Consider the following 144,179-nt stretch of genomic DNA (forward strand, 5'->3'; position numbering starts at 1 on the left):
TCTCCTGTTAGAAACATTTCAACATGGTCCAATTTCCCTGAGTGTAAAGGGTTAATCTTATGGCTGCAATCCCGGTAACAGGATCGATATGACAACAGCCAGTAAAAGTGCAGGGCGCCAAATTCAAAAAACAGAAATCTCATAATTAAAATTCCACAGACATACATGTGTTTTATACCATTTTAAAGGTAATCTTGTTGTTAATTCCACCAAAGTGTCTGATTTCAAATATGCTTTTCAGCGAAAGCACCACAAACGATTATGTTAGGTCACACCAAACCACAATAAGCACAGCCATTTTTCTAGCCAAAGATATAGGAGTCACAAAAAGCACAATTAGTGATCAAATTAATCACTAACCTTTGATGATCTTCATCAGATGACACTCATAGGACTTCATGTTACACAATACATGTATGTTTGATAAAGTTCATATTTATATAAAAAAAATCTGAGTTTACATTGGCACGTTACATTCACTAGTTCCAAAAACATCCAGTGATTTTGCATAGCTACATCGATTGAACAGAAATACTCATCATAAATGTGGATGATAATAGAAGTTATACACATGGAATTATAGATATACCTCTCCTTAATGCAACCGCTGTGTCAGATTTCAAAAAAACTTTACGGAAAAAGCAAACCATGCAATAATCTGAGACGGCGCTCAAAAATATAATAAAATTAGCCGCCATGTTGGAGTCAACATAAACCAGAAATTACATGATAAATGTTCCCTTACCTTTGATCTTCATCAGAATGCACTCCCAGGAATCCCAGGTCCACAATAAATGCTTGATTTGTTCGATAATGTCTGTTATTTATGTCCAATTAGCTACTTTGGTTATCGAGTTTGGTAAACAATTCCAAAGTCACGAAGCGCGTTCACTAAAACCTGACGAAATGTCCAGAAGTTCCGTAACAGTCAGTAGAATCATGTCAAACGATGTGTTGAATCAATCTTTAGAATGTTGTTAAAATAAATCTTGAATAACGTTCCAACCGGAGAATTTCATTGACTTCAGATGAGCGATGGAACAAAGGTCCTCCCTCATGTGAATGCGCATGGTCACCTCCTGGCAGACCTGACTAATTCCTCTCTCATTCGGCTCCCCGTCACAGTAGAGGCATCAGACAAAGTTCTACAGACTGTTGACATCTAGTGGAAGCTGTAGGAAGTGAATACTCATTCATATCTCGCTGTGATTTCAATGGGATCTTGGTTGAAAATCGACCAGCCTAATAATTTCCACTTCCTGTTTGGATTTTTCTCAGGTTTTTGCCTGCCATATGAGTTCTGCTATACTCACAGACATAATTCAAACAGTTTTAGAAACGTCAGAGCGTTTTCTATCCAATACTAATAATAATATGCATATATTAGCAACTATGACTGAGGAGCAGGCCGTTTTACTTTGGGCACCTCTGCACCTTTCATCCAAGCTACTCAATAATCAAATCAAATCAAATGTATTCATATAGCCCTTCGTACATCAGCTGATATCTCAAAGTGCTGTACAGAAACCCAGCCTAAAACCCCAAACAGCAAGCAATGCAGGTTAGAAGCACGGTGGCTAGGAAAAACTCCCTAGAAAGGCCAAAACCTAGGAAGAAACCTAGAGGCACCAGGCTATGAGGGGTGGCCAGTCCTCTTCCTGGCTGTGCCGGGAATACTGCCCCTTCAGCCATAAGAAGTTAACTATGTGTTGTGGTCATAGTCAGCAAAGAGAGCCTGATGCTATGAGATGGAGTCATTTTATACTTGTTTAAAATTATTTCCTTCTTCCTAGTCCTTTCTCCTGTACTCACCCTTCTCTGTATCCCTACCTCAACCCTCTGATCCCTTACCCCATCTTGGAACAGTAAACAATTGCTCTCTGTTTATGTTTTTGTGTCTTTTCAGGACACTGAAAATGAAAATGTAGATTGTCCGTGTCTCCTTATTCATCCTGTTTTCAGGTTTGTAACATTTATACATATGGTTTCTTCCTTTTTTTATCTAGAGAACATGTTTATCTAAACAGTGATGTGTTTTGTCATAATTTTGCTATTGGCATAATATACACTGCTCAAAAAAATAAAGGGAACACTAAAATAACACATCCTAGATCTGAATGAATTCAATATTCTTATTAAATACTTTTTTCTTTACATAGTTGAATGTGCTGACAACAAAATCACACAAAAATTATCAATGGAAATCAAATTCATCAACCCATGGAGGTCTGGATTTGGAGTCACACTCAAAATTAAAGTGGAAAACCACACAACAGGCTGATCCAACTTTGATGTAATGTCCTTAAAACAAGTCAAAATGAGGCTCAGTAGTGTGTGTGCCCTCCACGTGCCTGTATGACCTCCCTACAATGCATGGGCATGCTCCTGATGAGGTGGCGGATGGTCTCCTGAGGGATCTCCGCCCAGACCTGGACTAAAGCATCCGCCGACTCCTGGACAGTCTGTGGTGCAACGTGGCGTTGGTGGATGGAGCAAGACATGATGTCCCAGATGTGCTCAATTGGATTCAGGTCTGGAGAACGGACGGGCCAGTCCATAGCATCAATGCCTTCCTCTTGCAGGAACTGCTGACACACTCCAGCCACATGAGGTCTAGCATTGTCTTGCATTAGGAGGAACCCAGGGCCAACCGCACCAGCATATGGTCTCACAAGGGGTCTGAGGATCTCATCTCGGTACCTAATGGCAGGCTACCTCTGACGAGCACATGGAGGGCTGTGCGGCACCTCAAAGAAATGCCACCCTACACCATGACTGACCCACCGCCAAACCGGTCATGCTGGAGGATGTTGCAGGCAGCAGAACGTTCTCCACGGCGTCTCCAGACACTGTCACGTCTGTCACATGTGCTCAGTGTGAACCTGCTTTCATCTGTGAAGAGCACAGGGCGCCAGTGGCGAATTTGCCAATCTTGGTGTTCTCTGGCAAATGCCAAACGTCCTGCACGGTGTTGGGCTGTAAGCACAACCCCCACCTGTGGACGTCGGGCCCTCATACCACCCTCATGGAGTCTGTTTCTGACCGTTTGAGCAGACACATGCACATTTGTGGCCTGCTGGAGGTCATTTTGCAGGGCTCTGGCAGTGCTCCTCCTTGCACAAAGGCAGAGGTAGCGGTCCTGCTGCTGGGTTTTTGCCCTCCTACGGCCTCCTCCACGTCTCCTGGTGTACTGGCCTGTCTCCTGGTAGCGCCTCCATGCTCTGGACACTACGCTGACAGACACAGCAAACCTTCTTGCCACAGCTCGCATTGATGTGCCATCCTGGATGAGCTGCACTACCTGAGCCACTTGTGTGGGTTGTAGACTCCGTCTCATGCTACCACTAGAGTGAAAGCACCACCAGCATTCAAAAGTGACCAAAACATCAGCCAGGAAGCATAGGAACTGAGAAGTGGTCTGTGGTCACCACCTGCAGAACCACTCCTTTATTGGGGGTGTCTTGCTAATTGCCTATAATTTCCACCTGTTGTCTATTCCATTTGCACAACAGCATGTGAAATTTATTGTCAATCAGTGTTGCTTCCTAAGTGGACAGTTTGATTTCACAAAAGTGTGATCGACTTGGAGTGACATTGTGTTGTTTAAGTGTTCCCTTTATTTTTTTGAGCAGTGTATATTCTTATTCCATTCCTTTACTTAGATTTCTGCAATCTGCTAACCATGGGTATGTGACCAATAAAATTTGATTTGATCGCTTTGTTTGTTTTTTAGATCTCGATGCGGATGAATTCGGGAAGAGTTAGTGAGGATGGTGACACCTCTAATTGAAAAGGAAGACAGTAATGAGGGAAGAAATCAGCCCAGCACAGCGATGGTCTGTCACCTTGAGATTTTTGGCATCCGGGGAGACATTCATCTCCCTGTCCTTCATGTTTATAATCAACCGGCAAGCCATTTCTTAAATAGTTATGGAAACATTCCAAGCCTTATACAAAGTGCTAAAAGGTAGTTAGCTATCTGTCAGTGCCATCTGCAGAGGCAGAGTGTGAGATTGTCGCAAAGAAGTTTGAGGAGCTTTGGCAATTTCCACACTTCATAGGATCTTTGGACTGGAAACATGTCAACATCCAACACCCCAAGCACAGTGGATTCCAGTACCACAATTACAAGGGCAACCACTCCATTGAAATAATGTCTCTGTGGATGCAGACCTCAAATTTACCTATGTCGATGGTAGAGTGAGTGATGGGGAGTCTGGAACAAGTGTTCCCTCAGCAAGGCACTACAATACAGGTCCCTAAAAATCCCTTCGCCATCTGCCTTCCCATCACAGGGTACACCTGTCCCCTATATGGTTGTAGCCGATGCTTTTGGCTTGAAGAAGAACATCATGGAAGCCATACCCAAAGGGCCAACTGACCACAGAGACCACAATCTTCAACTATAGGTGATACTGTATTTCTTAAAAATCTTGGTAATTACGCAATAAAAGAGAGGCCCTTGAGCGTCATTGAGCGTCAATGCTGGAAACTACCATTTCCAAAGGGCCAAGGAATTTCGGTAAGAGTTCTGTGGCTTCTTCAACTCAGAAGCTGGAGATGTTAGCTTGCAGCATGGCTGTTACCACTGAACAATATCATAGGCCATGGAATATCACTCCGGCCTGGATGGATAGATAATTAGAATCATGATTTTAATAAAGAAACAATAAAACCCCATTGAATGTATTGTAACTTTTAATTTAGTAATGAATAGATCAATAAATAAATCCATTCAGACAATTTTGTTCATGTTTATAGAATAAATATTTGGTTAAAAGAGAACAAAGTTTGTTGTTTCATCTAGATAATCAATTACTCATCAGTGATAATATCCAGTAAATGTTTAACCAGAATTGGCTTTTCATCTTTTTCATGGATTTTCATCTTTGCCCATTCTCTCGCTCTAATTGGCAACCCTTGTAAGGTTTTCCCCACATACTGTCCAAACATAGTACCTACAGTGCACTCTGAAAGTATTCAGACCCCTTCACTTTTTCCACATTTTGTTACGTTACAGCCTTATTCTAAAACTGATTTAACTTTTGTTTCTTCCTCAATTTACACACAATACCCCATAATGACATGGCAAAAACACGTTTTAAAAAAACAGAAATATCTTATTTGCATAAGTATTCAGGCCGTTTGCTATGAGACTCGATATTGAGCTCAGATGCATCCCGTTTCCATTGATCATCCTTGAGATGTTTCTACAACTTGATTGGAGTCCACCTGTGGTAAATTCAATTGATTGGACATGATTTGGAAAGGCACACACCTGTCTATTTACGGTCCCTGTAAGGAGTGCGTCCTGGCGGCAGAGAAGTCAGGCGCAGGAGAGCAAAAACTGTGTTTCCAACGGCGCAGTTTAATAATAAAAACCACAGGAAAACATAACAACAAATAAATGGGTACAAAACCCGATGCACACCTGACATAACGTGCACAAGCACTTACAATAAACAATTCCGGACAAGGACATAGGGGGAACAGAGGGTTAAATACACAATGAATGGAATTGGAACCATGTGTGTGGAAAGAAAAGACAAAAAAAAAATGAAATGTGGATCGGCGATGGCTAGAAGACCGGTGACGTCGACCGCCGAACGTCGCCCGAACAAGGAGAGGGAACAACTTTGGAGGAAGTCATGACATGTAAACTCAGCATAAAAAGAAACACCCCTTTTCAGGACCCTATCTTTCAAAGATAATTCGTAAAAATCCAAATAACTTCACAGATCTTCATTGTAAAGGATTAAAGACTGTTTCCCATGCTTGTTCAATGAACCATAAACAATGAATGAACATGCACTTGTGGAACGGTCGTTAAGACACTAACAGCTTACAGACGGTAGACAATTAAGGTCACCGTTATGAAAACTTAGGACACTAAAGAGGCCTTTCTACAGACTCTGAAAAACACAGAAAGAAAGATGCCCAGGGTCCCTGCTCATCTGCGTGAACGTGCCTTGGGCATGCTGCAAGGAGCATGAGGACTGCAGATGTGGCCAGGGAAATAAATTGCAATGTCCGTACTGTGAGACGCCTAATACAGTGCTACAGGGAGACAGGACAGACAGCTGATCGTCCTCGCAGTGGCAGACCACGTGTAACAACAACTGCACAGGATCGGTACATCCGAACATCACACCTGCGGGACAGGTACAGGATGGCAACAGCAACTTCCAAGTTACACCAGGAATGCACAATCCCACCATGTCTGAGAGAAGCTGGACTGAGGGCTTGTAGGCCTGTTGTAAGGCAGGTCCTCACCAGACATCACCAGCAACAACGTCACCTATGGGCACAAACCTACCATCGCTGGACCAGACAGGACTGGCAAAAAGTGCTCTTCACTGACGATTTGTGGTTTTGTCTCACCAGGGGTGATGGTCGGATTCGCGTTTATCGCTGAAAGGAATGAGCGTTACACCGAGGCCTGTACTCTGAAGCGGGATCGATTTGGAGGTGGAGGGTCCGTCATGGACTGGGGCGGTGTGTCACAGCATCATCAAACTAAGATTGTTGTCATTGCAGGCAATCTCAATGCTGTGCGTTACAGGGAAGACATCCTCCTCCCTCATGTGGTACACTTCCTGCAGGCTCATCCTGACCTGACCCTCCAGCATGACAATGCCACCAGCCATACTGCTCGTTCTGTGCGTGATTTCCTGCTAGACAGGAATGTCAGTGTTCTGCCATGGCCAGCGATGAGCCCGGATCTCAATCCCATTGAGCACGTCTGGGACCTGTTGGATCGGAGGTTGAGGGCTAGAGCCATTCCCCACAGAAATGTCCGGGAACTTGCAGGTGTGTTGGTGGAAGAGCGATGTAACATCTCACAGCAAGAACTGGCAAATCTGGTGCAGTCTACGACGAGGAGATGCGCAGCATTACTTAATGCAGCTGGTGGCCACACCAGATACTGACTGTTACTATTGATTTTGACCTCCCCTTTGTTCAGGGACACATTATTCAATTTCTGTTAGTCACATGTCTGTGGAACTTGTTCAGTTTATGTCTCAGTTGTTGAATCTTGTTATGTTCATACAAATATTTACACAGTGAGAGGACGCTTCCTTTTTTTGCTGAGTTTATCTCGTTTGTTTGTTTTTTAGATCTGGAATGGATCCGGGAAGTTTTGAAGAGTTAGTGAGGAAGACAGTAATGAGGGAAGAAATCAGCCCAGCACAGAGATGGTCAGTCACCTTGAGATTTTTGTCCCCCAGGGAGACATTCATCTCCCTGTCCAACATGTTTAGAATCAGCCGGCAAGCCATTCTGAAATAGTGATGGGAACATGCACTAGTGCAAAGTGCTAAACGGTAGCTAGCTAAGTATGAGGAGTTTAGGCAATTTCAACACTTTCAACACTGGACATTTTCACTTAGGGGTGTACTCACTTTTGTTGCCAGCGGTTTAGACATTAATGGCTGTATGTTGAGTTATTTTGAGGGGACAGAAAATTTACACTGTTATACAAGCTGTACACTCACTACTTTACATTGTAGCAAAGTGTCATTTCTTCAGTGTTGTCACATGAAAAGATGTACTCAAATATTTACAAAAATGTGAGGGGTGTACTCACTTTTGTGATATACTGTATTTGACATGCATGATTACATTATGTGTATTTATTCATACAATAATTATTATTTAACATGTCCTCACCTGGACTCCATTGTAATAATGGCTCTAGTGGATGCAGATCTCAAGTTTACCTATGTGGATGGCAGAGTGTGGGGTGGGGGGGGTTCTGGAACAAGTGTTCCCTCAGCCAGTCATGTCCATTATTAGAAACTTACCCAGAAAGACTTGCAGCTGTAATTGCTGTCAAAGATGCTTCTATAAAGTTTTACCTCAGAGGTGAATACTTATGTAAATTAAATATTTCTGTATTTCATTTTCAATACATTTGCAAAAATGTATAAAAACAGGTTTCACTTTGTCATTTGTCATTATGTGTTTAGATGGGTGAGAAATAATATTTGTAATACATTTTGAACTCAGGCTGTAACACAATAAATTGTGCAATAAGTTAAGGGGTATGAATATTTTCTGAAGGCACTGTATGTCTCCAGAAAAACCTGGATTCAAAAAACTACACAACAATACAGCTCTCCGTGTAGATTTAGAGAAAGACTTTACATCCCATTGGCAGACTTTGTATACAGTAACATTGACAGATTTGTATATGCACAAAAATAAAGTAGTTTTGTACACAGTCATACGATAAGTGGTAAAAGTACCATCTTAGGCGAGTACATGGGGCGCTATATCTCTGCAGATACTCTGTCTATCTGGCCGAAATCACTGATACAAGTCGCCCTCTCCCCTCTGGTGGTATGTATAACTTGTTATGTCTCTAGAGAAACTTAGATTTAAATATAGGTCCTATCTATCAAATTATTATAGGCGGATTATGGTGTTTTTGACTGAGGTCAAAATGACCCCAAATGACTAGAATTTATAAAAAGTCCAATATTTTGAAAAATTGAACAAACCATCTTTCAAAATGACCCTAGTTGGTAGTACGAGGGTTAAAAGCAAGGGTTGGAACTTAAATTATTTTCCAATCATTTCGTTCTAAACAGAACTGCTCGGCCTCCGACCGCAAGGCACTACAGAGAGTAATGCGTACAGCCCAGTACATCACTGGGGCCAAGCTTCCTGCCATCCAGGACCTCTATACCAGGCGGTGTCAGAGGAAGGCCCTAAAAATAGTCAAAGACTCCATACACCCAAGCCATAGACCGTTCAATCTGCTACCGCAGGGCAAGCGATACCGGAGCGTCAAGTCAATAACTCTAAGTCGGACGTTTACATACACCTTAGCCAAATACGTTTAAACTCAGTTTTCACAATTCCTGACATTTAATCCTAGTAAAAATTCCCTGTCCTAGGTCAGTTAGGATCACCACTTTATTTTAAGAATGTGAAATGTCAGAATAATAGTAGAGAGAATGATTTATTTCAGATTGTATTTCTTTCATCACATTCCCAGTGGGTCAGAAGTTTACATACACTTAATTCGTTTTTGGTAGAACTGCCTTTAAATTGTTTAACTTTGGTCAAACATTTCAGGTAGCCCTCCCCAAGCTTTCCACAATAAGTTGGGTGAAATTTGGCCCATTCCTCCTGATAGAGCTGGTGTAACGGAGTCAGGTTTGTAGGCCCCCTTGCTCACACACGCTTTTTCAGTTCTGCCGACACATTTTCTATAGGATTGAGGTCAGGGTTTGTGATGGCCACTGCAATATCTTGACTTTTTTGTCCTTAAGCCATTTCCACAACTTTGGAAGTATGCTTGGGGTCATTGTCCATTTGGAAGACCCATTTGCAACCAAGCTTTAACTTCCTGACTGATGTCTTGAGATGTTGCTTCAATATATCCACATAATTTTCCTACCTGATGATGCCATCTATTTTGTGAAGTGTATCAGTCCCTCCTGCAGCAAATCACCCCCACAACATGATGCTGCCACCCCCGTGCTTGTTGTTCTTCAGCTTGCACGCATCCCCCTCTTTCCTCTAAACATAACGATGGTCATTATGGCCAAACAGTTCTAAAAAAAAAAGTGCCCTCTGGGTTCTCTATGGTGTTTTAGGTCAGGGCGTGACTAGGGGGGTTCTAGGTGTTATTTTCTATGTTGGTTGGTGTGTATGGTTCCCAATTGGAGGCAGCTGATGTTCGTTGCCTCTAATTGGGGATCATACTTAGTGTGTCCCTTTTCCCACCTGCGATGTGGGATATTGTTTTGTTTAGTGCCTATGTGCGCTACGTAGTGCACGTTCGTTAATTCTTTGTTGTGTTGAAGTTTCACTGTAATAAATATGTGGAACTCTGATCACGCTGCGGCTTGGTCCACTCATGTAAATAACGAGCTTGACAGCGGCCTTTCAGGTTATGTCGGTATAGGACTTGTTTTACTGTGGATATAGATACTTTTGTACCTGTTTCCTCCAGTATCTTCACGAGGTCCTTTGCTGTTGTTCTGGGATTGATTTGCACTTTTCGCACCAAAGTACGTTCATCTCTAGGAGACAGAGAGGGTCTCCTTCCTGAGCAGTATGACGGCTGCGTGGTCCCATGGTGTTTATACTTGCGTACTATTGTTTGTACAGATGAACATGGTACCTTTAGGCGTTTGGAAATTGCTCCCAAGAATGAACCAGACTTGTGGAGGTCTACATTTTTTTTTGTCTGAGGTCTTGGCTAATTTCTTTTGACTTTCCCATGATGTCAAGCAAAGAGGTACTGAGTTTGAAGGGAGGCCTTGAAATACATCCACACTTCCAATTGACTTAAATAATGATCAATTAGCCTATCAGAAGCTTCTAAAGCCATGACATTATTTTCTGGAATTTTCCAAGCTGTTTAAAGGCACAGTCAACTTAGTGTATGTAAACTTCTGACCCACTGGAATTGTGATACAGTGAAATAATCTGTCTGTAAACAATTGTTGGAAAAATTACTTGTGTCATGCACAAAATAGATTTCCTAACCAACTAGCCAAAACTATAGTTTGTTAACAAGAAATTTGTGGAGTGGTTGAAAAACGAGTTTTAATGACTCCAACCTAAGTATATGTAAACTTCCGACTTCAACTGTAGCATATCGTGCTTACTAACTGTAGTTTTATTATCTTCATGTGATGCTTCGCTCTGGCAGTGAGCTACCCTGAAGAAGCAGAGCCCTAACACAAAGACATACATTTATAAATGGTTAAATGTACACATGGTGTTTTCTTTCTCAAATAAAGCTTAGCCAGTTCACATAGGAAACCCGAGTGTGGTGGCATCAGCTGATTGCATCAGTGGATATTGTGCCAATTGGATTCACACTAATTACATGTGGTCTATTTAAGTTGACCAGTTCCACATGTGCTGGGGTCTCTTGGTGCTGCTAGCTGTTACTCGCTATGCTCGCTGAGCCCTAACACCAAGAGATGCATTGTTATCTTTTCTAATAAATAGTTAAATGTATACGTGGTGTTTTCTTTCTGAAATGTATTATATCCAGCACAGAGAAAGATAACCCATTTTAACAAAATACTTTTATGATAAGACCTTTCAGCCTTTATACAAAGTAAGTAAAAGTCTAAACAAAGATGTCTAGCTATAGTGCCATTGCCGATTTATCCTATTATACTCAGTGGTGTAGTGCTATTTTTGTAGGTGCCAGAGCGCAAAAAGAAAATGGCATAATTTTTCTAACACTTGCACCGTAGCCTATTGAACACTATCATTTTATATGCGTAAAACGCATCATCCAAATGCTACGTATGCCTATACGCATTGACTTGAACAAATGTTTGTATTTTTAATCCCCTCAAACTGTAATGGAGATGCAGGGAGTCAGGAAGCAGGTGCAGTTGGTGAGTTTAATAAGTGATACGAAACAAGAGCAGCATCTGGACATGAAAACAGAACCAATGCTGCCTGATGAGTGAGGCTACAGCGCGTGAGATAAAGGGAAAGTAATCAAAGGTAGTGTGCATGATGATGGTTGCCAGGTGTACATAATGATGGGTTGCCAAGACCGGTGGTTTGTAAACCGGTGAAGTCGAGTGCTTGGACTTTGACTAGGCCATTCCAAAACGTCTTGCTTTTTAGCCATTTTCATATAGAATTGATTGTGTGTTTTGTATCATTATCTTGCTGCATGACCCAGCTGTGCTTCAGCTTACAGACAGATGGCCTGACATTCTCCTGTATAATTCTCTGATACGGAGCAGCATTCATGGTTCCTTCTATTAAGGCAAGTTGTTCAGGTCCTGAGGTAGCAAAGCATCCCCGAACGATCACACTGCCATCCCCATGCTTGACCGCTGTTATGTTCTTACTGTGGAATCCAGTTTTTGGTTTTCGCCAGGCATAATGGAACACATGTTGTCCAAAAAGTTGATTCAAGTTTGCCAAAAAGCACCTGGATGATCATCAAGACTCTTGGAAGAATGTTTTATGGACAGATGATTCAAAAGTATAACTTTTGGATGACATTACCCAAATCCACTATGCCTGGTGAAACCAAACACTAAATTCCAGAGTAAGAACATCAAGCACGGTGGGTCGAAAAATGAATGGATGTGAATAAGGCATTTCCATTTAAAATGTATACGGGTCATTCCACTGTAAATTCTTTATTTTTCTGAGCTACTTATGTCTCTCAGATATAGGAGACAGACTTCATTCTTTCATACTCATATTCAGTGAGTTTCTATATTGATAAGGCCAAATTCAATGTTTAGTAATAATAAATAAAAAGTGATACTTACAGGGGTCCTAAAATTCTAAATGAAATAGCTAAATGATCCATGGTATAACCATTTTAAATCAACCCCCCCCCCCCCCCAAAAAAAACCTAAAGAGGTGTGTAGACTTTCATTAGGTACTGTATGTCGGCACAATCGAAAATTAGGTTTAAATATAAATCAAGCTAAATAACATGGATCTTCAATGTCCGGAGTGAATCTAGCCCTTAGTATTGAACTGTAGAGGTTCTTAAATATCGTTCCTTCCTTACCAGTAAGTCCGTTCCCTGGAAGAGATAACCACCACAGCTTTATACTGTGAAACCTTGACATTATCAACCCAATGGATTTGTTATTTTCAACACCCAACGGTACATGTTGAGACAGCAAAAACATTGAATAGCTGTTGCCAATTAAACTTTGTTACATATTTTCAGTGAAATATTATTAATTCAAGAGTGAGATGTCATAGGAAGAGGCACAGAAAACTCACTTCAGAAGGAATGTTTTAATGGTAGACCATTTCCACACAATGACACAATTAAAATGTTCACACGTGTCAACTTCCGCAACAGTTACTCATAAGGGAAGCAAATACAGAATTTCATCCGATTGTTTCTCTGCACCCATCTCATCAACCATTCATGTAACACTTGTTCCATGTAAGAAAATACAGCATTTTTTTCAACTTAAGATTTGGCAAATACAAAAGCAAACCTAGTCTTCCTCCCACAAAGAAATGTGATGACATGGATTGCTAGACCTCCAATCCTTTTTTTCTACTAAAATAACCCATAATGTTAACTCTATACAGCTAAAGGGTGTAGTTACTAATAGAGTCCATTTATACAACATTAGGGGAGAAATAACAATTATTTCAAAGTCACAGTCAGAAAGAAATAAGAACTTTACAATATTGTAATTCGGACAATGTATATATTTTTTTTCAGAAACAAAAGTGTCCATCTCTAATAACAGAGAAATTAAAGATAACTATATTTTCAGTACATTCATCTTAAAAAATGTTAAGAGAATTGAAAAAAAAAAAAAAAGAACATTTAAATACAAGACGGAGCTTTTTGGTGGGTCATTTCGACCCACAAGGTCTATGGAGTAGCCTGGTCTCAGATCTGCTTTTGCTCTTGCCAACTAGCCAACAGAAGGCACTTTTGATGGCATTTGTTGATGCAGCGAACATGACCGTCTTAGTTCTAAATCTTGGGACCTTTTAGAATTCACTCAACACTTTATGAACAGGACACTGGTCAAGATTAGCCGAGGGCGTATTATGCATTTAGCTGTATTTCTATTGACTTTATTAATAAATTATTTTAATTTGACATAAAAACATACGTCAAATGTGACTCCTTATCTAACAGGTCAGGAACACAGCCTGTAAGCTTATTTTAGGGACTTTGACTTGTGTGATATAATAAGCCAAACACATAAGCCAAACACCCACCTCTCTGGAATTGTGGGACTATTATTAAGTCTCCCAAATAATTCCATAGTAACATGGTTTATGTCCCAAAAGCACTGAACTACTGTAGCAACGATTGTTGCTATTGTAGTTTGTTGATGGTTGACAGTGCCGACATAGACACAGTGAGTAACCCATTGGAAAGTCTGTACTGTGCAACCAGACTACTTTAAATCAACCAGGAGTGGAGCTTTAGAAGTGAGCACACAGGCTTATTTCTTGATCAGTGTCATCATGCAATGATGTCTCTTCCCAATGACAGTGAGTTTGTCACTGCTAAATACCAAGTGCAGAGCTAGTGAGTGAGTTACAATGCAAACAATATGTACCTCATAAACCAACTTGTGTAACAATCTGCCATATAACATGTAGCTATGATAAGTGCACATCTAAAACCTTATCAATGAGATTGTTCAATGTGAGCCAGGGGATGTTGCATTGGAAAGCAACCTCACAAACAAGTACAATATTATTTGGGGTTGAATGGCTTTAAGCTGATCTAGTCTGCTTCCCTTGGCGCTGGTTCTGGACGTTCCAACTGGCTTGGGTTGTTCCACACATCTTGGGCAATACTGAGAGGTAGTGGCAAAGACACTGAGTACTGTGTGGTTTCCTTCCCCACAAACAGTGCAGTTGTACCATTAAGAGAGAGACAATGAACCGTATTTCTCAACCAACAACAGTAACCTACAATAATGCCTTAAGAGCTTTTTTTTTTTTTTTTTTTTTTAAATTAAACAGCCTACTACTACTATCACCACCATTGAGCAGACAGACAATCATTGCTTGTTTAGCCGCCTGTGCTACATTACCATTAGAATATACAGGAGGGGTGAGACACTAACATAGCATTTAAATAGTTATTAATAAAAAAAATAATAACAATGGTGAGAATGAGAAAAAAGTAGTGATACATTACATATATCCCACCTCCCAACAAAATAAAGGCAATTCACTTCACATCTCTTTTAGGCACATACGTCTTAATGGATCCCACTCCTACAGTAGCGTGTGGTGTCAGGAATGCTTTTCACACGTAATAAAGACAAGACAGTGAAGGTGCCATTATGGAGAGTAAGTAGTCTCGGCAGAGAAGAAATTAACTAGGGCCATGTTCATTAGACACCAAACGTAAGAAATCTAAATGAAACAGCTGGGACTACCTGGACCTTGTTTTCCAGTGTAAATAGTTGAACACTGAGGAAGGGCTTATCAGATGCCTTGGGACCTCAGTGAGTGTGACTGAGAAAGAGATGAAAGAAACTGATCAGTGATCACTTAACTTAAATTAGATACACACAACTTAGAGCAGCATGCCTGGCTTGGGATTGTATGAACTTAAGATGTCACACACTGACTGACTGCAAAACAGATCTTCATACAGACTCAGATGACGACTTGATTTCAGTTACTTTTTTGTTCCTCATTTTGTGATTAAATTATTAGTTTTTACTTAAAGTCTATGTTAACACTAAATCACAATCTAGCCTGGAATACTGCTCAGCAGCTATTTACAGAATTTCTAAAAGAAAACAAACACAATAATCTGACTGAATTACACACAATCTCAAATGGTTCATATTAGTGGTCCTTCTCAAAAGACAAAACAAAATTGCTGTAAAGTGTAAACATAAAAAAACTATTGTATGGTGTTTGTTGTTCATCTGTTTCTCTGTTTCACTCTCCTCATGGATTCATAGCTGCTGCTGTGAACTGTATGATTGTTCACACCATGACCATGCATTTTGTATTCTGACCCATTTTTCAGTTCCGCTCAGGTTGTAGTAATGTTTCAGCTAGCTTCCGGACCCGGTCAGGTGTGCAGGAACAGGACCTTCCTATTTATTTCAAGTAAACACCTTTTTATAAGTCCCAGTTTTCTTCCATGTTCTGGTCCTTCTGTTTCAGGAGAAGGGTGTCCTGTCCTCCCATCTTCCACAGTGAAGACTGGCATTCTGCCTTACTGCTTGCTTGGATTGAATGTGTTTTACCCCCATAACCCTATTCATCACCTGTGTCACAGGAGTTAGATTTTATTTTTTTTAAGAAACAAATTATTCCCCCTCTTTAAAAAAAAATCATTCCATCACATATGCAACAATGAACTTGAGAGATGTCTGGCCCAATTTTTTTTAAGGTAATCTTCTTGTTTCTTTTTTACAACACACAGCAGAATAAACATTGTTTTGGAAGCAAGGTCTCCTGGTGGCAAGTCAAAATGTTCTGTTCAAGAGGTCACATATCATTTTTTGTTTGTTATATTTTTCACTTGCCTACTGTACTTTTACAACCCATCTTAGTCCTGTTTGGCTGGCACCTGCTGCTTCCAGGCCTCATTCAAGTAAACCAGTCGCTTGTAGTTGAGCATAAAGAGAATGAAGTTCAGTGCATATGTGGTGATGCAGATGATGCAGAAGTCCTTGAGGACGAAGTAGAGGATGTAGCCCAGATAGAGCGAGCCCATCACCGATAGGATAGACGTCGTCATGAGGATCAGGGCAGCCATCGCACTCACGGTGATTCCTGTAACCAACCAGATGAGAGAGAGCAGGGGCTTAGGCTACTGACATGACGTGCACTGCACAAACAAGTACAGTAAGACATGCTGTGCAAAGATGGCAGTGAAGAAATATAATCACTTTGACAAACACTACTACATGGAAAAGACAAAAGCAAGCGTTTTGGATAAAAACGGTGGTCATGAAATGCCTGGACCTTGTACACTTGAATCAGGGGGGGAATACATTTGGTGCCTTTGTATGGAGCCAGTCAGCTTTAAGTCTTAACACTTATTTATTTGCTTACTCATGCTTGACATCGATGTACATAAATACAGAGATCAGACACCTGGCTGTTAATGGCACCCTATTTCCCATATAGTGCACTAATTTTGAACAGGGCCCATAGGAATCTGGTCAAAAGTAGTGCACTATATAGGGAAAACGGTGCCATTTTGGACTCAGTCAGTGACCCATCACATTAGCTTCTGTGCCCTTAGGCCCCTCATTTGTAACCTGGCACTAGTGAGTGACCACCACAAATCTCTGGCTGCACCCTTCAACTGAAAGTGGAGCGCTTAAGACCAGACCTGGGTTCAAAATACTATTTGAAATCTTCTACAGTGCTAGATGGGTGGGTTTGCAGTTTTAGGACTTGTCTTGGTCCAATAAGCCGGGCAAGCTCAATCAAACCCAGAAAGTTTTTGAAAATGACTTAGTCAACATGGATGTGGAGTCTCTATACACCACCATTGAACATGAACAAGGATTGGCAGCTATGCACCATTTCTCGAGTACCCGGCCTGAGACCGAGATGCCTCCCACAGTTCTGGTCTGGCTCAGAAGATTAACTTATTTATTCCACCAATACCTTAACAGCATGAACCCTAACATCAAACTATGGAATACTGCAAGGTTAACACTTTTTGGACCTTGACATCAGTAAAGATGACAGAGGTTGTTTGTACACATCAATCATTTGGAAGCCTACAGATTGGAATAGCATTCTGAGGGCAGACAGCTTCCAACCTAAAAGGCTAAAAGAGAACATTCCATAAGGCCAATTCGAAAGAATCCACAGAATTTGCGATCAGGAAACAGACTACAGTGTCAAATCTGCTGCATTGGAGAATCGCTTCCTGAATCGGGGCTAAGGCGCTCAGGTCCTGAAAGATGCAGGTAGTAGGGCTGGACAACTTGACAGAGAGAACATGTTGCGAAGGGGAGCGCCTCGTGATGCACCAGAGAGAGTGTACTTTGTTACAAAATATGTCACTAAAGTGATATGTCACTACGCCAAGTCTTACCAGAGCCATAAGCGATGTCCTACCCTAAATGACAAATTAGTCTACAGCTATCTTCCTGGTGACTCTCAAAACACTTTGCTATACCACAAACCCAGGAGCTCATTTAAATGCAAGTATTTTGTTGACAGCTTCTAAAATGGAGTATCAAGTCAAGCATTTCCTTAACTGCAAAACCACTCATGTGGTTACAGATTTATCAGCACCATCTTGAAGGCAAGATGGCGCCAATAAAGATGGCAGAGTCGCTTCTAGTCCTTAGGAAACTGCAGTATTTTGTTTTTTATGCATTATTTCTTACATTGTTAGCCCAGAAAACATTAAGTGTATAAGCATTTCGCTACACTTGCAATAACATCTGCTAACCATGTGTATGTGACCAATTAAAATTTGATTGGAATGTCCACAGTGCAAGGTGTTATATATTGGACGGACAAAGAGACACCTTCAAGACCGCTTAGTTGAACACAAGTATGCCATACGGGTAGGCAATGAAGACTAACCCATGGCAAGGCACTACAAGCCCTTACACCATTGCAACCCTGCCTCCCTACAAGCTATGGGCATTGATCATGTTCCGGCCTCAATTAGAAAAGGGGACCATCTTAAACAGCTAAACCAAAGGGAACGTTTTTGGATTTACAAACTACAGGCCACTAAGTACCCTGGTTTAAATTAAGATATGGATTTCTCTCCTTTCCTGTAGGGTCATGAGAGGTCCCTTTGCTGTCATCTAGTGGACATTTTGCTCTATTTCCCTCAGCTATGTTTAGACTGTTGTGGTCCATGTTAACTGTGTAATAGTGTACTATAAAATAAATGGTTATCCTATTCTTAACACTGACCAGTCATATTCAGGGTTGGAACGGCCTTTCTGGGGCTTCTGATGCTTCTAGCCTTGAGATGCATTTCTGATAACATATCTACAGTATTTCACTTTTTAATGTGGATAGTATTGCTTACTAGGTGTTACAAATAATTTCTGTAACCACTCCCTCTTCAAAATCAGGGTTAATCAAATCAAAGATTATCATATCTTTGCACTCCCTGACGAAGGCCATGCACCCGAAACGCGTTGGCGTTTTGAAACTTTGTTTCCATTGAACATGCCATACAAATAAAGGCATTTTATCTTGGTCCTCCTCTCTTTCTGATGACTTCAAATAGTGTTTGAACCCAGGTCTGCTTAAGAAAGTAAACCACCGAGCCAGATGCATGACAGGACACAGGACCCTCTGGTTAAAGGAGGAAGAAGAGCAGGTGTTCTAGAGTAGAGGACATTCTAAACAGACATGTTCTGGTTCTGGCACAGGCTTCTATTCATAGTGATGAAATTATATTAGAGGGGAAAGGGACAAACAGTGCTCACACATTCTGTACGAGAGTACAGGGCGAGAGTGCTACAGGATAAGGTTAAAGCTACCGGTTTTTAGTTAACGGGGAACTGTGTAAATACAGTGTGAAAAAAGCAGCAAGAATGGGGCAACAGAAACCAAATGTACAGTAAGCCTTAGGCCATATCTTTTGGCCTAAGTCTTCTTAGCTGACTTGATCATGAGAATAAAAAATGAAATGATGTCCAGTAGCCACAGATGAAAAGGCCCTCTTGCTCAAGCTCTTTTTAGGAGAATTACCATTCTGAGACACCAGCTAATCTATGGTCCCTTCAACCTACGTGTCTAAATGATAATTTAAAAAAAATAACTAATATCCTCACTAACCTAACCACAATGCCTGGACAGTAAGTTTCACCCACTGTACCACTGTTTTGTTAGTCAAATCCACCTGTGTAGTAAATCGGTATGAGAGAAGGGCCTCTAGTTCTGAGGCATCACCAGTTGGTTAAGCAGGCCGCAGAGCCCTTAGGCCAGTCAGCAGGGGAACAGATCTAAACCAGCAGGACTGAGTCAGCAAAACCTCCAACCTGCCACAAGGACATCAGACAGTCAGGCGGGAGTGTATAGTATGACTTCACACAGGGAAGGGGTCCTTAGAGGGGCTCAGCAAGAAGCATTACACTTATCTAGGCCTACTACCTTAAGGACACCAACATTTCAGGTATATAATAGAGCAGGGTTCCCCACAACTGGCTTCCCGTGGGCCGAATTCGGCTGAAAACGTTTGGGTATTTGAATTTGTTGCTTTCGGTGCTGCTGTTAAAATGTCTCTCACATCGTATACTAGTTGAGAGGACCAAGTCCCCTCATGAAAGCTTGTCCCCAAAAACATGAATTCACTTAATCATCTCTCCCTCACGTCCAAATATACTTTCCCCCTTTTGTCTGTGTCACATCTAAAGCCTTCCACATGCTTCAGTTTGGTTAGGCAAACGAGTGTGCCCGCATTCTTCCTTAATATAGAGAAATATTATTTTTTTCTCACTCATTAGGTGGAACAGTGTCTCATCTATCTGGTCAGATCCGCTGGAGAAAAGGAGAGAGCCGGGAGATGGACCCGTAAGAGACGGACCCTTTGCTGCTCTCTCCGTCTCTCCCCCGAGACTGAACATTAAATGGAGGCGCCATCAGTCCAGTAAAATAAAAATGCAAATGATTTACATGTATGCTCAGCTGTGCCTCGCAAGTAATACAACTGATCTATTTTGTTATCATAGCTCGAGTTTTGAAATATAATACGGTCTGAGACAGTGGTTCCCAAACTGTTTATAGCCACATACCACTTCAAACATTCAACCTACAGCTGCATACCCCCTCTAGCACCAGGGTCAGCGAACTCTCAAATGTTTTTGCCATCATTGTAAGCCTGCCCCACACACACTATAGTATACATTTATAAAACATAAGTGTATTGTCACACCCCGCTCGTGGGAAGTGACAAAGAGCTCTTATAGGACCAAGGCACAAATAATAATATTATAATAACCAATTATTTTGCGCTTTATTTAACCATCTTACATATAAAACCTTATTTGTTCATAGAAAATTGTGAATTACTCACCACAGGTTAATGAGAAGGGTGTGCTTGAATGGATGCACATAACTCTGCAATGTTGGGTTTTATTGGAGAGTTTCAGTCTTAAATCATTTTCCACACACAGTCTGTGCCTGTATTTAATTTTCATGTTCCTGAGGGCCGAGAATCCACTCTCACATAGGTACGTGATTGCAAAGGGCATCAGTGTCTTAACAGAGCAATTTCTCAAGGCAGGATACTCTGAGCGCAGCCCAATTCAGAAATCTGTCAGTGGCTTTTGATTATAATACATTTTCACAGAACCGCTTGTTGCAATTTTGATGAGGCTCTCTTGTTCAGATATCAGTAAGTTGACTGGAGGCAGGGTATGCAAGGGATAACGAATCTAGTTTGTGTCATCCGTTTCGGGAAAGTACCTGTGTAATTGCGCAACCAACTCACTCCGGTGCTTCGCTATATCACATTTGACATTGTCCGTAAGCTTGAGTTCATTTGCACATAAAATCAAACGATGGAAAGACCTGTGTGTTGTCCTTGTTAATGCAGTCAGAGAAGAGCTCCAACTTCTTAATCATAGCCTCAATTTTGTCCCGCACATTGAATATAGTTGCGGAGAGTCCCTGTAATCCTAGATTCAGATCATTCAGGCGAGAAAAAACATCAACCAGATAGGCCAGTTGTGTGAGAAACTCATCATGCAAGCGGTCAGACAAGTGAAAATTATGGTCAGTAAAAATAACTTTAAGCTCATCTCAATTAAAAATAAACGTGTCAATACTTTGCCCCTTGATAACCAGCACACGTATGTTGTAAAAGCATTACATTACATGGTGCCCATGTCATTGCAAAGTGCAGAAAAAACACGAGAGTTCAGGGGCCTTGCTTTAACAAAGTTAAACATTTTCACTGTAGTGTCCAAAACGTCTTTCAAGCAGTCAGGCATTCCCTTGGCAACAAGAGCCTCTTGGTGGATGCTGCAGTGTACCCAAGTGGTGTCGGGAGCAACTGCTTGCATGCACGTTACCACTCCACTATGTCTCCCTGTCATGGCTTTTGCACCATCAGTACAGATACCAACACATCTTGATCAACAAAGTCCATTTGATGTCACAAAGCTGTCCAGTACTTTAAAAATATCCTCTCCTGTTGTCCTGGTTTCCAGTGGTTTGCAGAAGAGGCTGTCTTCCATAATTGACCCCCCATAAATGTAACGGACATATACCAGGAGATATGCCAGGCCCGCCACGTCTGTTGACTCATCCAGCTGTAATGCATATAATTCACTGGCTTGTATGCGAAGCAGAAATTGTTTCAAAACATCTCCTGCCATGTCACTGATGCATCGTGAAACAGTGTTGTTTGATGAAGGCATTGTCTGTGTAGTTTTTTGGGGCCTTTTCCCCCAGCATTGTCCCAGCCATATCCGTGGCAGCAGGAAGAATGAAGTCCTCCACAATAGTATGGGGCTTGCCAATCCTAGCCACTCGGTAGCTCACCATATAAGACGCTTCTAGCCCCTTCTTATTAATGGTATCTGTTGCTTTTATACACGTCTTACTACTCGAAAGTAGTCTTAATTCTCGCTTATTTTTCAAATTGGCATGTTTTGTTTCTAAATGTCTGCGCAATAGTGAAGGTTTCATCGAGTTGTGAGATAGTACTTATGCACATATAACACACTGTGGCTGAGGAAAGGCACTACTCCCAATATAAGTGAAGCACAAATCAATGTAGTTCTCATCATATTTGCTCCTCTTCGATGGTCCAACGTCCCTGTTTGGTGCTTTCCCGGGTAAGGGGGCAGTAGCTCTTCGGCTGCATCATCAGACTCAGTGTCCATGCTAGCTGGGCTGACAACAAATGTAGAATTACTGACGCTAGCATTGGATCTGCTCGTGGAAGCAGAACAACTTGTGTCGTCGACAGGTGCAGTGCTGCTGGTATGTGTCTATGGGCCTTAGTTTTTTTTTACCTTTTATCCATTTTCGAGCAAACGGAATGAGCAGCACCTACGTTTGGCTACATACGGAATGTTAGTGGAATTCCCACAAGAGAGTAACGGTTATTGTGATTGGATGTTAATTATTTGACTAGACTACCTGTATTTGACATTGTGTTGTTATTTTGCTCAACACTAGATAGTTTACATTTTATTTTTGGCAGTGAAAGAAGGATACTCAGGCAAGAAAAAAACCTCACCCAAATGTATAGCCCCGTTGGAAAATATAAATGGACCGTTGAAAAATGGGAAGAAATTTTTTACTTAAATAAAATAAAATAATGAATTACTTTTTGGTGTACCTCCGGCGGCATTGCGCGTACCCCTGGTTTGGGAATACCTGGTCTGAGAAGAACAATATTGGCAGACCATGCCAATACGCGAATGTGATATTAGGCCTACTGCACAAACCTAATTCCTACAAAACGTGTATTAGGTTAATGTTGTATATGCTTACATTTTGTAAGTATTTTATTTTTTAATCTGAGTGGTAAAAAAAACATTTTAAAAAGAGGTTAGTGACCACTGGCCTAGGCTACATCTTGATTTACCCAGTTTATTTAGAGATTTAGCATTAGCTGATTGTCTCTGTCTAGATCAAGTGCCATTCTGTGACTGGCTAATATGCTTTTTTTGCTGCGGTAAAAAGTATCTTGATGATATGGAGTATCGTGATACTAAACCTGGCATTGAAGTAAAAATTCTGGTATCGTGACAACGCTACCTTTAATATACTCCACAGTCCTGACTCAGGACTTATCTGAGCCAGGGTGCAGTCAAATAATGTAAAGAGGGAGTGAGGGCCTGACAGAGTGGTGTGTCAGCACAAATAGCCCAAAGCGACTATTCAAGGAGGCTTGTCACCTAAATTCTCTCCATACTTTGAATAGCAAGAGCCGGTGGCTGTGGAATCGAAAGTCTTACCTAGTAACAGTTGAAAGACATAAAAGAAAATTCCATAGACACTGTTTGGCTGGTTCATTGCACTGTCGATTCCGAAGATTGAGCCCAACAGTCCAAATCCTCGACCCCACCTACACAGGGAGAGAAATTAGAAAAAAATGAATGGAAATTTGTTAGTGATTGTGATGAATTGCAGGAACAAATAGCAATGTACACCAAGGAAAATGTCTGAGAAGGTCAAACTATTATTGGGTGAGATTCTGATAAGGTGATAGCCTAAATGGTGTAATTTACAAGTTATAATCATAAAGATATGACGTCTACAATCCTAAATTATATAACCATGTTGATACAGTATCTCAATAGGAAGGCTTAACAGTGTCATTTACAAGTTAGAACCATAAAAGTAAAAGCAGAATTTCATCAAACCAAAGGGAACAAACGGAATATAGTAAAGAGCCTACTGTACGGCCTCAGAAGCAAGATAACTGTACGTAACTGAGCCTACTGTACGGCCTCAGAAGCAAGATAACAAAGTACCCTGGAAACCTGAGTGGCGCAACAACCACTGGTCCTGGTTTGTCGTCTCCCCTCCTTGCACTGCCTCCACAGGATCACACCACTGCATTGTTCACAGCAGAATTTAAGCAATGCATTCAGGACCTACAGAGTGTACAAAACATTAGGAACACCGTCCTAATATTGAGTTGCAACCCCTTTTGCCTCAATTCATCGGGGCATGGACTCTAAAAGGTGTCAAGCATACCACAGGGATGCTGGCCAGCTAGGGAAATTAACTTTTTGGCCCACCCACCACTATGTCATCTACTAGTCTCTCAGATCATTTACCAGCCAAAATATGTTTTACGCTATATTTACAGAAAACACATTTTTTGATAAGACAAGAAATGTATTACTAGTAAGAAGTAATGGGGTATATTGCTGAATTTCATGAACTGCGTCTTAACAAATACATGGTAAACATTTCTTTTTCTTTTTAGATACAATAGTAAAAACAGCTGTTCAGTTGTAGAACTGTTTATCAAGAATCAACAAAGGAATCTACCATGCCACAAAAGGCTAAGTGATGTGGCTTATTTATTATACTTCAGGGCACTACGCTGCTATAAGGAGTACATGTGCTCCTAATTAGAAATGTAGAAGCACACAAATCTAGGAGAAGGATTAAAGAATAAAGTTTTGATAAGAAATAACAAAATAATTATGAATTAAAGTCCTTAGGGGTGATCCATGCTCAATCAACCACAATCATTAGGTGAGACAAATGTTCAGCTGCCCCTTTAAGGGACAGGGAGTATACGTTATTTATAATAAGAGTCACCTGGAGAAAATCTGACCTCAGAAATTAAAATGGAAGGCCCTCCCTTCAGCAAAAAGTGACCTTCCCCTTTAGCAAAATAAAAATGTAAACGAAGTGGATAGCAGATAACATGCCTACTGTTTACCAGAGAATAAGATATGCAGTTTTATAAACTGTTCTTCGTACTGTAAGCATTTGCAGAACATACATCCATAGTAGACCTGATTACCAACAATGACGCGACAGCCTACAGGGAGGTGGTGAGGGCCCTGGTGGAGTGATGACAGGAAAATAACCTCTCAACGTCAACAAAATGAAGGAGCTGATCGAGGACTTCAGGAAAAAGCAGAGGGAGCATGAACCTATCTACATTGACAGGACTGCAGTGGAGAAGGTGGAAAGCGTCAAGTTCCTCGACGTCCAAGTCACTGACGATCTGAAATTATTCACCCACATCATCCCCAGTGGCGCAGTGGTCTAACTGCATCGCAGTGCTAGCTGTGCCACTAGAGATCCTGGTTCCAGTCCAGGCTCTGTCACAGCCAGCTGTGACCAGTAGACCCATGGGGCAGCGCACAATTGGCCCAGCATCGTCCGGGTTAGGGGAGGGTTTGGCCGGCCGGGATGTTCAAGTCCCATCGCGCTCTAGCGAATCCTGTGGCGTGCCAGGCGCATGCATGCTAAGGTTGCCAGGTGTACGGTGTTTCCTCTGACAAATTGGTGCGGCTGGCTTCCGGGTTAAGCGGACATTGTGTCAAGAAGCTGTGTGGCTTGGCCGGGTCGTGTTTCGGAGGAAGCACAGCTCCCGACCTTCGCCACTCCCGAGTCCGTACGAGAGTTGCAGCGATGAGACAAGACTAACTACCAATTGGATATCACAAAATTGGGCAGAAAAAAATTATACAGTTGAAGTCGGAAGTTTACATACACTTAGGTTGGAGTCAATAAAACTCGTTTTTCAACCACTACACAAATTTCTGGTTAACAAACTATAGTTTCGGCAAGTCGGTTAGGACATCTACTTTGTGCATGACAAGTAATTTTTCCAACAATTGTTTACAGACAGATTATTTCCCTTATAATTCACTGTATCACAATTCCAGTGGGTCAGAAGTTTACATACACTAAGTTGACTGTGCCTTTAAAAAGCTTGGAAAATTCCAGAAAATGCTAATTGACATCATTTTAGTCAATTGGATGTGTACGTATGGATGTATTTACTTTCAAACTCAGTGGCTCTTTGCTTGACGTCATGGGAAAATGAAAAGAAATCAGCCCAAAAAAACTGTAGACCTCCACAAATCTGGTTCATCCTTGGGAGCAATTTCCAAACGCCTGAAGGTATCACGTTCAACTGTACAAACAATAGCACAGTATAAAGTATAAACACCTTGGGACCAGGCAGCCGTCATACCGCTCAGGAAGAAGATACTTTCTGTCTCCTAGAGATGAACATACTTTGGTGTGAAAAGATGCTGGAGGAAACAGGTACAAAAGTATTTATATCCACAGTAAAACAAGTCCTATATCGACATAACCTGAAAGGCCGCTCAGCAAGGAAGAAGCCACTGCTCCAAAACCACCATAGAAAAAGCCAGACTATGGTTTGCAACTGCACATGGGGACAAAGATTGTACTTTTTGGAGAAATGTCCTGTGGCCTGATGAAACAAAAATAGAACAGTTTGGCCATAATGACCATCGTTATGTTTGGAGGAAAAAGGGGGAGGCTTGCAAGCCGAAAAACACCATTCCAATCGTGAAGCACAGGGGTGGCAGCATCATGTTGTGGGGGTGCTTTGCTGCAAAGGGGACTGGTGCACGTCACACAAATGATGGCATCATAAGGTAGGAAAATGATGTGGATATATTGAAGCAACATCTCAAGACATCCGTCAGGAAGTTAAAGCTTGGTCGCAAATGGGTCTTCCAAATGGACAATGACCCCAAGCATACTTCCAAAGTTGTGGCAAAATGGCTTAAGGACAACAAAGTCAAGGTATTGGAGTGGCCATTACAAAGCCCTGACCTCAATTTGGCCTACAAAACTGACTCCGTTACACCAGCTCTGTCAGGAGGAATGGGCCAAATTTCACCCAACTTATTGTGGGAAGCTTGTGGAAGGTTACCCGAAACATTTGACCCAAGTTAAACAACTTAAAGGCAATGCTACCAAATACCAATTGAGTGTAAGTAAACTTCTGACCCACTGGTAATGTGATGAAATAAATCAATGACTAACATTATTCTGACATTTCATATTCTTAAAATAAAGTGGTGAACCTAACTAACCTAAGACAGGGAATGTCTTTACTAGAATTAAATGTCAGGAATTGTGAAAAACTGTGTTGAAATGTATTTGGCTAAGGTGTATGTAAACTTCCGACTTCAACTGTACCTAGACATGGAATCACTGGTCACTTTAATAATGGAACACTAGTTACTATAATGTTGACATACTGCTTTACTCATTTCATACATATATACTGTATTCTTTTCAATGCCACTCCGACTTTGTTCGTCCTAATATTTATACATTACTTAATTCCATTATTTTACTTTTAGATGTGTGTATTGTTCAATATTACTGCACTGTTGGAGCTAGGAACACAAGCATTTCGCTTGTCAGGACTGTCCTGTGAGGATCCAAATAGGTCAGATCAGCTTTGTAATAAATAACTTCAACCAGACCCATTCTCACCCGCAGAGGGGGGAGAAGAAAACTGGTGGAGGTTGACAGCTCACACCCAGTTGTAAATCAAGGAGAGAACATTCAGCAAATCCCTCTCCAAATTCACCTCAGGAATGTGCTTTTGTTTCAACAGACCTTTTCCTGACGAAACTAACACGTTCTAAAGTGAATACTGGAACAATATTGCTAACATAGGACGTGGGGAATGGTCAGGGGCGATCTGGAGAACACTGGTGACGTTTTGGGTGTTATTTTGTGATGTCATTAAAAATGTCATAAAAGGAAATACTGTAACTTGGAAAGTTTATCAACTATGTGTGTGGTGTCCAGCCGATGCATTGTGCATGAAAAATTATGTTTTTGTTTAGGGACATGATTTTAGGAGCCATTTATTTTGACAAGGCACACCCTAGAGTGAGGTCAGAGAGCGTGTCAGCCTGACGGATCCCCCCCTTTTGAATGAACTGTATAAAATGATGGGTTAAGAATGAACATATCATACCAGAGACGTTGAGCTACAGCTCACGTTTAAAGTGGTTTGAACTCAATCTCAACATAAGGTAGAAAAGATAAAGTCACCTCCCGGACAATCACTGGTAAGGCTGATTAGCTATCCTAAGTAAAAATCGAATTGAAGTGGGACCATTCTACTACTTGGCTCAATCCACTGTAGTATGCTACTCTCATTACCCCACTGGGATCCATCAACACGACTGACTAGCCTATTTTCAAAGCAGCATCTTCCAGAGCAAATGGAAGGAGAATAAATGTTTAGTTCTGTTCAGGACTATACGACAACTCACCGGATACTGGACGACTGCAGAGAAAAACAGTAGAAGATAGGTTGGGATCCTTTTGGACAATCAGAGCCTTACAAGCATGCCACGATAAAGGCCCAACCAATCCCATTTCCAAGGCAGCTCGTTTCAGAGAGATACATGGCGAACCAAGGCTTTTCCACATAAATACATTCATGACTTCTTACTCCAAGCGGGCGGCGGTTCGTGTGCAAAGTATAAGTGAGAGTAATTTCAAAATGTTCCAACGTTAAGTGTCTGTCCCTCTCGCCCTCTCCATGTCTTTTGGAACAAGCAGCCATATTGTTGTCAGTCCGCTAGGGACCTGTTTCTAATGGATTAAGTATGCATGTTTATCCTGTGCTACCATTTAGTTAGCTAGTAAATAAATAATTAAACCAATTTGTGTAGTACTGAATCATAAGTACGGCTTGGGTTTTTGCAGAAGCAAGGTTATGACTGTTCAGAACGATATGATAAAAGGTTGTGATTGATAAACTGACTGTTTATGGATGTGATAGGTAAAGACCTTAAGAGTTTAATTTGGGAGATGGTAACTCTTTTAAAGAACCGCTCTCATGATGCCCCAGATCCCAATGAGTTAATTGTTACATGTTACATAATTGTTTAACCGGGTAACAAAACATAGTTCATTGATTAGATAAATAACAGTCTTCAAATTAATGAAAGTAAAGCCGCGCTACACCCGCAATAACATCTGCTAAATGTGTATGTGACCAATACATTTTATTTGATTACATGGTAATGCAGAAATTGATAGCGCACATGGCTGCGAGGTTGTGGGTCAGCAGACCACCGTGGACAAGAGTAGGGGTGGAAATATCTTTCTAGTAAAAGCATTGCATGAATCTAGCATAGTATTTGCGGGTCCAAGAAAAAAAAATCTGTTTTTTATGTCAAGCAGTTCTAAGGTATTTTACATGACTGGAGACCTTAGTATAATATGTTTTAATACCACCGAAATTAAAGGCTAAGCATGTACAGAGATGGGCCTATATATTAATCTTATCATATTTCTCAAATACCAAATCAATGTGTCTTGTTTGCAACAAAACTGTCCCTGTTTGCAAATAATGAAATCTAAGGCATCATTATGAATCTGAGAATGGGATTTTCAAAGGTTAAGACTACCTTTTCAACCCAGACAGAATTAACTGTTTTTTGGGACATAAAATTAATCTATGATAATAACTAGTTAAAAGATCACATTTGAGATCTGGCTAATGATTAGCCTAATAGTAGGCCTACCAACTCAGAAAAATGTAAGCTTTAACTTCTGCCTACTCTTCTCCAGTGGCTTAACCCAACGAGAGAAAGTCACAAGTGTTTCCCTAAAAGCTGTCTTGGTTGAAACATTTTCTATTGTAAAGAAAGTGAATAGCTTAATCAATTGATAGTGACATAATTAGATTACTTCCCAAGCTATAGGTTGTAGCTCAGCCTCAAAGTCAAAGAAACAAAACAAAGATACCATATGCATTGGAGTCACCTCTTTCCCATGTATTTCACAACTTGTTTCTAGCATAAAGCATTGTTATAGATCACTTCAAATAATTGGATTCGTTATATTTTCTTCAAAATCTTAAGCTAAAAGGCGTAGGCCTTGAGGTTAGCCTAGCATCGTGTACCACCGAGAGATAATTGATTGTGAAAGCTGAACGAATTCTTTTTGACATTTTCTTTAATATAAGGTATTCCTATGGCATACCCTCTCAATTTGAGTCCTGGTTTTAACTTAATAGCTCTTCACTGACACAGAGGTAGGCTATTTTAATACTGCATGGTGGGTGGAGGAATCTATGGATAGCAGCCTATAGCCTAATTTCGTCTATCAAAAAGGTAGACGTACCTTTTATTTCTTAAGAAGAAATAGGCTCCAACATAAAGCCCCCTGGTTGTTAGTTTAGTCAAAACTAAAATTATGACTGTTGAAATTAATTATGCCTACTCGAATTTGCCTACATTCAGCACTATGAGCTATCCATTTCAGATTGACTGTGCTGCAGCTTCAAGTTTTAGCACCAAGTTACTTGAATCTGGCTTATAGTGAGGTCAATAACTCTGATTACTACATCATAGACAAGAAACATACTGTTTTATTCAAATCAATTATAGTAGTAGCAAGCTATCAAAGTTGACCTCCAGTCCTCACATTCGCCATCTCAAACGGAACAGATCATATAGGCTAGTCCACGTGTACGAAATATACTTTTTTGGACTAGGCCTACCCAAAAATTATTTTGAGAAGAAGCCTGACTCTTCTCAATCAATATTCCCAGGTAAGAAGTTTTAGGTTGTAGTTATTATAGGACTATTTCTCTCTACACTATTTGTATTTCATATACCTTTGACTATTGGATGTTCTTATAGGCACTATAGTATTGCCAGCCTAATCTCGGGAGTTGATAGGCTTGAAGACAAACAGCGCTGTGCTTCAAGCATTGCGAAGAGCTGCTGGCAAATGCAGGAAAGTGCGGTTTGAATGAATGCTTACGAGCCTGGTGCTGCCTACCACCGCTCAGTCAGACTGCTCGATCAAATCATAGACTTAATTATAATATAACAAACACAGAAATACGAGCCTTTGGTCATTAATATGGTCAAATCCGGGAACTATCATTTCGAAAACAAAACCTTTATTCTTTCAGTGAAATACGGAACTGTTTCATATTTTATCGAACGGGTGGCAACCTTAAGTCTAAATATTGCTGTTACATTGCACAACCTTCAATGTTATGTGATAATTAATAAAGATTCTGGCAAATTAGTCTTTGATAGGAAGAAATGGTCTGCATATACCCTGACCCAAATGCGCTTTTGCTAAATCATCACCCGTTTGGCGAAGTAGGCTGTGATTCGATGTTAAATTAACAGGCACCGCAATTATTATATGCAACGCAGGACAAGCTAGTTATACTAGTAATATCATCAACCATGTGTAGTTAACTAGTGACAATGTTAAGATTTTTTTATATTTTTATAAGATAAGTTTAATGCTAGCTAGCAACTTACCTTGGCTCCTTGCTGCACTCATGTAAGAGGTGGTCAAGCCTGCCACGCAGTCTCCTCGTGGATTGCAACGTGATAGGCCATAATCGGCATCCAAAAATGACGATTACCGACTGTTATGAAAACTTGAAATCGACTCTTTAATCAGCATGGCTGATTTAATTATCGGTCGACCTCCAGTTAATGGCTTTTTTTAAAAAGAGTGGAGTCACAGCTTTCCATTCCTACTTTATTTCTCAACTCCTAAATATGTGTGAACTGCACCATTTTAAACCCAGGGTTTTTAGCAGAAGCATGGTTAAGCACATTACCGCTCTGCAACTGGCAGTGAGTGCACAGGGGAGAGTCAGGCTAAATGTAACATCGGTCAATTTTAGGCTGACTGGGGTACAATGCCTCTCTACCTCGAAATAATGTATTTAGAACTACTCAAATTGTGATGAGACAGATATTTTTTGTTGAGTAAGAGTAGTGGAAACCAGGAAAAGTGTTGGGGGGAAAATTGTTACATGAAGTGGTTTCTGTGAGAAGTACAGGCAGGGGGCTTTTCACCCCGGGTGGCGAGTTACCAAGTTACCCTAACAGGTAGGCCTACATTATATTCAGTGTTTATGCAAGTTTTTTGGGACATAAAATTAATCTATGATAATAACTAGTTAAAAACTAGTTAAATGCAGATTTGAGATCTGGCTAATGATTAGCCTAATAGGGTAAATGCAGAAAGGAAACCCCATGCTTCAGCCTATTTATTTGTACTTTGCTGCATCAGCTGGGCTAAAGGTGATAATGATTATTGCTAATTACATGGTCCATATCAGGTATGCCTGGGCTATATGTGACTCGTTTCAGAAAACTAGGTGTATGTTGCGTGTCACTACTTAACAGGAGCGCCATTTGAACTTCTTTTTTTTTTACATTTTTTAAATCAAATTGTTTTTTGGGGCAGAAATGCTTTCTGGAACATGTAAAATTTCATGTGCCTTAATAACAAACTGTATGCCATCTGTAAATACAAATACAATTGTTAAATAACGAGCCTAGTTGGTTTAGCCATGGAAAAAGTCCGCAACCTTCCCGCTAGCCATGATTGGCTGAGATAATGAGTGGGCTGGACATGCCGAGAGATGAGTTCAGATTGGTCTGCCACGTAGCACGCTTCTGTCTATAATATGAGCTGGTTAGTATGTGTAGGTAATCCTTTCTAACATGGCTGTTTTGAAAGATATCACGTATAATAATTGCTTAAGTGGCGCTCTCCACTTTCTGGAGGACCAAGTTTTGAAATCAGTGGAATGCCCGGTGGAATTAGAGTATGATAGCTAAGGAGATGGAGAAAATTCTGGCGTTTGATTGCAAATATGAAGACTGAGTCGAAAAGAGAACACACGGAAGGCTCCAGATTACATGTTCAAACTAAGGGCAACCATGGCATCCGTGACAAAAAGGGAGAAGCGTCCATCCATGTATACGAGTAAGTGAGTCTAGCTAGCTACATTTTCAGATATTACACATTTCTAATTTTGTCAGAAAGTCGTTTTCATTTCAAGTTAAAGTGTACTTCCTAGCAGTTAGGTCTACTTCCCTATAGGGTTCCTGTATACAGTTCACAGACATGCCACACAGACAAAGAGCATCAAGTCACTACGCTCTACCATAAAAAAACTCCCCTTGTTGAGACAAAATACTGTAGTCCTACACAATTACACTTCACAGGGCAGGTTGGTTATTTGCTTCGGTGTTATTCAAGGCTGCTCATGGTGGCGTTTGGCAGGCAGATTGTGGTTGTTCAACTGAATGTCTCAGCAGTGTTGTTCTCATGACTTGTGCATCATGTCTGAAAACTATTGCTTGCATTTCCCCCGGAGACCTGACATTGCTTGGATGTCAGCATTTGTACACCAAACAGGAGTGTGTATGTCCTACAACCCAGATAGCTACTCACAAATAAATTACCTAAGATCACTTGGGCACATGAACTATGTGTGACCAACAATCATAAGCTAAACTCTAATGACACTGTTTCACTTTAGGACTCTAGTTTAATTCAACAGACTATTCAACAGTTTCAGACAACAGATGCCCTTATGTGAATTCAGCTTTGTTAATATACAATTCTGTATTTCCCAATCTAAGGATTATGTTGTTTATCTTGTCATTGACACATTACAGCCCACAATCCAACTAATCGCATCGAGGGCAGAAATGCCAGGCCCATATTTGAGATCGCTATGGAATTATACAAATGCAGCATAGTTTCTAAAATTGTAGTGAGACTTATTAAAATGATATCAGTTTAAGATCTTGGTAAACTTGTTTGAGGTAATCTCCAATGTATTTCATGTGTAAAGTAGACAGCTGATTCACATTACTAAGAAAATACTACACAAAACTGGCTGAATGGCTACGCCTCTCGTCGAGCTAGCTAGCCAATGTTAACTCAATAAGGGTGGCGCCCCATTCGCTAACTAGCTAATTTAGCAATCTAATTAAAACTAAATATCAGTGTTAAGGTTGGAGAACAATAGTGTGCATCCATGCAAATTAAAATACACAATTTCATAGTATCTAACAGCCAGCTAGTAGCTAACTTAGTTGTTGCCTGGTGAATAGCTAAGTAACTTACCGTAATGTTAGCAATGTGGCTACGATAACTTCTACACACTAAACAGGCTACGTTTATTATCAACAGAGTTGACATGTTTAATGTACTAAAGAACAGCGCATGCTAAAACATTGACAGTTTCGCACAATGATGGTAAAAAAAAAACGCTCAGTGTCATCCAGAGCGCTGCTAGTACTCGGCGCCGCTGTTGAATTAAAATTACCTGGAGGTGAAGACTTTTGAACAGCTGATAGAATTGCTCACGTCGCACATGGCCCGATAATTCGAGTCTCTGGCCTTTTCCGTTTCCACATGATAGGCGTATAAAGACAACAATATGCCCAATAAGCAAACAAGGAGCCTGGCTATTCTTTCCCATCGAGGGGTGGACACTCTCAGGACGGGCGCGGCCATCTTTCCGGCCTCGCTCGAGTCGTACACGCAACGCAACCGATGACGAGAACTGCGACGTGGAAAACGTGCCACACGACCAGGGCAGTCGGTATTGATGCTGCATTCCAATAGTAGTCGGAACTAGAAAACTCGAAAATGTCCGACTTGCTGATTCGATGTGGCACCTGTATAACTACTGTTAGTACGTCGGAAATTTCCGAGTTTCCTAGTTCCGAATAACACGTAAATGCTGATTGGCTGACAGACGTGGTATATCAGAACGTATACCATTGGTATGACAAAACATGTATTTTTACTGCTCTAATTATGTTGGTAACCAGTTTCTAATAGCAATAAGGCACATCTGGAGTTTGTGGTATATGGCCAATATACCACGGCTAAGGGCTGTATCCAGGCACTCCACGTTGCATCATGCAAGAACAGCCCTATACCACACCCCATCATTCATTATTGCATAAGTAATGGTCATAATACCTAGCAGTAAAACCCAGAAATGTTTCCAATCGTTTTTTAACCATTCATTTTTCCGTCTGGAATTTTAGAACTACTTCATATAAGGTATCTGTTTTTGTAGGCTTATCCTGGCATGACGTTTTGATAACCGCGCAAATCTCTCTCGGACAAGGTAACTTTTCTCAATATATTTGCCTGTAATTACCCCCCCCCCAAAAATGAAATGCTAATTATCTCTAATGTGGCTATCATACAGAACTAACTACACATCCTGCCTCAAGCTTTGACGTCATCACCCAAGGCACGTTTCTCCATGCAAACTCTCATCGACAAGTAACAAATAAACTACCATGTAGATACAGTATTATAGCCTTTTTTGTTTCTCGTGTAAATTATTGATAGTGTGTATTTCTCGTGTAGTCTTGTTTAGCATTTTTTAAATTAGCTAGCTACGTTTAGCAGTTTTTAAATGACTAGATTTTCTAAATGTTTATTACACTCTGGCCTTTGTAGCGAGCTAGCTAACCTTAGGTCTCTCCGTCGATCAGAAGCAAGGATGGTTCTGTGCTATGTACCGGATTGTAACCACTACTCCAATAAGCACACACACATTTGATTGTTTTCCGACCTCGAGAGACGTCGCTGGAGCAGTCTGATAAGGTAAGCCCTGTTTGCTAGCTACTAATGTAACAGTTTAACTTTAAACCGTCCCCTCGCCCCGACCTCGGGCGCGAACCAGGGACCCTCTGCACACATCAACAACAGTCACCCACGAAGCGCCGTTACCCATCACTCCACAAAAGCCGCGGCCCTTGCAGAGCCAGGTGCAACACTACTTCTAGGTTTCAGAGCAAGTGACGTAACTGATTGAAACGCTACTAGCGCGTACCCGCTAACTAGCTAGCCATTTCACATCCGTTACCCCCCCCCCTTTTCAACCTCCTCCTTTTCCGCAGCAACCAGTGATCCGTGTCAACAGCATCAATGCAACAGTATAACTTTAAACCGTCCCCTCGCCCCGACACGGGCGCGAACCAGGGACCCTCTGCACACATCAACAACGGTCGCCCACGAAGCATCGTTACCCATCGCTCCACAAAGGCCACGGCCCTTGCAGAGCAAGGTGCAACACTACTTCTAGGTTTCAGAGCAAGTGACGTAACTGATTGAAATGCTACTAGCACGTACCCGCTAACTAGCTAGCCATTTCACATCCGTTACACTAACAAGCTATTTTGGTTAGGTCAAAGCTCTGTGGTTAGCTAGGTACTTATGAAAATTAGCTAGATAACCATTACGTAGGTAATGTGCGTGTACAATGCACGTTACCTACCTTAGAAGTAAAAGGAGAACCAGCATATTCTAGAATGACAGTGTTGAGTGAGCTATTCAGCTAGTTAACGTTAGCTCACGGTTTGTGTAACGTTAGTCATACTTTTTCACGTGGTGACATGCTAGCTAGCATTAGCCCACCAGGGAAGGGATATTTAGCTAACGTTAACTCACCATTTGTGTTGCCAGACTTGCTACAGTAGCTAACATTAGGACGGCACCACGGCAATGATAGTTGGTTAGCTAGCATGTCACCACTTAGAAAAGTCTGACTACACGAACGGTGAACTAATGTTAACTTATGGCTGCAGGGGCAGTATTGAGTAGCTTGGATGAAAGGTGCCCATTTCAAACGGCCTGCTATGACTGACATAGTTCCTAATATTTGCATATTATTAGTAGTATTGGATAGAAAACACTCCAAAGTTTCTAAAACTGTTTGAATTATGTCTGTGAGATTAACAGAACTCATATTGGCAGGCAAATTCCTGAGTTGAAATCAAAACAGGAAGTCAGAAATCTGAGCTTGTCTGTATTCACCAGAGTCCTTTAAGAAATCCAATTGAGTTATGACTGATGTTGCACTGCCTAGGGGTTCCACTAGATGTCAGCAATCAATAGAAATTCCAATGAGACTTCTATGATGTTGTGGGAGAGAATGAGAGCAGAATCAGTCAGGTGTCCATCAAGCAGCCATGCGCTGCTCATGCCTTTTCTTCATGCATGACACTGACGTTCCATTGCTCACAGAGACAAGAAGGAATACTCTGGTTGGAACTTTATTGAAGCTATATGTTAAAAACATCCTAATGATTGATTCAGTACTTAGTTTGAAATGTTTCTTCGACCGGTAATATCACATTTTGAAGTTTGGTCCGATATAACGCTGACCAGAATTAGCGTTTGGATATGTAAACCAGACGCGCTAACAAAAGAAGGTATTTGGACATAAATAATGGATTTTTTCCGAACAAAATAAACATTTATTGTGGACCTGGGATTCCTGGTGTGCTTTCTGATCCTAATCAACAAAGGTAATGGAATATTTATCATGTATTTTATTGTTTATAGTGACGCTATCTTTGCAGCTGTGGTATGCTACTTTGAGCGCCGTCTCAGATTATAGCGAGCAATTATTTTTCCGTAAAGTTTTTTTGAAATCTGACATAGCGGTTGCATTAAGGAGAGGTATATCTATAATTCAATGTGTATAACTTGTATTATCATCTATATTTATGATTAGTATTCATGTTGAAACAATGGGCTATGCAAAGTCACTTGATGTTTTTGCATTTAGTCAATCTTGTATCCTCAATGTAAACTCAGATTTCTTTATATAAATATGAATTTAATCAAACAAAACATGCATGTATTGTGTAACATGAAGTCCTATGAGTGTCATCTGATGAAAATAATCGAAGGTTAGTGATTCAATTTATCTCTATTCTGGTTTTTGTGAAGCTATATTTAGCTGGGAAAAATGGCTGTGATTATTTTTGGTTTTGTGGTGACCTTACATAATCGTTTGTAGTGCTTTCGCTGAAAATCCTATTTGAAATCGGACACTTTGGTGGGATTAACAACAAGATTACCTTTAAAATGATATAAGACACATGTATGTTTGAGGAATTTTAATTATGAGATTTCTGGTTTTTGAATTTGGCGCCCTGCACTTGGCTGTTGTCATATTGTTCCCGATATCGGGACTGCAGCCATAAGAAGTTTTAACTAGTTATTTAGCTAAATATTGCCTGGTTGGCTAGCTAGCTCACAAGGGACTTTTTTATTTATTTATTAGATTTTTTTATTTCACATTTATTTAACCAGGTAGGCTAGTTGAGAACAAGTTCTCATTGGCAACTGCGACCTGGCCAATATGAAGCATAGCAATTCGACACATACAACAACAGAGTTACACATGGAATAAACAAAACAGTCAATAATACAGTAGAACAAAAGAAAACAAAGTCTATATACAGTGAGTTGAAATGAGGTAAGATAAGGGAGGGAAGGCAATAAATGGGCCATGGTGCCATAGCAATTACAATATAGCAATTAAAAACTGGAATGGTAGATGTGCAGAAGATGAATGTGCAAGTAGAGATACTGCGGTTCAAAGGAGCAAGATAAATAAATAAATACAGTATGGGGATGAGGTAGGTAGATGGATGGGCTATGTACAGGTGTAGTGATCTGCTCTGACAGCTGGTGCTTATGTGACAGGTTAAAGGAAATACTCATAGCCTGTTATACATTAAAAAGTATTAGTAAGTTCATAGTATGTGAGGATCTTAAAACATCTAAGGTTAAGAAGATCATGCATTCAATATTAGTTGATAGAGATTGATAACATTCATATAATTGTGTTAAAAAGTTAAAATCCGTCAAGCGTACAAAGGGTACGAATTGTGAGAGGAATGTGTAAACGTTATATTGATTACTTTATTTTGTGGTGCCTAATGGAAGGGTAAAAGTGTTAATCTGTGATCTACTAAATGCTCTTAATCTATGAGCCCGAGATCGATTGCTCTGGTCTCAACCCAAGTTCCCGGGGAAATCGCAGTCTTTCCTTATTGCACTAAAAGTTTTCCTTGCGGAAACAATACCATATCACTCTCGTGATAATTTCAGGTACGTTATTGATGATAAAAAAGAGTAATTTAAATGTAATAACTCGCTAACATGTCAAGAGTGTTTAAGGTTAAGTTTGCAGAGAGTAATATGAGCCCTGCACTGTTGAAGCGAAGAATAGCTTCGTACTAAGAGTAGCTGCCATTTTATGTCGATTGTGAATGAACATGTGCGTTGTTAATAAGATATTTTGCAGTGTTATTTGTATAATGGTTTTTCAAACACTTTATTGCCTGTTGATAAATTGAGTTATGGTTTACTGAGGTAAAGCTTTGTGCTTGACAGTTATATTGAAATTAGTATCTGTTTCAGTGAATTACAGTGTATACTGTTGTGACTTGAATAAGCCTTGTACCCTACAAAACTATCTATTTCCTGTAGATCTGTTGTTCTGTAAAATGTGTTACTTTTGTAAAATGGATTGCACTAAAAGTTATCCTTGAGGAAATCACTCTCGTGATTATTTCTCCTCTTTTTCATGGGCGTAACACTTAAAGATAATGAGGGAGATATGAGTCTCCAGCTTCAGAGATTTTTGCAGTTCGTTCCAGTCATTGGCAGCAGAAAACTGGAAGGAAAGAAGACGAAAGGAGGAATTGGCTTTGGGGGTGACCAGTGAGATATACCTGCTGGAGCGCGTGCTACGAGTGGGTGCTGCTATGGTGACCAGTGAGCTGAGGTAAGGCGGGGCTTTACCTAGCAGAGACTTTTGGCCTCAAAGCTTTCCCCATACAAAACACAGAAACGGTTTTGTTCCACAAGTGCATCTGGTGTACATGACTAATCAAATGACCTGTGAAGTCAGTTGGAAATGTCAACAGGGATGGAAATTAAGCTTGCCCGAGGCTATTACTTTTCAGACTGGGCTAGTAGACAATGTGCCAAACTAGCCTGACACAGCTGTGGAATAGCTTGTAGAAAATGTGCCAAACTAGCCTGACACAGCAGTGAAATTCTACCTTTACAAAAATTGCATGCCACAGATTTGGGACCTGAATGTTACCCAGGCTAGTTGAAATCCGTATGTTCTACCCCTGCATGTCAGTCCCCTTCAGACGATTCCCCCATCATTGTTGGTCCTCCTCGGTGACGTTACGGCTGAGGGTTTTAACATTCCTCTTTAGAATTAGAATCATAAGTACAGCCGTATAGCGCATCGCAATACTTCCTCTTCGGGCAAATAGTATCCTAGACTGTCTTGATCATCTAGTTGAGCATTCCAGATCATTTCTCCATCCCAGCAGAAATGTCCCATCCACATAGTAGGATTTCAGATGTGCAGATAGACCAAAGTCCAGTCTATTTTACTGTTACTATAGTCAAGTCTGTGGGTTTAGGTATTTAAATATAGATGTTACAATTTTAGTAATCAACCTATTGGGGTGGGGGAAAAAATACCACTGACCAAATGTCTTTGTTTTCCAGTTCAACAGGAGTGCATCCCTCAGACCATCCGGTACATGGACATCCTGTGCCAGTGGTATGACATCCTGTGCCAGTGTGAGCCGAGAGCAACCGTCCAGTTGTAGACTACAGCAGATCGAGCCTGTGGACGGAGAGGTCAGTAACTCATCAAATGTGATACAATGAATTTGTAGATATCTGCACAGTGTGTTTGTGTATGGTTCCCATGAGTTAAGATTGGGTGGGGAGGGACCACTTGTCACATTGTCCAAGGTGTGTTTGTGTTATGAAAAACAATGTGTTTTCTGTCCAGATAAAGATGATGATACAGCATTGAAAAAGACCTATCACTGACCAAATGTCTCTTTTTTTGTTTTCCAGTCCAACAGGAGTGCATCCTTCAGACCATCCGGTGCATGGACATCCTGCGCCAGTGTGATCCGAGCATGAGCGTCCAGTTGTGGAGGCTACCAGTAGTGGAAAAAGGACTCAATTGTTATACTTGAGTAAAAGTAAAGATACCTTAATAGAAAATGACTCAAGTGAAAGTCACCCATTTTAAACCTACTTGAGTGAAAGTCTAAAAGTATTTGGTTAAATATACTTAAAGTATCAAAAGTAAATGTAATTGCTCAAATATATAAGTATCAAAAGTAAGTCTAAATCATCCGCCAGATCAGAGGCAGTAGGGTTGACAAGGAATGTTCTCTTTAAGTGTGTGTGAATTAGACGATTTTCCTGTCCTGCTAAGCATTCAAAATGTAACAAGTACTTTTGGGTGTCAGAGAAAATGTATGGAGTAAAAAGTACATTATTTTCTTTAGGAATGTAGTGAAGTAAAAGTTGTCAAATATAAATAGTAAAGTACAGATACCCCAAAAAACTACTTAGGTACTTTCACTTAAGTACTTTACACCACTGGAGACAGACAGGTCAGTAACTCATCAAATATGATACAATAGTGTAAAACATTGAATTTGTAGATGCATCAAAATTGTAATTTTATGTCCCCTTTTCCCCATGTTTTAGATAAGGCGTGACATGCGAAACAGTCTCACCCCACGAGAAGCAGTACATGATCAACGCCATCCTCAGCAAGGAGATATGCTGGAAGTGATGTACTCTCACTTTGGGGGTAAGACATAATTTAAACATCATATAAATTCTCACTGTGACCATGATATTCATCCCTGTAGCCATTTTGAATTTTGAATGCCTGATGCCGCCCTCTTTATGTGCCCCACTTTACAGACGACACCCCATCCAATGAGTGTGATCTGAGGACCCTGCTCCACCGACAGCACCATGCCAGCCTGCATGCCCCAGGTGGCCTTGTTTTTGAACAATGTCTGGTACAGGGAGGGTTGCGGTTGTTCTAGCTCAGGTTCAAGGAGACATGCCATTCCACTGAACCTTCCCCGGGAACGGTTCCTTAGCCACTGAAGATCCTCCTCTGTGGGCTCTCGGGACAGAGGGTTGTAGTCTTCGGCCAGGTACAGGTCCTCCACTGAATGCACCTGGTTGGGCACGGCTGGCTTCCTCCTCACATTCCACATCCGTACAACCGATATTGTGAACTGCCAAAATAGGCTGCATTGCTACACTTATGAGCTCCACGGAGGCATTTGCATGTGGTAGAGAGAATTACCTGGTCACCTATTATAGAGACCTGACAAGTGGAAGGATGTTAAGTGCCACATGCCTTTCAATGCTTGACTTTGATCACGCTGAAATGCATTTGTTGTAAGAAAGTGCTATATAAAAAGTTTGATTGACATTACAACTGTAGAATATTTCAACTGTAATTTTCATAAGGACAAGTGCAGTTTTCCCATAAACTTTTAATTGATAACTTGGGATTTTATCACTTGACATCAGTCAGAGTGCAAAGGGTCCTATAATCAAGACTGTGTGAATACATGTACCACTCTGAATAAATAAATAGTTTTTGAAGCTTTGTCTCTGGTCATGAAACTAAAATACAAGCAGAAGGTCTAAACAAAGTCAATTCTGAACGTCAATCGATTTTAAGATTAATTCTCATCAATGACAACATTCTATACTGAACAAAAATAAATGCAACATGTAAGGTTTTAGTCCCATGTTTCATGAACTGAAATAAGAGCCCAGAAATGTTTCATAAGCAAACATTTCTAATTTTGTGCACATTAGTGTACATCCCTGTTAGTGGGCATAACTCCTAGATAATCCATAGGTGATTAAAGGGTATGATCATTAGACAGGTGCATCTTGTGCTGGGGACAATAAAAGGCCACTCTAAACTGCTCAGTTTTGGCACAATACCAGATGTCTCAAGTTAAGGGAGTGTGCAATTAGCATGCTGACTGCAGAACTGTCCGCCAGAGCTGTTAATGTTAATTTCTCTAACATAAGCCACCTCCAACGTAGTTTTAAAGAATTTGGCAGTACATCCGTCCGATCGCACACCACGTGTAACCACACCAGCCCAGGACCTCCACATCCAGCTTATTCACCAGCGGGATCGTCTGAGTATTTCTGTCTAATAAAGCCGTTTTGTGGGGGAAAACGAATTCTGATTGGCTAGACCTGGTTCCCCAGTGGGTGGACCTATGCCCACCCATGGCTGCACCCTTGCCCAGTCATGTGAAATCCATAGATTAGGGCATAATTAATTTATTTCAATTGACTGATTTTATTTAACCAGGCAAGTCAGTTAAGAACAAATTCGTATTTACAATGACTGCCTAACAAAAAGGCCTCCTACGGGGATTCAAAATATAGGACAAAACACATCACGACAAGAGAGACCTAAGCAACAGCATGGCAGCCAGCCACACATGACAACAGCATTGTACAAACATTATTTGGCACAGACAACAGCACAAAGGCAAGAAAGTAGAGACAACAATACATCACGCAAAGCAGCCCTAACTGTCAGTAAGTGTCCATGATTGAGTCTTTGAATGAAGAGATTGAGATAAAACTGTCCAGTGTGAGTGTTTGTTGCAGCTCGCTCCAGTCGCTAGCTGCAGCGAACTGAAAAGACGAGCGACCCAGGGTCCGTCTGTTATCCAGGGTAATCTGGTTAATGAGGTTAATGATTATATAATTGATTAAGTGGCTATTTTCTTGTAGAATGCTGACAGCTGTGTAGAACACATTGTACTGCTAAGACGCTCAAACTTAACTTAATAGCTGCACTCACCGACACAGGATAAACTTTAACCCTCATGCCGGCCCTGACCAAACCTCTAAGTTGCCTTAACTGTAGCTGCACTTCTCCACATGACCAGACTTCTCCCATTTTAATGCTATTATGCTCATCCTTAAAATGTCATAAGGTCTGAAATAGACACCAAGGTTGACATACTGTACAAATAATTATCTAGGCTAAATAATATTTTTTTCTACTGCTATTCTAACTAGCTAGCTAAAGTGCAGTCAGTGGCTAGCAATGACAGAAAGGGCACCAAAGAAAGAATTACACGGTTATCAAAACGTCACACCAAGATAAGCCTACACCAAACACACACTTAATTAAGTGTTTGTAAAATTCACTGAAAAATGAAGGGTGGAAAAAGGATTGGAACCATTTCCATGCTTTACCGCTAGGTTTTATGGGTATTATGACACCTCCACTGTGGCAGACTATTAAAACGTTGCGGCCCGCACGCCTGTGTGGGGGAAAACAACCTGTGGTTACCTAGATTAACCCATTGGCTTACAGCAAAAACTTCCCTTACAAAAAAGATTGCAGTTTTAAAGCTGCAATAAAAGTGCAGTAACAGCAGTCAACTGTGATATTTTGGACGCAGTATTTGTAGCATACTGCACTCTAACAGCAAAAGGTTTGACTTTTTCCAAACGCAATTTTCTTGTCTGCTTGTTTAGGTCAATTACAAAACTTAATTTAAGAAAAGTACATGTCTAAAGATTACTTTTAAACATTGACTGCTCTCGAGCCTTCTCACGACGTAAAATAACGTAATGTTAGGCTTCCCTCATGCCCCTTTTCATGACAGTGCTAGTAGCCACGTGAAAGCTAGCTAAACTCAGCAACAACAAAAAAGTCCTCACTAGCAACTGTTTAGTTTCAGCAAACTTAACATGTGTAAATATTTGTATAAACATGACAAAATTCAACAACTGACAAACTGAACAAGTTCCACAGACATGTGACTAACGGAAATTGAATAATGTGTCTCTGAACAAATGGGGGGGATCAAAATCAAAAGTAAGTCAGTATCTGGTGTGGCCACCAGCTGCATTAAGTACTGCAGTGCATCTCCTCCTCATGGGCTGCATCAGATTTGCCATTTCTTGCTACGAGATGTTACCCCACTCTTCCACCAAGGCACCTGCAAGTTCCCAAACATTTCTGGGGGGGGGGTCCAACAGGTCCCAGACGTGCTCAATGGGATTGAGATCCAGGCTCTTCGCTGACCATGGCAGAACACTGACATTCCTGTCTTGCAGTAAATCAAGCACAGAACGGGCAGTATGGCTGGTGGCATTGTCATGCTGGAGGGTCATGTCAGGATGAGCCTGCAGAAAGGGTACCATATGAGGGAAGAGGTCGTCTTCCCTGTAACGCACAGCGTTGAGATTGCCTTCAATGACAAGAGGCTCAGTACGATAATGCTGTAACACACTGCCCCAGACCATGACAGACCCTCCACCTCCAAATCGATCTCGCGCCAGAGAACAGGCCTCGGTGTAACGCTCATTCTATCGACGATAAACGCGAGTCCGACCATCACCCCTGGTGAGAAGAAACCGCGACAAGTCAGTGTACTTTGCCAGTCCTGTCTTGTCCAGCGACGGTGGGTTTGTACCCATAGGCGACGTTGCCGGTGATGTCTGGTGAGGACCTGCCTTACAACAGGCCTACAGGCCCTCAGTCCCTCTCAGCCTATTGCGGACAGTCTGTACACTGATGGAGGGATTGTGCGTTCGTGGTGTAACTCGGGCAGTTGTTGCCATCCTGTACCTGTCCCGCAGGTGTGATGTTCGGATGTACCAATCCTGTGTAGGTGTTGTTACATGTAGTCTGCCACTGCGAGGACGATCAGCTGTCCGTCCTGTCTCCCTGTAGCGCTGTCTTAGGCGTCTCAAAGTACGGCCATTGCAATTTATTGCCCTGGCCACATCTGCAGTCCTCATGCCTCCTAGCAGCATGCCTAAGGCATGTTTCTCGCAGATGAGCAGGGACCCTGGGCATCTTCCTTTTGGTGTTTTTCAGAGTTAGTAGAAAGGCCTCTGGTGTCCTAAGTTTTCTTAACTGTGACCTTAATTGCCTACCGTCTGTAAGCTGTTAGTGTCTTAACGACCGTTCATCAGGTGCATGTTATTTAATTGTTTATGGTTCTTGAACAAGCATGGGAAACAGCGTTTGAACCCTTTACAATAAAGATCTGTGAAGTTATTTTGGATTTTACGAAGTTATTTCTTACATTGGTACCCCAGTTAATCTTAGGTTTTATTACATACAGTCGGGAGGAACTACTACTATAAAAGCAACGTCAACTCACCATCATTACGACCAGGAATATGATTTCCCCGAAGCGGATCCACCCAGGACAATGGATCTGATTCCAGCCGGCGAACCTAAACAACGTCGCCGTAAAAGGGGCAAACGAAGCGGTCTTCTGGTCAGGCTCCGGAGACGGGCACATCGCGCACCACTCCCTAGCATACTACTCGCCAATGTCCAGTCTCTTGACAACAAGGTTGATGAAATCCGAGCAAGGGTTGCCTTCCAGAGAGACATCAGAGACTGTAACATTCTTTGCTTCACGGAAACATGGCTCAAACGAGAGACGCTATCGGAGTCGGTGCAGCCAGCTGGTTTCTTCACGCATCGCACCGACAGAAACAAGCATCTTTCTGGTAAGAAGAGATGCCTTATAATATGCCTTATAATTTAATGAGACGTGATGTGATCATAACAACATACAGGAACTCAAGTCCTTCTGCTCACCTGACTTAGAATTCCTCACAATCAAATGTCAAACGCATTATCTACCAAGGGAATTCTCTTTGATTATAATCACAGCCGTATATATTCCCCCCCAAGCAGACACATCGATGGCCCTGAACTAACTTTATTTGACTCTATGTAAACTGGAAACCACGTATCCTGAGGCTGCATTCATTGTAGCTGGGGATTTTAACAAGGCTAATCTGAAAACAAGACTCCCTAAATTCTATCAGCATATCGATTGCGCAACCAGGGCTGGTAAAACCCTGGTTCATTGTTACTCTAACTTCCGCGACGCATTTAAGGCCCTCTCCCTTCGGAAAAGCTGACCACGACTCCATTTTGCTGCTTCCAGCCTACAGACAGAAACTAAAACAAGAAGCTCCCGCGCTCAGGTCTGTTCAACGCTGGTCCGAACAATCTGATTCCACACTTCAAGACTGCTTCGATCAAGTGGATTGGGATATGTTCCGCATTGCGTCCAACAACAACATTGACGAATACGCTGATTCGGTGAGCGAGTTCATTAGAAAGTGCATCGGCGATGTCGTACCCACAACAACTATTAAAACATTCCCAAACCAGAACCGGATTGATGGCAGCATTCGTGCGAAACTGAAAGCGCGAACCACTGCTTTTAACCAGGGCAAGGTGACCGGAAACATGACCGAATACAAACAGTGTAGCTATTCCCTCCGCAAGGCAATCAAACAAGCTAAGTGTGAGTATAGAGACAAAGTAGAGTTGCAATTCAACGGCTCAGACACAAGAGGTATGTGGCAGGGTCTACAGTCAATCACGGATTACAAAAAGAAAATCAGCCCCGTTGCGGACCAGGATGTCTTGCTCCCAGACAGACTAAATAACTTCTTTGTTCTTTGCTTCTTTGAGGACAATACAGTGCCACTGACACGGCCCGCTACCAAAACCTGCGGACTCTCCTTCACTGCAGCCGACGTGAGTAAAACATTTAAACGTGTTAACCCTCGCAAGGCTGCAGGCCCAGACGGCATCCCCAGCCGCGTCCTCAGAGCATGCGCAGACCAGCTGGCTGGTGTGTTTACGGACATATTCAATCAATCCTTATCCCAGTCTGCTGTTCCCACATGCTTCAAGAGGGCCACGATTGTCCCTGTTCCCAAGTAAGCTAAGGTAACTGAGCTAAACGACTACCGCCCCGTAGCACTCACTTTCGTCATCATGAAGTGCTTTGAGAGACTAGTCAAGGACCATATTACCTCCACCCTACCTGACACCCCAGACCCACTCCAATTTGCTTACCGCCCAAATAGGTCCACAGACGACGCAATCGCAACCACACTGCCCTAACCCATCTGGACAAGAGGAATACCTATGTGAGAATGCTGTTCATCGACTACAGCTCAGCATTTAACTTCATAATACCCTCCAAACTCATCCCTCATACCCTCCAAACTCACCCTGGGTCTCGACCCCGCCCTGTGCAACTGGGTACTGGACTTCCTGACGGGCCGCCCCCAGGTGGTGAGGGTAGGTAACAACATCTCCACCCCGCTGATCCTCAACACTGGGGCCCCACAAGGGTGCGTTCTGAGCCCTCTCCTGTACTCCCTGTTCACCCACGACTGCGTGGCCATGCACGCCTCCAACTCAATCATCAAGTTTGCGGACGACACTACAGTGGTAGGCTTGATTACCAACAACGACGAGACGGCCTACAGGGAGGAGGTGAGTGCCCCATGAGTGTGGTGTCAGGAAAATAACCTCACACTCAACGTCAACAAAACAAAGGAGATGATTGTGGACTTCAGGAAACAGCAGAGGGAGCACCCCCCTATCCACATCGACGGGACAGTAGTGGAGAAGGTAGTAAGTTTTAAGTTCCTCGGCGTACACATCACGGACAAACTGAATTGGTCCACCCACACAGACAGCGTTGTGAAGAAGGTGCAGCAGCGCCTCTTCAACCTCAGGAGGCTGAAGAAATTCGGCTTGTCACCAAAAGCACTCACAAACTTCTACAGATGCACAATCGAGAGTATCCTGTCGGGCTGTATCACCGCCTGGTATGGCAACTGCTCCGCCCACAACCGTAAGGCTCTCCAGAGGGTAGTGAGGTCTGCACAACGCATCACTAGGGGCAAACTACCTGCCCTTCAGGACACCTACACCACCCGATTTCACAGGAAGGCCATAAAGATCATCAAGGACAACAACCACCCGAGCCACTGCCTGTTCACCCCGCTATCATCCAGAAGGCGAGGTCAGTACAGATGCATCAAAGCAGGGACCGAGAGACTGAAAAACAGCTTCTATCTCAAGGCCATTAGACTGTTAAACAGCCACCACTAACATCGAGTGGCTGCTGCCAACATACTGACTCAACTCCAGCTCAATTTAATAATGGAAATTGATGGAAATTGATCAAAAATGTATCACTAGCCACTTTAAACAATGCACTTTTATGTTTACATACCCTACATTACTCATCTCATATGTATATACTGTACTCGATACCATCTACTGCATCTTGCCTATGCCGTTCTGTACCATCACTCATTCATATATCTTTATGTACATATTCTTTATCCCTTTACACTTGTGTGTATAAGGTAGTAGTTGTGGAATTGTTAGGTTAGATTACTCGTTGGTTATTACTGCATTGTCGGAACTAGAAGCACAAGCATTTCGCTACACTCGCATTAACATCTGCTAACCATGTGTATGTGACAAATAACATTTGATTTGAAAGACAGGGTCCTGAAAAAGGGCCGTTTCCTTTTTGTTGAGTTTAGTTACGAACATTAACATGATCTAGTCAACACCATCAACACAAACGGACTATACAGCTACAAGTAGTGAGTTGAGTTACAAATGGACTATACTAAAAAAATTACAGTAAATGTCTACCTGTGATGAAATGTTTTCCACACACAATGTCAATATAGCACAGGATTTCTAAACCCTACCTAACCACATTTTCTTACCTTATACCCTACTGTTGTTTGTAAATGTATATTTGTGAATATGAAATTTGGCCTATAGAATAATGAAATTAATTACATAAAATTGTTGCAACTTGTTCTATCGTAGGTAAAGAATCCAAGCAGTACATCTCTCCACAATAGTGTAAAAACTTCATAAATGTGTTCAATTATAAATCTACTGATTTTACATTTACATTTAAGTCATTTAGCAGACGCTCTTATAAGTACATACATTCATACTTTTTTTGTTTGTTTGTTTTTTGTACTGGCCCCCGTACTGATGTCTTGCCACAGTTTCCTGACATGAATACAATGCCAAAAAAGATGCAACACCGTTTCTATGTGGTCATTACAAAAGCTACAATTTGAATGAGCTTTTCTTAAACTTCTTCATATAGTGGTTGGCAGGATAATATTTACTCATAATTTTAAAGGAAACTTCCTTAATTTTGTTAACAAGTAGGTATGTTTGTGGCAACATCCAACCTTATTTACAACAGATATTATCAATAAAACCGTTCCAATAAGGCATGACAAAAGGTATAGATACAACATCCTGCTGAAACAAGGTTCGTATCGCTCTGTTGTTGAATGGACCAAAAGAGAAACAAATCTTTCCTACTGATGAGTCAACAGGGAAGGTAGATTCTGAGGGTCAGATCTTGACACGTTCCTGAATAATAACTCAACACCTGAGGGAATGGCATCTAAAACAATTGCAAAATATTTAGGTGTTACAGGGATCATGTAAAGTGATAAGAATTCCTTATAACTAAGTTCTATAAAACTCTGCATTTACAAGTTGGCTCACCAACAGGATATTATTTCGGAAACAGTATTCTAAAAACAAAAGTATTTTTATACCATATCCCGATTATTCCACATATAATATCTGTGTGGAGAAAAATTATGCTTAGAAATTAACGACCATGATAAGAAAACCTGCCGATGAAAAGCAGAGAGTTTCACTGGAACTTCAATGTTATAATTGCAAACCAACATGAAATTAAGGCCACCAAAAGTAGAGAAGACATGGTGAGGAATACAATTCCACATATAAGTGGGTCTTCTTGGGAATTGTTTTATCCAATTGATCTTAAAAGTATTATTTAAGGTAGTAAAGTCCAGAATTCATCCTCATAAGTGTTCACTACAACCGTTTTCCTACGATTGGGAACTATTTCATGCTGGGAAGATTTTAACATGACACCGGCCATTAGGCTACCATATTTGGAAGTGCGTGGAAACGCCAAGCGGTTGCACATTTATACATTCGGTGAAATATCTGTATCATTGTTCTATCTGTTCTTATCTCTGGCAACCCCTAGCGCCCGAATCTCATCTCGAGTGTACATCTGGAACTTATTTGTTGCTACGTCTTGAGGGCAAAGGTTACACATGAAGATTCCTCCGCCTATTACGCGCTTGTTTTTGTATAAAAAGGCAACTTTCAAAAGCCTGGTAAGTAATGTACGATGATTGCTTGTGTATTTGTAAATTCGTGAAGAAGTTTCAGTTGTCAAGAACATGAAACAAGATCAGTAATTTACAGATTGATTGACATAACGTTAACTCTTCGCCGGAAAAGCAGCTAAAGTTAGCTAGCTAAATTAATCTGTTTCTTTGACGCTTCAATTTGATTCGAATTTCTTCAGACCCTGGTGCCAGTGGAGGTAGTTGCTAGTTAACCAAATAAAAAAGTTAACCACAGTAAATGTAAACTTTTCCGTAATCTAACACGTTCTGGTTGTAGTTTTTGTATTTCATAACGATTGCTACTCAGTTTAAAACACTCCAGTTAGCTAACTATCGACTGTGCCGCAAAAGCATGCTGAGCGCGTATAAATCCGCGCGTATAAACCCAGGGTGGTCACACTACTCCCTCCTTTCAAAGAGCACGTCCTCGCGCTAGCTTGCGACTCTAGGTCTTATAGGAGCGCGCTGACCGGCCAAGCACAGGCACTGTTGTGGATGCAAGGTCCGATCAATTCTGACACCAATGTAATAAAACACCAGGGAGCAGGTCTCGAACCCTCGACCTTCTAGCCCGAAGTCCAGCGCGCTAACGGTAACTAGCAGCAGGCAGCCAGTTATCCATGACTAATATATCATTGACTTGCTACAGTGGCATTTATCAACCACAGAAGCGTTTAAAATTGTTGGGATCATTTCATATTACAGTACAGTACTCAAGAGTACTCTCACACCCGCCTTCCTGCCCATTTCTGAATCTCCCTTCCCTCCCGGCTGTCTCTGTTCTCTTTTCATGTCTCATCCCTCAATGTATTTATTATTTATTATAAGTATTTATGGCTTTATCTTGGCCAGGTCCCAGTTGCAAATGAGAACTTGTTCTCAACTAGCCTACCTGGTTAAATAAAGGTGAAATAAAAAAAACATTACAATGTATTTTTTTTCCAAATTATAGTTCACTGCGTGTTATGACAAGAACTTGAAATGACGCGCGTCGTGTACGTTAGCCCTAGCTATTGGTGAATCTGTGACTGTTGGATTTGCTCAATCTGTCCCCACTGTATACAGGCAATACGTGATACCACCGCGACAGGAGCTGTAAGACATGGCGAGTTTGGTTGCGGTTTGCAGGGACGGGGAAGAGGACTTCCCTTTCCTCGCACGACAGATTCCCCTGTACATCGATGACACCCTCACAGTAAGAAAGTGCAGTGTTTCCGTCTACCATATGGTGCTCAAGTTGTTTGAAGGATTTACAATCAGCCACTCTTCTGAACCTAGCTAGCTACCTATGTCGACAATGAAACACGGTTGCGAGCGAGAGACCGAGAGGACTAGCTAGGCCTCTCCAACAACTAGCGCCAGCAAGCTAGCGTTAGCTATCCGGATCCACCAACCGGCTTTCTAGCTAGCTAGGCATGTTCTAGCTGTCACGTATTTCCAATGACACCTTGATGTAGGTTAAGCAATGCATTGTTCCATTACATTTCTGAGCTGTTAGGCTAGCCTAACTGACCAGTTAACTAACCGGCAAGCTAATCATGACCGCAAACTGGATGCGGTTGCTGGGTGACTAGCCTAAATGGTTATAATTTGAGCAGTGGCAGCATATTAGATACTGGGCTTGGACCTATGTTGGCGATGTAGACACTGTATGGACAAGTTAATGTTGGAAGAGTTTTACTTAATGCTGGAACAGCTTTACTTCCACTACATAGTGTAGAATTTCCCAGTTGTGTTGTGGAATACTTATGCTGATGACACTTTCAATATATGTCCTCTTGTTATTACAGATGGTGATGGAGTTTACTGACAATGTCATGAACCTTGACAGTCACCAGATCAACAGCTCTGAGATGAAGCAGTTTGTTGAGGTGAGTGAGTACTGTCAACATCCTAGTCATGAGGAAGGAAGAAGATTTGTCTGTATTAGGGACGTTACCCATTTACCGTTAGTCGGTTACCCATTGAAAACACATTTGACCAGTCATTCTTAATTTAATTTATCTCCAGAGTGGTGCAGCGGTCTAAGGCACTGCATCTCAGTGCTAGAGGTGACACTACAGGCCCTTGTTCGATTCCAGGCTGTATCACAACCGGCCATGATTGGGAGTCCCATAGGGCTGCGCACAATTGGCCCAGCATCGTCCTAGTTAGTGTTTGGCCGGGGTAGGCCGTCATTGTAAATAATATGTTTTTTCTTAACTGACTTCCGTAGTTAAATAAAGGTTATAAATATAAAATAATTCGCATAATTAGGTGGAATTAAATTGCAGTGTGTGTTTTCGTTAGTTGTCATGTATCTTATTAACCAAAATGCACTTTTTAAAAAGTTTTTTAAACAACTAATTGACAGATGTAAGTTAAATTATTTGAATTCCATTTTGTTTGTTTTTTCTTCTTCTGTGCACAAAATGCGCTCATTGATACAGTTTCTAAAGAGATAAATCAGGTCCAGCCTGAACTATGTGATGTATTAAGGAGTTTCTAAAAGGCCAATATTCTACATAGTTTAGTGCTTAAAACGTGGTTATTAACTAGAATGACCATAATCCATTGCGATTCTACTTATCCGGTCTGTGTTTCTTTTATGCCTGCTACGGAAGAGGCAGAAGAATGCGTGATTGTGAGGGTATCTAGAAAGCAGCTTTTGCTTGGCGATGTATCTCTATCTGAAAATACATGATCTAAGTGATTGATAGTTGGAATTTGACAATCAACATTTACCGGACCCGTATGCATTGGGTGCGTAACCTAATTAGGGCATAAACCCACGGTGCTCAGAATGACAAATCACATTTCGAATATGGTCATTCATATTAACAGAACATGCAAGTTGAGGATGCAATGATGTGCGGTCCTTAATGATTTTTGATGTGCACTTTGAACATGTTCGAATAACTGTCCACAGTTTACTTTTCCTCAGCCAGCAAGATGAGTAACGACTAGCAAAATCACTAGCTTATGTCAATCTGCTATTGTCAAAGTTTAGGCTACCTATTCTATTGGTCAGCTTGTCAAAAAAAATTGCCTATTCCAAACAGACTCTGGGACAGTTGTGGGACGATCGATTCCAAATTCATACAACCAGAAGGCCAAGTCTACGTGTAAAATATGTTTCAAAGCAAAGAGTCTGATGCAACGTTTATCTAAAAATGTTGAACTATTATTTATTTATATTATAAGCGCACAAGGCAGTAGTCTACGTGCAAATGTTTGTTCCATACTGCAGTTAGTTAAAAACACAATTTTTTTTGTTGAGTGCATTTATGAAAATATGTTGACAAACGTTACCTTATCCTAGTGAGAATTACACGGGTATCAAAACGTCGAGGCGGTTTAAGCCTGCACGAAACACAGACCTTATTTGAAGTAGATCAAGACATTCTCTATGGAAGACATGAACGGTAAAATAACTAAGGAACCCCTTTCAAATTCAGCCGCAAGTTATTACAGGAATTATAACGCGTCGACTATTTCTCTCTAAACCATATACCTTTGACTAATCCGGAAACTATCACCTCGAAAACAAAACGTTTATTCCGTTCCGTATTTTATCTAACGGGTGGCATCAATGTGTCTAAATATTCCTGTTACATTGCACAACCTTCAATGTTGTCATAATTACGTAAAATTCTGGCAAATTAGTTCGCAAAGAGCCAGGCGGCCCAAACTGTTGCATATACCCTGACTCTGCGTGCAATGAACGCAAGAGAAATGACACAATTTCACCTGGTTAATATTGCCTGCTAACCTGGATTTCTTTTAGCTAAATATGCAGGTTTAAAAATATATACTTGTGTATTGATTTTAAGAAAGGCATTGATGTTTATGTGTAAGTACATATTGGAGCAATGACAGTCATTGATTGTTTTTTATAAGATAAGTTTAATGCTAGCTAGCAATTTACCTTAGCTTACTGCATTTGCGTAACAGGCAGGCTCCTCGTGGGTTGCAATGTAATCAGGTGTTAGAGCATTGGACTAGTTAACTGTAAGGTTGCAAGATTGGATCCCCCGAGCTGACAAGGTTAAAAATCTGTCGTTCTGCCCCTGAACGAGGCTGAACGTTCCTAGGCCGTCATTGAAAATAAGAATGTGTTCTTAACTGACTTGCCTAGTTAAATAAAGGTGTAAAAAAAAAAAAAGATATATATATATATATATATATATATTTTTTTTTTTTTGAATCGGCGCCCAAAAATACCGATTTCTGATTGTTATGAAAACTTGAAATCGGCCCCAATTTAATCGGCCATTCCGATTAATCGGTCGACCTCTAGTACACACGCCAATTTAATTCCTCAGAATTATGCAAATTAACCTATAGGTTGATAAGCATAACCAGTCAAATGTATTTACCCACCGCAATATCAAGTCAAACTTTATTCGTCACATGTGCCGAATACAAGTGTAGACTTTACTGTGAAATGCTTACTTACAAGCCCTTAACCAACAGTGCAGTTCAAGAAGAAAATATTTACCAAGTAGACTAAAATAAAAAGTAATAATAAAAATGAACACTAAGAATAATAATAAAGAGGGGCACCGGTACTGAGTCAGTGTGCGGGGGTACATGCTGGTTGAGGTAATATGTACATGTAGGTGGGGGCGAAGTGACTATGCATAGGCAACAGAGTAGCAGCAGTGTACAAAAGGGAGGGGGGTCAATGTAAATTGTCCGGTGGCGATTTTATGAATTGTTCAGAAGTCTATTGGCTTGGGGGTAGAAGCTGTTGAGGAGCCTTTTGGTCCTAGACTTGGCAATCCAGTACCGCTTGCCGTGCGGTAGCAAAGAAAACAGTCTATAACTTGGGTGACTGGAGTCTCTGACAATTTTATGGGCTTTCCTCTGACACCGCCTATTATATAGGTCCTGGATGGCAGGAACCTTGGCCCCAGTGATGTACTGGGCCGTTCGCACTACCCTCTGTAGCGCCTTACTCTCAGATGCCGAGCAGTTGACATACCAGCCGGTGATGCAACCGGTCAGGATGCTCTCGATGGTGCAGCTGTAGAACTTTATGAGGATCTGGGTACCCATGCTAAATCTTTTCAGTCTCCTGAGGGGTAAAGGTTTTGTCGTGCCCTCTTCATGACTGTCTTGGTGTGTTTGGACCATGATAGTACGTTGGTCATGTGGACACCAAGGAACTTGAAACTCTCGACCAAAACATGTAGGTATTATAGACTCGGTCAGGGAGAGGTTGAAAATGCCAGTGAAGACACTTGCCAGTTGGTCCGCGCATGCTTTGAGTACACGTCCTGGTAATCCGTCTGGCCCACCGGCTTTGTGAATGTTGACATGTTTAAAGGTTTTGTTCACATCGGCTACCAAGAGCGTTATCACAGTCATCCAGAACAGCTGGTGCGCTCGTGCATGCTTCAGTGTTGCTTGCCTCGAAGCGAGCATAAAAGTAATTTAGCTCATCTGTTAGGCTCGTGTCACTGGGCAGCTTGCGTCTGGGTTTCCCTTCGTAGTCCATAATAGTTTTCAAGCCCTGCCACATCCGACGAGTGTCAGAGCCGGTGTAGTAGGATTCAATCTTAATCCTGTATTGACGCTTTGCTTGTTTGATGGTTCATCTGAGGGCATAGCGGGATTTCTTATAAGCGTCCGGATTATTGTCCCGCTCCTTGAAAGTGGCAGCTCTAGCCTTTAGCTCGATGCGGATGTTGCCTGTAATCCATGGCTTCTGGTTGGGATATGTACGTACAGTCACTGTGAGGGCGACGTCATTGATGCACTTACTGGTGAAGTCGAAGACTGAGGGGGTGTATTCCTCAGTGCCATTGGATGAATCCCGGAACATATTCCAGCCTGTGCTAGCAACAGAGTCCTGCATCCGTGTCATCTGACCACTTATATATTGAGTGAGACACTGGTACTTCCTGCTTTAGTTTTGGCTTGTAAGCAGGAATCAGGAGGATAGAATAATGGTCAGATTTGCCAAATGAAGGGCGGGGGAGAGCTTTGTATGCATCTCTGTGTATGGTGTAAAGGTGGTTTAGGATTATCTTCCCCCTGGTTGCACATGTGACATGCTGGTGTAAATTTGGTAAAACAAATTTAAGTTTGTCTGCATTAAAGTCCCCCTCCACTAGGAGCGCTGCTTCTGGGTGAGCATTTTCTTCTTTGCTTATGGCCTTAGAATTGGTTGAGAGCGGTCTTAGTGCAGCTTCTTTTTGTGGTGGTAAATAGATGGCTACGAATAATACAGATGAGAACTCTCTTGGTAGATAATGTGGTCTACAGCTTATCATAAGGTACTCTACCTCAGGCGAGCAATACCTCGAGACTTCTTTAATATTAGACATCGTGCACCAGCTGTTATTGACAGACACATACCCCCACCCCTCGTCTTACAAGAGGTGTAGTGTCTCTGTTCTGCCGGTGCATGGAAAATCCCGCTAGCTCTATATTGTCCGTATCTTCGTTCAGCCACGTCTCCGTGAAACATAAGATGTAACAGTTTTAAATGTCCCGTAGGTAGGTTAATCTGAATTGTAGGTCATCAATTTTATTTTCCAATGATTGCACGTTAGCGAGAAGAATGGAAGGTAGTGGGAGTTTACTCATTCGCCTCTGGATTCTCAGAAGGAGTCCCGATCTGCGTCCTCTTTTGTGGCGCCTTTTCTTCACGCAAAAGGCGTGGATCTGGGCCTGTTCCAGTGAAAGCAGGATATCCTTCTTGTTGGACTTGTTACAGGAAAACATTTCTTCCAGTCCGTGGTGAGTAATCGCTTTTCTGATGTCCAGAAGTTCTTTTCGGCAACATTATGTACACAATACGTTTTTAAAAAGTTAAACAAAACGCTACAAAAATAACAAAATAGCCCTATTGGTTGGGAGAATGTAAAACGTCAGCGCCATCTTGTCATATAACCTATCATCAACGTTTTGGAAAAACATTTTGAAACCTTTCTACCCCTTTTTCTCCCCAATTTCGTGATATCCAATTGGTAGTTAGTCTTGTCCCATTGCTGCAACTCCCGTAAAGACTCGGGAGAGGCGAAGGTCGAGAGCCATGCGTCCCCCGAAACACGACCGTGCCACACTGCACTGCTTCTTGACACACTACTCGCTTAACCCAGAAGCCAGCAGCACCAATGTGTCAGAGCAAACACCGTACAACTGGTGACCGTGTCAGCGTGCATGCGCCCGTCCCACCACAGGAGTCGCTACATCGTGATGGGACAAGGATTTCCCGGCCGGCTAAACCCTCCCCTAACCCAGACGACGCTGGACCAATTGTGCGTCACCTCATGGGTCTCCCGGTCGCGGCCCGGGTTCGAACCCGGATCTGTAGTGACGCCTCAAGCACTGCAGTGCCTTAGACCCCTGAGCCACTCAGGAGGCCCGTTTTTGAAACTATTTAACTGTAAATGTAATTGTTTAACCTAGACGTTTTATTTTGAGGCATTTCTTAGCATGTACCAACCATAGCAATGTTAAGGGGATTATTTTATGAACCCTTCCTCATATGCCATTTAAAACCATAATTTAACTCATGTTCTCAACTTTCTCTCTTTGTCCAGCAGCCAAAGACACAATCCTAATTATATTAGTGGCAATATGTCACTTTTTGGGCGACCTGACCAAATTCGCATAGAAATGCAAGTTATTGATATATTATTTTACTTGAAAGCAAGTATATGAAGCTGTAGATCTGTTCTATGTGCACTATTTCTATGCGTCCCGTTCTTAAGTCATTTTTTGTGTCTTTTCACTGTCTGTTTTGTACACCAGCATCAAACAGCTGAAAATGTTTTTGGTTATTGAAAATATATTTTGGGGGTTTAGATGGCACAAGGATGCTCTACAACAGGGGTTCCCAAACTTTTTCACTCAGGGGGCCCCACTTCCAGCATTGGTGAAAATCCCGCGCTCTGTGAGGGAGAAGGGAATTGTAATAACAATTATTTAAAATATTATATTCAGCCCAATGGCACAACGTCCACTTTGACATGGATTTTTTTTAGGTGTCATTACAGCCACACTTCGGTGATGTCATTTACAAAATAGCCTCCAATACCCTACTCAATAAATTGGATGCAGTCTATCACAGTGCCATCCGTTTTGTCACCAAAGCCCCTTACACTACCCACCACTGCGACCTGTACACTCTCGTTGGCTGGCCCTCGCTTCATACTCGTCGCCAAACCCACTGGCTCCAGGTCATCTACAAGACCCTGCTAGGTAAAGCCCCCCCTTATCTCAGCTCGCTGGTCACCATAGCAGCACCTACCTGTAGCACGCGCTCCAGCAGGTATATCTCTCTGGTCACCCCCAAAACCAATTCTTCCTTTGGCCGCCTCTCCTTCCAGTTCTCTGCTGCCAATGACTGGAACGAACTACAAAAATCTCTGAAACTGGAAACACTTATCTCCCTCACTAGCTTTAAGCACCAGCTGTCAGAGCAGCTCATAGATTACTGCACCTGTACATAGCCCATCTATAATTTAGCCCAAACAACTACCTCTTTACCTACTGTATTCATTTATTTATTTTTGCTCCTTTGCACCCCATTATTTCTATCTCTACTTTGCACTTTCTTCCACTGCAAACCAACCATTCCAGTGTTTTTTTTTTACTTGCTATATTGTATTTACTTCGCCACCATGACCTTTTTATATTTGTATTTATTTTTATATATATTTTGTTTGCCTTCACCTCCCTTATCTCACCTCAATTGCTCACATTGTATATAGACTTATTTTTCACTATATTATTGACTGTATGTTTGTTCTACTCCATGTGTAACTATGTGTTGTTGTATGTATCGAACTGCTTTGCTTTATCTTGGCCAGGTCGCAATTGTAAATGAGAACGTGTTCTCAATTTGCCTACCTGGTTAAATAAAGGTTAAATAAAATAAATAAATAAAAATTGACAGGAGTTTCATGATTTTTATTTCTGGGGTTGGATTATAACCGCTTAAACGTTTGACACGTTAATGAGGGTCAGTTCAGGCTCTGGCTGGGCCACTCAAGGACATTCAGAGACTTGTCCCGAAGCCACTCATGTGTTGTCTTGGCTGTGCGTTTAGGGTCGTTGTCCTGTTCAAATGTGAACCTTCACCCCAGTCTGAGGTCCTCATCCCTAGTGTCAGCAGCAAAATTGACCCAAATTTGCATCCCTAGTGTGTGCCTTTCAAACATGGCTTGATGATATTGACCTTAAGACTAGTTGTCATACTTTGCTCAAGGATCATGCCTTTATTTCTTCAACACTTCGCTACACACTGTACTAAGTCAAGTTGTGTGTGTGCCTACCTGCCTCTGCCCCCCTCAGCATCACAGCATGCTGAAGCAGCAGGACCTGAACAACGCCATGATTGTGTCGTCCAGGGAGATGTTCAGTGCCCTGTCCCAGCTGGTGCCGTGTGTGGGCTGCAGGCGGAGTGTGGAGCGCCTCTTTTCCCAGCTGGTGGAGTCTGGGAACCCGGCTCTGGAGCCCATCACTGTGAAGTCCATCGGCGTGCTCTCTGTCACCAAGGCCTGCGTGGTCAACGCAAAGAAGCTCTACACCCTCTTCTACGTCCATGGGTGGGTGAGACCTGTCACATGAGACTCTTGTAGTCTTATCTCTTTATTCATACTTTATTGGCATGTCACAGACTGAATCTTGTGTATCTTAACTTTTATTAATACTTTATTGACCTGTCATAAGACGGACTCTTACTATTGCTGTGGTCCATCTTTTATCCGTATTTTATTGGCCAATTTGCCTTAGAAAGAATCTGTAAACTGTCCCCTTGATGGACAGTAAAAATCTTACTTACCATTTCTCGAGTCCCAGTAAGAATCAGCTGTATTTGTGTGTTGGAAGGTTTTTTGTTTAACTTATATAATAAGTACTGATCAAATCTGACCATTTATGTTTTTATGGTAAGCTATTAGTTAGTGTTGTTACAATAGTAGAATTTTTAGTTTGATACCAGGTTTAGCATCACATCACTTCTGCTGAATGAGTGTAGTTTTTGGTTTCACTTGGGACCTGCACAACTCTGACAGCCAGTTTATTATGTTGGTTGGTGTTCTGTCCAGTCGTGACAGCCTGTCGATGATGTCGCCGTAGTTTTCTCTCCCAGTCCGTAGTTGTAGAAACAAACGTTTTTCGCAAATCATCATGTTTGGATTGCATCAGCTGATGAGTGATTTTCCCCATTTTTGGAGGATTTGAGTGCTTCTTCCATGTCGGGTAACCCACTGTCTAACCACTTCTGCTCTAAACCTTTCTTCATATTCAACAAATGGTTATTTTCGGTTTTTGAACACATTTGGTTATCTCTCCCCAGTTGGTGGTTGCATTGGTCAGGCCCTTAAGGAAAACATGTATGGCTCTCCATCCATTGGCCACATATTGCTCTTCACCACCCACAGCTCTATAAACCTTTTCTTTAAGTACTCCATGTTCACGGTTGTTCAAAATAAAGGCTAGTAACTGTAACCCATCATAAGGATGTTGATTGTAGAGTTTCTTAACGCTTCAAATGGTCCCATGTCTTCATACCCATGTCTTGTGGATGTTTTTGACCATTCATCCATCTGTTTTGGAGATGCTGATTTATGTGATTACTGTCACTGGAGGTTTGTCTTTACTACCTTTTTGCAGCCGGTGTTCTGGTTGGCCTAAGACATCATTTGTAACCTCTGTCAGTATCTGTTGACTCAAAGCCAGGTAGTGCTGACCAGATGGTTGAAACCTTATCTGCGTTGTGCAACTCGGTGTGACGGTAGATGGAGAAAACAAAGGGTCCACATGTTGGGGCCAAGTCTGTTTTTACAACCCTTTCCTGTACTTGTTGAATTTCTCCTTTAAAGGGTTTTATCTGTTCACTAAGAGCTCTCAAACTATCTATATCTCTCTGCAATGTCCTATCAAGACAGAATTTCTCATCCCACTTCCTTACTTCTGTTAATACAGATAAAGACCATCTTGTTTTTGTCAACGAGTTAGACATTCTCTGTATTTTTTCATCCAAGCTTTTTGTACATCAGACAGATTCCATCATTGTCAACAATGACAGAATATTTATTTATCTCTTGCCTACACTTATCTGCTTTGAAATTGTTCTTCATGTCACTAGACAGTGAATTTAAAATCTTTATCATGCTCACATCTGGAGGAGCTGTTCCACCCTTTTCCAGAGTGGTTTTCTCACTTAATGTAATGCCATTAACTTCAAAAGTTGTATAATATATCTATATTTATTTAACCCCCCCCACCCACCAAAAAAATCTTGGACTCAAACCTCCTTTCTATAGAATACATATTGTGTCTGTAGGGCCTGTTTACCCATAAAACCTGTTTTCTTCAAAAGCTTGTTGAAGGCTTACAAGGCTTACATTACCCACACGTGTAAAAGTGAGCAACTCCTATGCAACAAGGTTTCACAAAATGGACTTGAACCCATATAATAGAGATATAACAAACCTGTAACAGAGCAAACAAAGGACTCTAACCATATACATAACAGATAGGTATCACTCATTGCATGCACTCATTTTGGTTCTTTTTAAATGATATCGGTCTAGACTCACCCAGCAATATGTTAGGAGTCAGGAGATTAAGATTTAAATCCCGTGGGTTGCGGGACCCGTGGGTTGTGCCGTGACCAATCCATCTGGGTCACTGCACCAAGTGTTAGCAGTTGATGTTACTCTTCAATAACACAGACCCCAAAGCAAACTGGGGGCGAAGAATAGGTTTATTCAAAGAGGACAAATCATAGACGTTATGCAGAGAGGTAGATGTTCATTCTCCCTTGTCCTCAGTGATACTCTCCACAGAACAAAGGGACAGGATGTAGTTTTATAACCCAACCCTAGTATGTGGTTGACCAATTAGAATTCCTTGAATTAAAACTGGACCAATGGCCAAATAACAAGTATCCTATTTCCGGCTCAATGTATCGACAAATTCCTCCCATGTCTCTAACCATTGATCGTTAATCCCCTATTACAGAAACCACTTTCCATTCATCATTAGTACTCTATTGACTTTTAGTCCTCTGCGTTGTGTAGTTATCTTCGAAATATTCTTAAACTACTACAGTATTAGTAAATGTGCCAGAAATAAATAAAACGTTTTTGTTTTTTTGTTTTTTGTAGGTCAAAGTTGAATGACATGATCGATGCCATTCCAAAAAGCAAAAAGAATCAACGCTGCCAGTTGCACTCCTTAGACACACACAAACCTAAGCCACTGGGGTGAGTCACATTAACTGGCACTATTTATCATCTATCTACAGTGCATTTGGAAAGTATTCAGACCTCTTCACTTTTTCCACGTTTTGTTAGGTTACAGCCTTATTCTAAAATGGATTAAATAAATAAAAATCTTCAATCTACACACAATAATGATGCAAAAATATTATTTTGACATTTTTGCACACAAAAAAAAAAAGAACATACCTTATTTACACAAGTATTCATACCCTTTGCTATGAGACTCGAAAATGAGCTCTGATGCATCCTGTTTCCATTGATCATCCTTGAAATGTTTCTGCAACTTGATTGGAGTCCACCTGTGGTTACTTCAATTGATTGGACATGATTTGGAAAGGCACACACCTGTCTATATAAGGTCCCACAGTTGTCAGAGCAAAAACCAAGCAATGGGGTCGAAGGTATTGTCCGTAGAGCTCCGAGACAGAACTGTGTCTCGGCACAGATCTGGGGAAGGGTCACAAAACATTTCTGCAGCATTGAAGGTCCCCAAGGACACAGTGGCCTTCATTCTTAAATGGAAGAAATATGGAACCACCAAGACTCTTCCTAGAGCTGGCCGCCCGGCCAAACTGAGCAATCAAGGGCCTTGGTCAGGGAGGTGACCAAGAACTTGGTGGTCATTCTGGCAGAGTTCCTCTGTAGAGATTGGTGGAGTGCTGAAAGTTCCTCCCATCAGGCCTTTATGGTTGAGTGGCTAGATGGAAGCCACTCCTCAGTAAAAGGCACATGACAGCCCGCTTGGAGTTTGCCAAAAGGTACCTAAAGGACTCTGACCATGAGAAACAAAATTTGCTGGTCTGACGAAACCAAGATTGAACTCTTTGGCCTGAATGCCATGCGTCACATCTGGAGGAAACCTGGCACCATCCCTACGGTGAAGCATGGTGGTGGCAGCATCATGCTGTGGGGATGTTTTTCAGCGGGAGGGACTGGGAAACTAGTCAGGATCGAGGCAAAGATGAACTGAGTCAATTACATAGAGATCCTTGATGAAAACCTGCTCCAGAGAGCTCAGACTGGGGGCGAAGGTTCACCTTCCAACAGGACAACGACCCTAAGCACACAGCCAAGACAACGCAGGATTGGCTTCGGAACAAGTCTCTGAATGCCCTTGAGTGGCTGGACTTGAACCCACGAAGACTAGAGGCTGTAATCGCTACCAAAGGTGCTTCACCAAAGTACTGAGTAAAGGGTCTGAATACTTGTGTAAATGTGATATTTCCGTTTTTATATACATTAGCAAAGAAACTGAAGGGGTCTGAATACTTTCCGAATGCACTAACTGCTGTATTGGACTTAATTGCAATACTGTTCTTTCAGTTCTGGTAAATTTAAATGTAAGCTGTATGTCCACCTATTGGTCAGACTAGGCAATTTGAAGCTGTAGTAAGAGTATTTTGTGATGTACAGTATTGAAGTGTCTTTGAGATGTCTCTGAATCTTTAGAGGAGAAGGGAGCGTAGACAAATGGCTAGGTTTAGAGAAAGACAAAGATGGAGGAGCAAAGAGAGACCGCAGATGTAACGTCGTTTTTCACTTTGGACCTTTTCAGTCCCCCAGCAGGTATGCAGCAAAGCAAACACAGCTTGTTCGTTAAGAGTTTAAGTGACATTTCTGAATGCTAGCTAGTTAGCGCCAGTCTGAAGTATTTTAATTCATTTTCAGGATCAAAAGTAAAATACTTTCTTGAGTTCAAGCGCATTTTTAATTAGGATTTATCCAATGAGTACTTACCAATGTTAAGTTGGCATGCCTGTCTTGTTCGTCACCGTTATTGTGAAGCTGACTTGATAGGTTTAAAAAAAGAAAATAAAAAAATTGTTGATTGATGTTAACCATGGGGGTTTGCTGCTCACAGGGGAAGCTGGCTGGAGGTGTGGGAGCTCATGTCTCAGGAGTGCAGGGATGAGGTTGTTCTGATTGACAGTGCTTGCCTCCTGGAAACCCTGGAAACATACTTGCGCAAACACAGGTATAGTAATGTTACTTATGTAATGGCACCTTAATGTAACTTAGACTGTGAAAATATATTTTACTACTAACGTAATTGCTGGACTATTAAGCGCACCTGAATATAAGCCGCACCCACTGAATAAAAAATAAAAAAATGTATTTTGTACATAAATAAGCCGCACGTGTCTATAAGCCGCAGGTGCCTACCGGTACATTGAAACAAATGAACTTTACACAGCCTTTAAACGAAACACGGCTTGTAACAAAAATAAATAGGCTTTAACGAAACACGTCTTGTAACAAAAATAAATAGGCTTTAACGAAACAGGCTTGTAACATATATATATTTTTTTAAATAGCAGTTAACAGTAGCCTACCAAGAAAGTCCTTGGTCACTATCTTCCTCCTGTGCACTGAAACCACTGAAGTCATCTCCTTTGGTGTCATAGTTGAATAGCCTCAGAATTGCTTCATCCGATGTTGGATCGTTTTCATTGTGCTCTCCTCACTTTCATCCGGAGGCAAATTCCCCGCTGAGCTTATGCTGCGCTCTTCAATACGCAGCAGCTCCACGCTGTCAGGACCCACTGGCAGACTTGATCATAAGTCGCTCTTCGCATGCGGCCCGTTTTAGTGAAGGATTTCTCCCCACTTGTCATCCAAGCCTCATTTTCTAGTTCGGGCCATCTGCTTTTCTTTCCTCTGAAAGCTTTTGTTGTCTTTTTGCACTAAGTCAGTTTCTCACGCTGCTGTTTCCAACGTCTTATCATCGACTCATTAAGGCCAAGCTCCCGTGCAGCAGCTCTATTTCCTTTTCAAACAGCCAGATCGATCGCCTTCAAATTGAAAGCTGCATCATATGCATTTCTCCGTGTCTTTGCCATGATGAGGGTGACAAAATGACTACCGTAATCAGAATGATGGAAAGTTTGAGCGCGCTCGATTTACTTCACATTATGTGACGGTGCTCAGTTTTTTGGCGGCATGAATTTGTGAAAGCGGGAAAAATCCATAAATTAGCCGCGTCATTGTATAAAGCGCAAGGTTCATAGCGTGGGAAAAAAGTAGCGGCTTATAGTCCGGAAATTACGGTACTACAGTGTTTTCCTTTTGTCCCTTCTCTCTTCCTTTCAGGTTCTGTACTGACTGCAAGAACAAGGTATTGAGAGCGTACAACATCCTGGTAGGGGAGCTGGACTGCACTAAAGAGAAGAGCTACTGCGCTGCCTTGTACGAGGGTATCCGCTGCTGCCCCCACGAGCGCCATGTCCATGTCTGCTGCGAGACAGACTTCATCGCACACCTCCTGGGCCGGGCCGAGCCCGAGTTCACCGGAGGTTATGAGTATGTAAACTGCTACTTTTTCTTATGTTCTATAAACATGTAGTAAAGTATGATAAAATATGCCCGTATCCTTCTGATATACTAGCTTAGTTGTAGTTTTTCCATTACCTTTGTTTGCTTGTTAAAGATCTTATAAACTCAGCAAAATAAAAAACGTCCTACCTGTCAACTGCGTTTTATTTTCAGCAAACTTAACATGTGTAAATATTTGTATGAACCTAAGATTCAACAACTGAGGCATAAACTGAACAAGTTTCACAGACATGTGACTAACATAAATTGAATAATGTGTCCCTGAACAAAGTGGGATGGGGGGGGGATCAAAATCAAAAGTAACAGTCGGTATCTGGTGTGGCCACCAGCTGCATTAAGTACTGCAGTGCATCTTCTCATGGACTGCACCAGATTTTGAACTCACCAATTCTTGCTGTGAGATGTTACCCCACTCTTCCACCAATGAAACTGCAAGTTCCCGGACATTTCTGGAGGGAATGGCCCTAGCCCTCACCCTCCGATCCAACAGGTCCCAGATGTGCTCAATGGGATTGAGATCCGGGCTCTTCACTGGCCATGGCAGAACACTGACATTCCTGTCTTGCAGGAAATCACTCACAGAACGAGCAGTATGGCTGGTGGCATTGTCATGCTGGAGGGTCATGTCAGGATGAGCCTGCAGGAAGGGTACCACATGAGGGAAGAGGTTGCTTTCCCTGTAACGCACAGCGTTGAGATTGCCTTCAATGACAACAAGCTCAGTCCAATGATGCTGTGACACACCGCCCCAGACCATGACGGACCCTCCACCTCCAAATCGATCCCGCTCCAGAATACAGGCCTCAGTGTAACGCTCATTCTTTTCGATGATAAAACCGAATCCGATCATCACCCCTGGTGAGACGAAACCGCGACTCGTCTGGTCCAGCGACGGTGGGTTTGTGCCCGTAGGCACACACCAGCCGACATATATTACAGGGAATTGAATAGGCGATGAGTTTAACATCGACCAGTCTCAGAATTCTCACTTCCTGTTTGGATGTTTTCTCAGGTTTTTGCCTGCCATATGAGTTCTGTTATACTCACAGACATCATTCAAACAGTTTTAGAAACTTCAGAGTGTTTTCTATCCAATATTAATAATAATATGCATATATTAGCATCTGGGACAGAGTAGGAGGCAGTTCACTATGGGCACGCAATTCATCCAAAAGTGAAAATGCTGCCCCCTATCATAAAGAAGTTAATATTGCCTGCTGACCTGGATTTCTTTTAGCTAAATATGCAGGTTTAAAAATATATACTTCTGTGTATTGATTTTAAGAAAGGCATTGATGTTTATGGTTAGGTACACGTTGGAGCAACGACAGTCCTTTTCGCGAATGCGCACTGCATCGATTATATGCAACGCAGGACACGCTAGATAAACTAGTAATTTCATCAACCATGTGTAGTTATAACTAGTGATTTATGATTGATTGTTTTTTATAAGATACGTTTAATGCTAGCTAGCAACTTACCTTGTTTTCCTACTGCATTCACGTAACAGGCGGGCTCCTCGTGAGGTAGGTGGTGAGAGCGTTGGACTAGTTAACCGTAAGGTTGCAAGATTGAATCCCTGAGCTGACGAGGTAAAAATCTGTCATTCTGCCTCTGAACAAGGGAGTTAACCCACTCTTCCTAGGCCGTCATTGAAAATAAGAATGTGTTCTTAACTGACTTGCCTAGTTAAATAAAGTTGTAAAGAAAAAAGAAACGGCGTCCAAAATGACAGAATGTTATGAAAACTTGAAATCGGCCCTAATTAATCGGTCAACCTCTAGTCTGAGCACTGATGGAGGGATTGAGCGTTCCTGGTGTGACTTTGGCAGTTGTTGCCATCCTGTACCTGTCCCGCAGGTGTGATGTTCGGATGTACCGATCCTATGCAGGTGTTGTTACACGTGGTCTGCCACTGCGAGGACAATCAGCTCTCCGTCCTGTCTCCCTGTAGCACTGTCTTAGGCGTCTCACAGCACATCTGCAGTCCTCATGCCTCCTTCAGCATGCCTAAGCCACGTTCACGCAGATGAGCAGGGACCCTGGGCATCTTTATTTTGGTGTTTCTCAGAGTCAGTAGAAAGGCCTCTTAGTTTGCTAAGTTTTCATAACTGTGACCTTAATTGCCTACCGTCTGTAAGCTGTTAGTGTCTTAATAGGGATAGCGGGACACCAGCCGACAACATCCGGTGAAATTGGAGGCCGCGCAATTCAAATAAATAATCGTAGTGTTAAACATTCATGAACATACAGTATCTTATATCATTTAAAAGCTTAAATTCTTGTTAGTCTAACTGCATTGTCTGATTTCAAAAAGGCTTTACGGCAAAAGCATACCATGTGATTGTCTGAGGATGGCGCCCCACATCAACATATTTTTCAACCAGCACAGGCTTCATAAAATCACAAATAGCGATTTTTAAATAAGTCAATTACTTTTTTTTCCCTCTGTTTGCTATTCCAAGGGTCCCAGCTACAACATGACTGGTCGTTTTGTTAGATAAAATCCTTCTTTATATCCAAAAAAGTCAGTTTAATTGGTGCCATCAATTTCAGTAATCCACTCATTCAACATGCAGACAAAGGAGTCCAAAAAGCTAAACTTCGTCCAAATAAGTCAAACAACGTTTCTATTTAATCCTCAGGTACTCAAATGTAGATTAGCTATAATACTTAATACGGAAAGTAGTATGTTCAATAGGAAAGGAAAATTAGTATGTGCGCTCCCTCTCCCTCACGCACCGAAAGACTGATTTGTTCTGGTGCTCTTCTCACCAAAACTCCAAATACTTTTTCATTTTTCAAAAAACAAGCCTGAAACCTTGCATAAAGACTGACATATTGTGGAAGCCATAGGAATTGTAATCTGGGAGATGGATTTACATAGAAACAATAGGTTCCCATTATCAGAGCCTGGGAACTAAAAAACAAACAAAATCTGGTTGGATTTTCGCTTGCCATATCAATTCTGTTAGTCTCAGACATTTATTTTAACAGTTTTAGGAACTTAAGTGTTTTCTATGCAATGCTACCATTTATATGTGTATCCCAGCTTCTGGGCCTGAGTAACAGGCAGTTTACTTTGGGCATGTCAGTTAGGTGGAAATTCAGGAAACTAGACCCTATCCCAGAGGTTTTAATGACCGTTCCACAGCTGCATGTTCATTAATTGTTTATGGTTCATTGAACAAGCATGGGAAACGGTGTTTAAACCCTTTCCAATGAAGTTCTGTGAAGTTATTTGTATTTTTACGAATTATCTTTGAAAGACCGGGTCCTGAAAAGGGACGTTTGTTTTTTTGCTGAGTTTAATTTTCACAACAAAACTCCTGCCGTCTCTTCTTAGACGTAGAGAACGGCACGCTAAGACCATTGACATTGCTCAAGAGGAAGTGCTGACCTGCCTGGGCATCCACCTGTACGAGCGGCTGCACAGAATCTGGCTGAAGCTGAGGGCAGAGGAGCAAACCTGGCAGATGCTCTTCTACCTTGGCATTGACGCTCTACGCAAAAGCTTTGAGGTTTGTTTATTTATTTTTTATGATCAAATTATATATTTTTCCACCCAATAACATACAAAAAAGAACACCAACAAACAAGCTGAGGTTTGTTATACACTGCCAGCTGCATGACATAATAACAAGTTGAAGTGACATGTATCAGACATTTGTTGATGGAAGTGATGTATTTGTATTTTTTAAGGATCCCCATTTAGCTGCTGCCAAGGCAGCAGCTTCTCTACCTGGGGTCCAGCAACATTAAGGCAGTTATATACAATAAATATTATATTTCATAACTTTTCACAACATGAAGTGTGTGCCCTCAGGCCACTACTCTACTACCACATATCTACAATACAAAATCCATGTGTACGTGTATATCTCTTCACAGGTCCCGCTGTTCCATAAGGTGTATTTCTATCAGTAAAAAAATACATCTGATTCTACTGCTTGCATCAGTTACCTCATGTGGAATATAGAGTTCCTTGTAGTCATTGCTCTAAGTAGTAATGTGTGCCTCCCATAGTCTCTTCTGGACTTTGGGATTGTGAAGAGTCTTCTTGTGGGATATGCGTGGGTGTCCGAGTTGTGTGATAGTAGTTTAAACAGACAGCTCGTGCCTTCAGCATGTCAATACTTACAAAAACAAGTAGTGATGAAGTCAATCTGTCCTCTAATTTGAGCCATGTGAGATTGACATGCATATTAATGTTAGCTCTCCATCTACATTTAAGGGCCTGCCGTGCTGTCCTGTTCTGAGCCAATTGTAATTTTCCTAACTCCATCTTTGTGGCACCTGACCCCACGACTGGACAGTAGTCCAGGTGCAACAAAACTAGGGCCTGTAGGACCTGCCTTGTTGTTAAGATGGTAGAGCATCACTTTATTCTAGACAGACTTCTCCCCATCTTAGCTACTGTTGCATCAACATGTTTTGACCATGACAGTTTAAAATCCAGGGTTACTCCAAGCAGTTTAGTCATGTCAACTTGCTCAATTTCCACATTATTCATTACAAGATTTAGTTGAGGTTTATTGAAGGATTTTGTCCCTATTTTATTTTTGAATTTTATTAGGACAAATGTATTCCGTGCCACCCATTCTGAAACTGACTTGAGCTCTTTGTTAAATGTTGCAGTAATTGTATCTGAAGTGTTGTCATTCACATACATGCTGGCTTTACTCAGCCATGTCATTAATAAAGATTGAAAAAAGTAAGGGGCCTAGATAGCTGCCCTGTGAAATTCCTGCTTCTACCTGGATTTTGTTGGAGAGGCTTCCATAAAAGAACACCCTCTGTTCTTTTTTTTTTTTTTTTTTTTTTAATACATTTTATCCCCTTTTCTCCCCAATTTTCGTGGTATCCAATCGCTAATAATTACTATCTTGTCTCATCGCTACAACTCCCGTACGGGCTCGGGAGAGACGAAGGTCGAAAGCCATGCGTCCTCCGAAGCACAACCCAACCAAGCCGCACTGCTTCTTTAACACAGCGCGCCTCCAACCCGGAAGCCAGCCGCACCAATGTGTCGGAGTCATAAAGACTTTTGTTTCTTTTGCATTTTTTTGCATGACTATTGCATTTTCGTTGCTCCCGAGCTTTTGTCATGGAAATTATCACCAAGGACACCGAAGTCAATCTTAAATTAATCATTCTTTATTATCAGCATGCTGGAGAGGTTCCAACAAACTTAATGCACCAAGTAGTACAAGGACTGTGTAAGCAGCAGAGCTCCTCACAGACAAGTTTATATTTGCATGATTTAGCTTATTCAATATTCATCATTAACGTTAGGTTCATGCATGTGACTGACCAATACCTTGCAAGACTAATTCTCTCCAAGCTGAGACCTTGAAACTGAGACACCCTTTTCGGTTCTCAAAACAATTTTCTGGGCGTACTCCCAAATTGCTTATACTGATAGTGAGAATACCTCCCAGGCATGCTCAACAGAGGCATTCGGGGGAGTTAGAGGGACATAAATAAGGTTACTTGCATTGTGACTGCCAACAACCCCGGGATAATGTACATATGCTGCAGAATTACAACAACTCGGTGACACGATGGTAAGGATTATCTGAGCTGGGTTTGAGTCCAGGAGCTGATTTGGATGGACTCTGTCAATCCTGTAGAGCATCTTGTGTTTCCAGAAGGTGTCAAAGTTATCTATGAAAGTTACGCCAACAGAACTACAGTAATCTTTTAGCCAGGTGTGTAATGCCATTAGCCAGCTGAATCTTTCACACCCGCGGCCCAACAATGGTACCGGAGCTGAAATAATTGGCCACGTTCTAAAATCTTTTAGAGCTTGAATCATTTCTTTTAAAATCCATTGTCAGCAGTTCGGAGCTGTATTTTGTGTTGTGTTTCCATCAGTCACATGACTCATGTACAGTGCCTTAAATATTCACACCTATTGTCTTTTTCCACATTTGGTTGTGTTACAGACCAGATTTAAAATGTATCAAATTTAGATTGTCGTCACTGGCCTACATGCAATACCCTATAATGTCAAAGTGGAATTATGTATTTTGAAAGTTTAACTAATGAATAAATGAAGTTTAAATGTCAATCTTGAGTAAATAAGTATTCAACCCCTTTGTTATGGCAAGCCAAAATAAATTCAGGAGTATTGATTTGCTTAAGTCATATAATAAGTTGCATGGACTGAACAAAAATATAAATGCAACATATATGAAGTGTTGGTCCCATGTTTCATGAGCTGAAATGAAAGATCCAAGAAATGTTCTATATGTACAAAAAGCTTATTTCTCAAATGTTAACAAATTTGTTTACGTCCCTGTAAGTGAGCATTTCTCCTTTGCCAAGTTAATCCATCCACTTGTTGTGGCATATCAAGAAGCTAATTAACCTTTCAGTGATACCCATCCCGGATCCGGGAGCATCCTCATCAAAAAAGCTGACTAGCATAGCCTAGCGGGACAGGGATATCATATAATATAATTTCATGAAATCACAAGTCCAATACAGCAAATGAAAGATAAACATCTTGTGAATCCAGCCATCATTTCCGATTTTTAAAATGTTTTACAGCGAAAACACTATGTATTTATATTAGCTAACCACAATAGCCAAACACACAACGGCATGTTTTCACCATGTTTCCACCGCATAGGTAGCTTTCACAAAACCCACAAATAGAGATCAAATTAATCACTAACGTTGAACAACTTGATCAGATGACAGTCTTATAACAGCATATTTATAGCTACAAATCCTGGTTTTACATTGCAGCCACCATCACAAATAGCACCAAAGCAGCCAGAATAATTACAGAGAGCAACGTGAAATGCATAAATACTCATCATAAAACATTTATGAAAAATACATGGTGTACAGCAAAAGAAAGATAAACATCTTGTGAATCCAGCCAATATTTCTGATTTTTTTTAAAAAGTGTTTTACAGCAAAACACAATATATTTCTATTAGCTCACTACGATAGCCAAACACACAACGCCATTTACTCCCCGCCAAAATAGCTTTCACAAACCCGACAAAATTAATCACTAACCTTGAACAACTTCATCAGATGACAGTCTTATAACATCATGTTATACAATACATTTGTTTTGTTCGAAAATGTGCATATTTAGAGCTGCAAATCGTGGTTATACATTGTGAATACGTAGCAACAATTCACCAGAATGTCCGGAGATATTTTGGACACTCACCTAATCTAACCAAAGAATTCATAAACTTTACATAATACTTGTTGTATGGCAAATGAAAGATACACTGGTTCTTAATGCAACCGCTGTGTTAGATTTTAAAAAATAACTTTACCACAACATACAGCATGCATTATTGTGAGACAGCGCTCACCTATTCTCCGCCGTGTTGGGAGTCAATATATTACACAGAAATACGAAATAACACCATAAATTTTGTCTTACTTTTGCTGATCTTCCATCAGAATGTTGTGCAAGGAGTCCCAGGTCCAGAATAAATCGTTGTTTGGTTTTAGAATGTCCATTTCTTCTGTCGAATTAGCAACTTTGGCTAGCATTGTGGAGCGCACGTGTCCATCATCTCTTGACGCATGGAACGAAAAATTCCAAAATTCCCAATAAACTTCGAATAAACTGGTCAAACTCGGTTGAAAATCCTAGTTTATGATGTTCTTCTCATATGTATCCAATAAAACGAGAGCCGGAGCAATTCGTAGTGTATACCGAACGCTTTTCAGAAGACAATGAGGTTCCCCGGCACGCAGATGAAAACTGACAAAAGGGCAGACCTGTCACTCCAAAAGCTCTTATTCGGCCTCACATCAAGCTAGACACCCCATTCAATCTTCTACTGCCTGTTGACCTCTAGTGGAAGGCGTATGAAGTGCATACAGATCGATAAATAAAAGCCAGTTGAATAGGCAGGCCCTGACACAGCCTCATTTTCAGAATTTTCACTTCCTGTTAGGAAGTTTGCTGCCAAATGAGTTCTGTTTTACTCACAGATAATAATTCAAACCGTTTTAGAAACTTCAGAGTTTTCTATCCAATAGTAATAATAATATGCATATTGTATGATCTAGAACAGAGTACGAGGCCATTAAATTTGGGCACGATTTTTTTTAAAATAGCGCCCCCTATTAAGAAGTTAAACAGCATGATCATTACACAGCTGCACCTTGTGCTGGGCACAATAAGAGGCCATGCTGACTGCAGGAATGTCCACCAGAGCTGTTGCCAGATAAAATGATCTTCATTTCGCTACCAGCCGCCTCTAACGTTGTTTTAGAAAATTTGGCTGTAGGTCCAACCGGCCTCACAACCCCCGACCACGTGGACCACGCCAGCCCAGGACATCCACATCTGGCTTTTTCACATGCTGGAACGTCTGAGACCAGCCACCCGGACAGCTGATGAAACTGTGGGTTTGCACAACTAAGGAATTTCTGCACAAACTGTCAGAAACCAACTCGGAGAAGCTCATCTGTGTGCCCCTCGTCCTCACCAGGGTCTTGACCTGACTTGCAGTTCGACATTGTAACCGACTTCAGTGGGAAAAAGCTCACTGTTGTATACGCATGCATGTGACTAATCAAATTTGATTTGAACAGTAAAATCTTTGAAATTGTGTTTTTATATTTTTGTTTGGGCTAGATGTGTTTATTTTATCTCACATTGAATATCCCCTTAACTTCTTAATAGGGGGCGCTGTTTTCACTTTGGGAAAACGTCGTGCCCAAATTAAAAAGCCTCGTACTCTGTTCTAGATCATACAATATGCATATTATTATTACTATTGGATAGAAAACACTCTCAAGTTTCTAAAACTGTTTGAATTATATCTGAGTAAAACAGAACTAATTTGGCAGCAAACTTCCAAACAGGAAGTGAAAATTCTGAAAATGGGGCTCTGTCAGGGCCTGCCTATTCAACTGGCTTATATTTATGGATCTGTATGCACTTCATACGCCTTCCCCTAGATGTCAACAGGCAGTAGAAGGTTGAATGGGGTGTCTAGCTTGACGTGAGGCCGAATAAGAGCTTTTGGAGTGACAGATCCGCTCTTTTGTCAGTTTAACTGCACACAGGGGAACTCCACATTGTCTTCTGAAATGCGTTACGTATACACGACGAAATGCTCCAGCTCTGATTTTATTGGATACATGAGAAAAACATCATAAAGTAGGATTTTCAACCGAGTTTGACCAGTCTATTCGACGTTTATTGGGACTTTTGGAATTTTTCGTTCCAGGCGCAACGATTTCTTGGACATGTGCCCTCCACATGGCTAGCCAAAGTTGCTAATTCGACAGAAGAAATGGACATTCTAAAACCAAACAACGATTTATTCTGGAACTAGGACTCCTTACACAACATTCTGATGGAAGATCATCAAAAGTAAGAGAATATTTATGATGTTATTTCGTATTTCTGTGTTTTATTTTGGCTCCAACAAGACGGAGAATTGTAGGGCGCTGTCTCACAATATTGCATGCTGTATGTTGTACTAAAGATATATATTTTTAAATCTAACACAGCGGTTGCATTAAATTAACTACCTTATGATGTTTTTAACTCCTATAACGAGTAGAAACATGACCGGAGAAATATAACTGGCTTCACTAGTGCTTGGAAAAAGTGCAGGTCGGTGTCCACCGCGCGCATGACGCATCTGGAAAAGAGTTCCTACCTACACGTGTTTTTGTTTTATAGGGGCTGTGATTGCGCAATCGATACCATTCAAATCGTCATCACGTAAAGGCATCCAGGGGAAGACGTAAGCAGTGTCTGTATGCTCATAGCAATAACAGTGGCCTTTAAACTGACTCCAGATCAGGGGCCAAAATGTATGAAATCTGACTCCATGTCAGGGAAATTGCTGTAGAATGAGTTCTGTTCCACTCAGAGACAAAATTTCAACGGCTATAGAAACCAGAGACTGTTTTCTATCCAATAATAATAATAATAATATGCATATTGTACTATCAAGAATTTAGTAGGAAGCCGTTTAAAAAATTACATAATTTACATAAATAGTGACAACAGCACCCCCTAGCCTCAACAGGTTAAGAACCAGTGTTTCTTTCATTTGAACCAGTGTTTCTTTCATTTGCTGTACAACATGTATTTTTTAGTAAAGTTTAGATTAGGTGACTGTCCAAAATATCTCCGGACATCTTGGTGCATTGTGGCTACGTATTCACAATGTAAAACCACGATTTGTAGCTCTAAATATGCACATTTTTGAACAAAACATAAATGTATTGTATAACATGATGTTATAAGACTGTCATCTGATGAAGTTGTCCGAAGGTTAGTGATTAATTTTATCTCTATTTCTGGGTTTTTTGAAAGCTATGTTGGCGGTGAATAAATGGCGTTGTGTTTTTGGCTATTGTGGTGAGCTAATAAATATATTGTGTTTTCGCTGTAAAACATTTTAAAAATTGGAAATGATGGCTGGATTCACAAGATGTTCATCTTTCCTTTGCTGTATTGGACTTGTGATTTCATGAAATTATATGATATCCCTGTCACGCTATGCTAGTCAGCTTTTTTGATGAGGAGGATCCCGGATCCGGGAGAGAGAAGCGGTAGAGGTTTTAATTAAGCATGGTAAAGTTCTTAATTACACTGGATGGTGTATCAATACACCCAGTCACTACAAAGATACAGGTATCTTTCCTTACTCCGTTGCCGGAGAGGAAGGAAACCGCTCAGGGATTTCACAGAGGCCAATGGTGATTTTTAAAACTAGTTAGAATTGAATTGCTGTGATAGGAGAAATGAGAATGGCTCAACATTGTAAACTCAGCAAAAAAAGAAACGTCCCTTTTTCAGGACCATGTCTTTCAAAGAGAATTCGTAAAAATCCAAATAACTTCAGACCTTCATTGTAAAGGGTTTAAACACTGTTTCCCATGCATGTTCAATGAACTATAAACAATTTATGAACATGCACCTGTGGAACGGTTGTTAAACACTAACAGCTTACAGACGGTAGGCAATTAAGGTCACAGTTAAGAACACTTAGGACACTAAAAAGAGGCCTTTCTACAGACTCTGAAAAACACCAAGAAAGATGCCCAGGGTCCCTGCTCATCTGCTTGAACGTGCCTTAGGCATGCTGCAAGGATGCATGAGGACTGCAGATGTGGCCAGGGTAATAAATTGCAATGACTGTACTGTGAGACGCCTAAGACAGCGCTACAGGGAGACGGGACGGACAGCTGGTTGTCCTCGCAGTGGCAGACCACGTGTAGGATCGGTACATCCGGACATCACACCTGCGGGACAGGTACAGGATTGCAACAACTGCCTGAGTTACACCAGAAACACACAATCCCTCCATCAATGCTCAGACTGTCCGCAATAGGCTGAGAGAGGCTGGACTGAGGGCTTGTAGGCCTGTTGTAAGGCAGGACATCACCGGCAACAACGTCGCCTATGGGCACAAACCCACCATTGCTGGACCAGACAGGACTGGCAAAAAGTGCTCTTCACTGACGAGTTGTGGTTTCGTCTCACCAGGGGTGATGGTCGGATTCGCGTTTATCGTTGAAGGAATTAGCGTTACCCTCATGTGGTACCCTTCCTGCAGGTTCATCCTGACATGACCCTCCAGCATGACAATGCCATCAGCCATACTGCTCGTTCTGTGTGTGATTTCCTGCAAGACAGGAATGTCAGTTTTCAGTGAACTTGCATGTCAATGTCAGTGAACTTGCATGGCCAGCGAAGAGCCCAGATCTCAATCCCATTGAGCACGTCTGGGACCTGTTGGATCGGAGGGTGAGGTCTAGGGCCATTCCCCCCAGAAATGTCCGGGAACTTGCAGGTGTGTTGGTGGAAGAGCGGGGTAACATCTCACAGCAAGAACTGGCAAATCTGGTGCAGTCCACGAGGAGGAGATGCACTGCAGTACTTAGTATCTGGTGTGGCAACCAGCTGCATTGACTGTTACTTTTTATTATTTTGATCCGCCCCTTTGTTCAGGGACACATTATTCAATTTCTGTTAGTCACATGTCTGTGGAGCTTGTACAGTTTGTCTGTTGTTGAATCTTGTTATGTTCATACAAATATTTACATGTGAAGTTTGCTGAAAATTAACACAGTTGACAGTGAGAGGATGTTTCTTTTTTTGCTGTGTTTAGTTACTCCAGAATACTAACCTAATTTACAGAGTGTAAAGTAAGCATGTACAGAATAATGTTTTTTTATATTCCAAAACATGCATCCTGTTTTCAACAAGACACTCAAGTAATACTGCAAAACATGTGACAAAGCAACAAACCTTTTGTCCTGAATGCAAAGTGTTATGTTTGGGGAAAATCCAATACAACACTTTACTGAGTCCCACTTTCCATATTTTCAAGCATAGTGGTGGCTGCAGCATGTTATGGATATGCTTGTAATCATTAAGGACTGGGGAGTTTTTCAGGATAAAAAGAGAAGGAATGGAGTTAAGCACAGGCGAAAACCCGGTTCAGTCTGCTTTCCACCAGACACTGGGAGATTAATTCACCTTTCAGCAGGACAATAACCCCAAACACAATGCCAAATCTTCACTGTAATTACTTACCTAAGAATACTGTGAATGTTTGTGACTGGCCGAGTTTTGACTTAAATCTGCTTAAATGATTGTCTAGGAATCATCAACATCCAATTTGACAGAACTTGAAAAATTCTGAAAATAATAATTGCCAAATATTGTACAATCCAGGTGTACAAAGCTCTTAGACTTAACCAGATAGACTCACAGCAGTAATTGCTGCCAACTGTGACTAACCTATATTGATTCAAGGGTGTGAATACTAAAAAAAATCCATTGTCAATAAATTTGCTAAAATTTCTTAACATGTTTTCATTTTGTCATTGTGGGGTATTGTGTGTATTTAATCTATTTTTGAATTCAGTTTAATGCAACAATGTTAAATAAGAGGTATGAATACTTTCTGAAGGCGCAATATGTATTGAGTCAACATTAAGCCTTTTATTTAGCCGAATAATTTTTACTATAACAACCTGTTTACACCCATTTCCCCAGATGGCGGTGGAGAAGGTGCAAGGCATCAGTCGTCTGGAGCAGCTGTGTGAAGAGCTGTCGGAGGAGGAGAGGGCCAAGGAGCTGAAGCAGGAGAAGAAGAGGCAGAAGAAGAAGAACAGACGAAAAAACAAGTGCGGCTTCAACATGTCCGACGGCAAAGAGAAGAGCCTGGATGAGGTAATCTTTTTCTCCACTCTTAGTACGACAGGAGTACTAAGGCAGTATGACAACAGGGAAATACCAGTGAGTCTGTTCTAGGAAACTGTCCCCACATGCCCTTGTCTGGCATACTTGTTCCACATTGTGGTTAACCTTATCCAGGCTCTTCATTATCAAGCTAACCATGTTATTGCCAGATTACTAAAGCATTCTATTTGTGACCTTTTTTATTATTCACACACTCAGTGTTTGGCATCCATAGTGTTTGGCATCCATAGGTTTAAATAGCAACTAATGGCTTTCAAATGGTCATACAGTGTTTATAAGTCCATAACTCTCCCTGCCCATAAATAACACTGCCACTTAGGGCGGTCTAAGGCACCGCATCTCAGTGCAAGAGGTGTTACTACAGTCACTGGTTCAAATCCTGGCTGTATCACATCCGTCTGTGATTGGGAGTCCCATAGGGAGCACAATTGGCCCAGCGTCGTCCAGGTTTGGCCGTGGTAGGCCGTCATGTAAATCATTTGTTCTAAACTGACTTGCCTAGTTAAATATTTTCTTTGTTAAAGGCATGTTTTATTTTGGACTTTTTGGTGGGGGCGGGGGGTCGATAGGCTTTTAATTTTTTACTGAGATTACTGTTCTAAAACATGTTCTTCGATTTAAAATAATCAATACTGAAACGTTCAGAAGTTTGAGTGAATTAAACATGTTGATTTGCTTTCATGAACTTTTTCTCTCACTGCCCTGAGTCTAAGACAAGGGGTTTAGCTATCTTAGAATTAAGAACATTTCCAATAACTTTATTTTCAAGAATCAAATTTCTTAACTTTTTGCTTAAGGAGAAACATAAGAAATAGCGCAAGAAAATGTCTAAGAACTATTTTGAGGAATAGCAACTTTGCTTAAGTCTATAGTAAAGAAGAAATTTATTTTAAGAAGGTTTTGTGAATCTGGGCCCAGGTTTTTTTTCTTTCTGATTAGGCTATATTAATCTCTGGCTCCCTTTAGTAATTTGCCTTTTAAGCACTGTGATTAAAAATTATCAGACTCAGTAGCCTGCATATAGTTGATTTTATTAAAACATGGGGTGTGTCTATATATGGAAAAATACATGTTACAAAATATAGACCAATCAATTAGTCGAAAGAACAGACGACTCGGTCGACCAAGATTGTTTTTGTCTGGGACAGCCCTACTGCCACCCCTTTGTGGTCATCCCATTAACAATAATATAATACTGTTCTGTCATTTTCTATGTTCCCCCATACAGGCTTCATTAGAGTCTGTGGAGAGAAGAGGCTGCAAGGCCTGTGGAAGCCCAGAGGTGGAGGGTCATGTCGGCTGTGTGGAGGTGGTCGTCACCAGCAACGAGAGCACTATGTCCTGCAGCTGCCCAGACGGCACCGTTCCTAAAGTCAAGAAAGGTAAAGCTGCCAACAATATCCAACCATCACCTAAGACCAGATACCTGACCCTGGGTAAGATCAATCTTTCACTCAAACTCTAAATGCCAGGGCTCTCGTGAAGTGTTAAATTTGATTTTCGATCACATTTGCATTTGTCAGTGTGATTAGAGGGACTATAGAGTGTTTAGTACCAGGCCATTAGCGACTGGCCTTTGGCAAGTTTGGTAGGCTACTAATGACCATCAGCAGCATCGGAGTGCAGTTTTGGAGAAACCTACTTTCCGTGAATCAAGTCACGTGGAATTTGACTGCGGTCATGACTCGTTACTGCCAGTGTGGAGGTAATATGGTCACCGTAACAGCCCTATTCACGCCATAGACTGCTGAATTTGCTAAATAACTTTTTTTCCCATTTTGATTCCAGCACAATTGAAAATGTGGCACGAATTTGCTTCAGCCTAGTCTCAATGAAGAACTTAGTGTTGGACTAGCCATGTGCAACATGCACTCGCAGTTTCAAGCCTGCTTGAGTTAGCAGCAGGCGGACAAGCAATATCCACTGGCGTAGTACAGCTGAAGCATGACATGGAATGTGAAACTGAAGCTGGCTATCTTTATAAAAGCCTGAGTTGATCTACTGTAGCTTGCTTCGTAGTATTCCACTCGATCTACCAAATTGAACGCTTATGGGAGATTCTGGAGTGGCACCCGTGATTGCATTTTCCACCACCATCAACAAAACATCAAATTATGGAATTTCTCATGACACTTGTGGATAATGTGCCGAGGTGTATTGAAGCTGTTCTGGCTCCTGGTGGCCCAACACCCTATTACGACACTTTATGTTGGTGTTTCCTTTATTCTGGCAGTTGTCTGTATATGGATAGCCGGCATTGCCCGCTAGACCAGCCTCAGGCACTTGTTGAGCTCATTTAAAGGATTTTTCTCCTTGTCCTTTCCCCAGGTTTGTCACCCCACAGCAATGGGAGTGACTGTGGCTACTCTTCTAGCATGGAAGGCAGCGAGACTGGCTCACGGGAGGGCTCTGACGTCGCCTGCACAGAGGGAATCTGCAACCATGAGGAAGCAGGTTGGTCCATTTTTTTTGTGTGTGTGGTCCAAATAATGATGTATTTTTCCAAGCCTGGTGTTGCTGTCATTTGTCTTCTTTTTTTGTAAGACAGAATGTGGTGTATCTGGATAGGATGCCTGTCATGTTTTTTGACTCCTCACCGGTCTCCTTTCTCACTGCTGTTGTGTCTTGTCATCTGAAGGAGACTACTTGTGTGGTCACCATCATAATCACTGTGATGAAGACGAGGTGGACTGGGTATACAGCTGTGTGGAGTGCTGGGCTAACTCTGAAGAAAACACTAAGGGCAAGAAAAATAATAAGAAAAGAAAGAGCAAGGGCTTGTTATGTAACGATCCGGTGAGATGAGAATTTAGTTTGATTTCACCATAGTAGGGATGTGATTTTTTTCAGATCTTTCCATTTGTATAGCTTATCATTTAAATTGACTTTTCCCCTTGACATTTTTTCCTTATGTTATGTTAGTCTAGTCAGAGCTATGATTAGAACGTCATTCATTGCTAATCAGGTGAAACTATTAAACGAAACTATAAAACATTTATTTTCTCCAAAGGGTCGAAAAACAGAGGGTTGTGTGATGGAAGGGTACAGGAGAGGGCAAAACACTTCTACAACGTCACGTGTGTGCAGAACCAAAGAGATGTGTGCCAAGTTGTGCTGTGACACCTTTTCTAGCATTGCACTGCAGTTACCATGGGCAGAACATCAAAAGAACATGAGTCATTATCTGGAGGCAAACGTGTGTGGTCAGGGGAACACCAGAGCCAACAGTCTCATGGAACTACTGGTCAGTGAAATTAAAAAAAAGCTGTGATAGTCACTTCAGTGCTGGATGTCATTATTTGTACTCGTTTTGAGTTCCATATGAGTGGTGCTGTAGGATGTAAAATATTTATTCAGTGTGTGTGTGTTTGGAAGGTCCATTTAACTGTATTTTCTACTGAAAACAGACCGACTCTGAAGTGACTTCAGACGAAGAGAACTGCCTCACGCAGGACGAGATCCAGTTGTTTGTGGATAGCAACAAGTCCTTCTACAACAACCGCGACCAGTACAGACAGCACCTGAAGGATAAATTTACGAAGTACTGCCGCGGCGGTGGAGAGTGGTTCGCTGCTGCCACCACCAGCGTCAATTAATGAATTCCCTGCTGTTGCACTACTCTACTGTTGTGAAATCTTTTTAACACTCATGATTATTACCACTGCTCTGTGCGTACTGCCTTTAAAAAAAAAAAAATGAAAAAAATCGAAGTACAGTTTGGTCTGGTGTTTATTTTATTTTCCCCCACTCTGTGGTTGAAGTAAATGTGATTCTTAATTCCCTCCATTTGTTTATCTTTTCTCCATCTATCTCTCTCCCTACTTTTCACCTATCTTGTCACCTCTCCCGTTCACCTTGTCGCCCCATCTTTGTTCTCCCTCTCAGCCTGACCAAACATAGCTGTTTCTTTCTGGTCTCATTTTGTAGGGCTCATGGATTTTTGAAAAAAAAATTGGTAGCACAGTAGATCTGATAATCAAGCTTGCAAGCTGTGACATTAGGATTTAGATGTTGGTCGTCAGTCCTATGTCGTTTTTCCCCCGCATATTCCATTTTGTGTGTCTTACTCTGTGACACTTAATTTTAGTGGAATAAGTTGCACCAATAAATGTGTACATAAATGAAATGATCTGAATATAAAGATTTTACAGTAAGACAATGTGTAATATTTACTAAATAAACAAAAATATTTATTGATCTGCGTTTTGATATTATTTATTAGTGCGTGCTTCTGACCTGGCTACCTACCATGCGCTATGTTTTTGAATAACCAGTAGATGGCGTAATATGACAAGTTTAGCTTCACAGGACTGCCATTGGGAGCTGACCGAAGGCACGGTACTGTACCTTCGACTAATTATTCCATTCCAATAACTTGTTATTATACACATGGAAAGTTTTGCAATAAATTCCCTCTTTAAGTTTGCACTTTGGCTCCCGTTGGTTGCAAAAGAATGCAACATGCACGTGAATGTGAAGTAACGTGACCAGATTTTGGGAAATGTGTTGCTGGGGGAAAAAAATAATTGAACTATATTTAACGATCCATTTTAAATGTACAGTTCTTTCAACTACAACACATACATAGATTACCCCTTGTTTTACTCGAACATACTGACTAGACTGGGCGCGCATGTTGCTCGTTGAAGTGTGCAAGCAGTGTGGAGGCAATGATTGAATAACATGTATGTGTACATTTATTTTGCGACACTCGCAGCGGTGTGGTCATGTTAGTCTATGTAGTAATTTTAGAATCACCCAAATTTGGTAGCCTATGCTGTTTGTTTTTTGGCTGTTCATTTTTTGGGGGTTCATTCGGTGGTTGCAGACTACACAACGACCGCGTTTAGACAAATAATATCAGACTATCATTGTACAGTATTTGTATTAAGGATCTCCATTAGCAGCTACTCTCCCTGGGGTCCTAACACATTAAGGCACTTACAGTACGTCAAAACATTATTACGCTACTGCATATTTAGTATTGTTATACTATACGTATATAATGCACACAAAGAAATGTATGTCTATGTTTGTCAGTATGAAGATTACACAGTTGAGCACATTGGCCGTTTCAGACTCATCTTTTCATACAAAACAAATACGCATCGTGATCCAGGAAGCAACAATTGGACGATTTACATACATTTTAACCAACCGAAGAGCAATACAAAACATATTAATCCCGCCTCTATTAGAAAATGACCAATGGTGATCCAGTAAGTAAACTTCCGCTGCAGTAGCAGGACGTGTTCATTGTACAAGCTATTCTGAAAGAATATCGCGGCTGTTGAGGTGAAGTCAATGAAATACGTGATGTCTTCAAAATTGTTTAATCAGTGAAAGACGATTGAAGTGTTCCGATTTAGTTTGATATGTGAACTGTTTAGAGCTACATGTACGAATGATAGAAAAGTAACGGTTGCGTGTTATCAGTTTAGGAATTTTGTTCGCTAGCAGTAGCTACCTAGCTAGCAAGCCACCTTGAGGTCCTGTCTCTTTCTTGGCATTATAGCCCGTATTGTGGTATTGTAGCTTGACGACGAAACTCAGTACAGTGACATTTCATTATCTAATTTTTCGCATTGGTTTAATATAAAATAAGTTCTTAGGTAACGACGTTAAACGCTTGTCTGTAGAAGAAAGTGGACATTGAAGGACGACAGAACGTTCTCAGTGGCTTTTACAAGAAGATCCCCAAACCAACTATCATGAACGGGTTCAGCACAGAAGAAGACAGCCACGATGGACCTCCGGCTCCTCCGTTTTACGGCCAGACGTGTTGTTTGATTGAGGATGGTGAGCGCTGCGGACGAACAGCTGGAAACGCTTCCTTCAGCAAGCGGATCCAGAAAAGCATATCGCAGAAAAAACTAAAGCTGGACATCGACAAAAGCGTAAGTGTGTATTGCTAACTAGTTGTTCCAACTATGAGACGAGGTAGCTAGCTAGCCCCGTAGACATTCCCACTGACAGTTTGCTAGGCAAGAATGTGCTAATCGCGCACGCTTCAGCTTGTTGGCAAATTCCACCTCACTTATCTATTTGCTATTGTTTTACAATTGTTCTGCGCCATAATCACGGAACATTGGATTTCTCTGATTGCTAATGGCTTCATTTGGATTAGTTCGTGGAACATCAAACAAGGAGGACCTCCAATCCTTGGCTGTTTCATCGAGAAGGTCCACCAACATTCCGTGTTTACTACATCCCGCGCCCACTGCTATTGATGCTGCTAGCTAGCCAGGCGACCGCCACAGTGTCCTTCGCCCCCCGCCTTAGCTCCGCAGATATTTTAACGTTAAGTAAGTGTTGGGTTGCGTTGGTGCAAGTGTTGGGTTGCATAAACTAGCTACTTCCCTCGCTGTAACGTTAATAGAACTGCGGCAAAACAGTGCTCGGTAGGCGGTGGCGAAGAACACTGTCTACGGGTATCCTAGCTAACCAGCAGCCTTCTTCTTAGGTGGGGGTTTCCAACGTTGGTGCATTACGGCTACGGACTGTTCTGGTGTGTGTGTGTCAGAGACGGCGCTTAACAACCTAATGGCAGTGGGCGCGGCATGTTTATAACCGCAGTCTGCAGATAGACAATTTGGTTTCACCCTGCATAGCTAGTAGTGCACGAGTCGACTCTTGCTCGCCTCCCAAAACACGGTGCACACATACTCAAAACCTCACTATTGCAGAGTCCTACTACTAGGAAGACAACATTTGCGTTCTAGAGGACTGACATGAGCATGATGTTTCCCATTTGCCTATAAAAGGCCTACTTTGTTTGAATATAGGTGATGTGTACAAACTATAATAGCTCAGTGATATTTCTGCTGTGTGCAGCCTTGACTGATCCCATGGGATGATGTGGTGCACTCTATGCTGAGAAGCCTATTCTTTGCTATGTTATAGCCCTATTTGGACGGTATCATGAGACGCTGGTTTTGTAATTATTATCCAAGCATGTGCGTTATTCCAGAGGATGATTCACACAAGATTGTTTTTTCCAAACTGCCTCCTGTAATTGTTTTTTTTTACTCTTATGACGGAAGCCTAGAGGTTTGTATTGTAGGCGTGAAGATATTTCAACATTTATAGACGATTAATAGGCTACACTGAAAACTCGTGCTTGGCTGCATTGAGTGGTCGTCTCCCGTAGGAGCTCGGCCTGTTAAAGGAACTTTAACAACTGCTCCTGCAGTACCAGCTTGCCTCAGGGAAGCTTAGACAAACTTCTCACTAGCAAGATTCTTGTTAGAGGCACCCCCGGGCCTGAACACGAACAACATGGAGGAATCCGGGTTTGGTAACCTTCCCTCGGTGGAGCAGTCACTGGCTAACAACTTCAGGCCCTCACTCCCTTGAAAGACGGCGCGCTTTACTGCCTCAATTTTTCAGAAGATGTACCAGGACTCTGTATTGTAGGCATATCAGGCTGAGCTACTGGAGGATGTGGGGAAGCAACTGGACTCTGACACCCTAGACCCAAATGTGTGGGAGGAGGTCTGTATGCTTACAGACCTAAATCTCCGTGGCTAGGTGCCTGAACCAGGCCCAAACTGTAGGGAAGCAGAGTCCCATAAAGCTATCTGGCACTCCTGAGTCCACAAAGCTTTGGATTTTCCTCATTTGTTTATTTTCTGCGATTTGGTTCACTCAACCGGGCCACTGCCTGCTCTGCCTTCCCATCTTACAGGAGCGAGCGGCTTAGTAGATATCCCCCTTCTCCTCCCCATCATCTAAACTGATTTGAAGCAATTTAGCAGGTGACATCAATAAGGGATCATAGCTTTCACCTGGATTCACCTGGTAAGTATATGTAATGGGAAATGTTTTGTACACTCTTATTCCTCTTATTTTAGGTTCGACACCTCTACATATGTGACTTCCACAAAAACTTCATCCAGAGTGTCCGTAACAAAAGGAAGAGGAAGACGAGTGACGACGGAGGGGAGTCTCCTGATCATGATGTGGAAGTGCCAGAGGTAACAGCTGGGAAAACGAGCCCATTGTCCTCCCTTTAATCATGTGTCTCTAAGAATGACACTGCTTCTCCTTGAAGAAAAAAACATCAAGTTGAGTAGATATGAAAAAGAACATAAGATGACTATTGATGAAAAGGCATAATAGCATGACAGTTCTATGCATTCTTTTGTGTGGAATATATTTGATAGAGAACAGTCAGATGTGCTTAAAGATATTCAATGCTTAATGGCTAACACACCACTCTTTCCTCACAATGTCTGTTTCTGTGATGTTAGGTGGACCTGTTCCAGCTTCAGGTAAACACGCTGAGACGCTACAAGAGACACTACAAGCTCCAGACCAGACCTGGCTTGAACAAGGCCCAACTGGCTGAGGTAGGCCAATATTTACATTTTAGTCATTTAGCGTTCAATCTTATCCAGAGTGACTTAGTGTGCATTCAACTAAGATAGGTAAGACAACCACATATCACAGTCACTGCAAGCAAAACAAATGTTGGTGAAATAAGTGCTAGTAAGAAATGCAGCAATTTTGGCCTTTGTTAAAAAAAAAAAATGAGGGGGGGGGGCCCTGGTTTCCAATGCTACCGTGCTTATTTCTCTACTCCTTGAGTGGCATCTTTCTACAAGTGCAAGAAAGATAAGTATTTCTACACAGGGGTTGGAGTTCTCCTTTACTGCGACGGATTTTCATCATATGAATCCTGAACAGGTTGTTTTTGAGATCAGTGTAGATCCGCAATAAACATCTCTGGAGATCATGTAGCCTAATACAGAAGCATGTCTGTTCTAAGAAATATATTCCCAAATAAGTGTATTCTCAAATATTTTATTTTCTGTTATGCTGTGTGCACAGCCTATACTTTGTCACTCAGGATGCAACTTTCCAGTGCTACTATTTTTGCCATGTAATGTTGTTATTAAAACATACTCACATAACCCCATAGTAGAATAGTTTACTAACTTGTGTTCTATGCGGGATACATATTCCTTTTGAGGCTCATTCAAGTTGCAGGAGCCATATGGGGGGGAAACAACTGCCTCTACTCTAGCCTTCCTCCTGGTGCTGACTGCTCAAGCCATTAATTAACTATTAGATAGCCTTAAAAAGTATATATTTTAATACACTGAAAAAGTGTGGACCAGAAGGCTCTCTCCTCACTATATTGTTTCTGCACAATGAGAAATGACCATCTTCAGAGAAGATACTAGTAGTATGCAAATCAGGGAGCCAAATGAATGGCTCTTTCACATGTTCGATTCCTGACGTTCACCAAAAAGAGCCGTTTGTAGAGAAAACCGCTATACGATCTCAAAAAAATGATTGTGATACTCCATGAAATTCGTTGTATCTTCGCTGAAGATGGTAATTTCTCATTGCAGAAACACTATTTTTATTTTTTATTTAACCTTTATTTAACTAGGCAAGTCAGTTAAGAACAAATTCGTATTTACAATGATGGCCTACCACAAAAAAAAAGGCCTGCGGGGACGGAGGATTAAATAAAATATAAATATAAGACAAAACCCATCATGACAAGCGAGACAACATTAAATAAAGGGAGACCTAAGACGACAACATAGCAAGGCAGAAACGCATGACAACAGCATGGTAGCAACACAACATGACAACACAGTAGCAACTAGAGGTCGACCGATTATGATTTTTCAACGCCGATACCGATACCGATTATTGGAGGACAAAAAAGCCCATACCGATTATTTGGTCCGATTTTTTTTTTATTTTTATTTTTTATATATATACACTGCTCAAAAAAATAAAGGGAACACTTAAACAACACAATGTAACCCCAAGTCAATCATACTTCTGTTAAATCAAACTGTCCACTTAGGAAGCAACACTGATTGACAATAAATTTCACATGCTGTTGTGCAAATGGAATAGACAAAAGGTGGAAATTATAGGCAATTAGCAAGACACCCCCAATCAAGGACCGATTCTGCAGGTGGTGACCACAGACCACTTCTCAGTTCCTATGCTTCCTGGCTGATGTTTTGGTCACTTTTGAATGCTGGCGGTGCTCTCACTCTAGTGGTAGCATGAGACGGAGTCTACAACCCACACAAGTGGCTCAGGTAGTGCAGCTCATCCAGGATGGCACATCAATGCGAGCTATGGCAAGAAGGTTTGCTGTGTCTGTCAGCGTAGTGTCCAGAGCATGGAGGAGCTACCAGGAGACAGGACAGTGCATCAGGAGACGTGGAGGAGGCCGTAGGAGGGCAACAACCCAGCAGCAGGACTGTTACCTCCGCCTTTGTGCAAGGTGGAGCACTGCCTGAGCCCTGCAAAATGACCTCCAGCAGGCCGCAAATGTGCATGTGTCAGCATATGGTCTCACAAGGGCTCTGAGGATCTCATCTCGGTACCTAATGGCAGTCAGGCTACCTCTGGCGAGCACATGGAGGGCTGTGCGGCCCCACAAAGAAATGCCACCGCACACCATGACTGACCCACTGCCAAACCGGTCATGCTGGAGGATGTTGCAGGCAGCAGAAAGTTCTCCACGGCGTCTCCAGACTCTGTCACGTCTGTCACATGTGCTCAGTGTGAACCTGCTTTCATCTGTGAAGAGCACAGGGCGCCAGTGGCGAATTTGCCAATCTTGGTGTTCTTTGGAAAATGCCAAACGACCTGCACGGTGTTGGGCTGTCAGCACAACCCCCACCTGTGGACGTCGGGCCCTCATACCACCCTCATGGAGTCTGTTTCTGACCGTTTGAGCAGACACATGCACATTTTTGGCCTGCTGGAGGTCATTTTGCAGGGCTCAGGCAGTGCTCCACCTTGCACAAAGGTGGAGGTAGGGGTCCTGCTGCTGGGTTGTTGCCCTCCTATGGCCTCCTCCACATCTCCTGATGTACTGGCCTGTCTCCTGGTAGCGCCTCCATGCTCTGGACACTACGCTGACAGACACAGCAAACCTTCTTGCCACAGCTCGCATTGATGTGCCATCCTGGATGAGCTGCACTACCTGAGCCACTTGTGTGGGTTGTAGACTCCGTCTCATGCTACCACTAGAGTGAGAGCACCGCCAGCATTCAAAAGTGACCAAAACATCAGCCAGGAAGCATAGGAACTGAGAAGTGGTCTGTGGTCACCACCTGCAGAATCAGTCCTTTATTGGGGTGTCTTGGTAATTGCCTATAATTTCCACCTTTTGTCTATTCCATTTGCACAACAGCATGTGAAATTTATTGTCAATCAGTGTTGCTTCCTAAGTGGACAGTTTGATTTCACAGAAGTGTGATTGACTTGGAGTTACATTGTGTTGTTTAAGTGTTCCCTTTATTTTTTTGAGCAGTGTATATATCATAAACACACACATTTTTGTAATAATGACAACTGCAACAACACTGAATGAACACTTTTATTTTAACTTAATACATAAATACACACACACAGCTCTGAAGTGACAATGATACTGAAGAGTCTGCTTAGGAGACAAATACTCTCAACTATTTGAATAAAAATAGAGTTTAAGTTACCTGTGATGAATGTTGAAAACAAAAACTGTCATTTCTATATGCAGGAAATCCTATTTTAATAATGGGCATGGTAAGAATTGACGACCAAAGTGTGAGTCATAATTCCCATGACACCTAGCAAAATCTGAAAAGCGGTTCCTTCATTTATTCCATAGGATATTTTTAGATTCACTTAAAATAAGGTCTGTGTTTCGTGTAGGCTTACACCACCTTGCCAATTTTATAACTGTGTAGATATTCATAGGACAAGGTAACTCTGATCAATATTGGCTAAATATAAGCGAAGATCATTTTTTTTGTAGAGTGGATTTATGAAAATATGTTGACAAACGTTACCTTATCCTAGTGAGAATTACACGGGTATCAAAACGTCGAGGCGGTTTAAGCCTGCACGAAACACAGACCTTATTTGAAGTAGATCAAGACATTCTCTATGGAAGACATGAACGGTAAAATAACTAAGGAACCCCTTTCAAATTCAGCCGCAAGTTATTACAGGAATTATAACGCGTCGACTATTTCTCTCTAAACCATATACCTTTGACTAATCCGGAAACTATCACCTCGAAAACAAAACGTTTATTCCGTTCCGTATTTTATCTAACGGGCGGCATCCATGTGCCTAAATATTCCTGTTACATTGCACAACCTTCAATGTTGTCATAATTACGTAAAATTCTGGCAAATTAGTTCGCAAAGAGCCAGGCGGCCCAAACTGTTGCATATACCCTGACTCTGCGTGCAATGAACGCAAGAGAAATGACACAATTTCACCTGGTTAATATTGCCTGCTAACCTGGATTTCTTTTAGCTAAATATGCAGGTTTAAAAATATATACTTGTGTATTGATTTTAAGAAAGGCATTGATGTTTATGGTTAAGTACATATTGGAGCAATGACAGTCATTGATTAAACTTATCTTATAAAAAACAATCAATGTTAGCTAGCAATTTACCTTAGCTTACTGCATTCGCGGCACAGGCAGGCTCCTCGTGGAGTGCAATGTAAATCAGTGTTAGAGCATTGGACTAGTTTACTGTAGGGTTGCAAGATTGGATCCCCCGAGCTGACAAGGTTAAAAATCTGTCGAGGCAAAATCTGTCGAGGCAGAACGTTCCTAGGCCGTCATTGAAAATAAGAATGTGTTCTTAACTGACTTGCCTAGTTAAATAAAGATTAAATAAAGGTGTTAAAAGAAAAAAATCGGCAAATCGGCGCCCAAAAATACCAATTTCCGATTTGTTATGAAAACTTGAAATCGGCCCCAATTAATCGGTCGACCTCTAGTAACAACATGGTAGCAACACAACATGGTAGAAGCACAAAACATGGTACTAACAGACAACAGCACAAAGGGCAAGAAGGTAAGAGACAACAATACATCACACAAAGCAGCCACAACTGTCAGTAAGAGTGTCGATGATTGAGTCTTTAATTGAAGAGATTGAGAACTGTCCAGTTTGAGTCTTTGTTGCAGTTCATTCCAGTCACTAGCTGCAGCAAACTGAAAAGTGAGGATGAGAGCCTTATTCTGGTCCATATTCTTTTTTCAGTGTATTAAAATATATACATTTTAAGGCTATCTAATAGTTAATTAATGGCTAGAATGTCCTTTTTTTAAAGAGCTTCTCAACCCTTCTGCATAAAAATTATCCCGGGGAGGACCCCGGTCCCCCTAAGCAAGGGAACTGGAATTTGTGGAATTTACATGAAAGGGGAGGTTAACTTGTTTGTCTTGGGATTTTTATTTGTTTTAACCACAGGGCCTACAGCAGTAATATGTTTGTAGTATGTTATAGAACGCTAACAGTGTACACCGCAGTGGGGTATCTATTCCAGCTAAAGACAAGCACCAGGCACAATATTTAACTTTGATGAATGTATTCATATATTGTTGTCCTATATGGAGTTTTCGCATTTTGCAATCTAGATGTACTTCATAATACTGGACTATTAAATGCAATGGTCTGTTTTGATGCCAAGTCTCCCAGCGGCTATCCAAAACAAACTGCAACTTGCGAAACAAGTTTCGCCTGACATCTTGGCCTAAGGGGAGCTGGCTGGTAGCCAAAAGCCAAAGTGCCAGACCCACAGGCAGGAGAAACTACTCGCGTCCCTCTTGCAATCTCGTTCCTTGTCTAAATAAGCTTATTCCAACCTAATTATGGCTTGTACTGCTTAGTGTCAACATATCCAAATGACAAATGGTTCATTTGTTTATTGCCACAGTGACAGTAGGCAGGCTTTAAAAATCGTACATTACTGATTTTATACAGCAGTGCTATCCTGTTTATAAAAAAAAATATATATATATATATATAGAACAAAAATATAAACGTGACAATTTCAACCATTTTACTGAGTTACAATTCATATAAGGATATCAGTCAATTGAAATGAATTCACTAGGACCTAATCTATGGATTTCACATGACTAGGCAGGGGCACAGCCATGGGAGGGCATGGGCCCACTTGGGAGCCAGGCCCAGCCAATTCATTTTTTCTCACAAAAGGGCTTTATTACAAACAGAAATGCTCCTCTGTTTCATCTGTTGTCCGGGTGGTTGGTCTCTGACAATACCGCCGTCGAAGAAGCCAGATGTGGAGGTCCGGGGCTGGTGAGGTTAAACGTGGTCTGCGGTTGTTAGGCCAGTTTGATGTATTGCCAAATTCTCTAATATGACGTTGGAGGTGGCTTATGATAGAGAAATTAACGTTCACAGCGCTGGTGGACATTCCTACAGTCAGCATGCCAATTGCACTCTCCCTCAACTTGAGACATCGGTGGCTTTTAGTGTCCCCAGCACAATGTGCACCTGTGTAATGATCATGTTTAATCAGCTTCTTGATATGCCACACCTGTCAGGTGGCTGGATTATCTTGGCAAAGGAAAAATGTTTAGCGATTACAGATTTGTGCACAACATTGTCGAGAAATAAGATTGAGGCATATGGGACATTCTGGGATCTTTTATTTCAGCTCATGAAACATGGTGACCAACACATGTTGCATTTATATTTTTGTTCATTAGTTAGTAGCCCATCTAAAGAACTTGGTAAGCTGTCTCAGAAGGACTCAGCTCTATAAGAGTTAACTTCTGTCTTGGGATTTCATTAGGGCAATTACCCAAAGTCATTTTCCTCTCCTAAGAACTCCAGTATCCTCAAAAGGGAGTGGTTCCTAATCCGTGACCGGATCTTTTATTTCTGAGACTTCGTATCAGTAAGTGTGTGTCGCAGTATCTCGCCGGGAATTTGGGACTTCACTAATTTTCTCATGCGAAAACCGGATTAGATATAGTGCATTCGGAAATGGATTAAATAGTTTCCCCCCTCAATCTAAACACAATACACCATAATGAAAATTCAAAGTCTTTTAGACATTTTAGTAAATTTATAAAATACAAAAAATAACATTTACACAGGTATTCAGACCCTTTACTCAGTACTTTGTTGAAGCACCTTTGGCAGCGATTACAGCCTCGGGTTTTCTTGGGTATGACGCTATAAGCTTGGCTAACCTGTATTTGGGAAGTTTCTTGCATTCTTCTCTGCAGATCCTCTCAAGCTCTGTCAGGTTGGATGGGGAGCGTCGCTGCACAGCTATTTTCAGGTTTCTCCAGAGATGTTCAAGTCCGTGCTCTGGCTGGGTAACTCAAGGACATTCAGAGACTTGTCCCGAAGCCACTCCTGCATTGTCTTGGCTGTGTGCTTAGGGTTGTTGTTCTGTTGGAAGGTGAACCTTCGCCCCAGTCTGAGGTCCTGTGCGCTCTGGAGCAGGTTTTCATCAAGGATCTCTCCGTTTATCTTTCCCTCAATCCTGACTAGACTCCCAGTCCCTGCCGCTGAAAACATCCCCACAGCATGAGGCTGCCAACACCATGCTTCACTGTAAGGATGGTGCCAGGTTTCCTCCAGACGTGACTCTTGGCATTCTTGGTTTCATCAGACCAGAGACTCTTGTTTCTCATGGTCTGAGAGTCATTTAGGTGCCTTTTTGTAAACTCCAAGCAGGCTGTCATGTGCCTTTTTTTACTGAGGAATGGCTTCCGTCTGGCCACTACCATAAAGGCCTGATTGGTGGAGTGCTGCAGAGATGGTTGTCGTTCTGGAAGGTTCTCTCATCTCCACAGAAGAACTCTGGAGCTCCGTCAAAGTGACCATTGGGTTCTTGGTCACCTCCCAGAGCAAGGCCCTTCTCCCCCAGTTACTCAGTTTGGCTGGGTGACCAGCTATAGGAAGAGTCTTGGTGGTTCCAAACTTCTTCCATTCTTAAAAACAATGGAGGCCACTGTGTTCTTGGCCCTTCCATGCTGCAGAAATGTTTTGGTACCCTTCCCCAGATCTGTGCCTCAACACAACCCTGTCTCGGAGCACTATCGACAATTCCTTCGACCCCCATGACTTGGTTTTTGCTCTGACATGCACTGTCAACTGTGGGAACTTAGACAGATGTGTGCCTTTCCAGATCAAATCAAATGTATTTATATAGCCCTTCTTACATCAGCTGATATCTCAAAGTGCTCAAAGAAACCCAGCCATAAACCCCAAACAGCAAGCAATGCAGGTGTAGAAGCACGGTGGCTAGGAAAAACTCCCTAGAAAGGCCAAAACCTAGACAGGAATCAGGCTATGAGGGGTGGCCAGTCCTCTTCTGGCTGTGCCGGGTGGAGATTATAACAGAACATGGCCAAGATGTTCAAATGTTCATAAATGACCAGCATGGTCAAATAATAATAATCACAGTAGTTGTCAAGGGTGCAACAAGTCAGCACCTCAGAAGTAAATGTCAGTTGGCTTTTCATAGCCGATCATTAAAAGTATCTCTACCGCTCCTGCTGTCTCTAGAGAGTTGAAACAGCAGGTCTGGGACAGGTAGCACGTCCGGTGAACAGGTCAGGGTTCCATAGTCGCAGGCAGAACAGTTGAAACACGGCCAGGTGGAGTGGGGACAGCAAGGAGGCATCATGCCAGGTAGTCCTGAGGCATGATCCTAGGGCTCAGGTCCTCCGAGAGAGAGAGAAAGAGAGAATTAGACAGAGCATACTTAAATTCACTCAGGACACCGGATAAGATAGGAGAAGTGCTCCAGATATAACAGACTGACCCTAGCACCCCGACACAAACTACTGCAGCATAAATACTGGAGGCTGAGACAGGAGGGGTCAGGAGACACTGTGGCCCCATCCGATGACACCCCCGGACAGGGCCAAACAGGCAGGATATAACCCCACCCACTTTGCCAAAGCACAGCCCCCACACCACTAGAGGGAAGTCTTCAACCACCAACTTACCATCCTGAGACAAGGCCGAGTATAGCCCACAAAGATCTCCGCCACGGCACAGCCCAGACAGGAAGATCACGTCAGTGACTCAACCCACTCAAGTGACGCACCCCTCCTAGGGAAGGCATGGAAGAGCACCAGTAAGCCAGTGACTCAGCCCCTGTAATAGGGTTAGAGGCAGAGAATCACAGTGGAGAGAGGGGACCTAGCCAAGCTGAGACAGCAAGGGCGGTTCGTTGCTCCAGATCCCGTCCAATCCAATGGAAGTTACCACAGGTGTACTCCAATCATTTTGTAGAAACAGCTCAAGGATGAGCAATAGAAACAGGATGCACCTGAGCTCAATTTTGAGTCTCATAGCAAAGGGTCTGAATACTTATGTAAATAAGGTATTTCTGTTTTTATTTTTAATAAAATTGCAACAAAATCTAAACTTGTTTTCACTTTGTCATTATGGGGTATTGTGTGTAGATTGAGGGTAAGAAATTATTTTATCCATTGTAGAATAAGGCTGTAACGTAACAAAGGGAAGCGGTCTGAATACTTTCGGAATGCACTGTACATACCGGTAGTTAAATTTAGAGTTAAATTACAAAAATATGATATTCGCAATGTCACTTAGCAAATAAACAAACAACCAAAACAATGTGGAAATGTGATTTTTGTCCTGAGTTCAGTAGCATTTACTTGATTTTTGCGGACCCAGCATTAGCTAGCTAGTATATTAGCAATGCTAGTCAGCATAGGCTGCTACATGATTATCAGCTCGCCAGCCTAGTTAGCTAGCCAGCCTAGTTAGCTCTAGTCCAATAGAAATGTATGCAACCCTGCTGGTTACGTGGCTAGCTAGGTGACCAGTGGTGACAGGGATCCCTATGAGATTCAAGGCTTTAATAAGTGTCAGAGTGCAGATATAGCACAGAAAAATACTGATTGATTGAGCTAGCTAAGTTAGCTAGCAAGATGGCTATGACAGTTACGAGTGTGCAATAAATGAAATGTTTCCCTAGGCGGTAGAGGCCTAGACCTCCATTAATGAGCCTGTCATGTCATTAATAAAGAACAAGTCAACAGGTCCAAACAATTACTGCTCTCTACTTGCTGCCCCCATTGAGTGGAACTGTCAGCCCTGAATGGAGCTGGGTGAGACTAGGGCTGTGGCAGTCACAATTTAGTCGGCAGGTGTTTGTCAAGCAAATCGAATAACTGTCGGTTTCACGGTAATTGACGTGAATCAACATAAACACGTTTAGCATCTTCTGGCTTCCACACATTGCCTACAAGCCACTGATGCAGACCTTTGGAACATCTAAATTTTAAGAAATCTAACAAATCCATGTAATATAGCCTACACCTTCACAATAAATCCATTATTTATTTTAGACAGGTCTAAAGAAGCATGATATGAAGAAAATGTAGTCTTTTTCAGAAGAACAGAATAGCATACTCTGTTGTCTTGATCTGGCTATGCCAAATGGCTGTGGACTACACTAGGTCATTTAGCAGACACTATTTGCTTAGAATTCCCTGGCATTATTTTATAGTATCAAGAATACAATTGAACAAAGCTGAAGAAAATATCATTTCTATTTTATACAAATTATTTGAGTATTCTGTGTTGAGCGGTTAACGAAGAAATAGATACTCCTATATGCTGAATTTAGTTAATGTAACTTTAGTTCTAAACTTTGGGCTAAATGTTTTGATTTTGAATACATTGTAAGGCTGTGTGATGCGACTCTAAATTATTGGGGGAAATTCGCTTGAAAGGCATGAGCTCTGCTTTGTTTTTTTGCGCAGGCTGTACACACTTTATCAGTCTCTCATTCACAATTTGACAAGCACTTGATAATGTCGTGAATCGAATTTCTCGGCGTTATACCCTTTGTGTGGCCTTAATGCACCCCCAAAAAAATCCATGCCTTTTTTGCAGCCAGTGGCCGTTGTGCCCTTGGCCCGGAGTGCTGCGGGCTCCGAAGCACCTCACTCACATGGCTCTCCATCACATGATTGGGTCTTTCTCACAGGCTACAATTGAAGACCGATGCTTCCGGTATGCAACTGTGCGCGTTCTTATCCAATTCCGAGGTGCATATGGAAGATATTGGAAGAACTGTCCACATTTTACTTTTCGTCTGCCAACAAGACGAGTAGGCGTAACGAACAGTAAAAGCACTAACCTATGTCCATCTACTATCCCCATAGTACAAAAGTTGACCTATTCTGTGCGAGAAATAAATATTCCAAACAAAGTCTGGGACAGTTGGGGGATGCTATAGATCCCAAATTAATACAACCACCAGCATCAAAAAACATTTTTTTACGCATTGTGGCTGACGCAACAGATCAGAATGTTTAGCATTGAATGTTGATAAACTATTAGGCTATTTCTTCATATTATAAGCGCAGCAATGTGCACGTGGCAGTAGGCTATAAGCACAAATGTTACATTAACAGGAAAACACCATTATCTATGTGATTTTGCAACTAATGCTTTTATTATAAAGGTGCATTTTTAAGGTGAAAAATTATCTTCCCCAAACTAGACTCACACTGCGTATGTATGCCAGTTAGGCTCTACACTTGTAAAGCAGTGCTTATTTTTAAGAAGTTATTTGGCCACTTTAGTTGTTCTGGCTGTGCCAAAGAGGCCCAGCCAGAAGAGGACTGGCCACCCCTCATAGCCTGGTTCCTCTCTAGGTTTCTTCCTAGGTTCTGGCATTTCTAGGGAGTTTTTCCTAGCCACCGTGCTTCTACACCTGCATTGCTTGATCTTTGGGGTTTATGTACAGCACTTTGAGATATCAGCTGATGTAAGAAGGGCTTTATAAATACATTTGATTTGATACAAACCATATCAAATGATATAGGCCTATGAGCTAGGCTACATGAGGTGTGCGACTTTGATCATAAAATTCCCCCCCCCCAAAAAAGGCATTGTTTCTTGCCTTACGCTGGGCATTATTCACAAGTGGTAATATATAATTCACAAGTGATAGGCTAATATTGGTGAAATTTGTTTTGCTTTAGAATGGATCATTATCATGCACCTGTCTCAACAGGGGTAGTGGGGAAAATACATGCCATCTATGAACTTAAATAGCAAATGTAGGACGCTTTTCCCGTGGTTCATTTTCATGCCGGTCAGGTAGGCTATACTCCTGTTGTAAAGATAAGCAATGTGCTTAATATTAGGAAAGTTGAGAAATAAATATAGTAGGCTTAGCCTATAGAAAGCTGATTGGATCCTCTTTTTAATAGAGGCCATCACTGTTTTCTCGCGCAATTGCATAGCCTATAGAAATGTTGCGCAACATAAGCTCATAAGCTCTCATGAAGTGTTTGATTAGAATTTCGATTAGACTTATATTGATGTCAGAGTGATTAGAGGGAATATAGAGTGCTGAGTACAAGGCAGTTTGGTAGGCTACTGATGACCATCAGCAGCATCAGAGCTTGAAGCCTAATTATTGTGACTTAACTGTCACATGGAATTTGACTGCCTTCATAATTCATGACCGCCGGTGTGACGGTAATACCGCAACAGCCCTTGGTGAGACTACATAGAGGATGTTTATTTTCCTTCACGTTTATTATTTTAAATCAAATAATCTGTTTGGGTTTAGACGGGGTCTCCTGAATTTATTTATGGAGTTCTGATCCTTGTCAGAATTGTGGTCATTGATTTGGTTGGGAGTTAAATGGATGCTTTAAACTGCACGCAGAGACATAAAAATGGTATCCATGAGTTCGTCTGACTCTGGGGAAGTAGATCAAGGGCTTCCTTGCCAAAATCCCGAAGTGTCCCTTTAACCAGACTGATGAGGTAGGGCGCAACTTTGGTTTTAGACTGGAAGTTTTTTTTAATATTTTTTTTATTTATTCAGTAGGATAAACGCTCCCAACAGCCTACCCGATCGCTTGGAGGCATCCGCATGGTCCTAAAGCACACCTGTGTTGGGTTTTTTTGTATTACATTCCAATGAAAGAACTGGGGGGACAAAAATGTAAATTCAGAATGTGGGGGGAACATGTCCCCAGTGAAAGTTGCGCCCCTGACCATACCACTAATCCTCACCACAATGTTTTTATTAAAATTGGGGAGAAAACAACTGGATGTTCAAAAAATAGACTGATTAAACTGACCTCTACCTCTCTATTGTCTTACATACCACTTTGGATAGAATGTAGTTCTTCTCTGTGATAACTAAATGATTTTGGCCTCAATGCAATGTTATTTGTTTTCAGACTGTCAGTCGCCACTTCCGGAATATCCCAGTGAACGAGAAGGAGACTCTCACATACTTTATTTATATGGTGAAGAGCAGCAAAAGCCGACTGGACCAGAAATCGGAGGGCAGCAAACAGCTGGAATAAAGGCCACCAATAAGTCTTGGACATGAGCACGTGTGTTTGATGAAAAGGTGTTTCCGCCAGGCAGCCTAATCTGATTTCAGACTGTTGTCAAGACTCTCCGCAGGGTAATGTAATTCTGTAATGTGAATATGCCGATATGTACAAAATACGCAGAGTATAAAGATATCAGCAACACGATAGAATGCAATGTATGAGAACTGCCTTAAAGATTTGTTTGTATTTTTTGTATTTTGCATGGACTGTTAACAACTTTAAGAAAGGCTTGTGTCAAACCAGAGTGTGCAAACTTAATATTTCAATAAACTAGTCATGGAGCATTTTGTGAATGAAAAGATGGTGGATAAGGTTTTGGGAAGCGTTGCACATTTTCTGGTGTCCAACTAGAATTTAAGCAATAAGGCCCGAGGGGGTGTGGTATATGGCCAATATACCATGGCTAAGGGCTGTTCTTATGCATGACGCAAAGCAGAGTGCCTGTATACAGCCCTTAGCCGTGGTACATTGGCCATATCACACAAACCCCTGAGGTGCCTTATTGCTATTATAAACTGGTTAACAACATAATTAGAGCAGTACAAATAAATGTTGTCATACCCGTGGTATACGGTCTGATATACCACAGCTGTTGGCCAATCAACATTCAGGGCTCGAACAACCCAGTTTTATAATTCTCATCCAGTGTTATGACATACATGGGATGACTGAAGTTGAATGATGTAGCATTTGGCCCTGACCCTTTTTTTACATTTTACATTGACTTTACCCGCTCTTTCCCGTCTTATACACTGAAACACACTGCGGATTGAAATGGCGTTTCAGTGAATACCAAGCTCTTTTCAAGTATTGGTGGAAATGTTATGTCTGACTTTTTTCTTTACTACATTTTCTACTTTATTGTGAGACGTCAGTACAGTACTTTAGTTCATCCTTGATTGTAAGGTCTCTGTAAAGTTGCGTGTGTCTGGTGGAAAGTAACTTTCAGTCTGTGTTCATTTTCATGGTTTCAGCTTTTGAGACTAATTTAAAGCAATTAATTGAACTTGTTCATTAGGGGTTTAAAATGCATTACTATTATTATTACTACTACTATTATATTATTTCAGAAGAATTGTTGCTGTACTAACACAAGCACGTAGAACGTCTCAACTTGAGAGCAATGAACCATATTTGAACCACCTAAATAGTTTTCACAGTGCACACAAGCACTGGCTGTACTTTGCCTTAGTGTTCACAATACATTTGTTCTATTCTATTGCAATGTATTTCTGTGGAATCATGTCACCCTCAGCTGTCAAGTCTATTTTCTCTCCTGGCACAGTGTTGAAATTATGTGTGTGTCTCGTGGGCACGCAACCACACGATAACACTACCTACCGCTTATTGAAGATGGGAGTTGTAAAAAAATTAAAATAAAATGTTTTTGCTTTCTCTCTATCACTAATTGGGATTTTCTTGTTCACTTCAACACTGCTGTATGCTCGCTGTTTTGTTTGTCAGTGGTCTCTTCACAGATGATGCTATGCCTTAGTATTGATTAGGTTCTCTGTCCCAGACCTTATTTAAGTCCTACGTAATAAGTTATATCTACTGTTTTCCATCTTACACCATCAATTAGTCATGTCAAATGTGTCATTTGCTGAACTATCGATGGCTTTTTTTTGTTTTTGCTTGTAGGTTTGTAGTGTCAGATTTCCCTCTTCTTCTTTTTTTTCTCCTATGTTAGCATATTGGCTGTGCTGCTTAACCCAATTGTTGTATTATAGAAGACATTTATTTAAATATGGCTGCTTATTGCTTTTAATAAATGTATTGTACATAATGGCTTGTCTTTTGTTTATTGTGGGGCAGTCACGCCATTTTCTGATTTTAGTGGGTGGATGGAATTAGTGACTGGACAAAACTTCTCCTTTCATGCTTTTTCAACCATAGACAAAGGAATAGCTGGGAGACTTATGTAGTCGTACTAAATGGAGGGATATATATATTTTTTTAAATGCCCCAAATCATGAATTGCCCGGAGGCCAGGTTGCTCTGTGTTACTAGATCCACCACCAGGTGTCCAGCAGCATTCTGTTGGGGCCCCCCAGTGGTTGAGCAGAAACACTAGATCTACCTACTGCTCTATGCAGGTCACAGGACTTAAACCTCTATACTTTTATGATACTGTCTATTTTAGTTTTCTAAAAACACACATAGGCCTTATATATATATATATATATATATAATTCAGTTGTATGACTTTGTAAGGACAATTAAAAAATGTGTATCCTGCCTAGCCCTTTCTCTCTGCAATAATTTAGTCCATACGCGAGTAGGGCTATGTCCAGAATTGAGGCGCCAATATCAGGAAATAAGGACATTGCTCAGGCTGTATATTTTGCATTTCCCTACAAAGGCTATGGAATACAAGGTTCCCTGCATGCTACTAATTACTATCATAGCCTACCACACCTTTTCAGTGAGTTTTCGCATAGGCGAATTTATATAGTTTGCATTGATGTTGGAGAATGACACTTTTGTTTTTCAAAGAAATATTCCCTGAGCATGATTGGTTGATGAGCAATGAACTTGAACGCGCACAGATGCACACCTTTGCTCGAGGAACCCCTTTCTAGTAGAGAACTAAGTTAGACCACGTAGGTTATAAGTTATACAATATAAGGATTTAGGTTTTGGCTCAGCCTCTTTATTTAGCCTAATAATTGTTTATTCTGGCCAATTTGATTGTTTTTCCTCTCTGATGTGAAACGTGTTGCATGTATGATTAGGCTTCTGCAAATAGCCTATTCCAAACCAATATTATTCTGACCTATAAGCAAATATTTGTTCATAGGCTATATACACTGTATGTTTATCATTGAAATAATAGCCTACATCTCTTAATTCGATTATTATATCCTATAGGATATACTTTGAGATTGATTGATTGATTGATGGGACTACTATCTTGTGGGCTGTTCAATCGAAAGACCGCTCTCTTAGTTCAGGCGAAATAGCATGCATCTGTCCCAGCCCCAAAAAGGAATAGAACCGTAAATTGAAAAATATTTGTTTCGTCTACATTTAGATAATATCATTTGATTGCTGTAGACATATTGATCTATAATTCATTTCTCAATTTGGTAAATATCGTGTAGAGCCAATCAAATGTTTTAGCTCACACCATGGAACCATGCGGGTACCCTAAAAATAAAATAGCCTATAAAATCACAAATGGCATATGGCTAGAAATATCGAGAGCTTGGGACGATAAGGTTCTATCTTCAAAAATATGATTCTGAAATAGTTGGCTCTAAAGTTCCGAACCCTCATTGGTATAAATGTCAGCAAATGTTCATCTTGTACTCTTTTGAACTTAACCACATGAATTGGGGTATTTAGAGTAGACTATACATTAGCCCTTTTCTGTTCCATGTTCTATGTCAATAACTCAATTTGGACAAAAATACAGATCGAACCTTAGTCCTACCACTGTTTATTGACCTCCGGACACAGCACACTGAAGCATGTATTTTCATGTTATACTACTGCACCTCAAACCCTTAAATTATCTAGTCAGCCTACATCACCATAAAACAAACGTTTTAATAAATAAAATAAGAATGTGTCCTCATAAAGCAAATTAATAATTGCCTAGAACTATGCATATCAAGATTTGTATAGCCTACCTAATCATTCTGTTGAAGAACTGACTGATTTCATTGCCGTTTTAAAGATTGTGTGATTAAATTAAGTCATTATGAATATAATTTCACATTGAATTCATAAGAAGAAAACTATCAAAACGAAATACCAATAGTCTAATAGTTGGCCTTTACCGGTATCATTTCGAAGTAATATAAACCTGTGCGTTCCATTGTTTTAAAAAAAATCGGTTATTTGTCTTGAACTGCTGAATGTATTAGTTTTCTATTTCAAACGAACAGTTACATTAATTTGAGGTAGATTCAACATTTTTTTTTACAAGACATAGCACGACAGTAAGTCGACTCTACTACAACAAGACAAATGCAAAGCGGGAAAAATAATGCTGAACAGCATTGCCCCATAACCGTGAGGCATAAAGAAACACCTCAAATATCCCAGTCTCTCCGTTCGTTATTGTGGCCTATCCACAACCAAAAATATTTATTCTAAGCTATACAACTTTCATTTAAGTTCTCTCAGACGACAATTGACAAAGAAACGTTTACCAGGCAGTTGTTGAAATATTTGCATAATAATGCATTTTACCAAGTCCACCTTGTTTGAATTTAAACATTGCACGTATATACAGTAGATGAGTATAAGTGGTTGTATTCCTTGCAGCGACGTGCTTGAATACGGAGTCTTTGAGTGGGTTGCATGCTCAGAGGTCAAAACATTCACTGGTTCAGTTCCAAAGCCCAGACTTGCTGTGGCCAACCTGTCCGTCCTTTGAACTTTTTCTCGTTTCCTAATGACTCTTGCAGGCCATCGTTCTGTGAAATAAAGCAAAAATGTAGTCAATATTGATATAAGCACTCTGCAATTGTAATAGACTGATTTTAAACTCAATGTAAAATGACATGGCCTGAATTAAATAAACACTTAGGCCTATTACATGTTCACATTAACAACCAGAGGTCGGATAATGTTATATTGTTTATCTTTATATGCCTTTTCAGGCTTGTTCAATTGAACTCCAAGTATAATTTCTCTGACATGGGATTGCTCTAAACTTTGAAATGTTTTCGCTTACAGAGCCAACAAACACAATTTATTTTAACAAATGTAATAGGCCTACACAGTAATTACAACATTATGGCCTCAACGTTGTTTCAACATAAAACCACAATCACGAAGGTGCATATTCCATCATATTCCGTAATATAAAACACATAAGACACTCAATAATTAAGACAATCATTTAGATTGATGGCCGAACGTAGACTACGTGATCCTAATTCATAGAAATCATTTTTACAATGCTGTTATAGTTTGCAGAATATGAATTTAGATTTTCGGAACAGTAAAATATTATCACCATCTAGCTTAGGCCTATGCAAAAATAATAGGCTGCTTATTAAAATAGTTCACATAGCCTACCGTTTCCCGTTTCCGTTTCAAATCTCTATCATATTTCTTGATTTCGGCCTTGAATCCCTCTGTCTCCCCAGTTTCTTTAGCCAGCACGTCCATTAGGTAGGCAATGTAACTTGTTGCTAGTCGTAACGTTTTAATTTTGGACAGTTTCGTATCCACCGGTACGTTAGGTATACATTCTCTCAGTTCGGCGAACGCGGTGTTGATGCTCTCCGTCCTTCTCCGCTCCTTCTTCGGCCCTGATGCTCTCCTCTTCCCCATGCACGCGGAGAGAGCGTCCAGCTGACTTTCTTGCGCCGGACCCGGAGCCCCGAACTCCGTGGAGTAAGGCATCTGGATCTGGAAATCAGAGTTGACTTCACCATGGTTCACCACCCAGTTTTGGAAGTAGGGATAATCTTGATGACACCTCTGGACGAATGGAAACGTCTCGTGCATCAGATGATGATGCTGGTAGCTCCCAATAAGGTTCATTTTTACAATAAATAAAAATCGCCACCGGTCTGCAGGTCTTTTGGAGTCTTGCGGTTGGTGACACTAGTCAGTGACCTATGCTATAGTGAACAGGGGAAAGTGACATTCGCGAATGATGTTCCAATCGACGTATGAAGACCTTCACTATTACAAATAGGCCCCAAAACACATAAGACAACCAGCACACGTTTTAAACGTTTATCTTCAAAAAAGTGTCAAGTGTGTTGAGAATCTGTCGTTGACATTCTGATACGTTTAAAGTGAGGTTGGCCTAGTATAATCCAGACAGGTTTTGTCAATCTCGAGTGTACAATTTTTTCGTGGGATTGCGCTCGTTTGCGCAATACATTTTGACGGCATTGAAGGTGCGGGCCATAAGTTTATATGGTTTCGGAAGTGACAGAACGAACAGCCAATAGCGTGAGAATGCTAGAGGTTTGGTTGGAGCGTGTTTGATGCCACGTTCAGACAACTGGGAACTCGGAACTCTCCAACTTCCGACTTCTACGACTTGGAAAAATCGTTCTGAATGATCATTCAACTCGGAAGTGCAAGTCGGAAACTCTGGCATCTTTCTAGAGCTTCGTCTTTCCGATTTATAAATCACTGCCGTTACGTTTTTCCGAGTTCCCATTTGTCTTGAAAGCACCATGAGAGCAGAGAAGTCCGCGAGGTTAAGGGCGCGTTCCTCTGCCCAGGCTTTGCCAACGTATTTCAGATCTTACCACGCCTAGATAGGTATTTTACGGATCAGCTAACCACATCATATGTTATAGCAATATGGTGCCCGACGGTACAGTCGTTAACGTGGCACGCGACCATTGGATGATGCATGTAATGTCTGAACCTACCAACCTATCTAAACCTACAAAAACATGCGCCATGGTCCCACTACAAAACTGCAGTAACTGGATATGGGAGCATACAAAGCAAATCAAGACATCATTTGCAGGGTCTTTCCCCATTTTAAAAATGGCATAATGCCCTCCTTTTCATGTGTTTATTTAGAATATTTGCAGTGGAAAGGGCTCCTGCTGATTCCATAATGAGCTCTCTGACAGCCTTTGCACACGGATTTTACGCAATTTTGATATTTATATTTTGCTTCAGTTAGTAAAATGTTGTTTTCGTTCAGCATGCTTACGTTGGTCCCCTTTTGCGGAAGAAATAAGTTCCTTTAATGTATGTTGTATTTCTTTGTGAGTATAGCCTAGTATATGTTATGGTAGGCTGATACAATTAGGCCGTCTAGATGTGAAATACTTTGAGGGAGGGAAATGGTTCATTCAATATAATGTAGGCTAGAGAAAGAAATGCAAAATAAACGTGCAGGCTAATATTGTTGTCTTATGTCTACATTTGAAAAAAAACATGCAGGGATGTATTTTATAGCTATTACTTTGTAAAATTGTTGGTACGTGGGTCAGTCGTTTCGTGTGAAATCCGTGTATTATCATTTGTAAGATGTGTGGCCGAGACAATTTAGAAACACTTTTGGCATATAACCCAAGGAAACACTTTTTTTTATTTTTTATTAACCTTTCAAATGAGGGTCAATCAGTTCTGTTTTCACTCCCTGGATTGAAATCTTCCCAAAATAATTGTTGCTTTACCAGAACTGTAGAATCAACCTTTATTATAATTGTATAAATGCATAATCATATAATACAATAGAAAATGTATTTATAAAGATCCTTTAAATTATGACCTCATAGTTGACAAGCTTATCTGACTTACATGTAGCTTAATATTTGTGTGTCCTGTGAACAATTAAATTATAACATAATTTTGTCAATCTAGCAAGGGACTTTTTTATTAAACTCAACAGTGTGTATCTTTTTGAATATTAGTCCTAATTGGGAAATTATAAAAATGTAAATGCTGCCCATTTCATCAAATAGGCATACTTGTTTACATAGGCTATCACATATGTATATTTTAACTATAAAAATGTCTATGCAGTTAACATGACCAACAAAATATCAATTATTAATTAGGCTATCTATTCCCTTAATTGGTGAGGCTTATGTTGAATCCTATATTTTTTAAATTCACTGTTAAAGTAATGTAATTCATGGCAAGTAATAATAACAGTCTAAGTCTAAGTATTGATATGCTACAGAAACATTCATATTAATCATAAGTTTTTGTTGTTGTTGTCATATGTTAAATGTTTATAATTCAAATGCATGACTCATAGTTTGAATTAATGTTTATGGTCTTGAGGTTGAAATGAATGATGGTTCAGTGTGTGAATATCAAGGTTAGTATATTTTTGTGTTTATATTTATATTAGTTGTAAGATTTTTCTTTGGAATTTGCTGTCTGGTCAAAAAGAGTATGAAATTGTTGCCACCTGTAGCATTGAATGCAAGGGAAGCTCATAAATATTTTGGCCTCCCTTGATAAAGAAACTATAAAATAATAGCCAATCAGTGTTGAGCTAAACTGAGTGACCTCAACTGTGAATGGTCCTGGTGTCAAGGGAAGCCAGTTTGGATATGGCTTCACACCAATCACATCACATCAAAAGCCAAACGTCATTGACAGAGAAAACTTGAATTGTTGCATCTCGTTGTGTTGTCTTCCGGTGGCTGGATAACTCAATTGTCCCTTTCCTAAATTAGCTATGGCTGGAGATTTGGACTTGTGGTTTTACTTAATTCTCTGTACTGGCAAATGATTATAACTGCGATTCTGATCCAACCATAAATTCATACACTGTGTCCTGGCCTGACAGGATGGAAGTTCAATATGTAGCTAGATGTAGAAGGCTAGATGTCTCATCGTTGCACATGAAAGGAAGTTAGGCTAGCGAGCAAGCATTTTAGCCAGGTAGCCAAGAACAACAAAAAATTAAAAGTGTGTAGACTTACTGTATGACAGAGTCATAGATTGTTTCGGCAACATGAAAGAGAGGAGGATGGTATAGGCGTTTCTCTACAAGTATGGTGAGTATACATGCTTTTTTCTACTTATACACACACACACACACACACACACACACACACACACACACACACACACACGCACACACACACACACACACACACACACACACACACACACTTACTTAGTTATGGTAGTACATCGTATCCGATGAGGACTTACACTTTTGAGTTGACAGTGAATTCTTTGGTGGCTGTAGAGTCCAATCCTAGGACCACACACTTTATTGCAGGGGGGGCATGTGCAGTTGGCAGGGGGCTGGCATGGTTGTATGTCTCATGAACTGTTTTGCTCCTCTCTTCCTCCCACCTCTGTACACTGCTCTGGCAGAGCTGCCGCCAGGTGGAATGGTTGGCAGCAGCATCCTCCAGGCCTGTGGGTTTGATGTTGCACATCTTTTCAGCTGGTCCTTGTAACGCTTCATCTGCCCCCCTGCAGACCACCGGCCTAGGTGTAGATGGCCATACAGGATCTTCCACGGCAAGCTCTCCTGAGACATTCTAATGACATGCCGAGCCAGCACTGTTGGTGTTGGGTGACCATGGCCTCCATACTCTTGCAGTTGATCTTAGCAAGTATTTCCGTATGGGGCACATGGTCGTGCCAGGTGATTCCCAGGATGTGCTGCAGGCCTCCTATGTGGATTCACTCAAGCTGCTTGTTGTGGCGATTATAGGTGACCCAGGCGTCACAGCTGTAAAGAAGTGTGGTAATGCAGATTGCTTGATAGATGGCAATTTTGTTGTAGAGGTGGCGATCCCTGTTTTGGAAGACTCTGTGTCTGAGTTTGCCGAAGGCATGCTTGATCCTGTTTTGAATTTCGGGGTCGATGCTGCATTCCTCCAAGAGGATGTTGCTCAGGTATTTGAATGACGTGACTATTGTCAATGATTTGTGTTTAATTGTGAGTGGACTGCTGGATCTCCATTGGCAGACCACCTCTGTCTTAGTGGGGTTGATAGACAGTCCAATCCTGCTACAGACCCTCACAGCCATTACAAGGATGGATTGAAAGTCTTCTGGAGTGTGAGCCACAAGAGCACAGTCATCAGCATACTGCAGCTCAAGAACCCGCTCTATCGAAACCTTGGTGCTTGCTTGGAGCATTCTGATTTCCATCCAGCCTGAAGTCCACCGCAACGCCGCTGCTGTCCTCAAGCTCCATGTGGAGAAGCTGGGTGACACATAGGAGGAAGATGTTAAAGAGTACAGGTGCCAGCACGCACCCCTCCCTTACACCAATGTGTACTCCAAAGGGCACTGACTCCTGTCCTCCTATGGCCACCTGAGCCATCATCCCATCATGGAACTGGCAAAGGATGTTAACAAATTTGTTTGGACAGCCAAATCTGAGTATAATGCCCCACAGTAGTTCCCTGCTCACAGTGTCGAAGGCCTTGGAGAGGTCGACAAAGGCCATGAAAAGGTCCTGATGTTGTTCATGGCACCGCTCCTGGAGTTGCCGTGCCGTGCATATCATGTCGACTGGGCTCCTATTCATTCTGAAGCCGCATTGTGACTCTGGCAGCAGTTCCTCTGTGATGTTATTCACCAGCCTGTGTAGCATCACCTTGGCCAGGACCTTGCCGGCAACAGCCAGAAGGGATATCCCCCGGCTGTTGTCGCAGATTGACTTGTCACCCTTTTCATATATAGATGGTGTTTGCATCCCGCCACTGTTGGGGGATAATCTCCCAGTCCCAAACCTCAGTGATGTACTGGTTGAGCATTCTGGGGCAGAAGTAACCTCCATTCTTAAGTAGCTCTGCCAGAATTCTGTCAGCGCCAGGAGTCTTGATAACCCCTCTAGGAAGGTTGGTGAATGGTTGAGGTCTTGAATAGGTGGACAGACAGGCAGCTTTTCCAGGATGGAGTGGGCGGTTGGAGAGCGCTGGTTAAGTAGTGCTTCAAAGTGGTCAGCCCAGTTTTGGTCCTTCAAGAGAGTCAGACCATCAGCTGTTTTCAGGGGGGTGATGGAGCATCTTCTAAGGCCATAGATAGCTTTAACTGAGTTTAGCTGTACAGTCGTGGCCAAAAGTTTTGAGAATGAGACAAATATTAGTTTCCACAATGTTTGCTGCTTCAGTGTCTTTAGATATCTTAGTCAGATGTTACTATGGAATACTGAAGTATAATTACAAACATTTCATAAGTGTCAAAGGCCTTTTTTTTCTTTCTTTTTTTTAATTTTCTTTTTAGGGGTGGATCAGCTTAATATTGCGGAAAGAATGTTGCTTCCAATGTAATTGTCTGCATCATTTCCAATCCCCCATATTTTTGGGGGTAAATATATATATCCATACACGTATGCATACATATACATACACATACCTATATAGACATACATACTTTTTTAAAGAATATACCTTTATTGTCAAAGGCTTTAATTGACAATTACATGAAGTTGATGCAAAGAGTCAGTATTTGCAGTGTTGACCCTTCTTTTTCAAGACCTCTGCAATCCGCCCTGGCATGCTGTCAATTAACTTCTGGGCCACATCCTGACTGATGGCAGCCCATTCTTGCATGGAGTTTGTCAGAATATTTGGGGTTTTGTTTGTCCACCCGCCTCTTGAGGATTGACCACAAGTTCTCACTGGGATTAAGGTCTGGGGAGTTTCCTGGCCATTGACCCAAAATATTGATGTTTTGTTCCCCGAGCCACTTAGTTATCACTTTTGCCATATGGCAAGGTGCTCCATCATGCTGGAAAAGGCATTGTTCGTCACCAAACTGTTCCTGGATGGTTGGGAGAAGTTGCTCTCGGAGGATGTGTTGGTACCAATCTTTATTCATGGCTGTGTTCTTAGGCAAAATTGTGAGTGAGCCAACTCCCTTGGCTGAGAAGCAACCCCACACATGAATGGTCTCAGGATGCTTTACTGTTGGCATGATACAGGACTGATGGTAGCGCTCACCTTGTCTTCACCGGACAAGCTTTTTTTACGGATGCCCCAAATAATCGGAAAGGGGATTCATCAGAGAAAATTACTTTACCCCAGGCCTCAGCAGTCCAATCCCTGTACCTTTTGCAGAATATCAGTCTGTCCCTGATGTTTTTCCTGGAGAGAAGTGGCTTCTTTGCTGCCCTTCTTGACACCAGGCCATCCACCAAAAGTCTTCACCTCACTGTGCGTGCAGATGCACTCACACCTGCCTGCTGCCATTCCTGAGCAAGCTCTATACTGGTAGTGCCCTGATCCCGCAGCTGAATCAACTTTAGGAGACGGTCCTGGGGCTTGCTGGACTTTCTTGGGCGCCCTGAAGCCTTCTTCACAACAATTGAACCGCTCCCTTTGAAGTTCTTGATGATACAATAAATGTTTGATTGCAATCTTACTGGCAGCAATATCCTTGCCCGTGAAGCCCTTTTTGTGCAAATGATGACAGCACGTGTTTCCTTGCAGGTAACCATGATTGACAGAGGAAGAACAATGATTGCAAGCACCATCCTCCCTTTGAAGCTTCCAGTGTGTTATTCAAACTCAATCAGTATGACAGAGCGATCTCCAGCCTTGTCATCGTTAACACTCACACCTGTGTTAACGAGAGAATCACTGACATGATGTCAGCTGGTCCTTTTGTGGCAGGGCTGAAATGCAGTGGAAATGTTTTTTTTTTCGGATTCAGTGCATTTGCATGGCAAGGAGGGACTTTGCAATTAATTGCAATTAATCTGATCACTCTTCATAACATTCTGGAGTATATGCAAATTTCCATCATACAAACTGAGGCAGCAGACTTTGTGAAAATGTATAATTGTAAAAAAAAAATGTAAAATTGTAAAATTGTGGCCACGACTGTAGAAATTGTGCATGTCATTTTTGTCGACATAAATTAGGATTTCCTTTGCCTTATTCATCCATCATTCGTTCTGCAGAGCACGCAATGTTGTTTGCACTTCCTTGCGGGATGCTCGTCATTGTTGGCGGAGAGTAGCAGATGTGGGGCTGAGAATAGCACTGTAAGGTTGTGATGGTGTCCGAGTTCTCGTCGAACCAGTCATGATGTTTCCTACCTCTGTAGCCAATGGAATGGGCCATTGCCTGTTAGAGCACTGAGCTGATAGATGCCCCCTTCTGGTCCATGGGGTCCTCTGAGATCAGAAGAGGCTCAATCTCCTTCAGCCTTTCAGCGAGAGAGCAACAGAACTCGTCCCTTACTGCAGCTTTCTCAAGCTGGGCACAGTGCAGATGCCTCTTACTGGACTTTTGCAGGCATTGGGAGGGGACGTCACCTGGAGTTTAGCCAGTATCATGCAGGGATCTGTCCAGCATTCTGCACCCCTCATAGAATGTATCAGCAGGACGTCATTGGTGTCAGAACATCTCACTATGACATAGTTGATCAGGTGCCAGTGTTTGGAGCTTGGGGGCATCCATGTTTTATTTTTGTTCTTCTGCTGGACAAGGTGTTAGTGATGATGAGATTATGCTCAGCACAGAGTTAGCGGTCTCATTCCGTTCTCATTGACCTGGCCAACACCATGCCTACCCAGCACTCTGCTCCATATCCTGTTCTTCTGTCCCACCTAGGGCTGTGGCGGTCATGAAATTTTGTCAGCCGGTGATTGTCAAGCAAATAACTGCCGGTCTCACGGTAATTGACCGTTAATTAACATAAACACATTTAGCATCTCCTGGCTTCCACGCATAGCCTACAAGCCACTGATGCAGACCTTTGGAACATCTACATTTTAAAAAGTCTAATAAATCCATCACAATAAATCCATTATTTATTTTTAGACAGGTTTAAAACTTATTCGGGATTGGTGTCCCTTCCACGGGACGGTTGAGCTAATGTAGGCTAATGCAATTAGCATGAGGTTGTAAGTAACAAGAGCATTTCCTATGACATAGACATATGTGATATTGGCAGAAAGCTTATATTCTTGTTAATCTAACTGCACTGTCCAATTTACAGTAGCTATTACAGTCAAAATATACCATGCTATTGTTTGAGGAGAGTGCACAATTTTGAACATGAAAAGTTATTAATAAACAAATTAGGCACATTTGGGCAGTTGTGATACAACATTTTGAACATAAATGCAATGGTTCATTGGATCAGTCTAAACATTTGCACATACACTGATGCCATCTAGTGGTCAAAATCTAAATTTCACCTGGGCTGGAATAATACATTATGGCCTTTCTCTTGCATTTCAAAGGTGATGGTAAAAAAAAGTAAAATTTCTTAAAATTAAGCACATGTAGGGAATTCTCTGGGAAGAGAAAACACAGGGTCAATCTGGGCTAAGCTCCAGTGGTGCCCGTGGACCACCTTGTCATCTGAACCCAGGATAGGCCATCACAGCCTGGCCATAGCCCTGGGTCTTATCTGGACCCAAACTGCCTCTGGGACTAGGGCTGCGTGATGTCCCTGTCCCGGATCTTAGGCCTGGGGTGGGTTTGGAGCCTTGCATAGGGCTGGAGATTCTTCCCCGCTCACACCACTTTCCCATTCCCTGGCTTTTCCACGTCGGCCTTGCTCACAGCCTCGCTCCTGAGAAAAAGCAGACACCTCCACCACCCTCCCCCCTCGTCCCCTCCTCCCCTCATCCCCTCCTCCCTTCCTCTTCCTCCCTCTCCCAGCTTTCTTCTCTTTCCCTTTTCCTCTCAGGCTTTTTTATGGCAGGTCCTTTGACATTTGACCCCTGCCATGCATTAGACAGCATGTACACTATCATACAACGCCAGAAATACAGAGCATGTGATTATATAGTCATGTCCATAGAGCTGTTTAATAGGAAGCACTACTTTCCAATCTCTATCCATGCCAGTTTTCTGCAGCGATAACATTGTTGATTAATTCCTCCCTAAAATATATATACTATAATCCAATCAAACTACATTCACTTGGATTTTCAGTACGCTTGGCAATTTAGGAAGGTAAGAAATCATCTCTGTGTAGTGTAGAAGTCATTGGGCAAATTTCTTTTTTTACCTGTCTACCTTGCCTAATTGTAGGTTTCTGTGGACTCTCTGCTTGGCTATTGGCTTATGCAGTATGACATTTTGTAACTCTGTGTATACATTATACTCATTTGCATGACGACTATTTGTTCTGCCTGCCACCAAAATGAAATATTTATTTTATATACTTTTATTTATTTATTTTTTAACAAAGGGAGCTCAATTTCAGTTGAGTTATGCTGGAGAGGCAACACGTTGCCGTTTAACAATTAACCTTGCGTTAAAGGTTTGTGTATTTTCTTCCTCTGTATCTCTGTGTAATGGTGTCTGTTTCTATTTGTAGAGGAGATGCTCTGAGAGCAGCACTGTTGGACATGGTCCTGGATCAGATGTCGAGACGATGTGTAATGGAATCCTATCCTATCTCTTAATTGATTCAATATTGATTCACAAATAATAATGAACACAGGGACTACAAATCTAACATCTGGTACAATGATTGTTGTACATTGTCCCTGTCAAATCAAATAATACAAAATAACGAGTTATTTCACTTTCATTCAGATTTCAGATAAAATACTTAATTATCCACTTGTAATGCATTTGCCTTGACTTGAAGAACAGCAAGTCAGGATGGAGACACATGGATGAATGGAGAGACCAGTGTGCACAGATCTCCTGTGAACTCATCTCATGGGATGCGAGCCCATCAAGTATTTCTGTGCATGCCGTCATGTACGATGTTGTGCCTTATTTCAGTAAAGATTATAATTGGCCATGGAGCCATGTTTTTGACTGGCTGAATTTATTGCAGGGGCCCCAAGCTCAAGACCTTTGTTTTTCAAGATTTTCTGAGACGTTTTTTTCTACTTCTGTGCATGTGTCATCTTCTTAAGTACTTCTCATGAGAGTTGTACATAATATATTGTTTATTTGTGAGGAGGATAACAATGTTCTGGCCAAATGATCAATTCTAAGGTTTAAACACACTCCCCCTCCAATCTATAGTCTGTAATTTGGCAAACTCTGAACCTGCGGGCTCCCCTCTGCCGCTGAGAACCACCGTTGGCCGGCCGCACTGGAGATGGGGCGCATTGTTTTATGGCGCTATCTGTCTTATGTGTCTCAGACCAAATCCTATTTTTATTGCTTGCTTATACATTCCTGCTGCAAATGGTTTACATACTAAAGCAGGGAGCCCTCCTAAATCACCTGGCAGGTCCAGGAAGCTCGGACAAGGTGGAAACCCTGTCATCGGGTCACTTCTCACGGGATTAATGAACCCCAAATCAAGATAACATCTCCGCTTGACCCGTAGCACCGGATTACATCACTTTAACAGAAATTCAATTTAGACTCTTGTCGTTCTCTGTCAGTGGGACTCCTCTGTGTTTTCTCCCTCTTTCTTTATGAAAAGCAAGAAAGCAACACCGATTCATGAATTAAATGTTTTTTTTTCTTCATCTGAGGGTCCCTCAACACTGTTCAAACACTGTTGAGTGAAGGTGGAGAGGCTGTAGTGAAGGGATGCATCCATAGGGCCCTGGTCAGAAGTAGTGCACTATGTAGGGAATAGGGTGCCATTTGGGACGGAGATTAGGAATCTTGAGAATTTAAAGGGTGCTGACTCGACCAAACAGGATCAGGCAACAATCTAGTCCAGCGTTCAGGAGGCCCCAGAGTGCAACTACACAAATCCTCTGTTACCTACTCTCTTTTAAAACCTGGTTCCATTCATGTTAGCTGCTCATAAAGGGCCGCCCACTGCCTTTGCAAAAACAATCTATAGCCTTCAGATTTATACGACATACTATAATGTGGGCCATAATCCCATTTTGGCTTTCTTTAGGAAATTAATTTGGCTTGATAAATCAAATCATCAAATCAAATAGCGTACACAGTTTAGCAGATGTTATAGCGGGTGCAACAAAATGCTTGTGTTACTAGCTCCTAATGGTGCAGTAAAATGTTAAATAAGTAGACAAATAATTGTGCAAGTTCTCCCACTTAAAAATATGAGACAGGCCTGTAATTTTCATCATAGGTACACTTCAACTATGACAGACAAAATGAGAAAAAATAATCCAGAAAATCACATTGTAGGATTTTTAATGAATTTATTAGCAAATTATGGTGGAAAACAAGTATTTGGTCAATAACAAAAGTTTCTCAATACTTTGTTATATACCCTTTGTTGGCAATGACAGAGGTCAAACGTTTTCTATAAGTCTTCACAAGGTTTTCACACACTGTTGCTGGTATTTTGGCCCATTCCTCCATGCAGATCTCCTCTAGAGCAGTGATGTTTTGGGGCTGTTGCTGGGCAACACGGACTTTCAACTCCCTCCAAAGATTTTCTGTGGGGTTGAGATCTGGAGACTGGCTAGGCCACTCCAGGACCTTGAAATGCTTCTTACGAAGACACTCCTTCGTTGCCCGGGCGGTGTGATTGGGATCATTGTCATGCTGAAAGATCCAGACACGTTTCATCTTCAATGCCCTTGCTGATGGAAGGAGGTTTTCACTCAAAATCTCACGATACATGTTTCCATTCATTCTTTCCTTTACACGGATCAGTCGTCCTGGTCCCTTTGCAGAAAAACAGCCCTAAAGCATGATGTTTCCACCCCCATGCTTCACAGTAGGTATGGTGTTCTTTGGATGCAACTCAGCATTCTTTGTCCTCCAAACACGACGAGTTGCGTTTTTACCAAAAAGTTATATTTTGGTTTCATCTGACCAAATGACATTCTCCCAATCTTCTTCTGGATCATCCAAATGCTCTGTAGCAAACTTCACACGGGCCTGGACATGTACTGGCTTAAGCAGGGGGACACGTCTGGCACTGCAGGATTTGAGTCCCTGGCGGCGTAGTGTGTTACTGATGGTAGGCTTTGTTACTTTGGTCCCAGCTCTCTGCAGGCAATTCACTAGGTCCCCCCGTGTGGTTCTGGGATTTTTGCTCACCGTTCTTGTGATCATTTTGACCCCACGGGGTGAGATCTTGCGTGGAGCCCCAGATCGAGGGAGATTATCAGTGGTCTTGTATGTCTTCCATTTCCTAATAATTGCTCCCACAGTTGATTTCTTCAAACCAAGCTGCTTACCTATTGCAGATTCAGTGTTCCCAGCCTGGTGCAGGTCTACAATTTTGTTTCTGGTTTCCTTTGACAGCTCTTTGGTCTTGGCCATAGTGGAGTTTGGAGTGTGACTGTTTGAGGTTGTGGACAGGTGTCTTTTATACTGATAACAAGTTCAAACAGGTGCCATTAATACAGGTAACGAGTGGAGGACAGAGGAGCCTCTTAAAGAAGAAGTTACAGGTCTGCGAGAGTCAGAAATCTTGCTTGTTTGTAGGTGACCAAATACTTATTTTCCACCATAATTTGCTAATAAATTCATTAAAAATCCTACAATGTGATTTTCTGGATTTTTTCTCCTCATTTTGTCTGTCATAATTGAAGTGTACCTCTGATGAAAATTACAGGCCTCTCATCTTTTTAAGTGGGAGAACTTGCACAATTGGTGGCTGACTAAATACTTTTTTCCCACACTGTATATACACCAAAAAATATAGTACGAATTATATGTACAGTAGTAGAGGTGATAAGAGGTATGTAGAGGTCATGAACGGTTGAATGGTCCCGACTTCCCATGAATAGCCAGACACTCCCTTTACTGGTTACTTTCATTTTGTTTATGTTGATGTTTATGTTGATGTTTGACAATACCTCTTAATGTTTTTCTCTCCCTTCGCCTTGGAAGAGAACTACTTCCTCACATGTAGGACAAAATGTTTCTTAAAAGTCTTATGAGTGAAAAGGATGTTACCTCATTAAAGAAAGGGCCTTAAATTTGGTTCCCCACTCAGCCTCACCATGTCACATCTGGCCCGCTCCGCTCGCTCACTCTAGCCACTCATTGTTCCCCATACTCAATGAGCCACTGAGCTTCCCACCCGATTTACAGATGCCATTCATGTCACATATTGTTTCGCATCCATTGAGTCCCTTCACTTAAACAACACAATGTAACTCCAAGTCAATCACACTTCTGTGAAATCAAACTGTCCACTTAGGAAGCAACACTGATTGACAATAAATGTCACATGCTGTTGTGCAAATGGAATAGACAAAAGGTGGAAATTATAGGCAATTAGCAAGACACCCCCAATAAAGGAGTGGTTCTGCAGGTGGTGACCACAGACCACTTCTCAGTTCCTATGCTTCCTGGCTGATGTTTTGGTCACTTTTGAATGCTGGCGGTGCTTTCCCTCTAGTGGTAGCATGAGATGGAGTCTACAACCTACACAAGTGGCTCAGGTAGTGCAGCTCATCCAGGATGGCACATCAATGCGAGCTGTGGCAAGAAGGTTTGCTGTGTCTGTCAGTGTAGTGTCCAGAGCATGGAGGCGCTACCAGTAGACAGGCCAGTACATCAGGAGACGTGGAGGAGGCCGTAGGAGGGCAACAACCCAGCAGCAGGACCGCTATCTCCGCCTTTGTGCAAGGAGTAGCACTGCCAGAGCCCTGCAAAATGACCTCCAGCAGGCCACAAATGTGCATGTGTCAGCATATGGTCTCACAAGGGGTCTGAGGATCTCATCTCGGTACCTAATGGCAGTCAGGCTACCTCTGGCGAGCACATGGAGGGCTGTGCGGCCCCACAAAGAAATGCAATTTATTTTTATTGTACAAGTATCAAATACTTGTTCTCCCCACTGTATGTTATAAAATACAATTGTACAGTGTTAGGCTTTCACAAGGCAATTTAGTTAAACATATCGTAATTTTGGTGTGCATAGAATGGAGTCATAAGTGCATTCAGGTGCGTGTGCCATGGCAAATTTTCTTCACAATAAACAAACATAGGCTCCTTCTGTTCAAAACAATACAGGAAATGATGCCATGTCATCTTGCAACATAGTGATCATAAACGTTGACACTGTATATGACATGAGTTTTATGATTTGGAAAAGTGCTAATTTGAAGTCATGGGTGTTTGGCTTGCTTGTTTGACATCTAAGCTGTAGTTATTATAATCCTCAACGTCTCATTTTACATCAAGTCATCTTAATTTACAGTATTTCCCTCAGTCAGACAACAAAACATTTGCAAATGTTGCCCAATTACCGGGAGGGATGGGCGAACCTCTTGTCACACTTGGTGCTCACGTTTAAGCGGCTGTCAGTCAAAATCCATACAACGCTGTGAAGTGCAGAGTCAGAGCTCTGACGTCATGGATAGCATGTTACTGTACAGCCACTACGTTCCAATTTAGGCACTTATTAGTGACCAGGGCTATGATGGCGTCTCGTGGATACATAACAGGTGCAGTTTGAGCTACTCCAAGAAGTGAAGTTGCAGGCTTGAGTAACTCAAGTTGAAGGCCGACCGAGGTACTGCAGGCTGCCATTATCAACTAAATTGTCCTTCCAACTTATTCTGTGTGCAATTTAAAAAGAATCAGTTCAAGGACATACTATACATCTGGTGTATTAGAAGCAAATATTGGTACCATGATTGTCTTCTAAAAATAGTTTCATTTATGCGAAGATTGACCACAAAGATTTGCATTTTACCATTCACTATAATGGGGGTAGGAAAACAATGCCTACAGTAACACAGTCGGCCTTGAACTTTCATTGCTTCAATGAGAGGGTGAAGTCGTTCTCCCCTGCTCTGTACTGGTGCTTTGTCTTTTCTGAGTTATTATAACCCAAAGTGCACCAACATTTCAGAGATGTTCCTAGAGTTTCCTCTCCCATAGGACAATGTGTCTCATAGTCAATAAATCAATGCAAAATGGCTGTGACGTTTAGTCCTGATACACTGGGGCTCTGCCTGGGGCCTCCAAATCATTAAGTCTAGCCTTGTTCACATGAATGTAGAAATGTGCTAACAGGAGGCTTCTACTCTCCAGAACTTATTCTGTCTTATTCTGTCCTTGAATGGCACAGATCGGATATACTATTTATCAATCAAATCAATCAAATGTATTTATGACTTACATCAGCCGATGTCACATAGTGCTATACAGAAACCCAGCCTAAAACTCCAAACAGCAAGCAATGCATATGTAGAAGCACGATTGCTAGGAAAGACTCACTATTTATAACAATGTTTACCAACATGAATTGTGAACAGTTCATAATTGGTCTGTAACAAATATTATATTTGGCCTACTCTTGTTTGGTAAAGTTCAGTTTTGAGAGTAGTTCAAAGTTCAGTTTTGCATAGTTTTCTGAGTAATCAACCTTCGAAGCACATTGCCTTTCAATAAAACCTTGTGTAATGTACATTGTGTAGTACTGCATTCAAATCATCCATGTCAAAGTGCTGCATTTAGTTGTTTCATCTGACCTACATTTGAAAATTACATGAACGCTCTATCCTAACCTATTCTGGTGACTAATTAAAAAGCCTCCAGCTATGGTTGTTCTTCAATATTTTGCTCCAACAACATCAGATAAGTAGCGCTGGCTATGGAGTGTGGCTTCAAAGTGCCCTCTGTCTGGTTCATGCCAGAGAGAATTAGAATGGCGCTGAACAGATTGCAGCTACACAAAGGAAGCCTTCCTTTAATGTTATCAGAAAGTCATGTCTGTTGTTACAGTAATGATTCTGTATTCCCCTCTGCCTGACAGTGGCCGTATGGCTTTTATAACCAGCCTTAATACAACTACGAGCCATTACAAATTGTTTTTATTAAGTTTCCAACCAGAGAAAACCTTCTTCATCTTCACTGAGATGGATGGCTGTTGTTTTTGACATTCATCAAGATAAATGGTGCCATTTTTCCTATGCCGTCAGGATGTTGTGGCATGTGTGCTGGTGTATCTCATGTTGAAAACCAATTCCTTTGGCTGAGAAGACACCGATATAATCAACTTGACTTTAAAAAAAATGGCAACACAATGCATTTCAGCTTTCTTGGACTCTATTTGTTACGATCAATGTAGTTTTTTTTGATGATAAAGTTGTTTGGATGCTGTAAGTGCAGCCGGCCATTTCTGATCATTGGTATTTGTCCTATTGCCATGGTGGGGTGCACTGGCTATCCCTGTTTACAGGGACATCCAAGCATCCCCATACAATGTCTGATCCCAGCATATCTCTTCATTCATTGGAGTTCTCATCCTCCACATTCAGAAAAGTGTTATTGCTTTTTATCCCCCTGACATCCAGCTTTCTTTAACTCCTTTAATACCATAAACACATTATTAAGACAAAACAGCTAGTTTTAACATTCCAAACACTTCTCTCCTGTGCTTTTTACTGTGTTTTGTTTATTTAACATTGCGTTATAAAATATATTTTCTGACTCCCAGCGCAGGTCAGTCTCTGGTACAGGCTTTGTTGAACACCCCTCGGCCCTCCCTCAGCCCCACGTTCCAAATCTAAATGGGGGTCTTTGATGTTAGTGGACGGGGACTGTTGTTTTTGTTTGTATCAGGACTTATCACTGCAGTAATGCAGTTCTCCCCTCCTTCCCTCCCCCTGCTTGTCTGTCTGCTGTTTGGCCGGTCGGCGAGTCCTGGGCCCCAACAGCACATGCTGGGCTGGCCCTCTGCTCTCCTCTGGAGCAGGCCTTTCTGGCCTTGCTGCAGTCTGGGACTCCAGTGCCGCCAGACTCCCCCTGATAAGGATGATGGATGGGCAGAACTATGGCTCCACCAAAGCCCGGCAGCTTCTTGGGAGCTGGAGATCCACATTGGCAGGGGGCACCACAACTTTATTTTGGAGTTATCCCCCAACCTCAATCTCACACCCATCAGTAGGCTCTATCCGCATTCCAATTAATTATTTGTCTGGTTCTCAAAATAATCAAGAAACTAAATTTGTAGTCTATTTGAATTCGTTTTTTAAGGAAAGGAAAGGACACCACAACCTCGTTACATTATGATATTTATATTTATATATTTATGATTTCCTTCAGACATGAGTTTTAATCATACAATATTTTTTATGATTTCATATTTGATGTATTTTATTCAACAGCGGTTTTCTTTAATCCTAACTGGGAAAAAATAAATAAAATTGTGAGTACATATTCAGCACAGAAAAGTGCTTCTTTGCAGCAAATGTAACTTATAGCTAGCTATATTTAGGCAAAATCATGTTTAATGTTTTTCCACAGTGTTATCGTGTGGACGACGGAAGGAAAGAAAGCCATGTTCTCCTAAGTGCTACAGTATCTCGTATAATCATAGATCTTGGCAGGGATGGAAAAAGCTGTGACGAGAGCTGGCAACAGCCTCAGATTTCAACCAAATCTGTTCCTGGCAGCTGCTTAGCTATCCTCTCTGTGTGTGAGAGTAAATCACCCAAACCGTTCCTCTGTCACACTTCAAATACAAACACAGAGACAGCTTCGGTACTCATAATTCCTCCATGCGGTGCGTGTACGAACACTGCGGACCTGGATATTATTTAGATATGTTTACCACTGCTCATTTAAACATTTACGTTTGTGCACAAGGTGAAACTGAGTCCCTTTTTTTAAAGTCTTGTTCTGTGGTTGAGCTTTGTGACCCCTGGAGGTTTCCCACGGGGTTTGGGTGTCTCAAGTTACTCCCAAATGCCACACTAATCCCTTTTTAGAGCACTACTTTAGACGAGAACCCTATGGGCCCTAGTCGAAAGTAGTGCATTATAAAGGGAATAGGGTCCCATTTGGGACTCAGCCTCAGTTCCCTGCTGGGTGACATCTCCCCCTGAATCTACCTGACATTTACTAGGCAGCAGAGGCTTGATATGGTTGGAGGAACTTTGTGATCACTGCTCCACCTTCTCAACTACACACACACACACACACACACACACATTTTGTCTGATTCTTAAACCATTACTGCAAAACGCTTGGACGGGGTGACTTATTATCTGTTTATGCTTCAGATGGAAAGTAAATACTTGGATATTTGACAACGTGCTTGGGATTCAATTCAGTTTTGGAGTTACTTCACTCGCTCTTGCCAAGCCACAGGTTCAAGCTAAATAGATCACTTCTCTTTAAAAGTTCCTCCCTACACTTCCACTGTTAAGCCTTGATAATATGCAACACATTGGGCTTTAAGAGGTGCAATTCAAGATAATTAGTAGAGAGGGATGGAAGTAAGGGCCTGGGTTGCAGTCTCTCTCCTCAACTCTGTTTAGAAGTAGGGGGATGGGTGATAGTGTGTGTGTGTGTATGGGTTTTGCCGGGGCCCATTAAGACCTGTGGAAGAAAACGGTAGAGCATGATTAGTGACTCCCCTAACTGACCACCTCTGGTGGCATTTTCTAAACAACGCATAATATTGTATCCGATCCTCATAAAGAATAAAGAATAGAATATTTGAAAGTCTAGGTTTGATATCAAATATGTCACCAAATACTGTTCCAAAATGATTTTCTTGTTATTCAGAAAAATGTATCTCAGATCTTTTACCTCTAAACATGCACAAATTCCCATTGGAACACAACCATTTTAAATGTGCAGGACTTGTGCAAAGTACAGTACAATTTTCGTCTTACAGGAATGATATACAGTGCAATTTGCAAAACTTTAAAAAAAATCGTTTTTCGTTTTGTGGTATTGTGTGTAGATTTGAGGATTTTTTTTATTTAATCCATTTTAGAATAAGGCAGTAACTTAATGTTTTGGGGAAAAAGTCAAGGGGTCTTAATACTTTCCAATGGCACTGTATATAAGAGAAAGCTGAAGACTCTACCTATCCATTGATGTATATCCTCTGTCTGATTCCCATTTTGTTCACTAGATCAATGGTTCTCAACTGGTTTTGCCTTGCGACCCAATATTCGCATCACAAAAAATAAATCAGCAAAATATAATCTGGAAAAATATACTGAACAAAAAACTGTACAGTTCATAAAAATGGACAGTTACAGTTCATATAAGAAAATCAGTCATTTGACATAAATTCATTAGGCCCTAATCTATGGATTTGACATGACTGGGCAAGAGTGCAGCCATGGGTCAGCTTGGGAGGGCATAGGCCCACCCACTGGGGAGCCAGGCCCAGCCAATAAGAATTAGTTTTTCTCTACTAAAGGGCTTTATTATAGACAGACACTCCTCAGCACCCCCTCAGATGATCCCGCAGGTGATGAAGATGAATGTGGAAGTCCCTGGCTGGCGTGGTGTGAGGTTTTAATGCCAGTTGGACGTACTGCCAAATTCTCTAAAATTAAGTTGGAGGCGGCTTATGGTAGAGAAATTAACATTTAATTATCTGGCAACTGCTCTGGTGGACATTCCTGCAGTCAGCATGCCAATTGCACGCTTCTTCAAAACTGCACATTTTAGAGTGGCCTTTTATTGTCCCCAGCAAAAGGTGCACCTGTGTAATTAATCCTGCTGTTTAATCAGCTAATTAACATGCCACACCTGTCAGGTGGATGGATTAGCTTGGTAACAGGGATGTAAAAAAAAAAAGAGTTTTTGTTTTGTGCGTATGGAACATTTCTAGGATCTTTTTTCTCAGCTCATGAAACATGGGACCATGTTTTTTTCAGTATATTTTAAATGCTATATTGATATTAAATGTAGAAATGACATAACATGGGAACCAGAAGATTGTTAAGAGATTACATTTTTCAAAATGTAAATTCATTATCATTTCTACACACTTTCTACCTGGTTTAAGATTTGAGTCAAAATTCCAGAAAGACAAGGCCTGTAGCTTTCAAATGATATGTCACTTTCTATTTTCTGATTACTTTTTTTAGGGGGCCTCGCCCCCAAACTCACAGGGCCCAAAATAACCGCTCAGAGTTTAACAGGTTAATGTTGGCTCTATTTTAGGTCCTGCAAGCTAGGTGTGTGTGTGTGTGTGTGTGTGTGTGTGTGTGTGTGTGTGTGTGTGTGTGTGTGTGTGTGTGTGTGTGTGTGTGTGTGTGTGTGTGTGTGTGTGTGTGTGTGTGTGTGTGCACGTGTGTGTGTACGTGAATCCGTATGTGTTTGTCCTCTGGGGTAATTTGTGTGGGTGTGTGTTCATGTGTGTGCGTGTTATATACGTAGGTGTGTGTGTGGAATGCTGGGTGCTGATCTCTGTGGTGACGTGCAACATCTCCGAGGGGAGCTGTGAACAGTGACATGCACGGTGTCAGCTGAGACACGCTGATGGCCCAGCTTGGCCTTATCTCCCCAGTGGAGTGAGTGCAAAGACCCAGCATTGCCAGGAGAGGGAGAGCGGCGAGAGAGGGGTGTTCTCAGACACCTAACCAGCAACATTCCTGTCAGGGCATAAGGAGAGAGAAACTGTCATACACACTGGCCCTGTGCCATTCAGCTGTGAGATGGGCTTTAAATTCTCCTCTTACCAAGGTTGGGGTCAATTCCATTTAAATTCAGTTAATTCAGGAAGTGACATGAAATTCCAAGCCAGGGAAACCAGAACTGTTTCTTGGGTCAGTCATAACTATTAGAGAATAGGCATGAGCGGCTATGGCCATAGCAGCGGGAAGTAGGGGTGAAAAAGTCAGAAAAAAATAATAAAGAAGTATTTTTTCACAAAAGTAGTGAACTGGGTTCACCCTGAGGGCTCTCTATGGTCAGGGCGTGACAGCCTCTCAGCAAGGAAGAAACCATTGCTCCAAAACCACCATAAAAAAGCCAGATTACAGTTTGCAACTGCACATGGGGACAAAGATCACACTTTTTGTTTAGAACTGTTTGGCCATAATGACCATCGTTATGTTTAGAGGAAAGAGGGGGGTGCGTGCAAGCTGAAGAACAACAAGCACGGGGGTGTTAGCATCATGTTGTGGGGGTGATTTGCTGCAGGAGGGACTGATGCACTTCACAAAATAGATGGCATCATCAGGTAGGAAAATTATGTGGATATATTGAAGCAACATCTCAAGACATCAGTCAGGAAGTTAAAGCTTGGTCGCAAATGTGTCTTCCAAATGGACAATGACCCCAAGCATACTTCCAAAGTTGTGGAAAATGGCTTAAGGACAACAAAGTCAAGATATTGCAGTGGCCATCACAAAGCCCTGACCTCAATCCTATAGAAAATGTGTCGGCAGAACTGAAAAAGCGTGTGTGAGCAAGGGGCCTACAAACCTGACTCCGTTACACCAGCTCTATCAGGAGGAATGGGCCAAATTTCACCCAACTTATTGTGGGAAGCTTGGGGAGGGCTACCCGAAATGTTTGACCAAAGTTAAACAATTTCAAGGCAGTTCTACCAAAAACGAATTGAGTGTATGTAAACTTCTGACCCACTTGGAATGTGATGAAAGAAATAAAATCTGAAATAAATCATTCTCTCTACTATTATTCTGACATTTCACATTCTTAAAATAAAGTGATCCTAACTGACCTAGGACAGGGAATTTTTACTAGGATTAAATGTCAGGAATTGTGAAAAACTGAGTTTAAATGTATTTGGCTAAAGTGTATGTAAACGTCCGACTTAGAGTTATTGACTTGACGCTCCGGTATCGCTTGCCCTGCGGTAGCAGATTGAACGGTCTATGGCTTGGGTGTATGGAGTCTTTGACTATTTTTAGGGCCTTCCTCTGACACCGCCTGGTATAGAGGTCCTGGATGGCAGGAAGCTTGGCCCCAGTGATGTACTGGGCTGTACGCATTACTCTCTGTAGTGCCTTGCGGTCGGAGGCCGAGCAGTTCTGTTTAGAACGAAATGATTGGAAAATAATTTAGGTTCCAACCCTTGCTTTTAACCCTCGTACTACCAACTAGGGTCATTTTGAAAGATGGTTTGTTCAATTTTTCAAAATATTGGACTTTTTATAAATTCAAGTCATTTGAGGTCATTTTGACCTCAGTCAAAAACACCTTAATCCGCCTATAATAATTTGATAGATAGGACCTATATTTAAATCTAAGTTTCTATGGAGACATAACAAGTTATACATACCACCAGAGGGTAGAGGGCGACTTGTATCAGTGATTTCGGCCAGATAGACAGAGTATCTGCAGAGATATAGCGCCCCATGTACTCGCCTAAGATGGTACTTTTACCACTTGTCGTATGACTGTGTACAAAACTACTTTATTTTTGTGCATATACAAATCTGTCAATGTTACTGTATACAAAGTCTGCCAATGGGATGTAAAGTCTTTCTCTAAATCTACACGGAGAGCTGTATTGTTGTGTAGTTTTTTGAATCCAGGTTTTTCTGGCGACATATGTGTGAGAGCGATGACACCAAATTTATCACACCTGCTCCCCATTCACACCTGAGACCTTGTAACACTAACGAGTCACATGACACCGGGGAGGGAAAATGGCTAATTGGGCCCAATTTGGACATTTTCACTTAGGGGTGTACTCACTTTTGTTGCCAGCGGTTTAGACATTAATGGCTGTGTGTTGAGTTATTTTGAGGGGACAGCAAATTTACACTGTTATACAAGCTGTACACTCACTACCTTTCATTGTAGCAAAGTGTAATTTCTTCAGTGTTGTCACATGAAAAGATATACTCAAATATTTACAAAAATGTGAGGGGTGTACTCACTTTTGTGATATACTGTATATAAGTTGAAAACACCATGTTAAAAGCACTGTTTGTGTGTGAGTGTCCCTAGCATTGCCCTTGTAATTGTGGTACTGGGATCCACTGTGCTTGGGGGTTTGGATGTTGACGTGTGTCCCGTCCAAAGATCCTATGCAGTGTTGAAATTGCCTAAGCTCCTCATACTTAGCTAGCTACCTTTTAGCACTTTGCACTAGTGCATGTTCCCATCACTATTTCAGAATGGCTTGCCGGCTGATTCTAAACATGTTGGACAGGGAGATGAATGTCTCCCCGGGGGACAAAAATCTCAAGGTGACTGATCATTTCTGTGCTGGGCTGACTTCTTCCCTCATTACTGTCTTCCTCACTAACTCTTCAAAACTTCCCGGATCCATTCCAGATCTAAAAAACAAACAAACGAGATAAACTCAGCAAAAAAAGGAAACGTCCTCTCACTGTGTAAATATTTGTATGAACATAACAAGATTCAACAACTGAGACATAAACTGAACAAGTTCCACAGACATGTGACTAACAGACATTGAATAATGTGTCCCTGAACAAAGGGGAGGTCAAAATCAATAGTAACAGTCAGTATCTGGTGTGGCCACCAGCTGCATTAAGTACTGCTGTGAATCTCCTCCTCGTGGACTGCACCAGATTTGCCAGTTCTTGCTGTGAGATGTTACCCCGCTCTTCCACCAACACACCTGCAAGTTCCCGGACATTTCTGTGGGGAATGGCCCTAGCCCTCAACCTCCGATTCAACAGGTCCCAGACGTGCTCAATGGGATTGAGATCCGGGGTCATCGCTGGCCATGGCAGAACACTGACATTCCTGTCTTGCAGGAAATCACGCACAGAACGAGCAGTATGGCTGGTGGCATTGTCATGCTGGAGGGTCATGTCAGGAGGAGCCTGCAGGAAGTGTACCACATGAGGGAGGAGGATGTCTTCTCTGTAACGCACAGCATTGAGATTGCCTGCAATGACAACAATCGCAGTTCGATGATGCTGTGACACACCGCCCCAGACCATGACGGACCCTCCACCTCCAAATCGATCCCGCTTCAGAGTACAGGCCTCGGTGTAACGCTCATTCCTTCAGCGATAAATGCGAATCCGACCATCACCCCTGATGAGACAAAACCGCAAATCGTCAGTGAAGAGCACTTTTTGCCAGTCCTGTCTGATCCAGCGATGGTAGGTTTGTGCCCATAGGTGACGTTGTTGCCGGTGATGTCTGGTGAGGACCAGCCTTACAACAGGCCTACAAGCCTTCAGTCCAGCTTCTCTCAGCCTATTGCGGACAGTCTGAGCTCTGATGGAGGGATTGTGCATTCCTGGTGTAACTTGGAAGTTGTTGTTGCCATCCTGTACCTGTCCCGCAGGTGTGATGTTTAGACGTACCGATCCTGTGCAGGTGTTGTTACACGTGGTCTGCCACTGCGAGGACGATCAGCTGTCTGTCCTGTCTCCCTGTAGCGCTGTATTAGGCGTCTCACAGTACGGACATTGCAATTTATTGCCCTGGCCACATCTGCAGTCCTCATGCTCCTTGCAGCATGCCCAAGGCACGCTCACGCAGATGAGCAGGGACCCTGGGCATCTTTCTTTCTGTGTTTTTCAGAGTCTGTAGAAAGTCATATTTAGTGTCCTAAGTTTTCATAACGGTGACCTTAATTGTCTACCGTCTGTAAGCTGTTATTGTCTTAACGACCGTTCCACAGGTGCATGTTCATTCATTGTTTATGGTTTTTTTTTATTTTTTTTATTTCACCTTTATTTAACCAGGTAGGCTAGTTGAGAACAAGTTCTCATTTGCAACTGCGACCTGGCCAAGATAAAGCATAGCAGTGTGAACAGACAACAACACAGAGTTACACATGGAGTAAACAATAAACAAGTCAATAACATGGTAGAAAAAAAAGAGAATCTATATACAATGTGTGCAAAAGGCATGAGGTAGGCAATAAATCGAATAATTACAATTTAGCAGATTAACACTGGAGTGATAAATCATCAGATGATCATGTGCAAGAAGAGATACTGGTGTGCAAAAGAGCAGAAAAGTAAATAAATAAAAGCAGTATGGGGGGTGAGGTAGGTAAATTGGGTGGGTAGTTTACAGATGGACTATGTACAGCTGCAGCGATCGGGTAGCTGCTCGGATAGCAGATTTTTAAAGTTGTTGAGGGAGATAAAAGTCTCCAACTTCAGAGATTTTTGAAATTCGTTCCAGTCGCAGGCAGCAGAGAACTGGAAGGAAAGGCGTCCAAATGAGGTTTTGGCTTTAGGGATGATCAGTGAGATACACCTGCTGGAGCGCGTGCTACGGGTGGGTGTAGCCATCGTGACCAGTGAACTGAGATAAGGCGGCACTTTACCTAGCATAGCCTTGTAGATGACCTGGAGCCAGTGGGTCTGACGACGAACATGTAGCGAGGGCCAGCCGACTAGGGCATACAGGTCACAGTGTTGGGTCGTATAAGGTGCTTTAGTAACAAAACGGATGGCACTGTGATAAACTGCATCCAGTTTGCTGAGTAGAGTATTGGAAGCTATTTTGTAGATGACATCGCCGAAGTCGAGGATCGGTAGGATAGTCAGTTTTACTAGGGTAAGTTTGGCGGCGTGAGTGAAGGAGGCTTTGTTGCGGAATAGAAAGCCGACTCTAGATTTGATTTTGGATTGGAGATGTTTGATATGAGTCTGGAAGGAGAGTTTGCAGTCTAGTCAGACACCTAGGTACTTATAGATGTCCACATATTCTAGGTCGGAACCGTCCAGGGTGGTGATGCTAGTCGGGCGTGCGGGTGCAGGCAGCGAACGGTTGAAAAGCATTCATTTGGTTTTACTAGCGTTTAAGAGCAGTTGGAGGCCACGGAAGGAGTGTTGTATGGCATTGAAGCTCGTTTGGAGGTTAGATAGCACAGTGTCCAAGGAAGTGCCGGAAGTATACAGAATGGAGTCGTCTGCGTAGAGGTGGATCAGGGAATCGCCCGCAGCAAGAGCAACATCATTGATGTATACAGAGAAAAGAGTCGGCCCGAGAATTGAACCCTGTGGTACCCCCATAGAGACTGCCAGAGGACCGGACAACATGCCCTCCGATTTGACACACTGAACTCTGTCTGCAAAGTAGTTGGTGAACCAGGCAAGACAGTCATTAGAAAAACCGAGGCTACTGAGTCTGCCGATAAGAATATGGTGATTGACAGAGTCGAAAGCCTTGGCCAGGTCGATGAAGACGGCTGCACAGCAATGTCTTTTATCGATGGCGGTTATGATATCGTTTAGTACCTTGAGCGTGGCTGAGGTGCACCCGTGACCGGCTCGTAAACCGGATTGCCCCGCGGAGAAGGTACGTGGGATTCGAGATGGTCCGTGATCTGTTTGTTGACTTGGCTTTCGAAGACCTTAGATAGGCAGGGCAGGATGGATATAGGTCTGTAACAGTTTGGGTCCAGGGTGTCTCCCCCTTTGAAGAGGGGGATGACCGCGGCAGCTTTCCAATCCTTGGGGATCTCAGATGATACGAAGGAGAGGTTGAACAGGCTGGTAATAGGGGGTGCGACAATGGCGGCGGACAGTTTCAGAAATAGGGGGTCCAGATTGTCAAGCCCAGCTGATTTGTATGGGTCCAGGTTTTCCAGCTCTTTCAGAACATCTGCTATCTGGATATGGGTAAAGGAGAAGCTGGGGAGGCTTGGGCGAGTAGCAGCGGGGGGGGGGGGGGGGGGGGGGGGCGGGGCTGTTGGCCAAGGTTGGAGTCGCCAGGAGGAAGGCATGGCCAGCCATTGAGAAATGTTTGTTGAAGTTTTCGATTATCACGGACTTATCAGTGGTGACCGTGTTACCTAGCCTCAGTGCAGTGGGCAGCTGGGAGGAGGTGCTCTTGTTTTCCATGGACTTTACAGTATCCCAGAACTTTTTGGAGTTAGAGCTACAGGATGCAAATTTCTGCTTGAAAAAGCTGGCCTTTGCTTTCCTGACTGACTGCGTGTATTGGTTCCTGACTTCCCTGAACAGTTGCATATCGCGGGGGCTCTTCGATGCTATTGCAGTTCGCCACAGGATGTTTTTGTGCTGGTCGAGGGCAGTCAGGTCTGGAGTGAACCAAGGGCTATATCTGTTCTTGGTTCTGCATTTTTTGAACGGAGCATGCTTGTCTAATATGGTGAGGAAGTAACTTTTAAAGAATGACCAGGCATCCTCAACTGACGGGATGAGGTCAATATCCTTCCAGGGTACCCGGGCCAGGTCGAGCAAGCATGGGAAACAGTCTTTAAATCCTTTACAATGAAGATCTCTGAAGTTATTTGGATTTTTACGAATTATCTTTGAAAGACAGGTCCTGAAAAGGCTTGTTTCTTTTTATGCTGAGTTTACATGTCATGACTTCCTCCAAAGTTGTTCCCTCTCCTTGTTCGGGCGACGTTCGGCGGTCGACGTCACCGGTCTTCTAGCCATCGCTGATCCACCTTTCATTTTCCTTTTTTTTTTGTCTTGTCTTTCCACACACCTGGTTCCAATTCCATTCATTGTGTATTTAACCCTCTGTTCCCCCTATGTCCTTGTCCGGAATTGTTTATTGTAAGTGCTTGTGCACGTTATGTCAGGTGTGCATCGGGTTTTGTACCCATTTATTTGTTGTTATGTTTTCCTGTGGTTTTTATTATTAAACTGCGCCGTTGGAAACACAGTTTTTGCTCTCCTGCGCCAGACTTCTCTGCCGCCAGGACGCACTCCTTACAGGGACCGTAAATAGACAGGTGTGTGCCTTTCCAAATCATGTCCAATCAATTGAATTTACCACAGGTGGACTCCAATCAAGTTTTAGAAACATCTCAAGGATGATCAATGGAAACGGGATGCATCTGAGCTCAATATCGAGTCTCATAGCAAACGGCCTGAATACTTATGCAAATAAGATTTCTGTTTTTAAAACGTGTTTTTGCCATGTGATTATGGGGTATTGTGTGTAAATTGAGGAGGAAACAAAAGTTAAATCCGTTTTAGAATAAGGCTGTAACGTAACAAAATGTGGAAAAAGTGAAGGGGTCTGAATACTTTCAGAGTGCACTGTAGGTACTATGTTTGGACAGTATGTGGGGAAAACCTTACAAGGGTTGCCAATTAGAGCGAGAGAATGGGCAAAGATGAAAATCCAGCCAATTCTGGTTAAACATTTACTGGATAATATCACTGATGAGTAATTGATTATCTAGATGAAACAACAAACTTTGTGTTCTCTTTTAACCAAATATTTATTCTAAAAACATGAACAAAATTGTCTGAATGGATTTATTTATTGATCTATTCATTACTAAATTAAAAGTTACAATACATTCAATGGGGTTTTATTGTTTCTTTATTAAAATCATGATTCTAATTATCTATCCATCCAGACAAATAGCAGAGTGATATTCCATGGCCTATGATATTGTTCAGTGGTAACAGCCATGCTGCAAGCTAACATCTCCAGCTTCTGAGTTGAAGAAGTCACAGAACTCTTACCGAAATTCCTTGGCCCTTTGGAAATGGTAGTTTCCAGCATTGACGCTCAATGACGCTCAAGGGCCTCTCTTTCTGTCACAGTTGCGTGTATAAGTGGCAGGGAAGTCAGGCGCAGGAGAGTCAAATAGAGTGTAGAATGGAGTTTTTTAATTATAGTCCCAGTAACCCGCTCCATAACACTCATAGGAAAACATAAAACAAATATGGGTACGATGACCCGTCGCACACCTATACACATAAACACAACACTTGACAAAGAACAATCTCTGACAAACACATGAAGGGAAACAGAGGGTTAAATACACAACAGGTAATGAATGGGATTGACAACAGGTGTGTGGGAAGACAAGACAAAACCAATGGAAAATGAAAAGTGGATCGATGATGGCTAGAAGGCCGGTGAAGTCGACCGCCGAACACCGCCCGGACAAGGAGAGGCAACGACTTCGGTAGAAGTCGTGACACTTTCATTGCGTAATTACCAAGATTTTTAAGAAATACAGTATCACCTATAGTTGAAGATTGTGGTCTCTGTGGTCAGTTGGCCCTTTGGGTATGGCTTCCATGATGTTCTTCTTCAAGCCAAAAGCCTCGGCTACAACCATATAGGGGACAGGTGTACTCTGTGATGGGAAGGCAGATGGCGGAGGGATTTTTAGGGACCTGTATTGTAGTGCCTTGCTGAGGGAACACTTGTTCCAGACTCCCCATCACTCACTCTACCATCGACATAGGTAAATTTGAGGTCTGCATCCACAGAGACATTATTTCAATGGAGTGGTTGCCCTTGTAATTGTGGTACTGGAATCCACTGTGCTTGGGGTGTTGGATGTTGACATGTTTCCAGTCCAAAGATCCTATGAAGTGTGGAAATTGCCAAAGCTCCTCAAACTTCTTTGCGACAATCTCACACTCTGCCTCTGCAGATGGCACTGACAGATAGCTAACTACCTTTTAGCACTTTGTATATGGCTTGGAATGTTTCCATAACTATTTAAGAAATGGCTTGCCGGTTGATTATAAACATGAAGGACAGGGAGATGAATGTCTCCCCGGATGCCAAAAATCTCAAGGTGAGAGACCATCGCTGTGCTGGGCTGATTTCTTCCCTCATTACTGTCTTCCTTTTCAATTAGAGGTGTCACCATCCTCACTAACTCTTCCCGAATTCATCCGCATCCAGATCTAAAAAACAAACAAAGCGATCAAATCAAATTTTATTGGTCACATACCCATGGTTAGCAGATTGCAGAAATCTAAGTAAAGGAATGGAATAAGAATATACACTGCTCAAAAAAATAAAGGGAACACTTAAACAACACAATGTCACTCCAAGTCAATCAAACTTTTGTGAAATCAAACTGTCCACTTAGGAAGCAACACCGATTGACAATAAATTTCACATGCTGTTGTGCAAATGGAATAGACAACAGGTGGAAATTATAGGCAATTAGCAAGACACCCCCAATAAAGGAGTGGTTCTGCAGGTCGTGACCACAGACCACTTCTCAGTTCCTATGCTTCCTGGCTGATGTTTTGGTCACTTTTGAATGCTGGTGGTGCTTTCACTCTAGTGGTAGCATGAGACGGAGTCTACAACCCACACAAGTGGCTCAGGTAGTGCAGCTCATCCAGGATGGCACATCAATGTGAGCTGTGGCAAGAAGGTTTGCTGTGTCTGTCAGCGTAGTGTCCGGGGAGCATGGAGGCGCTACCAGGAGACAGGCCAGTACATCAGGAGACGTGGAGGAGGCCGCAGGAGGGCAACAACCCAGCAGCAGGACCGCTACCTCCGCCTTTGTGCAAGGAGGAGCACTGCCAGAGCCCTGCAAAATGACCTCCAGCAGGCCACAAATGTGCATGTGTCTGCTCAAACGGTCAAAAACAGACTCCATGAGGGTGGTATGAGGGCCCGACGTCCACAGGTGGGGGTTGTGCTGACAGCCCAACACCGTGCAGGACGTTTGGCATTTGGCAGAGAACACCAAGATTGGCAAATTCGCCACTGGCGCCCTGTGCTCTTCACAGATGAAAGCAGGTTCACGCGCACATGTGACAGACGTGACAGAGTCTGGAGACGCCGTGGAGAATGTTCTGCTGCCTGCAACATCCTCCAGCATGACCGGTTTGGCGGTGGGTCAGTCATGGTGTGGGGTAGCTTTTCTTTGGGGGGCCGCACAGCCCTCCATGTGCTCGCCAGAGGTAGCCTGACTGCCTGTAGGTACCGAGATGAGATCCTCAGACCCCTTGTGAGACCATATGCTGGTGCGGTTGGCCCTGGGTTCCTCCTAATGCAAGACAATGCTAGACCTCATGTGGCTGGAGTGTGTCAGCAGTTCCTGCAAGAGGAAGGCATTGATGCTATGGACTGGCCCGCCCGTTCCCCAGACCTGAATCCAATTGAGCACATCTGGGACATCATGTCTCGCTCCATCCACCAACGCCACGTTGCACCACAGACTGTCCAGGAGTTGGCGGATGCTTTAGTCCAGGTCTGGGAGGAGATCCCTCAGGAGACCATCCGCCACCTCATCAGGAGCATGCCCAGGCGTTGTAGGGAGGTCATACAGGCACGTGGAGGCCACACACACTACTGAGCCTCATTTTGACTTGTTTTAAGGACATTACATCAAAGTTGGATCAGCCTGTAGTGTGGTTTTCCACTTTAATTTTGAGTGTGACTCCAAATCCAGACCTCCATGGGTTGATACATTTGATTTCCATTGATCATTTTTGTGTGATTTGTTGTCAGCACATTCAACTATGTAAAGAAAAAAGTATTTAATAAGATTATTTCATTCATTCAGATCTAGGATGTGTTATTTAGTGTTCCCTTTATTTTTTTGAGCAGTGTATAAATATAAATATATGGATGAGCAATGACAGAGCGGCATAGGCTAAGATGCAATAGATAGTATAGAATACAGTATATACATATGAGATGAATAATGCAAGATATGTAAACATTGTTAAAGTGGCATTATTAAAGTGACTAGTGTTCCATTTATTAAATAGGCCAATGATTGCAAGTCTGTATGTAGGCAGCAGCCTCTCTGTGCTGATGATGGTTGTTTAACAGTCTGATGGCCTTCAGATAGAAGCTGTTCTTCAGTCTCTCATTCCCAGCTTTGATGCACCTGTACTGACCTCGCCTTCTGGATGGTGGTGGGGTGAACAGGCAGTGGCTCGGGTGGTTGTTGTCCTTGATGATCGTTTTGGCCTTCCTGTGACATCGGGTGCTGTAGGTGTCCTGGAGGGTAGGTAGTTTGCCCCCGGTGATTCGTTGTGCCACCCTCTGGAAAGACCTGCTGTTGTTGGCAGTGCAGTTGCCGTAACAGGCGGCGATACAGTTGAGCATCTGTAAAGGTTTGTGAGGGTTTTAGCTGACCAAATTAGATATGATCATTGTTTTATTTGATGATATTACTCCAGATAAAACTAGGTGGATAGATGGAGTTCAAGTAGGCTTAAGACAACCTAGATATGTATATACATGTATATATTTTTTGCTAACATGCACTCACCTGTAGCTGGTTGGATTGTCCTCTTTAACCTGTTGAGGATGGGGGCGCTGTTGTCACTATTTATGCTAATCGTGTAATTTTTGAAACGGCTTCCCACAAAATTCTTGATCGTACAATATGCATATTATTATTATTATTGGATAGAAAACAGTCTATAGTTTCTATAGGAGTTGAAATTTTGTCTCTAAGTGGAACAGAACCCATTCTACAGCAATTTCCCTGACATGGAGTCAGATTTCAGAAATGTTGGCCCCTGATCTGGAGTCAGTTAAAAGGGCACTGTTATTGCTATGAGTATACGGACACTGCTTACGTCTTCCCCTGGATGCCTTTACGTGATGACGATTTGAATGGGGTCGATTGCGCGTTCACAGGCACTATAAATTAAAAAACCCTGTAGCTAGGAACTCTTTTCTTGCTGCGTAATGCGCCTGGAGGACATCGACCAGCACTTGTTCCAAGCATTAGTGGAGGGAGTAATATTACTCTGGTCATGTTTCTACTCGTTATGGGAGTTAAAAACATCATAAGGTAGTTAATTTAAAGCGTTTTATAGCAATTTATATCCGTTTAGTTTAGTGATTTTGGGACATTTATTTCTGAAACGCTGTGAATAGCTGGGCACGCTTCCAGTTCATCCCGAACGCAGTTGGCATTTCCACATGGCAAGAGGACAGCTTTCCACCAAAAGACGATTAGACCCAAGAAAGGATCCTTTGCCCAAGATACTGATGGAAGAACAGCTCAAAGTAGGAACAATTTATTATGATAAATCGTGTTTCTGTCGAAAAATGTTAGTGGCTTAGGACGCCATGTTTTTTGACGTAGCTTCGCTTGGCGCAAACTGTATTGAAAAGTAAGGATAATTTAAAAAATGTAATTCCGCGATTGTATTAAGAATTAAATTGTCTATCAATCCCTGTCCACCCTATATTTTTTAGTCACGTTTATGAGTATTTATGTATAAGAGTAGATCACTGTCTAATATGGCGCACGGACATTTTCTCACCAGCTGGGCTACATTTCACATTGTCTAACCATGATTTTGGTGGCTAAATATGCACTTTTTCGAACAAACTGTATATGCATGTTGTAATGTGATGTTACAGGGGTGTCATCTGAAGAATTCTGAGAAGGTTAGTGAAAAAAATAATATATTTTGGCGATGTTGACGTTATCGCTCACTTTGGCTAGAATCAATGCTGGGCTGCTATGTGCTATGTGCTATGCTAATATAACGATTTATTGTGTTTTCGCTGTAAGACACTTAGAAAATCTGAAATATTGTCTGTATTCACAGGATCTGTGTCTTTCGATTAGTGTATGCTGTGTATTTTTACGAAATGTTTGATGATTAGTAGTTAGGTAAACACGTTGCTCATTGTAATTATTCTAGTCCATTTGTGACGGTGGGTGCAATTGTAAACTATGCCATCTACGTGAAATATGCACATTTTTTAACAAAACCTATCCCATACCATAAATATGTTATCAGACTGTCATCTGATGAGTTTTTTTCTTGGTTAGGGGCTATAAATATCTTAGTTTAGCCGAATTGGTGATAGCTACTGGTGTTGGTGGACAAATAAAAGATGGTGGATTATGCTAATGTGTTTTTAGGTAATAGATGTACATCTTTACATATTGTGTCTTCCCTGTAAAACATTTTAAAAATCGGACATGTTGGCTGGATTCACAAGATCTGTGTCTTTCATTAGCTGTATTGGACTTTAATGTGTGAAAGTTAAATATTTAAAAAAAATATTTTTTTTGAATTTCGCGGCACTGGTTTTTCAGTGGGGGTGGGGGGGGAGTGCCGCTAGCGGCACCCTCATCCTAGACAGGTTAAGCTACGATAAAATATTATTGAAGCATCCTTTCTCCTCCCCCATTCTAAGCCAGCTCCTCACCCATGACTTTATTTTCTTAGGTCTGTTGCCTTGCTCTTCCAAAATATCTATAAAGATCAGTGCACTTAATGCACAGTTATGGGGGTACCACAGGGTTCAATTGTCGGGCCGACTCTTTTCTCTGTATCTATCAACGATGTCGCTCTTGCTGCGGGTAATTACCCTGATCCACCATTCTGTATACACCTGGCTCTTCTTTGGATACTGTGTTAACTAACCTCCAGACGAGCTTCAATGCAATACAACACTCCTTCCGTGACCTCCAACTGCTCTTAAACGCTAGTAAAACCAATGCATGCTTTCAACCGTTCGCTGCCCGCACCGCCCGCCCAACTAGCATCACTACTCTGGATGGTTCTGACCTAGAATATGTGGACAACTACAAATACCGAGGTGTCTGGCTAGACTGTAAACTCTCCTTCCAGACTCATATCAAACATCTCCAATCCAAAATCAAATATAGAATTGGCTTCCTATTTCGCAACAAAGCATCCTTCACTCACGCCGCCAAACTTACCCTAGTAAAACTAACTATCCTACCGATCCTCGACTTCGGCGATGTCATCTACAAAATAGCTTCCAATGCCCTACATCACAGTGCCATCTGTTTTGTTACCAAAGCCCCATATACCATCCACCACTGTGACCTGTGTGCTCTCGTTGGCTGGCCCTCGCATCACTCTCGTCGCCAAATCCACTGGCTCCAGGTCATCTACAAGTCTCTGCTAAGTAAAGCCCTGCCTTATCTCAGCTCACTGGTCACCATAGCAGCACACACTCGTAGCACGCGCTCCAGCAGGTATATCTCACTGGTCACCTCCAAAGCCAATTCTTCCTTTGGCCGCCTCTCCTTCCAGTTCTCTGCTGCCAATGACTGGAACGAACTGCAAAAATCACTGAAGCTGGAGACTCATATCCCCCTCACTAGCTTTAAGCACCAGCTGTCAAAGCAGCTCACAGATCACTGCACCTGTACATAGCCAATATGTAAACAACCTCATCCCCATACTGTATTTATTTAAATATTTATCTTGCTCCTTTGCACCCCAGTATCTTTACTTGCACATTCATCTTCTGCACATCTACCATTCCAGTGTTTAATTGCTATATTGTAATTACTTCGCCACCGTGGCCTATTTATTGCCTTAACTTCTTCTGGCTGCAAGCAAGACGTCGGTACACTTATGACAACAGCCAGCTCAAGTGCAGGGCGCAAAATTAAATTATTATTATTTTTTAAATATTTAACTTTCACACATTAACAAGTCCAATACAGCAAATGAAAGGTACACATCTTGTGAATCCAGCCAACATGTCCGATTTTTAAAATGTTTTACAGCGAAAACAGCACGTATATTTATGTTAGCTCACCACCAAATACAAAGAAGGACAGACATTTTTCACAGCACGGGTAGCATGCACAAAGCCAACCTAACTAACCAAGAACCAACCAAACTAACCAACAAACAACTTCATCAGATGACAGTCTTATAACATGTTATTCAATAAATCTATGTTTTGTTCGACGTCAAATACCTAATTACTCATCATAAAACATTTCTGAAAAATATATAGTGTACAGCAAATGAAAGACAGGCATCTTGTGATTCCAGCCAATATTTCCGATTTATTAAGTGTTTTACAGCGAAAACAAGATATAGCGTTATATTAGCTTACCACAATAGCCAGAAAGACAAGCCATTTCCCAGTAGCAAAAGGTTAGCGATCGTAACAAACAAGCAAAATATATATAATTTTTGACTAACCTTGATATTCTTCGTCAGATGACAGTCCTATAACATAAGGTTATACATACACTTATGTTTTGTTCAAAAATGTGCATATTTAGAGCTGGAATCAGTGGTTACACATTGTGCTAACTTAGCTACTTTTTCCACAACGTCTAAACAGCAACGATATTTTTCTGACACGTTTTCTGACACACATATTCTGACCAAATAGCTATTCATAAACATAACAAAAAAATACATGTTGTATAGGAAATGATAGATCCATTAGTTCTTAATGCAATCACAGTGTTAGAATTCTAAAAAATAACTTCATTACGACATCCAGCTTCGGTATAGCTGAGTACCCAAACGTTGGGCATCGGAGACTAGTTCACATGCACGACAGATATATGAAATAGCATCATGAAATGTTTCTTACTTTTGGTGATCTTCCATCAGAATGTTGGACAAGGTGTCCTTTGTCAAGAACAATCGTTGTTTGGAATTAGAACATTCATTTTCCCTCTTGAATTAGCAAGCGCGCTAGCCTAGTGGCACAAAGCTCTCCATGTCAACAAACGGAAGAGAACGGAACACGGCAAAACTCCCGAAAATGTTTCAATAATCTGATGAAACTATATTGAAAAAACATACTTTACGATGATATGGTCACATGTATCAAATAAAATCAAAGCCGGAGAGATTAGTCATCCATAACGGCAGCTAAACAGAAGGCAAATCCAAGTACCCTTTCGCGCCTCCAGAAAACAGGAAATGGGAGGACACGTCATACAAAGAACCTGTATTCCACTTCAGACCAAGATAAACACTAATTTCTTCTCTCACCACCTCTTGACATCCAGAGGAAGGTCTATGAAGTGCACGTATACTCTTACGTATCATGCCCATTTATAGGCAGGAAGTAGAACAGAGCCCCAATTTCAGACTTTCCACTTCCTGGTCAGGAAGTTTGTGCCAAATGTGTTCTGTTTGACTCACAGATATAATTCAAACGGTTTTAGAAACTAGAGAGTGTTTTCTATCCAATAGTAATAATAATATGCATATTGTACGAGCAAGAATTGAGTACGAGGCCGTTTGAAATGGGCACCTTTTATCTGGCTACTCAATACTGCCCCTGCAGCCCAAACAGGTTAACTCCCTTATCTTACCTCATTTGCACTCATTGTATATAGACTTTTTGTTTTCTTTTTCTACTGTATTATTGACTGTATGTTTGTTTATTCCATGTGTAACACTGTGTTGTTGTATGTGCGAACCACTGCTTTGAACCAGGGCAAGGTGACCGGAAACATGACCGAATACAAACAGTGTAGCTATTCCCTCCGCAAGGCAATCAAACAAGCTAAGCGCCAGTATAGAGACAAAGTAGAGTAGCAATTCAACGGCTCAGACACAAGAGGTATGTGGCAGGGTTCTATAGTCAATCACGGATTACAAAAAGAAAACCAGCCCCGTTGCGGACCAGGATGTCTTGCTCCCAGACAGACTAAATAACTTTTTTGCCCGCTTTGAGGACAATACAGTGCCACTGACACTGCCCGCTACCAAAACCTGCGGACTCTCCTTCACTGCAGCCGACGTGAGTAAAACATTTAAACATGTTAACCCTCGCAAGGCTGCAGACCCAGATGGCATCCCCATCCGCGTCCTCAGAGCATGCGCAGACCAGCTGGCTGGTGTGTTTACGGACATATTCAATCAATCCTTATCCCAGTCTGCTGTTCCCACATGCTTCAAGAGGGCCACCATTGTTCCTGTTCCCAAGAAAGTTAAGGTAACTGAGCTAAACGACTACCGCCCCGTAGCACTCACTTCCGTCATCATGAAGTGCTTTGAGAGACTAGTCAAGGACCATATTACCTCCACCCTACCTGACACCCTAGACCCACTCCAATTTGCTTACCGCCCAAATAGGTCCACAGACGACGCAATCGTAACCACACTGCACACTGCCCCAACCCATCTGGACAAGATGAATACCTATGTGAGAATGCTGTTCATCGACTACAGCTCAGTATTTAACACCATAGTACCCTCCAAACTCGTCATCAAGCTCGAGACCCTGGGTCTCGACCCCGCCCTGTGCAACTGGGTACTGGACTTCCTGACGGGTCGCCCCCAGGTGGTGAGGGTAGGTAACAACATCTCCACCCCGCTGATCCTCAACACTGGGGCCCCACAAGAGTGCGTTCTGAGCCCTCTCCTGTACTCCCTGTTCACCCACGACTGCGTGGCCATGTGTAGCGTGGTTCATTCTGCATTGTGTACTTTTAATTAGGACGCTGCCACAACTGACGGTCTGCTAGTTGAAATCTTTTTATTTGCCCTGCACACGAAGAGATAACACACATTATGTTAACCCTTGGCACAGTCACAGCTCTCAGGCACCTTGCTAGCCGAAGGTCAGGCAAAAAGCACCAAAAGGAAATAACAGGTGCTGCGTGCACACATTCGATGCACAACAGCACACCATACAATACAAGTAAAATTATACAGAACATAATTCGGACACAATAAAAGACATAACTGCACACGAAGAGACAACACACATTATGTTAACCCTTGGCGCAGTCAGAGCTCTCAGGCACCTGCGCGAGCACATGGACACTCACTCAAACACTGTCCCAAGTACTCACAAGTTACAATAGATACCCAAGTTAGCGATCTTTGTAAAATTTGTGAACATAAATCTTTATATTATCCACATTGTAACAAACTTATGGTTGCAAAACAGTACATTGTGTAACATTATGACGGTTTTATATTAAACAATTTCGGAGCCAAGGACAACATACCTTGCTAGCCGAAGGTCAGGCAAAAGAGAACAATAAGGGGGTATGGAAATTCAGATAACCCGCGATGGGCCAAACCAAAATATACAAAACTTTTACAATCACATGTATGTACAATATTGATATGAAAAAGTGTTTGTACACCAAATAAAAACATTAGCTATGCAGCTGTAATTAACACAGTGTCCAAAGAAGGGCCAGGGGTATACAGAATAGTGTCGTCTGCATAGAGGTGGATTAAAGAATCACCAGCAGCAAGAGAGACTCATTGATGTACACAGAGAAGAGAGTCAGCCTGAGAATGAACCCTGTGGCACCCCCATAGCCTTAGCCATAGCCTTAGCCAGGTTTATGAATACGGCTGCACAGGGTTCACCGTCTCTTATCGATGCAC

The 144,179-nt window shown here is 41.8% G+C and overlaps 4 protein-coding genes and 1 long non-coding RNA gene across 7 annotated transcripts; 3 read left to right on the forward strand and 2 right to left on the reverse strand.

Moving 5' to 3' along the window:
* Positions 1–12,747: 12,747 nt before the first annotated feature.
* Positions 12,748–34,296, reverse strand: LOC129822215 (vitamin K epoxide reductase complex subunit 1-like protein 1). The gene is made up of 3 exons (XM_055880304.1): positions 34,037–34,296; positions 23,394–23,503; positions 12,748–16,257 (listed from the first exon to the last, which is right to left on the reverse strand). The coding sequence occupies exons 1-3, from the start codon at positions 34,225–34,227 to the stop codon at positions 16,031–16,033; spliced, it is 528 nt and encodes a 175-aa protein (XP_055736279.1). The 5' UTR covers positions 34,228–34,296; the 3' UTR covers positions 12,748–16,030.
* A 2,407-nt stretch (positions 34,297–36,703) lies between these two features.
* On the forward strand, positions 36,704–42,004 carry LOC129822224 (uncharacterized). 2 transcript variants are annotated; one of them, XR_008754466.1, is made up of 6 exons: positions 36,704–37,046; positions 39,141–39,322; positions 40,069–40,203; positions 40,429–40,559; positions 41,077–41,182; positions 41,299–42,004. It is a non-coding gene; the product is annotated as an uncharacterized LOC129822224 (long non-coding RNA). The 2 variants fall into 2 exon arrangements; XR_008754465.1 differs by lacking the exon at positions 36,704–37,046 and adding an exon at positions 37,317–38,643.
* Positions 42,005–50,361: 8,357 nt separating this feature from the next.
* On the forward strand, positions 50,362–83,417 carry LOC129822230 (gametogenetin-binding protein 2-like). Of its 2 annotated transcripts, XM_055880337.1 has the most exons (14): positions 50,362–50,436; positions 51,517–51,646; positions 52,242–52,322; positions 59,743–59,996; positions 62,565–62,663; positions 64,543–64,656; positions 65,772–65,981; positions 69,361–69,535; positions 79,036–79,212; positions 80,471–80,624; positions 81,571–81,696; positions 81,881–82,038; positions 82,253–82,486; positions 82,650–83,417. In XM_055880337.1, exons 2-14 carry the CDS (start codon positions 51,554–51,556, stop codon positions 82,836–82,838), a joined length of 2,064 nt encoding a protein of 687 aa, XP_055736312.1. In that variant the 5' UTR covers positions 50,362–50,436; positions 51,517–51,553; the 3' UTR covers positions 82,839–83,417. The 2 variants fall into 2 exon arrangements, with proteins under 2 accessions (XP_055736312.1, XP_055736303.1); XM_055880328.1 differs by lacking the exon at positions 50,362–50,436 and having other exon boundaries at positions 51,464–51,646.
* A 1,052-nt stretch (positions 83,418–84,469) lies between these two features.
* Positions 84,470–102,206, forward strand: LOC129822241 (histone deacetylase complex subunit SAP30L-like). The gene is made up of 4 exons (XM_055880350.1): positions 84,470–85,139; positions 87,096–87,218; positions 87,495–87,593; positions 100,259–102,206. Exons 1-4 carry the CDS (start codon positions 84,954–84,956, stop codon positions 100,385–100,387), a joined length of 537 nt encoding a protein of 178 aa, XP_055736325.1. The 5' UTR covers positions 84,470–84,953; the 3' UTR covers positions 100,388–102,206.
* A 2,004-nt stretch (positions 102,207–104,210) lies between these two features.
* On the reverse strand, positions 104,211–106,244 carry LOC129868952 (heart- and neural crest derivatives-expressed protein 1-like). Its single transcript, XM_055943331.1, has 2 exons — positions 105,455–106,244; positions 104,211–104,847 (listed from the first exon to the last, which is right to left on the reverse strand). Exons 1-2 carry the CDS (start codon positions 105,923–105,925, stop codon positions 104,752–104,754), a joined length of 567 nt encoding a protein of 188 aa, XP_055799306.1. The 5' UTR covers positions 105,926–106,244; the 3' UTR covers positions 104,211–104,751.
* Between the last annotated feature and the right edge of the window lie 37,935 nt (positions 106,245–144,179).

This window comes from Salvelinus fontinalis, chromosome 2, assembly GCF_029448725.1.
Source record: "Salvelinus fontinalis isolate EN_2023a chromosome 2, ASM2944872v1, whole genome shotgun sequence".
Classification (NCBI taxonomy): Eukaryota; Metazoa; Chordata; class Actinopteri; order Salmoniformes; family Salmonidae; genus Salvelinus; species Salvelinus fontinalis.

What these genes read in the sequence shown, in the direction of transcription:
- LOC129822215 (XM_055880304.1), bottom strand. Translation starts at nt 34,227, where the DNA reads ATGGCCGCGCCCGTCCTGAGAGTGTCCACCCCTCGATGGGAAAGAATA. An exon ending in TCAAAAGTCTTCACCTCCAG is followed by an intron (nt 23,504 to 34,036) that starts GTAATTTTAATT and finishes CTCCCTGTGTAG; the next exon opens with GTGGGGTCGAGGATTTGGAC. An exon ending in TGTCTTTCAACTGTTACTAG is followed by an intron (nt 16,258 to 23,393) that starts GTAAGACTTTCG and finishes GGTTGGTTACAG; the next exon opens with GAATCACCGTGAGTGCGATG.
- LOC129822230 (XM_055880337.1), top strand. Translation starts at nt 51,554, where the DNA reads ATGGCGAGTTTGGTTGCGGTTTGCAGGGACGGGGAAGAGGACTTCCCT. An exon ending in CTCTACGCAAAAGCTTTGAG is followed by an intron (nt 69,536 to 79,035) that starts GTTTGTTTATTT and finishes CCATTTCCCCAG; the next exon opens with ATGGCGGTGGAGAAGGTGCA. An exon ending in ACAGTCTCATGGAACTACTG is followed by an intron (nt 82,487 to 82,649) that starts GTCAGTGAAATT and finishes TACTGAAAACAG; the next exon opens with ACCGACTCTGAAGTGACTTC.
- LOC129822241 (XM_055880350.1), top strand. Translation starts at nt 84,954, where the DNA reads ATGAACGGGTTCAGCACAGAAGAAGACAGCCACGATGGACCTCCGGCT. An exon ending in AGCTGGACATCGACAAAAGC is followed by an intron (nt 85,140 to 87,095) that starts GTAAGTGTGTAT and finishes CTCTTATTTTAG; the next exon opens with GTTCGACACCTCTACATATG. An exon ending in ATGATGTGGAAGTGCCAGAG is followed by an intron (nt 87,219 to 87,494) that starts GTAACAGCTGGG and finishes CTGTGATGTTAG; the next exon opens with GTGGACCTGTTCCAGCTTCA.
- LOC129868952 (XM_055943331.1), bottom strand. Translation starts at nt 105,925, where the DNA reads ATGAACCTTATTGGGAGCTACCAGCATCATCATCTGATGCACGAGACG. An exon ending in TGAAACGGAAACGGGAAACG is followed by an intron (nt 104,848 to 105,454) that starts GTAGGCTATGTG and finishes TTTATTTCACAG; the next exon opens with AACGATGGCCTGCAAGAGTC.